Here is a 144,179-nt window from a genome sequence, read left to right as displayed (position 1 = left end):
GGAAGCAAAAAGTCAGGTCAAAAGAAACAAAAGAAGCATATGAAGACTCAAAGGCACATTTCTTTCAGTGGTGGACAGCCTTTAGAGATGCCCCCACTCACCCCTGTAGCGAGTGATGCCAACTTCCATTCATTCAATCAGGGACAACAAGCCCTTCCTCAGCCCACCATACAGCCATGATACTTCGGAGGGGGGATCAGTTTTTTAGGCAATGGTGGCACCATTCACAGAGGCACCTAGAATGCCAGGTAGCTTCATAGGCAACACACAGCTCGGAATGCAAAAATTCCAGCAACTTATGATGGGTGGAATGCCCCTTGCAAATTCCAATATGATGTACTCAAACATTGGGATGCAACCTAGAATGTAGACATGAATTCCTAGGACAATGTGCGATACTTGGAATATGCCACAGATGCAGGGAGTGGGACTTGGAATGCCAAACCCTACCATGGGTACGGGTGAAATGGCTCCGAATGTGGGAGTAGTGATGCCCCCACCAGTTTTATAGCCCCCCGTTTATGACAATCTGACCCTTAAAGGCAAATTAAAAGATTACAAGAAGGGAGGAGCAACTGTAAAGTTTGAAACCTTCAATGGGATGCAATACTGATTGAAGGCCCTAATATTTGTACAATAAAGGAAGCTCATAGGAGACATCAAGGTCAAAGGGAAGCAATACAGAATCCCCTAAGAAGTTCAAAAAGTTTTCACAGCCCATGAAGGCAAAGTTTGTTGTAGGACAGAGGCGAGTACCAACCCGTATGTCAAATGAAGAAAAGCAAATTCTTTATGAGGCCAACAATGTTATATTTGCAAGGAGGAAGGCCACAGGGCTTTTAAATGCCCCCATAAAAAGCGGAAGATCCCTCCTACTAAGCAGGGTGAGCGCAAGGAGGAAAAGAGGATTGATTAGAAGAATAAAAAGCCCAAGCCCAAAGCCCAAGCCCACTACTAGTCTTTTGCCAGACTTGGTTGGGCTATTCAGACTACACATGCTACAGAGTTATGCCGGGCATGGGGCAATATAAGAGACTAGCCAGCTTTGATGCTTTTCGATTCCAGAGCAAAGGCCAACTTCATCTCTCCAGAGCTGGCTAGAAAGTTGAGAATTAGAGTAGAAGAGATGGGTCCCTTGTGTGATGCATATATGGCTTGTCTAAGACTTAGCCATGTTAGATATCAATGCTCCACTCTCATGTAACTATGCGGGAACCAGCTAACTCTACTTGTAAGCCCCCCATATGAGAAGAAGAAATTTGAGTAGCTCGGTTATCCGGTAAATCAAGGTTTGGACACTAGATGGAGGCCATGTGTAACTTGATGGCTAGACAGCTTTAGATAGAGTTGGCACACTGCTAACTAGGCTACATGCAAGTGCAGGAAGGCATCCCATGACTGACCGCCGCATTGAGTGTAGATGGAGCATTTCACGGGGCAGCCCACTCTCGGGTTACGGGGCTTGTTTAGAGCCCCAGATGATCTCGGATGGCTCTAGGCCAAACGGCATCCATAGGTCAGTTGCTCTATTCTGTGCCACAGTTCTATCATGTGGTCGGTGGCCTATTTCGGGACCAACCTCCGGTCGGCCGTTTTGGGTGGACTAGGTCAGTCTCCCAATTAGATCTAACCGACTACGACTGGTGGCTATATAAGAGCAAGCCCATGAAGCCCATTATCATGACTGGCTATAGCAACCCTGATTCCTTAGCATCCAGCCTCCGTCCTCTACTATTTTCAGCACACCATCGAAGCTTCTCACATAGGAGCACACGGTTGGGAGGCAGCGTCTCCATACTTTCTGCTTTTCTCTCTTGCATACAAGATCCTGTTATCTGTTGAGCACAGACGTTGTATTGTTTTCTCACATGGTATCAGAGCTTGGGCTCTAGCAAGAAGATTTGGTAGTGTGTTTTTGTTTGCAAGCAGATTGTGAGAGATGACCTAGCCCGCAAAATTGCGAATCCCACTGTTCGACGAAAGCGAAAAGTTGGATGGCACTAACTATCCACTCTGGAAGTTCAAGATGAAGACCATCCTAAGTGCATACGAGCTTTGGGATACTGCTACTGGGGTGGACGTGAAGTCGATTGCAAGACATAATCCAGCTAATGTAGGACAATAGATAGTACCAACTGCAGATGAGATTCTCGCGTGGACAAGAAGAAATGCAGATGCGCTATGTTCTATTTTCTGCAATGTAAGTGATTCTGTCATGGCATTAATTCAACATGTCACCACAGCGGAGGAGGCATGGACGGTCTTGAAAAATCAGTACGACACCACGAATCAGACGCAGATTCAGAATCTGGAGACTCAACTCACGAACGAGAAACTGTCTGAGTCTGAAACAATAGAGAAGTTCATCACCAGGGTGAAGAATCTGCACGATCAGATGACTGCGATCGGCATCACCATCACCAGCGAGAATTTAGCACGAAGGTGCATACGGATTCTCCCACCAAAGTATGACAGTCTTGTTACGGCACTGAATACGCAGAATAGAAATTTGCCCCTCAACTTTGAGGATTTCAGCGCGATGCTTTTGGAGGAGGAGATGCGTCAAAAGATGAGGACTGGAGAAGATTTGACTTTCTCGGCTGGATCAAAGAAAGGTAAGGACTCTGGTAACCCATCTTCTTCTGATGATAAAAAGAGAAAGAAGAAGATCAAGTGCTTCTATTGCAACAAGGCAGGGCACAAGCAGAATGAGTACCTGAAGAAGATTGCAGATGAGAAGAACGGAGTAAAGAAAGAGTCCAGCAACAGCGCGCAGGCAGTACCAATAGAGCTATTCATAGCAATTGAGGAGATTTGCATGGAGGTAGTTCATGTACCTGCAGATGAACCTTGGATTATTGACAGTGGTACATCATGCCACATGACCAGTCAGAAGGATTGGTATACCTCTCTACATTCGGTAGGGAATGACATCCTGGTAGTAGTCGGCAATGATGCAAAATGTCCAACAAAAGGAAAAGGTACGATTGCTCTCAAGTCAGATGGAGTTGTAAAACGGTTCTCCGATGTTCCTTATGTGCCAGATATCAAGAGGAACCTGTTGTCTGTCTCTACAATCATGGATCGGGATCTCAAAGTTCAATTCGATAAGAATGGCACATAGATTTTGCATCTTCAAGGGAAGGTCATTGGTAAAGGTACACAGTGCAACAACATCTACGAACTTTTATCTTTCAGTGCTCAAGCTAATGTGAGCAACACTAAGGTGTGTTATGAGAGGTTTGGTAATCTAAGCCTTAGTTCTTTAAAGGAGATGCATAAAAGTGGAATGATTGCAGACCTACTAGAAATTATAGATCTGCCCGATGTATGTGAAGCTTGCATGATGGGCAAGCAGCATCGGGAGCCCTTTCCTAAAGAGGCCAGCAAGGCAAAGGCTCCTCTAGAGCTCATTCACATGAACCTCTGCGAAAAGATGGAGACAGAAGCTTTGGGTGGTTCCTACTACTTCTTGACGCTGATCGATGACTACAGTAGAAGGATATGGATATACTTCCTGAAGACTAAAGATGAGGCTTTCATTAAGTTCAAAGAATGGCATGTAATGGTTGAGAAAGAAACGGGGAGGAAGGTGAAGAAGTTGAGATCAGACAGAGGTGGTAAGTTCACATCAAGTGAATTCGAAAGTTACTGCAAAAGTCACAAGATCAAGAGGCAGAAACCCCTGCCACATACATCACAGCAAAATGGAGTAGTAGAGTGCAAGATGCACGTCATCCATGAAATGGGCAGGAGTATGATGAAAGGGAAAGATTTGCCAAAGACTTTCTGGGCTGAAGCATGTAACACGGCAATTTACATTCTGAATCGTAGGTACACGAAGGCTGTGAATGGAATGACTCCACTGCAGGCCTTTTCTAGTAAGAAACCTTTAGCTGTACATTTCAGAGTTTTTGCATGTGACTATTTTGTGCATGTCCCTAATGCCAACAGGACCAAATGGGAACCGAAGAGCCAGAACTTCATTTTCTTGGGCTATAGTGAAGAGGCGAAGGGTTACCATCTCTATAATCATGTTACCAAGAAGGTAATAGTAAGTCATGATGTGATCTTCTCAGAACAGCCACATTAATTGGAGGAGGATGCTTCCTTCCCAGACAACCAAGACTAGGATATCCATCTAGTAAAATCATCAACAATAGACCGAACTGCCCAATAAAGAAGAGAAAGAAGAGCCTGTAGAACCACAATGGCAACGGCCATTCCTGAAGCAGGTAAAGTAGCTTTTGGATGGCAGAGAACCTCCAGCCATTGAGGAGGAATCATCCGAACACCGCTGGTCCAAGAGATTAGAGGAGCAAAGAAGGGCACAAGAACACTTGGTCAACTACGCTTTGATGACAGAGGTCATCCATGCTGAAGAACCCAAGTGTCTTGAAGAGGCATAGGGTGATGATAGGTGGATGGAGGCTATGTAGTCGGAGTATGGCTCCATAATGAAGAACAACACTTGGGACCTTGTGGATCGATCACCAAAACGCAAGGTAATCGGTACCAAGTGGGTGTACAAGACCAAGTAAAGTCTGACAACACGTTGGATAAGTACAAGGCTCGGCTCATGGCAAAAGGATTCGCACAGGTACATGGTTTTGATTATCAGGATACTTTTGCTCCCATAGCTCGACTAATGACAATTCGTAGTGTTTTGGCTTTAGCAGCACATGAAAGTTGGCCCATGTTTCAGATGGATGTAAAATCCACCTTTCTAAATGGAGATCTCAAGGAGGAGGTATACATGGAACCACCACTAGGTTTTGTGATCCCCAATTCAGAAAGTAAAGTCTGTAAACTAAAGAAGGCACTTTACAGGTTGAAACAAGCCCCACAAGCATGGTACCAGTGGATTGATGCCTACTTTCTACAAAACGGGTTCAGGAGGAGCCCATCTGGTCCAAATTTGTAGATCTACAGAGAAGGAGGCAGGTGTATGATCGTGGTCCTTTATGTGGATGACCTTGTCATAATAGGGAACCATGACGAAAAGATCTTGTAGACAAAGCAGTTGCTAGGAAGAGAGTTTGAAATGACATACCTTGGACTGATGCATTTCTGTTTGGGGATTGAAGTTTGGCAAGAGCCAAAATAGATCATCTCACAACTGAAGCTGGAGAGATACTGAAGGCATTTGGCATGGCTAAGTGCAAGACAGTTGGCACCCCTATGGAGGTTGATGTGAAGCTCTCAAACAAGGATTCATCACCACTGGTGGACAAAGCGAAGTATAGAAGGCTTGTGGGCAATTTGATTTACTTGTACAACACATGGCCAGACATCAATTTTGCGGTTGGTGTACTAAGCAGGTTTTCCAATAAGTCTCAGGAGAACCATTGGAGGGTAGGGATGTGGGTGCTGAAATACATCAAAGGCACACTTGATTATGGCATCACCTATACCAAGGGCAACATCTTGATTGGATTCTGTGACTCAGATTGGGCAAGAGACATGGACAGCAGGAGATTAGTGACACGTTACACGTTACTCTTTCTTCTATCGAGGCTGAGTACAAATCAGCATGTTTTGCCTCTTGTGAGGTAGTGTGGTTGAGGAGGATTTTAGGGGACATGGGTGCAGTGCAAAACAAGCCTACACAGTTATCATGTGACAATCAGATTTGCATGGCAATTGCAAAGAACCCTGTGTTTCACGGTCGCACAAAACACATTGAGATTCAATATCACTTTGTATGCGAGCTCATCATGGATGGAGAGGTCGACTTGATGTACTGTCTAACTACAAAGAATGCTATGGACATCTTCATGAAGGCTCTTGGAAGAGACTTGCTGGAGAGGCATCTTCATCGTCTTGGCATTGGGCCGAAAAAGTGAGTTCACTTGCGGGTGGACATTGAGGGGGGGTGTTAGATATCAATGCTCCACTCTCGTGTAACTACACGGGAACCAACTAACTCTACTTGTAAGCCCCCCATATGAGGAGAAGGCATTTGAGTAGCTTGGTTATCTGATAGGTCCTGGTTTGGACACCAGATGGGGGCCATGTATGGCCTGATGGTTGGACGGCTTCATATAGAGTTGGCACACTACCAACTAGGCTACATGCAAGCATGGGAAGGCATCCCATGACTAACCGCACTGAGGGTAGATGGAGCATTTCTCGGGGCAGCCCACTCTCGGGTTGTGGGGCCCGTTTGTGGAGCCCCAGATGATCCTGGATGGCTCTGATCTGGGCCGAATGGCCGTCGTAGGTCAGTTGCTCTATTCTGCACCACGATTCTATCGTGTGGTCAGTGGCCTATTTTGGGACCAACCTCCAGTCGACCGTTTTGGGCAGAATGGGTTGGTCTCCCAATTGGGTCTAACTGATTATGACTGGTGGCTATATAAGAAGAGCAAGCCCGTGAAGCCCATTATTATCACTGGCTATAGCAACCCTGATTCCTTAGCATCCAACCTCCATCCTCTACTATTTTCAGCATGCCATCGAAGCTTCTCACACAGGAGTGCACGACTGGGAGGTAGCATCATCTATTGTATCAGTTTTACAATAATCAAATTTTTGATTCTCCATACTATCTAATTTTCTCTCTTGTATACGAGATCCTGTTATTTGTTGAGCACAAATGTTGTATTGTTTTCTTACAAGCCAATCAATCACTCTGGTGATAGGCAAGTTGCGGCGGATGCATATTCAAAGCTACATGGACACAGAAGAGTTCTATATTATGCCGTTGAATTGTTGTGATGTGTTATTGGGGTTACCTTGGCACTTTTGTGTTATTGGATACAGCGAATAAAACAATCACAATCACTCACCGTGGCAAAACCCATGTTCTTGATGCTAAATTGAAGGGAGAATCGATCCTTGTTGTATCTGCTTCTACCATTGGTAACGTAATGAAAAAGCATCTTTCACCGTACTTAGTGTTTGCATATGAAAAGAAGTCAGTAGAAGGAGTCTCATTTTTCTAAGCTGGAAAAACAATGGACATATTTTCTTTTTCAGTTTAGGGAATGTTTTTCTGACTCACTGCTCACCCGTGCTCTTGGTCCAAAAGAAGGATGGATCTTGGCGAATGTGAATTGACTACAGAGCCCTCAATAAAATTACCATTAAGAACAAATTTCCTATACCTAGGATAGATGATATTTTGGATAGGTTATAGGGGTTTGGAATGTTTAGCTGCATTGATATGAAGAGTGGTTATCATGAGATTAGAATTTAGCTAGAGGATGTTTACAACACATCACTTTGTACCACATTTGGTTTATACGATTTTCTTGTCATGCCATTTGGGTTAACCAATAACAGAATGATGGACATGATTTTTCGAGAACACCGAGCCTTTGTTGGCACTTTCTTCGATGACGTCATCATGTTCTCTCAAGATGAGGCCGAACATAAGAAGCACTTGGCAATTGTTCTTGAGGAGCTACAAAAGTACAAGCTACTTGTCAATGCCAAGAAAAGTGATTTTTACATGCATGAGATCCATTTTCTCGGGCACATTATTTCCAAGGATGGAGTTAGGATGGACCCCGCCAAGGTAGAGGTCATCAATAATTGGCCACACCTGAAGAACATCCATGAAGTACGCAGCTTTTTGGGCTTGTGCTCATACTACAAGAGGTTCATTTAGTATTTTGCATAGATTGCATCTCCTTTACATGCCTTACAGAAGAAAGGGGTCACTTTCAGATGGGGTCCCAAAGAAATTACAGCTTTTGACCTACTGAAGGAGAAACTCTACTGAGATCCTATGATTATTTTGCCAAATCTTCGCAAACCCTTTGTTGTCCAAGCAGAGGCATGTGGGAATAGCATAGGAGGGGTATTTATGCAGAAGGGTAGAGTCATCGGATATGAGAGTAGAGTGCTCCAAGATGCTGAAATGAATTTTGGCATCTATGAGAAAGAGATGTTGGTTGTCATGCATGCTCTTTCGACTTGGAAGCATTATCTTTTGGGTGCCAATTTTCATGTTTAGACCGATCATCAATCACTGCAATACTTTCTCACTCAGAGAAAGTTGTCTAACTAGCATATGAGGTGGGCAAATTTTCTTTCTATGTTTCATTTTCAGACTGTGATGTTCTCTTTGTGCCAACATGGACTTAGCTAGCACTGAATGTGTGTGTAGGGTAGCGGCAAAGATCCGCTTGTACTTGCATAAGGCTAGGAATAATCCCTCTTAGGAATCCAACTTGCATGCTCTACATGCAAGTTCTACATACGATTCCTACATGCAACATGCAACTCCTACATGCCTCACCCTCCTGGTAACCACCAGTGGTCCAAGGTGCTCAAGTTGTAAGGCCCCCATATGAGGAGAAGCCATATGTGAACCTGGGACATTGGATGGATCCTGACTTGTATGTCAGATGAGGTCTATCAACAATGAGACCATTCATAGTAGAAAGGTGATTGTGTAGGAGCCCCTTATTCTTGCTAGGGCCCCGAGTGGGGGTTCGGGGGTGGGAGCCCCTGAGGCGACGGTATAGGGAATATTCCTTGAATATTCCACGAATGACTAGTCAATTCCATCGACTCGGTTGAATGGTCGGCTTCATTGACCAGGTTGATTAGTCGGTTCCACCAACTACATTGATCCAACTACTGCCCTCATAGCTATAAAGAGGTGACCTCCCCAGTCCATTGCACCAGATTAGATCTTCCAGCTAGTAGCTCTTCACCTAGTATCTATCTAGATCACCATCTAAGCTCCATTGTGGGAGTGCACAGGTGGATAGAGCCATCATCTGTACTACATCAATATTCAAGAAAAATTTTATTCATCTTCAGTTTGCTGTGTACTCTCTATTCTTTGTTTAGTTTTTTGTTCCGCTGCACCATGTAATTTAACATGGTATTAGAGCCTAGGTGGCTCTAAGGATTGAAGAAAAGAAGAGAGGCAAGGGCTTCAATAGCATACAAAGTGATGGCAATAGGAAGCGGCTCAATAGGAAGCGACTCGAGTTTAGCAGTTGCTTGCTACACCAACAATCTAAGCATTGAGGATTCGCCCACCAGCCTTCACTGAAGGCAAGCTAGATGGTACGAACTACACTCTATGGAAGTTTAAAATTAATGCTATTATGGATTCATATGAGCTTCTGGAGACAGTACTAGGGACTGACCTAGAACCATAAGGAACCCCTGACCTAGCAAATCTGGGGAGTATGATACCTCCTAATGCCAACCTTTTATGAGCTTGGAAATGCAGGAATGCAGATGCTCTATGTGCCCTGCTTACAAGTACGATTGATAGTGTTTTGACCTTGATTTAGCATACATCTAAGGTAGCTGTGGCCTGGAGCATATTGAAGAGTCAGTATGGGACGCAAAATTAGACAAGGATCCAAAACCTCGAGAATCAGCTTGCAGCAGAGCTGAGAAGTTTAATGAAGGAGAGATAACGGAGGCATTTATAACCCAAATCAAAAATTTGCGTGACCAGATGGCTAGTACTGGGATACAAAAGACTAGCAAAGAGCTAGCTTGGCGGTGTCTCCGGATATGTCCACCAAGGTTTGATGGATTGGTAGCAGTGCTTAAGACTCAGGTGAGACCCTAACCATTGTCATTTGAGGAGTTTTGTGCTTTACTTATGGAGGAGGAATTGAGGCTTACAGCTCAAGATGGAGGCAGCAATGGGGATGTTGCATTCTCTGCCACTGCAAAAGGCAAAGGTAGTTCTTCCACCAAAGGTGAGTCCTCTACTAGTGGTGACAAAAAGAAGAAGGGCAGCAAGAAGAAGTTTCAGGGAAAATGCTTCTACTGCAAGAAGAAGGGCCATGTGATTGTAGATTATCGGGTCAAGAAAGCAGATGAAAAGAATGGCACCTTGAAGAAGATAAATAAGGAAAAAGAGATAGCTAACACAGCGGAAGCAGAGTTGGATCTATTTTTGGCCATTGAGGAAGAGTGTTCCTCAGTTCAAGAAGCATCAACCACTGATTCATGGGTGTTGGATAGTGCTGCCTCCCGTCACATGACCTGCAAGAAGGGTCTATATTGTTCCATGCAGCCTCTATAGGAACCCATCACCATGACGGTTGGAAATAACGCAAAATGCCGTGTTGAGGGTACAGGTATGGTTTCATTTGTTTCCGTAAATGGAGATGTTAAGAAACTATCTAATGTGCTGTATGTTCCACAAATCAAGAGAAATTTGCTATCAGTTGCTTCCATAACTGACCTTAACCACCATGAGGTGAGGTTCAACAAGACAAGAGCAAAATTTTTGGATAGTGTAGGTAATCTTATTGGCATAGGAGTAAGGAGGAACAACGTGTATGAGCTAAGTGCTCTTACAGCCACTGCTAGAGTGGGCACAAGTAGACTTTAGCACGAAAGATTCGGCCACATTGGATTTGCAGTAGCAGAAGCAAGGTATGGTTGTTCACTCACCTGCAGTAGCAGAAATCAAAGAACCATGTGAAGCTTGCATGATGGGCAAGCAACAGAGAAAGGCATTCCCACAAGAAAGCAAGAATAGAGCAAACGCTCCTCTAGAGTTGGTGCATGTTGACTTGTGCGGTAAGATGCCTACACAAACTTTGGGGGGATCTTCCTATTTTTTATTGATTGTTGACGACAATAGTAGGAAGATGTGGGTGTACTTTCTTCGCGAAAAGGCTCAAGCTTTTGGTAAATTTAAAGAATGGCTATAGCTTGTTGAAAATGAACAGGGAGAAAAGTGAAGAAAATCAGATTGGATGGTGGTGGTGAGTTTGTTTCTATAGAGTTTGAAGATTTTTGCAAGAGCAAAGGGATCAAGCGACAAATGATGACACCATATATGCCTCAGCAAAATTTGGTTGTTCAACACCGAATGCAGACCACCGTGGAGATGGGGAGGTGTATGTTAAAAGGTGCTAGATTGCCAAACCACTTTTGGGCTAAGGCTATGAATACCGCGGTTTACATCCTTAATCGCAGCTATATAAAGGCACTCAAAGGTAAAACACCACATGAGGTTTACAGCAGTAAGAAGCCATCTATCTTTCACTTTAGAACGTTTGGGTGTGAATGCTATGCCCATGTACCAGAAAAAGAGAGAAACAAGCTACAACCAAAAAGCACCAAATGTATCTTCTGAGGCTATTGTGATGAGAAGAAAGCCTATAAGTTGTATGACCGAGAGGCAAAGAAGATCATAGCGAGCCACGATGTGGTGTTCAGGGAGTAGCCACATGTAGTGGAGGCAAAGAAGAGCTCTTCCACTTTATCATCAAGCGAAGAGGTAATTCACTATGGACCTCTGTCCCAAGAGCTATAAAGGAGGAGGAAATATCAAATGATGAAGGTATAAGTCACCAACCTGTTGTTACACCATAGAAAAAGCCATTGCCGTGATGGGTAAGGCAACTCTACGACCATGATAACTAGATGCTTATGTCTATTGAGTAGCATGCAGATGGACCAAGGCGGTCTCAAACAATCGAGGAGCAAAGTAGGGCTTCTGCTCACATAGTCAATATGGCCTTGATGGCTGAGATTATTGCAGAAGTAAAGGAGCCTGCGAGTTTGGAGGAAGCACTTGCAGACTGAGATTGGAAAAAGGTTATGCAAGTAGAATATGACAGCATCATGAAGAATGAAACTTGGGAGCTGGTAGATCGACCACCTAACAGAAAGGTTATTGGCACCAAGTGGGTTTGGAAGGTAAAGTACAAGACCGATGGGACTTTGGAAAAGTACAAATCCAGATTGGTTGCACAAGGATTTTTGCAAGTTGAAGGGTTTGATTTTCAGGAATCTTTCACTCCGACTAGCAAAATGACCACTATTCACACAGTACTATCGGTGGCTACTCATAAAAAGTGACTAGTTTATCAAATGGATGTTGAATCAGCATTCTTGAATGGTGACCTCAAGGAGGAGGTGTACATGGCTGAGCCACCTGGGTTTGAGGCCCCCCATTCTAAGAACAAGGTATGTAAGCTGAAGAAGGCTCTATATGGGCTGAAACAGGTCCCAAGAGCGTGGTACCAACAACGGATAGACAAATTCTTTCATAAATTAAACTTCAAAAAATGTGCCTTAGATGTTAACTTGTATGTGTATAGGAAAGGTGGAAATCCTGCTATTATTGTTCTATATGCGGATGATCTCCTTATTATAGGTGACTATGAAGACATGATCCAGCAGACTAGAAAGGTGCTTGGCACAGAGTTTGAGATGACAGACTTAGGCTTGATACACTACTATTTGGGGATCGAAGTCTGGCAAGAGCCAGGCAAGATCTTCATCTCTTAGCAAAAATATGCAAGGGAGCTCTTGAAGGCATTTGTTATCTTCGAGTGCAAGGAGATAGCTACATCTATGGAGGTAAATGCGAGGCTATCTATGGAGGATGCCTCACCACCAACAGACATCAAGAGGTACATGAAGTTGGGTTGGCAGTCTCATCTATTCGTGCAACACCAGACCAGACATCAGTTTTGCTGTTGGCATTTTGAGCAAGTTCTCCAATAAGCCCTGGGAGAATCATTGGAATGTAGGGATGTGGGTGCTCAGGTACGTGAAGGGCACTCTTGATTATGGCATCACTTATGGTACGTGCACTTCCTTGAATGGTCATTCTGACTCAGATTGGGCTGGAGATATTGATTCTAGGAAATCAATTTCTAGATATTGTTTCTCTTTAGGTTCAGGTATCTTCTCTTGGATCAGTAAGAAACAACCAACAGTGGCATTGTCTTCTACTGAGGTTAAGTACAAGGCACCATGTTTTGCTGCTTGTGAAGTAGTTTGGCTGAGGAGGATCTTATGGCACATGGGAGTGCAAGAGGGTGAGGCAACTATGCTGAGATGCGACAATCAAAGTTGCATGGCCATTGCTAAAAATCCAGTGTTTCATGCACACACAAAACATATAGAGATTCAGTATCACTATTGCGTGATTTGATGGAGGATGGGATAGTAGAATTTGTATATTGTCCAATAGAGCAAAATGGAGCAGATATCTTCACCAAGGCACTCGGGAAGGATCAGCTTCAAGGTCATCTTCAGAGACTCAGCATTGGGCCGAGAATGTAGTTCACCTATGGGTGGACATTGAGGGGGGTGTTAGATATGCTCAATGCCCCACCCTCCTGGTAACCACCAGTGGTCCAAGGTGCTCAAGTTGTAAGGCCCCCATATGAGGAGAAGCCATGTGTGAACTCGGGACACTGGATGGATCCTGACTTGCATGTAAGATGAGGTCTATCAACAATGAGCCCGTTGATGGTAGAAAGGTGATTGTGTGAGAGCCCCTTATTCTTGCTGGGGCTTGGGGGTTGATTGGCCATCGTGGTGGGGGTTCGGGGGCAGGGGGCCCCGAGGTGATAGTATAGGAAATATTCCTTGAATATTCCATGGATGACTAGTCGATTCCACCAACTAGGTTGAGTGGTCGGCTTCACCAACTAGGTTGCCTGGTCGGTTCCACTGACTATGTTGATTCGACTACTGCCCTCATAGCTATAAAGAGGCGATCTCCCTAGTCCATTGCACTAGATTAGATCTTCCAGCACCAGAGATCTTCCAGCTAGTAACTCTTCACCTAGTATCTGTCTAGATCACCATCTAAGCTCACTGTGGGAGTGCACGGGTGGACGGAGCCATCATCTGTACTACATCAGTATTGAAGGAAAATTTTATTCGTCTTCAGTTTGCTGTGTACTCTCTATTCTTTGTTCAATTTTTTATTCCGCTGCACCATGTAATTTAACATCCTCCTCCTCCTCCCTTCTCCTCCTCCTCCTCCTCCTCCTTCTCCTCCCTTCTCCTCTTTTCCCTCCTCCTCCCTCCTCCTCTCACCTCCTCCCTTCTCCTCCTCCCTCCTCCTTCCTTCTCCTCTCTTTCCTCCCCCCCCATGCTCTTATACCTTCTTCCTCTCCCACTCCTATGCTCCCCCTAAACCCTTAGTCCCTCAACCCTTGACCTCTATGATCTACGAGGGAGACAAGTTCTCCACCATGTACTCTATGCTAAACCTTAGATCCTCCTTCTAACCCTTAAACCCTTCTGAACCCTAGAACCTCTTCTAAACTCTGGAACCTCTTTCTGAACCTTGGAACCTCCTTCTAAACCTTGAACCTCCCTCTAACCCTTAAACTCCTCCTAAACCCTTCAACCCCTAATGAAGGCGAAAGTCTTCATTACCCAACCATGATGATGATGCAACCTCCCTCTAACCCTTAAACTCCTTCTAACTCCTAAACCCTTCAATCCCCAATGAAGGTGAAAGCCTTCATTACCCCAACCATGATGATGATGCACGTCCCTTTTACACATTCATGCACTATGTTTGCTTACCATACTTAAGCATATGTCTCTCACTGAAATATGACCCGAGGTCCTAAGCTACACTTATACTACCAATGACAACACCGAAATATCTGTAGGTGACAAAAATCCTCTGAACCCTACATACTGAGAATACCCTGCTCTTCCTACGGAAGTCGTAGGAGAGAGCAAACATTTGGCACCGTTGCTGAGGAGACTAGTGTCTCAAGTAATGAGTAAACATATGTAAGTATGTGTAAAAGACACACTACTATGAACTCTCATGAACATAACACTCAAGTGCAAGGAGAGTAAAAAAAAATTTCCAACTCTAGCCAAACGTATCAACCCTAAGCATCAACCTTGGGTTACTACCTTAAGAAAATTTCTTTATTTTTTAAAAAGAAGTCACTTGAAGAAAAAATAAGGCTATGTAATGGACACCAATATGTAGAGCTCACAATTTTGAACATTTCACCTTTTAACAGAAGAGCGATCTGAGTTAACCATGAAAAGTTATGGCCCGGGAAGAGTTTAGGGTTTAACCCTTATAAAAACCCACTTCACCCACTCATTCTTCTTCTTGCACATCAGACCCCCTCATTCTACGTAAGACCCTCCTTCCTTCCATTGACCACCACCCTACTCCCATCCTCACATGGTGAGTTATTTCGAGCCCTTCTCGCAGCGATAACAACCTAGCCATCCACCCACCGTCCATTCGCCCTCAACAATCCTGTTACATCAAGAAAGACTTGGAGAGCATTAAGGTGACCATCTCCTCCTCCCTTTGAATTTTCGTCAAAGTTTTCCGTCCGTCACGTTTCCAACCCCCCCCCCCCCCCCTCCCCTCCCCCTCCCCCTCCCCCTCCACCCCTCCTGCCCCCCCCCCCCCCCTCCCCCCTCCAAACCCCCTCCCCCCCCCTCCCTCCACCCCTCCCCCACCCACCCCCACTCCCCCTCCCCCTCCCCCTCCACCCCTCACCCACCCACCACCCCTCCCCCCTCCCCTCCCCCCAACCCCGTCCCCCTCCCCCCCCCACCCCCCCTCCCTCTCCCCCCTCCCCCCCCTCCACCCCTCCACCCCTCCACTCTCCAAACCCCCCCCCCCTTCCCCTCCCCCCCCCCCCCCCCCCCCCCCCCAACCACCTCACAACCCCCCACCCCACAACCCCCCCCCTCCCCCCCCCACCTCAAAACCCCTCACCCCACAACCCCCTCCCCCCCCCTTCCACCCCCCCCTCTCCACCCCCTCCCCCCTCCACCCCTCGACCCCCCCCCCCCCCCCCCCATCCCCAGTCCCCTCCACCCCCCTCTTCCCCCCCCCCCCCCCCCTCCACCCCCCCCTCTCCACTCCCCCTCCACCCCCCACCCCTCCGCCTCACCCCCGTCCTAAACCCGCTCTCCCTACCTCCTATCCTAAGGGGCTTAGAGCCCCTAGTCTAAACCTTTGGCCATGACACAGCCAAGCCGCCCATGGCAATGCGCTCACCTCACCCACCCTGCCCGCGCCTCTACTCCCTCGTGCCTGTTGGCCTCTACTCCTCCGCTCGCGCATCTGCTCCTCCACTCGCACCTGTCGACCTCTACTCCTCCGCCCGCACCCACGCTCTGCCTCTACTCCTCCAGCTCCTTCCACCTCCCCTCCTCTCCACACCCTCCTCTCGAAACTCGCGAATTCCCCTCCACCTATGGAAGACATAGAAGATATCTCTGTGCGGATGGGTGAGAGAGATGACATATGCAACATCACTATGCCTTTGATCCACAAGGCATATGATGAAGTCCAAGCCAAACTGGATGGTGGAGCAAGTGTAAATGTCCTATCCAAGGAGCTCTACGATGAATGGGGTCTCCCACCAATGCAAAAGGCTAATTTCAACATACGCCTTGCCGATGATTCACAAGATAAACCCTTGGGAATAGTGAATGGCGTCTCAACAAAACTTGTAGGAGTCCACTTTTCCCTTCAATTCACAATCTTGGATCTCCCCAAGAAATCCTATCAAATCTTGCTAGGACATCCTTGGTTACGTGAAGCATCAGCCCTCCATGATTGGGGAATTGATAGATTGACAATCCAAAATCGCGACACTGCAGTAAGTGTCAATGTGGGGATAGGAGCAATAAAACCAATTGTGCCTAGAGCATTGGAAAAAACCTCTTCAACGATGATCTCAAGCAAATCAGCTCCCCTGCAACAGCATGTCATAGCGGGCGATACACAAAGCAATGCCAATAATTGGATATAAGTATTGGCAACCATTGACAATTGCCATTCACTAGACCCCATCTTCTCGCAGATTGATGTTAAGGTCATGCAGGTAGATCCTCCATGCACACATGAAGAACCAATCGATCTAGAGGTGCCATTCTTTATGGGTGACCTCGAGTGGAATAATGAACGTGAAGAAGGTACCCATACCAATCAGGACTTAGATTTTCCTTGGGACCTTGAAACTGAGGCTGAGAATGCTCAATTTGAAGATCAAGTCTTTGACAATGACTTAGCCATTCTGCATGCCCTAATGGGGGGGGGAGCTTACATTAACGTCTTGATAAATTTCTACTACGCTTAGTGTGCGACTCGACCGAATGAAGTTCCTCTGTTTATAGATAAGACAGATTGGTAGGTGGATCCCCACTGCTAATAATTGGAATGTCAGCTGGGGTTCGTAGCCGTATCAACGCAAAGTCTTTGTCCTCGAGAAGGGAAATCTTTCCAGTGAAGCGGAAAATTATATTGATTCTTGGGTGATTTGGGGGGAAAAAGAAACAAGAAGGAATCAATAATCTCTTGCGATCGTATGGTTAACGACTCGACTCTCGGGAAGCAGTGTGGTATAGCATGATGGAGACGCGGTCTTGGAACTACTGACTAAGTCTTTTCCGATGCGCGGGGGGGGGGGGGGGAGGGGGGAGCCTCGAGTCAATGAACACTAATGGAGATGACTCACAATAGGTACTTATTTGGCAACTGAGAGGCTCCACTGCAAAGAGATAACCCAAGCGTTTATGGAGGGGAACTACGGAAATGATGGAACCTTCCGAGTTGATCGATTGTTTCGCTATCAGTGATTCGGCGGATGGGATGGCAGGGGAAACCCACTCCTCATCGAATTGAGATATGAAATAGCAAATTCTGATGAAGATGAGATATCGAGTCGATTTCCACCCGTGGTTGTATTACCGACTAATATCGAATAACAGTAGAAGATCCCGCAAGGAACCTGAAGGAGGATATCGCCGTAGAGCCAAGGCCAAACACTTCAATGAGTTCGAATGAGTCCAAAATAGGATCGTCAAATTGTATCTTACCAAGCTAGCTCCCTCAAAATCTGAGCCACCTCCTTTTGAATGGTCCCCTGATGGACTTGAAGGAGTATGCAGAACAAATGAACCCTTGCTTAGAAATACTTTGCCAGTGGAAAAGTTACCCCACAGTTTCCAACGTAAGAAGTTTCAAAAGTATAATCCACATGTGCGAATGAGTCTTGATCAAGAGACTTCAGAAAAAGAAAGTCCCCAAGAGCCTCAAAAATTGGTTAATGATACTATGCCACCCAGTACCCATCGCACATGTCAGGCTAGTTCAACACCGTTAGAGGCTGATCTTCGAGAAGTGCCAGAGTACTTCAAGAACTACACAAGTGGTAGTGTCCCCATAGCAATTCCAAGACCACTAAGAGAATCTGAAGTTCAAGAAACCGATAGCATTGGAGAGACTCTAACCTATGAGGAGCCGATAAAAACTCGAACAATAAACCTCGCCCTTGAAGGGGAGGAAGAAAAATTGGTTTTCATTGGGAAACAACTTACACAGGAAGATGAAACCAAGCTCAACGCACTCCTAATGGAATACTGAGACTGCCTAGCATGGTCATACAAGGAAATGAAAGGAATTTCACCAGAAGTGGCAGTACACATGATACTTATAAAGGAAGGTGCTCACCCTAAGGTATGTGGACCTTATTGAACAAATCCAAAGTATGGTACCATGGTTTATGATGAACTAGAAAAACTCTTAGATTCGAGATTCATCTATGAGATTGAGCACACTAATCGAGTTTCACCCATCGTCATCATGCCTAAACGCAACAAGAAGCTAAGAATATGCATTAACTTAAATAATGTGAATGCCACCACAATCAGGGATCACTATCCCCTACCCTTAATAAAAACAATGTTGCAAAAGGTGCCAAGATCCAAGATATATAGCTTCTTGGATGGCTTCAGTGGCTATAACCAAGTACAAATTGCTCCTATTGACCAATCAAAAACAACATTTGCCACAAAATGGGGTATATTTGCCTATAGAGTCATGCCATTCAGTCTTTGTAATGCCCTGGCCACATTCCAGAGAGTCATGTTCACAGCTTTCAAGTCACTTCTGAATAAGTTTCTACAGGTGTTCTTGGATGATTTGTGCATCCACTTGACAAAAAAGACCACTTCCAATGTCTTGAAGCAGTTCTAATCAAATGCAGGGAGTATGGCATCTCCCTAAATCCAACAAAATGCGAGTTCATGGTCACCCATGGAGTTGTTTTGGTACACATCGTTTCTCAACATGGGATTGCAACTGACATGGACAAAATCAAAATCATCATGGACTTGCCTCCTCCTACAATTTTCAAAGGCGCACAAGTCTTTATGGGACATCCTAGCTATTATAGAAGATTTATCTTGTGGCATGTCATGATAGCCAGACCACTTTACAAATTATTAGAGGAATTCTTATGGACAGAAGAGTGTGACCAAGCCTTTGAGCTTTTAAAGTAGCACCTAATCACATCACCCATCCTTATATCTCGCAATTGGGATATTGATTTTCATGTTCATACTGATGGATCCAAGTATGCAATTGGGAATGTGCTTTGTCAACCTAGTGAATATAAGAAAGACTACCCATTCTACTTTGCCAGTCGACAACTCAATGATGCGGAGATCAACTATACCACCTCAGATAGAGAAGCCCTAGCAATGGTGTATAGTGTTAAGAAATTTCGGCACTATCTATTCGCAAATGATTTTGTCTTCTACACCGACCATCAAGAATTGCTTTATATTGTGAACCATCCGTGTACAACAGGAAGAATAACTAGATGGCTCCTCTTGCTTGAAGAATTCAACTTCAAAATAGTGTTTCGCAAAGGTGCCCAACACTACCACCAAGGTAGTAGAATCACAGCATTCTGATTGGATAGAGAAACTAAATGCAACCTTATGGGCATACCGAACCACACTCAAAGTTGTATTGGATAGCGGGGTTAGGAGTTTTCTAGCATCTAAAGGAAACTTAGGGCTACGGTATCTCAAGGAAACTTAGGACTATGGTATCTTCTACTCTAGGGAGTTGAGCTTGAAAAATATGCCGACTCAGATTAGGGTGGAGTACTCATTTACGACAGTCTACAATAGAGACTCAAGACCATGGTATCTTCTACTTCATGTGGGTTGTCTGGATCAGACACTTGTTATTAGATTTAGGCCACACAAGGATGATCCTTCATTGATCCAATGTGATAGCAAAACTTGCATCACAATAGCACACAATCTAGCATTCCACGATCACTCGAATATATTCATTTCATCCGAAGTCGGTTAAGGACAGTGGTGGAACTTATTCATTGTTCAACACACCTTCTGACGAAGGCACTTTCTTGAGAGTAGCTAGAGTATTTACTTCAGTTTGTGGGTATAGGGCCACAGCTAGGCTCTGAGAGGGGATGTTGAAATAGGGCAGCACCTAACTATGAACCCCAATAGGGACATTAGACCTACCTAGGGGTATTTTTGTATAGGTGTTATTATACCCTGTTTTGAGGCAAGTGAGAGTGAAATAGCTCCAAAGATGCCGTGCTCCGTTCCTAGCTTTGTGGAAAGGCATCCTGATGTTGCTTACACTCAAGGCAACCTGTGCAAATAGATACTCCTTTTGCCTCGTGTGCTAATATTTTGGTGAAGCACAGTCATCTCTTGGCAAGGGGAATATGGGAGATTATTGAAAAAGTGGAGCTCAAGCCTAAGGGTCAGGTGGATTCCACAAGCAAAATGGTTAGGGCTGCATATCCAACAGATGTTAGAGAGACCATGAAGCGGAGGATGCAGTCATCAACACCGGTAGGGACAAGGATGGCCCCTCAAGGTTGGAGTATGAGGAGGTTGGCAACACCAACTAGAGCATCAATTTAGAGTTGCAAAAGGATCAACAATGTAAAGGCAAGCAACATTAACAAAAACCAAGGTATGTAATCTCTCTCTGCTGGTATCATGCATTGGACAAGCTGGTCGTGCAAGTGGGGATAAAACCTTTTGAGCAGGTGGAGGGGAGGTTCTCATTGCAGAGGCATTTGGAGGGTGTTGCATGTTGTTTCAGGAAGTAGGTTCCATCGCCTCCATAGAGATGGTGCAACTGACAAAGACAAATGATTTAAAGGACTTTCCAAGGTGGTCCACGTTGCATGATGCTTGACAGGTATGTGTTGAAGATAGTATGTCGAAGATTGGGATTCACCAAAATAGGAGCGTTTGCTGAAGAGTCGAGACCTTGGTGGAATAAGAAGTTTGATTCTAAGTGGAGCTCACTTGGAGCTTGATTCCAGAGAAAGTTACTAGTAGATCCAGAGTTCCTAAATGCACTCCTAGTGGTGGGGATCTATGTGGAGCACGTACAGGGATCTCACTGCATAGGTTTATCAGTTCAAGGTTGCAGGCGGTATCGGATATTGCACACTGAGAAATGGATTAGTTTTGGAGAGCCCTGCAGCACCTTCTGGAGTGCAAGTAAAGCAGGCTTAGCTGCACGCGTGTGTGTCCAGGATTTCTCTCTTGATCTGAGTGTGTTGGGGTGCTATTCGTGTGCACACATCATCTATAAGTAAATGGGAATGGTGCTTCGGTTTGGACTTTCACCTGGGAAGTCTTCTGCTGTGTGGTTAAGCTCTTAGACACCTAGCCCCGTTTCTATGAAAAAAAAAGCCTCGGCCGACCTAACTGCAGGCCAGTTGGCCAATTTGCATGACGAAGGCACACCAGCACTTGCTCCCTATATATAGAGGCCATTGAGCAATTGTAATCTGAAGCTCAGCCTTAGAGCACACGGCAGAGAGGGAGAGAGACACCAGCAGTAGGAGCAGCCTTGGGGCCTGCTGATCAAGGAGCAGCACTTGGCTGCAGGTATCGGTATCAGGTACACAGAGGGCACCTACTATATTGAGATCTGTCCTATCTGAAGCATCACCCGTACATGATCTTTCAGATGTCTTCTTGAGTATACCTCTCCAGTTCCATGTGTTGTTTGGGAATAATTGTGTTTACATTTGACTATTAGTGTGCTGGGTGACCCTGGGACCATTGGGGGGGTTAGCCAAGTGTCAGCATCATCTGTGCTCAGACATCACCGAACCCAGCAAATACTACCAATAATCTGCACATGAACACACCCCATCTTTCACATGATGGAACCGGTTAGGATCCCTCACAAAAATTTCTCGATGCTTTATCTTTGAGATCAATTTGGTGGATGAATGACAGTCAAAGCACAGTCGAACATTTGTGGTTACAAGCAGAGGCACTTCAGGAGGCGTGCTGATAAGCCCAAATGCAATGGCCAGCTTCTCACTATGAATACTCCTTCCGAATTCGTTCTCTTCAAATTTGCACAGCACTGAAGTCATGTTAGGCAGGTACCCTGCCCCCTTCATCTGTATACGTAACCTCTCCCATTCGTCATATATCTCCTGCTTTTCTGGGTGCACTTGATCATCCACTGAGAATTCATGCACTATACCCTTCACTTCAATGGAGCTGCAACCTTGCTGCTTTTTTAGGCCCTTACATCGGATCATCTCCATGAGCTTTGCTGCATCACTTGCCCTTCCAGCTGCAGCATAGATGTTTGAAAGCATTACATAGGGTGCTGCATCGTTTGGATCAAGTTTAAAAACACGCTCCGCAGCCCGATGTCCCCTTTCAACATCAACCTGATTTCTGCATGCACTAAGCAAGGTTATCCAGGAGACAGCAGTAGGCTCGCATGGCATTTTTCTAAGCAAACTTTCTGCTTCAATTAGCCGCCCTGCCCTCCCAAGTAGGTCAATCATACAATTATAGTGGTCCAGAGCAGGTGCAATGCCATAATCCTTTTGCATCGAGGAGAAGTAGCGGCACCCTTCTTCCACTAAACCAGCATGGCTACATGCAGAAAGAACACTGACAAAAGTGACCTTGTCTGGTAATATTCCTGCTACTATCATTTTTCGAAAGAGCTTAAGGGCATCTTTGCCCTTACCATACTGTGCATAGGCTGCAATCATGGCACTCCAAGAGACAGTATCCCACTCACGCATATTGTCAAACATCCATCGTGCATCTTCCAATTTGCCACATTTGGCGTACAGGTTGATCAAGGCATTCCCAAGCACAATCTCTCCCTCTAATCCCATACCCAAAAGCTGGGCATGCAACTTCTTCCCTTCCGTCAGGGCTGCCCTAACAGCATATGCAGAAAAGATGCTAACAAATGTAAACTTATCTGGCACTATTTTCTCCTCCTGCAGTTGGGAGTAAAGCTGAAGGGCAGCTTTGCCACGTCCATGCTGTGCATACACTGCAATCATGGTAGTCCATGAAAATGTGTTACGTGTAGGCATTTCGTCAAATATTCGCCTTGCATCCTCTGCACTACCACATTTACCATACATGTGAACTAGGGCAGTTCCCACAACAACATCTGAGTCAAAGTTACCCCCTACAATGCGGGCATGCATCTGCTTCCCCTCAATTAAAGCAATTTGACCAGCACATGCAGAAAGGATACTAACAAAGGTGACATTGTCTGGCATCACTCCTTCCTTCTGCATTCGATCAAACAGTTGAAGGGCACGATCATATTGCAAATGCTGTGCATAGGCTGCAATCATAGCATTCCATGAGAATATGTCCCGCTCGTGCATTGCTGTAAAAATTACCAGTGCATCCTCCAGTCTACCACACTTGCCATAGATGTTCACCAGTGCATTTCCTACTATCATATCTGACTGAAATCCGCAGCTTGCAACTTGAGCATGCAGCCACTTTGTTTCAGCTAGGGTTGCCTGGCCGGCACATGCAGAAAGAACAGTGATGAAAGTCACCCTATTTGGCCCAACTCCTTCACATTGCATCTGACCAAAAAGTTTGAGAGCGTTTTTACCCTGACCATGCTGCGCATATGCTGCAATCATTGCTGTCCATGAGACTATATCCCTTTCATGCATTCTCTTAAAAATGTTGTCTGCATCATCAAGGCTACCCCACTTGCCATACATGTAAAGCAGGGCGTTCCAGACGATCACATCAAACGCAAACCCACTGCCCACAACTCGAGCATGCAACTGTTTTCCTTCCGTTTGAAATGTCTGGCTAGCACAAGCAGAAAGCATACTGATAAAGGTAACTTTGTCTGGAATTATTCCTTCCCTGAGCATTTTGTTAAAGAGTTTGACGGTTTCTTCGGCCTGTCCATGCTGAGCACATGCTGCAATTATAGAATTCCAGGAGGTGACATCCTTGTCAAACATAGTTTCAAAGATCCAGTGCGCATCCTCCAGGCTGTCACACTTGCCATACATATTTATCAGGGCGTTCCCGACCACAACGTCTGATCCGAATTCACAGCCCACAACAAAACCATGCATGCGCTTGCCTTCAGCTAGTGCTGCTACGCTGGCGCAAGCAGAGAGAATGCTGACACAGATGAATTTATCTGGCGCAATCCCTTCCCGCTGCATTTGATCAAGGAGTTGGAAGGCTTCTTTGCCCTGGCCATGACGGGCGATTGCTGTGATCATGAAATTCCAAGAGAACTGATCTCGCTGGTGCATTTTGGCAAACAATGTTCGTGCTTCGTCGAGCGCTCCACATTTACCATACATTTGCAGAAGCATGTTTGCTAGATATATATCTCGCTCAAGCCCATTATGGAGAATGTGCCGATGGATGCGCTTGCCTTCGGACAGGCTCTTCACAGTTCCACAATGCCGTAGGAGAGAAGCGTAGGCCGTACGATCCATGTTGTTATCCATTCCATCCAGCCTTTCCACATGATCCTTGGACTTGAGGACTGGACCTGCACAAATTACATCGCCCACCGTCAGCCGCAAGGAGTTGGAGAGAGATGAGATGATCCTCGAGTAAAATTTGTGGGTTTCATATTTCATATCGGAGTTTCAAACGGTGGTCTTGAATCCCGCTCACACTCACAGTAAAGTGAGCGGGATTGCTAGAAATCACGAGCACTCGAGACATTTCCACTCGATGTCCACTTGGAGCAGGGCCAGAAAGCAGCGGTGAATTTTCCCTGTCCAATTGGGCATTTCGGTGCCCAAGCCTAGAGCATTTCCACTTCTGTTTGGCCGGTTGCAAATTTTTGTGTCAAATGGTGACGTTGGTTGTCGGTTGATTTGCAAAAGCTGAATGATTTCACCTCACCCCACCGCCCAAAAGTGCTCACTTATGATGCTTGAGCGCCGAGTGGAACGCTTTCTAAGAGACCCCAAAACTCCTTTCTTCGTTGCCCCTCTTCCTCAGTTTCCTCTCCCGCTCTCTAAAATGAAATCGATCTCACCTCTTCTACTATTACTATCCTCCACTATAGCTGCTTCTTTCTCTCTCTCTCTCTCTCTCTCTCTCTCTCTCTCTCTGTGCTACTATTACCACCCCTCCTTCCCCATGTCTAGTGTTACTTTCAAGGCTGCAAATCATTTCGCTTCCATAAAGGTCCACCTTACACAGGATTTTATCTATGGCTCCACCTTACACATTCCACACCATACTTACTAGACCTTACTAAACTAACCAACCAATTCAACTAACAAAAATTGAAATCAATGAATCACCGTAAGTATAAAATTTAAAGATCCCCACATAAAATCAAAAGGAAATCATTCTTCACTACCAAACAAAAACCCTTTTATTCTCTAAAAGTCTATACAACTTCAAAAAGGTGCCACATCTACTCAACATAAGTTCCACCTTCAAAACATAATCTTCATCGCTTCTCTAATAATATATCCAACTAAATAGAACTTACCAATGTATACAGCTTTAGAAAAATTCTAGCATATCTACAGAACTTACCAATGTATATACAACTTTAGAAAAATTCCAGCATATCTACAATTCTCCATAGACAAGGCCCTCACACCCTTCAACCATGATTCCTTTATAAACTTCAAAGACGAACTCTCGCAATGATTAAAAAGCTCCAACACCCTTGCAAGTCCTTCATCCGGTGTTGCAACAGACACATTCACCAATCGAACATCAGCATCTCCAATAGACTCCCGACTAAAAGAACCCTCCCAAAGACCAACCACTGCAAAAGCTATATAAACTTCAAATCAACATCTTTCACAACACCTGTGCTATTCTCGGAATCATAATCTTCCCAAACAAACCAGCATCACCGTGCACAATCAAACCTCAAAGATCCAAAGCACCAAAATCAACAACACCAGATGGAACAAAAACACTTAAATCCAATCACCCTCAATGGGTCTACCAAGAACTTCCCCCTTCTCAACCACCACAATTGAGCCACATAGATCGAATCATGTGCCATTGTTTTTTGGAGTCTTGAAGGTCTCCTACATGTTAGTCTCTCTCTCTCTCTTACCTGTTACAGGTTAAATATTACACAATCAAACCTAATGTCTTCCCACAAACAAACACATAGAATCTCATGAAATTTAAAGACAAGTGACACACAAAACCATCTAGGCAACAAAAATACAAACTTCAAATTTACATCATGGTCTTCAAAATGAGTAGGCATAACATGGATATGAACAAGTATACATCTCATATTCAAATTTACATCATGGTCTTCATATTCATCTTCAAAACAAAAATACAAACTTCAAATGGTCCTTGTCCCTTGTAATGTTTCATATCCATCTTATAATTTTTGGACAATCTTTCGTTATACCAGCAACATGCAAAATACATCAACAAGTCTTGACCAAGATACCAGACAAAACCAACAAAAAACACAAAGATCCGCACCAATTGAATTGTTTCCAGTCATAAAATCAATCCTCTTCAACTTATGCACAACTTAGAACCCCTTCTAATATAGAAATGCGAGAGACAATAGAATGCAAAACGCATTTGTAAGCAACAGGGAGAACCGACACCAAAATCAACATTAGCCAGAATCATCCACTCTTGTTCCACATCAATGATAGAACACTTTGAAAAACTTCTTGAACACCCTTGCTTGACACATCGTGTCATAACTGCAACCAATGCTTTTTGGCTCCCACAAAAAATAGGATTTACACATATATTAAAAGGCACCTAGAAATGCTAGATAATGCAACTAAACTTCTTGCTCTTTACAAATTACCCTCCTAAAGCAACAGAAGATGCTTATCAAACTCTCAGTAGGATAAAATTTCCCATCTGTCTTAATAGCTTGCAAGAAAAGCACTTGCAAAGAATCATTAAACTCCCTCAAATCAATCTTCTTTAATCTAAATCCCTGCCCTTCCTCCACTCATCAAATCAGTGCCTTGCCTACTCATTGTTGATGAGACTTCTAGTCTCACCACCTATACAAACTTTTGCCACGATATCCATGATTGTAACAGTTTGAACATGCTCCACATGTTTAGAGAAAGTAATATTACGGCTGTGATCCATTCATTACTCCTTTCACTATCCTATTGGAAAAGGGTCTCCTAGACTTTAAATCCATGCTTTATAGGAAATGATCGAAAGAATCACGATCAATTATAAAAAAGTATCAAGTGCTACATGTTGGCCTTTACACAGACACTCTTGAAGTTTAAAGGGAAACATTAGATGTTTATTGTCAAATCTCAAAATGAACAATCACGGCCAAGGGTTCATCCATATTTGTTGTATGATGCATCGATGCCATATATTTTCACACAGTCGAGTGTGCTTGGAATTATTCAAGAACATGAGAGTTTCAATTAGAGATCTCTACAATTTAACAAAACGACCAAAAAGGTAATGGCTAGCTAGCTAGGTGATAATGATGGATAATTCCACACAACTTCTTATTTTCATTATTTGGATGCTTACATGATGTGCATATGATGAACAATTAGCTTTGTGGGATTATGAATCGATCGAGAAGGAAGCTAAAGATGTGAAAGCACTATATAATTGAGGGAAAAAGGTGGCCAATTTCAAGATTCAATGGAGTAAAATATTGGACCTAAGGTAGGTGGGAAGAAGATAACTAAGAGGAGGCGAGGGTGGATAGTAGGCAATTAGATAGAAATCTACAAGAAGCATGGAGAGCACGTTTTTGAAGGTAATGACTTCCATTTGTTCTTAAAGTCTTAACCTGGGGGGGGTTCTATTTCCTTTTGCTACATCATAGTCTCTATTGCTTGGATTACTTAGTAGGTATGTGCATTTTTGTATATTTGTTTCGGATATCATGGATATTATGCTCTTCTTTCTTAGGGTTGGATAGGTTTGGCATTATCTTTTCCCCATGCTAATGTTGGAGCATCAATCCATGTTTCCAACTCCATAATGTTATATGCTTCACCATAGCCTTATGTACATCCTAGTATATTTGACACCTGCATGATGAGCATTAGATTTCATAGGCACATAGAAAATGGAACAGTTTTCCATGAAAATGAAAAGTGTATCCATATTCCTATGGCCTGAAAAATTCTTGATTGTTCTCTCATATTAAGGGCCACATAGGATCAAAAAATATGACATGCATTAAAATCTAAGTCTCTACCAATTAAAATAAAACCAAAACTAGTAAAATGTTAAGGGTAGACATGCCCTTTTGTCCCACAAAATTTAGATTCTTTCAATGGTGTTGACAAAAGAGTTGGTAGAAGCATCAAACAATAATCAATAACAATGTCAAAATAAACATTTAAAAAATCATATATAGCATCAAAATAAGCATTAAAAATCTACCTCAAAACTACTTTTCATGTTTTTAAATGCTTTTTGTGACGTTTGTCAATGCTTTAGTAAGAAAAACCTAGGTCCTACCATTTTGCTTATCATATTCAAGCTACTTCTTCCACCATTTGCACATCTCCTTCCTCCCCCTTCACCCTAATTTCTTAACACGGTTGCTTCCACATCCCATATTAGTTTTTGAGCTTGCAAGGCTAAAGAAGAGGTAAAGAGAGAGAAAAATAGATGTGTTTACTTCTAGCTTCTATAGCTTTCACGTTTTTGGGCTCTTTTTTCTTTAAAAATCCAAGATATGCTGAAATTGGTTTCATTTTCTATGCTTTTCATGTTTTTGGGGATGTTTTCAAAGTTTTGCTTTATAGGCACATTCACATACATCACACACATCATACTCTATCGATAAGCATATGAATAGTCCTCTTTTGAATTCCAACCCTTAATCAGATTGTCTCAACACTCCTAAAACCCCATCAATGCATCAAAATAGATTGAATAGACTATGGCTTGAGCATTCAAATATTGTTCCTCTTCATCTATAAGGACACTTCCATCAACATTATTCCATGCATGGTACAACATAGGAACATGATTCTCAATAAAAGTAACTCTAAGAGGATGGTGTGGAACATCCTTGTTGGGTTAAACCCTATGTGTGATGGGCATACCCTCCAAGCCCAATAGTATTTTGCGGATCAAAGGAAAACTTTGAATCAACATCTAGAATTTGACCTAACTTATGTCAAGGATCTTAGGAGTGTCCACCAAATCCTTATCATCATCAAATAGTTATGGAGTATACTTTTCCAAGAGCACTTCACCAATCACAAGAACAAGAAGAACTTCATCAATGATAAGGATAAGTGGATTTTGTGGCAAGAAAAATCACACAGAGGAGAAGTTGTTCTTGAAAAAGAAGAACCAAGCACTAAAGCTGAATATAAGTAATAATGAGAGACTTCTCATGAGGCCAAATATGTTCAAGAATGTGCTTTCTAAGCCACCATGGACAAGGACCAAATTTTATCCACTACTCCATAGTATGGGACCTCACTAGTGTTACCCAAAAATGTGGGAACCATGTATTGTTTTGTACTAGGAGGTCATAGACTACTATTCACTCCCATAATATGGAACTTGGAATGTAGCCAATCACTAGATAGAGGAACGTTTGTTGAGGGGGGATTTGTTGGGAATTATTTACCAAAACTCCCTAGTCTGTCCATGTAAACAAGAGTTGCATGTATCTTGCAGATGCAAGCAATGATGTAATGGGGGAAGATGGTAAGAATGAGAGAATTTAAGGGATGTTGGTTAAATTCCCTGGCTGCCATGATTTGAGATGATTTAGGAAAAGACAAATATGGATCTTGAGATCATGTGGATAATTTAATGGCCTTTCTTGTTTTGCCTCTTTAAGAGGTAGGGCATATGAATAAATTTATTGTGTTGATCATATGACTAAAGTTAGTGTTATTTTGTGTTGATATGCTCTCTCACTCATAGCCATGTTTTAGTTTTACACCCCTTAGTTCTTGTTCCACATTGCCTCATTTCTTGCACAAATTGGATTCATCAGCCATAAGGTATTGGGTCAATAGAGCTTGGCCTACATGATCACTTGAGTGATTCAAGATGTCTACAATTTAAAAGTGATGTGCAAATAGGCCTTTACTACCATAAGTAGTATGCTTGAGGACTCAGCTCCTGTTGATTACCTCTCAATTGGTGGAAGTGCACCCTATATACAATTAAGAATCAATCTCTAGCAAGGAGCAACCTCAAGGTAAAAAACAATAGGTTGAGGCCTCAAGGGATGCAAAGAGAAAGTGTCAGTAGCCACTTAACAACAAAGGGAGTGAGACAAGCACAACCAAAACAATGACATATTTGTTGGCATTGATCTCTAGGTGAATCCTCCTTTGGGTCATCCAATCATTTTGGTTTTGATATACCTCATCACTTTGATTAGAAGAAAGGGACCAATTCCCATCTATCACTAATTTAGGTGATTCTTTGACAAAGCCCCCACAAAGAGTGAAAGTCATCCTACCGTTGTCATTCACTAGATAGAGTGAGAGGATAGAAAGAGTAGAAAAGGTCGAGTCAATTAAGGATATATCATTAGTCTAGGGTGAGAGTTCAGACTCATCGGATAGCTATGTGAGAGTATAGAATCTACTTGAAGATGCATTTGAAGGAATAGTGGAGGAGATCTTAAAGGAGATTCATAGAGCTATGAAAACATTTGATAGAGAGAATAGCATGGTGAATAATTTGGGAAGTTCTTTAATGAAATATGTTCAAGGACTTGTCATGATAAAGGGCAAGGCGTGCTTGGAGCAACATGGAGATCAGTTTTGAGCTAGCCAAGAAAAGATCAAAAAGTTGCATAAGGTCTAGTCATTCCTTAGTTTGCAAGCTCAACAAGCAAGGGAGTAGTGTGACAAACAAAAAATTAAATCAAATCAATATGGAGAAGCCTTTTGAGTTGAGGTAGAATGAGTCCAGAAGCTATAAGAGAAATTAAACTCTAGCAATAATAGGATCATGGCCTGTGAACAATTTTCTAGCAACATGCAAAGGCAAAATGAACCCACAGTGACAGCGGAAGAGTTGAACAATTCTAACAGAGCCTCGGGGTAAGCCTGAGCAAAGAATTGAGATTCAAAAGAAATCATCATTAATTTGTAGGGGTTAGAGCATGAAGAAGAGTCCATCAAGGTAATATTTGCCATTGAAATAAGAAGGGTGATGAATCTATCCAAGAATTTGATAGCACATAGTGGCACTCAAAAAAGTAGAGTCCATCAAGGCAATTTATTAGCATTGAATTAAGAAGGGTGATGACTCTATCCACAAAGTGGCATTGGCAAATGTACTAATTGAGATGTAGATTGACCCAGGGTTAGAACCTAACATGATAAAATTGTAATTGAAATATTGTGATATTTTCTATTTCAAAAAAACTAATCATCATGTTGTAGTGGCATCACTTGTGGCATTTGGGGGTAGCACTGCGTGTTGTGGGTGAGTAGATAAGTTGTCTAATCATTGTTCTACAATTACTTTTGCAATACTTTTGTATACATTTAATAGGATAAGCAGAGTGAGTACCGTGGTTTTGGATTCGTCAGATGAGTTTAAGGCAAGGTGCTAGGATAAGTAAAGGCAAGAAGAGAAGACACAAACATTCTCATCCTTAGACCGTGTAACCCTATAGGTGGTAGTATCCACTTGGAAATGAATATGCACTTTCTTTAAAAAATGGTGGTTTCCTCCATGTTTCATTTGTGGAATGTTTATCTAGCAATGAAATCATGGTCCAACTCTTGTACCATATATTTATTTGAATATATGGTATCTTTTGTTGTTGTCAGTCATACATCCATTGGACATTGAATCTATGTTTTCTTTGTACATATTGGTTATACATGCAATGTATTTTAAGTACATAATTGGATTTTTTTTAATATCTATGTGCATGGCTGAATATGGCTATGCATTGGGAGGGGATATATAGAGCATAGACTAATGGTATATTTATATTATCAGCAGTAAAACTTAATATATACTACTAGTAGAACTTTATGTTTATACTCTCAATAAAACTCAATTTACTGTGTGGTATATTTCCCATTAGTAAGCTCATGTTTACTAACCCCAAGCAATCTGGTCAACATTTATGGATCACTATAAATACCAACATGAGTATAGGTGTTTAATACATGATTACTACTCATGATCACTTGGCAATGTCAAGTGATAATGCAAGACTAAGAGAGAGAGAGAGAGAGAGAGAGAGAGAGAGAGAGAGAGAGAGAGAAAGAGAGAGAGAGAGAGAGAGAGAGAGAGAGGAGGCTCTTATTGACCTTGATTATGCATTGTTTGACGAAATGTTTTCACACATAATTTCAACATTTCCAACAAGATATATTTGGGAATGTTAACTATTTTGAGGAAAGTAGAACAAGCAAGCACAACTGATGCTATTTCAAGAGCACATATGCAAGGGTCACAATCTACTTCCAATCCTAATAGGGGGGCAAGAATAATATGTAAGAATCAGTGTCTAATTCCAATACTGAGAGAGGTGCAAGAAGGGTATGGTATAATTGCACTATCTACTATGGTGGGGGATGGGAGTTAGCACTTTCAACTCACACAAATCACAAAAGGTATGCAAGGATTCTCTCAAATCTAGGATTTTTATTCATTGGGTGATAATTTTGAACGTTGTGGTGAAGGAAGTGTTGAAGAAGAGACTGATTTTTCTTACCATGGGGAGGATTTCTTTGAGGAAATTAACTTTGGATATGATGATGATCAAGAAGACGAGAACTTTGCTGAGGATCTACAAGAGGATGTTGACAAGGATCTACAAATTGACTTCATCTTCGAGGTCAAAATCATACAACAATGCATTGACATGCACAGTTTGTGAGATAGGTATCAAGCATCAATATAATTTCAAGCTAAAATGCTTGAACTTCTATTTGGAGACAATGGGAGGGAGACGAGGACACTACGAATAACAAGAAAAGCATTAGTTCATTGCTAGTAACTTCCATCAACATGGATTGTGATCTTGATGGAGTTAGAGTTTCAGCATGATGGAATCAGCTAAACAACATAGAATCTAGTCTAGGTATGATTCACTCAACAATGCTTTAGAGGGTGCATTGGTAGTAAAGAGTCCCAAAGTATTTCAACCTAGTAATGAAGATAAATATTTAGGAGACTTAATGCTTTAATGAAAAATATATTCAAGGATGATTGCTTAGAATGTTGTAAGAATTGTCGAAAGTGCAATATTATGAGAAAGGAGATGATTGAGTTTCATTATGTCTCTTTGCAACAACAATTTACACTTTTAACAAAGAGTCACTCTCTATGTCATGAGCTTCTTGAAATGTGGTGTAATTGAGAGCAACGGTTAGGGAAAGGACAAAATGAGGAATTTAACTACATATTTGACTTTTGGGACCATATGAAATGAATCCAAACTCCACATATGAGTTGCCAATAATTTGTGAGAACTAGTACTACAAGAATGCAGATAGAGCCTTCCCAAGCTCCAATATGTTAGAAGTCCTATGAGATGGCATGAATGAGGAATGATAAGAATATGAGATTGTTGTAACCCCTCCCTCAATGTTATCTTGTGGCTACAAGTTTTGGGTGGATGCAATTGGCCTACTTAAATATGGTTATTCAGCGGTTGGTTTCAATTGAGATCTTTTACCACACTGTAAGGAGTAGTGTTGATGAGACACTTTATTGCATATATGCTTTACTTCAGCTTAATGAGACAATCATAATTTACGACCAGTCTATCCACCAAGGTTTGTTGCCTCTTCCTTATGGGTCTCTAATAATCTTTTTTCCCATGCTAGGCCATGAGGTGACAAGTTAACCTGCCCTTTTAGCTCACTTTAATGCCTACCATTTGATCTAAGGAAGCTACATCATCTATTTTGCCTGTGTGCATGTGTTTTCCATTTATCAAGGGTGGTTTTTGTTTGCTGTGTTGGCAAGGGGGTTATCATTTTGGTTGTGAAGACCTTGTTACCTTTTTGCTTCCATTTACATTCAAAATCCCTTCTCAATGGATGCTGATAAAAGTATAAAGTGTTAAGGGTAAAGCATTTCATGTCAGAGAACATTGAGGTTTGCTTACTGGGCCAAAACCCTGTAGTAGCAGACCGCAAAATGACTCAACACTCAGTATCTTACTAAGTGCACACAAGCATACACAAGAAGGTGCATACAGACCTAGAGTAAAGCACAACATGAACTGAAATTTATTAGTATTGAGTACAAAAGAGCCATATAAACAAACAGTGCATCAGGTAAGCCACCACAGCAACTTATCCAGCCTGCATCCTAGATAGTAATGTGTACTCACAAAGTTAGGTTCAGAAGATTTGTGCTCAAGAGGCTACGTAACTGATGCCCTTACATTTACTTATAATTAATGTGGGTGCTATTTGAAGGATCAATACATACATTCTGTAAAATAATTGGTAAGACAAATTACGACTGTAACAATCCTACTTCATTGTGACCTATTTAACTTTCCAAGCAAATTCCAATCCCCCCCAATAAATATATAATAATAATAATAATAATAAATAAAGAGAAATATTGTAGAGTACCTTTAAAAATTTAAACAAAGCTTGAGGAGAGATTTTATTCCCATATCCAATATGAAAGGACAATACAATATGTAAGGATCTATTTAAATGTATCAATATTACATGATTAAAGGACTATTTTGTATTAAAGCATATTATTTGCATACTTAAAAGTATTTGCATTTTGTCGTAGGGTTATTGTTAAAACATTTATTCCATATCCACTTTGATGGCTTTTAAGCATCACATGTACAACCCAACAAGATGTGTTATAGTTGAAACCCTCATCGTAAAAAGCTCTAGAGGTGCTATTGTTGTCTTTATTCTTTCTAGCACAACAAGAAACTCATTCAAAATTTTGATGATGTTTTATGTGAATCCTTAATCCCTTGGTGCTGAGTTGAAAATCCTCTTCATTGAACAGATGGAGCTATATTATAGTTACCCAATTCACTCCATTTTGAACCATGCACTAGGCATGTCACAAAAGTGCAAGGTTTGTGGTGTACTCATGATGGTTACTAAAGATCATCATACTTAGTCCAAAGTTGGTCTTCTCAAAGATGGTGGTCAAGCCTTTTGGCATAGGGTGGTTATTCCTACAACATAGACATACCATGTGTATGGAGTGTAGCCTAGAGCTATTTATATTCAAGACCATTTGGCTAACTAATCAAAACACACTTAACTTGAATAATTACACATTTTCCTTCTTTCATGATTTCAATATTCAAATCACTTCAAGTTGTTCGTTTCCCCTTCCCCCATGCTATGCATACATTTACCTGATTTGGATTTGCTTAATACTGTTCTAGTTACCCCCCATATCTAAATGAATGAATGCACATGGGACAAATTCACAAACTAGCACCATCATCACTACAATATGGCATTAACATTTGGAATCCTAACTGGAACTGCTAACTTCATGCACCGAAAAAGATATTGGAGAGTAAGTCAAGCAAATTTTGGTGAATGATAGAGATAATATATGCAAGATATGAGGAGCGGATCTCAAAGTTGAGATAAAAGGCTTCATATGATTGTTGAAGAAGAAAAATCCTTGACAAAAGTGAGCAAGCAGACCAATTTTCCATCACTAGCGTCAAACAAAAAGAGGAAGAGGGGAATGACCAAGAGAGTCAAAGAGCCCCACCTCCTACAAATTTAGGTAAGTTTTAGCAAGGACATGGAAGAAAAAACTCATTAGCATCACAAGAAAGAAGACCAAATCAAGAAGAGCAAGATTTGAATGAGATTGAGCTGATTAGGACAAGGATGAAAAAAATCCATTGGTGAGCCCACCTCTGAGCCCACTAGCAAGCCCAAATCAAGGAGTCAATGGAGCAAGAGCTTCAAATATGCAAATGAAGTTCCAAAATTTTAATGGCAAAGAGCGAGAGGATCCCTATTGTCACTTTCAAAACTTCCTAAGAATGGCTACAATCTTGCAAGTCAATCTTGAGGAAGAGTACTTAATGCTCTTCCCCATTACTTTTGCTAACAAAGCCATTGAATGATATGACCAAGACCCCCATGGACACTTTGCCATATGTTGAGTTGAAGGCTACATTCTTGAAGAGGTTCTAGCACAAACTCAGCAACCAAGAAGGAGGTATTGCTAGAGCTCAATAGGAGCTCAGCTACCTCAATCAAGTGAATGGGAAATTAGTATATGAGTTATAGCATGAATGGGGAATGAGCAACAATGCAAGGCCAAATGGCATGCAATCCTCATTGATGAGTGGCCTCACTCTAGTAGCTACACAACATGGAGATGATGTATCCAACAAATATGGATGATGAATTGTTGAACCAAGCAATTTCATTAAAAAAGAGTAACAAAGAAGCCTAAAAGAAAATGAAGGCACTAGTTTGAGAGACAAATATGACAAAGACTATGACGATGAAGTGGTGGCCTAAATGGACACCAACATCAAAAAGAGGAGAGCTCAAGAAGCTTCCCAAGAGATGGGCATATAAGGTAGCCTAGAAAAGGGAGAGACCTTGTGCCAGAGGTGCAAAACCAATCGTTACATGGCAAATGAGTGTCTATCAAGCAAGTATTGTAACATATGGAGCCATTCAGGCTAAGAGACCAAATACTAGTGGTAGAACAAGCAGCTAGTAGACATCCACAAAGTAGAATAGGAGATGAAGAAAAACCCTAGGGGAAAGACCAAATGGGGCATGCTTCTTATATTTGGAAGAAGGGCACCATGCTATAAAAGGAGTGGGACCACACAACCCAAGCAGACATGGTGATACTAGAAGATCACAAGGACTAACCCAAATTAAGGCTTCTTAAGCAATAGTTTCTCTAAAGGAGGAAAAAAAGATGTCAACAAATATTAGCCATGAGATGAAACAAAAAGGAGATTTCATTGAAGTAGGTGAATCATCAAGTTGTAAACCAGAGGAAAATCAACTAATGAAGCAAAACAAGTGAAAAAATGAGTGCAATGAATGCTCAAACAAAGATGAATCCAAACCACCAATGGAGCAAACATAGACAAACTCAGCGTAGGAGAAGTTTTGAGAATTGAATGTGACAATTTCAATTGGCCAACTGATGGAACTCGCTCCCTAATATATGAAATTATTTCAAAATTGAGAAGTGCATTTTAAAGTAATGGAAAAGGAATGGAAGAGAAGTAGTTGACCGAGGTACATAAATAGTATGGAAGGAGGTAGTCAAAAAGCTGAGCTGCCATAAGTGAGCCAAGAAAAAAGGCGAGCCACCAAAAGCAAGCCAAGCTATGTATGAGCACATAAATGTAACAACAACTAAAGTCTTTTCATTATTCTCAAATCCTTGCTATTAAATATACTTCCTACCAAATTCATTACCTTTATTGATTGAATTAGTAACATGAGTGACTTAACAAATTACATTATTGACTTCATTGCCATATCATGAACTTCATTGACTGAACAAATTATTTAACATAAAAAATTCCATGATTGACTTTGAAGCCATAACATGGAATATACAACCATAATACTCAACAAAGGAAAATAATGTGAGCTAAAAAACTTCATCCAATAGGAATGTTTTAAATATTCATCAAATCAAAACTTTGTACAACATCCTTTGGAAATCAAAGCTATGGAGTTCTTTTGAAGAAGCCAAAATGAGATCATTCCTCTTGAGTGGAAGGTGAGGCATGTGCTATACCACTCACAGTGGAAGGTGAGGCATGCGCTACACCTCAGAGCATTCATCATCGACAAAAAAGAATTAAACAACTTTCTTGTCTTTATCCTTCTATCATACTTCCTACCTGCCTCCATTTGCTTTGCCATGTCTTTTGCAAAGCATGGTAGGAAGCTACAAAAATGAACATAATAGCCCGAGCCAACTTGGCATTCCAATAAGCAGAAACTTTCTTCAAGTGATGGATTATTCAACTACCAATATAATCTCCTTGCTCATAAAACAACTCACGAGAAATTCTTAATCATAATCGAGATATCATATCACATATAGGCCATATGGATTTGCCACTCTCAAAATCGGATTTCACTTTTTTAAAGTTATCAAAATTTAAAAAAGAGACAACACTACTTCAAAGGTCTCAAAATATCAAAAAACGAAACATAGAAAAATGTTTTATCCGTGTCTCACTATGAGTTATCATATTGATTAGTAGTAGGCATCAAGGCATACTTAGATTGATCCTCCTCTCTACTACCTATATCCAATCTCTCTCTTTATACATGATGCCTACACAAGGGGCTCCACAATGGAGTGCACAATACTACTGTCACTATCAGAAGAAAAGCAAAGAACAACTAGTAGCCTAGCATGCTCACATAAGTGGTGTTGTTCCACATCCCATCTCCATGTAGAGGCCTAATAGAACATGAGTGGATGATGGCCCACATGTCTAGCAAATACAAACATGTGCATACAAACAATGAAAGTTTGAATACTGCTAAAATTTTCTTACTTATTGTGATAAAAGCAAACAATGGAAGAAAGAAAACCAATAATTAAATCCTCTCCATTCTCTATGACATGTCCATAAGGCACTCTATCCCTCATGAGTACATGTCCTGCAACCTTCAAGCCATGACCATGAATGTATTTCTCCAACCATGTAATACAAGGTCTTTCAAACAAAGATTGTGTCAACATGTTAGGAAGACCAAACTCAAGCAAAATCTCATTCAATTGAGAGAGTATGTTTAAACTTCTTTTACTTGCAAGAAGACAGAAGAGAACCATCCATTCATCATCACTGAGCTACACTAATACCATATCTAACATGTTATCATATAAGCTTATCCCATGTGGGAATCCCAAGAAGTCCCTCCATCTCCAAACTTGTAGGGAAGTCAAGTGGTATAAAAACCTCAACAACCAGTTCCTCGTCCCTAGTCTCACAAGGTGGAGTATCCACATCCTCTACATCTACAAAACAAAGATTCCAATACTTTAGAATTGTAACTTCCATGCATTTTTTCTACCAACTAGGCTACAAAATAACTAATAGCATACCATTCTCTTTAGTTGTTTGCTTTGTCTACCTCAAGGACATTCTCTTTGGAGTTCCTTACATCCATTTTTCTTAGTTTTTGAGTTCTTAGCGAACATCTCTCTCTGACATGTAAGAAATTTCCAACCTAGAAAGTCAATCTACCATGGGAAGTTACTAAGCTCCCATTAGGGCAATCCATGCTTCAATCTAGGGTACATTCAAGTGCTAGGGCTCCCTATATCCAGCCAGCCTTTACACTGAGTAGGAATCTCAATCAACTTGTTCTCCTTCACAAGAAGGTGCTTTAAGTATCTTCAATGTGGCAAAATTAAGCCACCTAAAAATGATGCACAAACCAATAGTCACCATGTTTCATTGCACAACAAGACAACAAATTTAACATAAAGAAACACCTTACTCTAAAAATTCATTGTCTCTTGAGGGAATGAAATAAACATCCCTCGTCTTCTTGTTTGCTTCAAGAAGAGACAATATCATTAGTCTCTTCTCCATCCTCATATCTGCATTTGCTAGACTCTTAAGCTTTGCCAAAGTTACAATGGAGTCATGACTCTCATATCTTATATTGAAGACTCTTGTCTTCCACACATCTCCCAGTTTGGGATCTAGATCATTAAGCACCTACAAAAAATTGAATGTAAGAAATTTTACAAAGTACAAGACTTACCAAAAAATTAAAATCACAAGTTCACATACCACATCCTATCATAATGCTTCTTATGAATTCTCCCTCTTTCCTTGTGTTTTGTTTCTCCTCTACTTTTCTGTGGTATGGTTTTTGCCACAGTATCCAATGCTTGCTTCAACTCAAAGGTGTACTCCACCTTCAGCACAAAGAAAGTGTGAAGAATTCACACAAAGATTAAGCAAAGTAATCATGATGGTTTTGAATCACATCAAATTCAACTACCTGAAAATCAAGACGATACAAAATTCCTCGTGAGACAAAGGAAACCTCTACTCTAATGCCTCCCTTGATTTAGACTTTTTAATAATTTATTGTTGCTCCTTTGTCAAACTATTCTTGAAGAATGTTGGATCATACTCACACATGTTATTTGTATTGATAAGGGTATCCAAAGACTTGGCTTAATGACTGCATGTTCATTCAATCTAAAATTCAAGAAGGAAGAAAAACATTTCGATCAAATAGGAATGGCAAAAAATGAAATGCATGTTCATTCAATCTAAAATTCCACAAGAAAGGAATACATTTCCATCTTCTTGAATATAAACTAAAACTTACTCTTGCTTGCAAACTCCTTCTCGAATTCACTATCCACCTCCTTCCATACTTTTGACCATGTATCCACATAATTGCACTTGTAATAGGACTCTCCTCTACATTACACTTGCACAAGGACATAATGAATGTCCCCTTCTCAGGCAAGTAGCCCACATATTGAAAAGCACTCTTTAGTGCAAATATGTTGCTTCTCAAACACCTAACTTGATCATAAGGAATCAACCTACAAAGGGGGATCCCAAGACATTCATCAGACCCAAGAAGTCTGCACTTCCCAATCACATCTCCATCACTTGCTATGTCCATATCCATCTCAGCAAATTCATCCTCATCTTCTTTTGCTTCACTTGAATGCCCAACCTTTGTGTGACTGAATGTTTTTTAGACACCTCTTTCTCCTCATTTAAAGGATATTAGGAGGCTGAACACTTAAGCCCTCAACAACTTGCATCCGCATGAGGATGAAAATTAGGCTCCTTAGGATCAGATCCTAGTTTTAGAATCCTCTTTCTTGAACAATTTGGCATCTCTGCTACAACGTGTAGAAAAAATGAACACAAATCCATCAGCAATGATCGATCATAGGATACTTAAGCCAATACAAGAAAAAAAAGGAAAGAAAATTACCATGAACCAAACATGAGTTGGGGGTAATGTAGCAGCCCAAAAAGCATGTATTTTGCATGCTTTTGGCCTCAACACTACCCTCTTAATGAAGGTTCATATCAAGAAGTTTGCAATCCAACCAACGTGCATATAAGGCATATAGGTAGGGCATAAATGTGTAATGTAAGTCAAAATGCATACACTTTCAGGACGCTTTATATAATACTCTCCTTAGATTCTTTTGGCCCAAACATTGTCCTCTTAATGAAGCTTTTGGACTGCATATGCCTGCATACTAAGCACACCTTTTCATAGGCAAAAATCATGCCTTTGTATTCTTTTGGACAGCATCTTAACACACAGTCCAAAAGCATGCAAAGGCATGCTTTTTGCCTATGAAAGCCATGCAAATTGAGTTCCCTACCATTAACAAAAAATGGCAATTTTATTTCTCAAATGCATGCTCTTTGCGTGGTAAAGCATGCTCTTTGCGTGCTTTTGGACCGAGTGTTAACACGCAGTCCAAAAGCACGCAAAGAGCATGCATTTGGCCTATGAAAAGGTGTCCTTAGTATGTTACTAAGTTCATGTTGTATGCACTGAAGACTTTTAAAATATGTAAAGCATGAGCATGCCAAAAACAATTGTTTAAGGCTGCAAATGTTTGTTGTATTGAATGCATAAGAAAGTGCAAGCATATCTAGTCTAAAAGGTTCATTACGAGGGCAATGTTTAGGCCAAAAACATCTAAGGAGAGTATGATATGAACCTTCCTCAAAGTGCATGCTTTTGGACTTAACAGTGCCAATCAACTCACACATGTGTGCCCTACGTATATCCTTAAAATGGTCATCTTATGTTCACGATAGGGAATTCAATTTGCATGGCTTTCATAGGCAAAAAGCATGCTTTTGGACCCCGTGTTAAAAGCATAAAAAGGCATGCTTTTTGGCCTTATTTCCTCCCGCCCAGTAGTTATGCTAGGTTTCCTTTTCTCGCATTAAAATTGTTGCGCATGCTTAGTATTAAACCTAGCTCTCCATCTATGGTTGCATCTCTTTACCTGGAGCTTTAGCGCTGTTCTCTATTAAATTCTTAAAATTGAGCTTCTCAGATTGCATCTCAGACATTCCCATGGTTTCTTTCGTCTGTCTCTTTTTCACAGACTCGAATTTGAGCTTTGGTGATGCTCTCCATGGTTGTTTGCATTTCGAAAACAAAATTTAGCTTCAGCAATGAACAATGTCGGTCATTGGTTGTCCTCCAAAGTCGAGCTTCTAGCAGCATGTGTTGCATTTTGGCGACGATGGAATGATGAACGCTGGTCTTTTTGAGTCCCGAAACATCCATTCTTGCAATCCAATCGATTCTTTGGAATGAGAAATGCTCGAGATTTAAGGGATCCTTGTTCACCTTTGATGTACTGCTACGCATAGCTCTTTTGACGCTGTCATTCGACGAGAGCAGAGTGGATCCACGTGCTGGAACCTTTTGATCCTCTACATTATTGATGTATCTTCATTCAATTGAATCACTGAAGATTCAATCAAATCGTTGTAGCAACTTATTGCAGCATGTATGCTCTAAATTGGAAGCTATTTTGCAAGAAGCTTCACGATTTGAGTGGCACTCTTGTTTCTTGCTTGTAGGAGCAGTATTTTGATTTTTGGCGTGGTGTTCTGATGGCATTGCAAATATGCTTAGGCCATTTGGAGTGAGACTGGAGGTACTGTGGCAAAGAAACCCTAATGCATCTCAGATACTGAGCACCGCTGCTCGCGACCTCGAAGCAATCAGCGATGAGTTGCAACTCCGCCAGAAGGTGTGACTGCTCGGATTCGCCAGTGGAGGAGCTCTTTGCTTCCCGCAAGCATCGCAATATGGTGCCCCGTGGAATGCTACTAGTGGAAGGTAAAATCGAATGAAACCTCAACTATTTTTTAGTTCCATCGATCCATGTGGATAGCAAATTCCTATGCCTGGAGCTTCTCCTTTCATTATTGACTCACATTTACCATGCTTCTTTCAGAAGCTTTGGGAGAGAAAATGGAGCGATTCCAATTCCCATGCGTTCATGATGTTGCAAAGCAATACATTGATTCTTTCAACAATTTATTAGGTCTATTGTTGTCATTCAATTACGTTGACGTTTCCTCTGAAATAAAGTCTAATTTCTAGCAAAATAATTTCTCCTGGTTCTTTGATTGTTTAAGCTTGAACCGATCACTTGAGAAAGAAGTCTGTCTAGAATTGTAGAAACCGATCGCTCCCTTCAAGGTTTAATAGTTTTGCCATTATTCTTTTGTAGCCACTTAAGTTTTAACTATTATGCAGCCCGTGGCAAGCCACAAGGAACATCTACCTGAAGAAGGGTGCTTTGTCTCCCTCTCTATTGCCAAGATGAAGTACATGGAGCCTCCATGTAGCAAATCTATGTACCAATGCTCTCTTTTTGGTTGTAGAGAGTGTCTTGATGTCCCAAGACCACACCCATAGAAGACCTTATTTTCTCCCAATACCCTAATTGACACAGTATGCTCCCATTGTGCACATGGTTGTTTCACTCTAGTAGATTTTTGCCTGTCACAAGAGACTCTACTTAGCTTTCGATGTTGCAGATGTAGTTTACCCTCCAACACAAGAGACTCTACTTAGTTTTCGATGTTGCAATTTTAATTCACCCTCCAACACAAGACTCTAAACGTTGCCACAAATTCATCCTCCATAAATCCTACATGCTTCCCACAAATTCCACAAGCATTGATGAATTTGCACTCATCTTCTCAACTAAAGGTTAAGTTCATCGCTACAAAGTATCGAGTAGCAATCCCCACCAATGCACTTCTATATGTTAAATTCACTCCACCTATAGATAATTAGACTGGATGCCCATCCTTCACAATCTAATACCATCCACCCTCTCTTCATCGCCACCGATACATGGTGTTATGGGAGGAGACAATGATGGCCTCAAAAGTGAGGCACTTTAGTACCTATGCTAGCCATGGAACTTTTCGACTGGGTTGAATCCACGATCGATTTTTTGCAAGACAGTCGATGGTATGCATCAAACTAGCTATTGCTAGATGGTCGACCAATTGTTGTAGGTGGTCACATCGTCTTCAATTATGAATTAATCCCTAAAAACCTAGGCCACAAGACCACAATTCCCTCCGTGCAATCCATAGATGACAAGGAAAACGTCAAACTATTCTCCATTTGTCCATCTCCTACCAAAAGGAAATCTCTATATCTTTTCAAACAAGGATTCGATCATTTACAACTACTTATGGTTCAAACTTTCCCCACCATCTCTAGTGAGCCTTGTAGTTATCCATTTGTAGGGTCTTTGCTAATGATGCCTCTCGTGGGGGCTATGCTAATCAGTAGCAGCAGGGAAGAGGAAAATGATGCAACCTTGTAGAGTGTATGGAAATCCTCCAAGGATTGACACATTGACATAGGGATGGTAATGTCCACGTGCAAGGCATACATCCAATGGTCTTTATTGCATTAAAAAAGTCCAACTGACCAAAATTCTTCAATCCTCCTAGTTCCAGTAACCAAAAACCTCTCATTAATCGATAAGATGTATTTTGGGCTAGGCCTTCATCTCAATGGAGGGCTCCATTCTTGCAGGGAATCACTAAAGAGTAATGCACCACCATGTTTGCAGGGCAAGAGCATGCACAAGTCTGGCTTGAAGCTTCCATTATTTGTTATATGCTTGTATGTGCATTAGGTGATGATGCACATGGCTTTGTGGGTGAAGAACTGTCAAACAAATCTCTCCCAACCAAATTGCTTGCATCTCCAATCACTAGAAGCAATAGATCTCATGCTAAGATGAGCAATTGGGACTCTATCTTCATTCTGTGCATACGTTCTTATGTAATCTCTCCTTGGAATGCTAAAAACCACAAATTTTCATTTGACATTGAGAATTTCTTGGTAACTAAAAAACAAGACTCCAACGATGATGAAATTGATGCAAATTTTAGGCATTGCCTACAATTTTCTGTGGTTGTACAAGAATTTAGCAGGGTATGTGAGCAGTGTGTTGCAACTCATGAGTCACAATGGTGACACAAATCATGCAACACAGCTCCTATACTATGGAGACAAATTTTCCATGCCACGTGGTGTGAAATTGTGTATCTGGTAGTGTGTAAAAAAATTGGAGCTCAAGTTGGTTACACACCAAACCCATGCCTGCCAACATAAGTATATTTTGGTGATGTGCATGTAGGAATTACAGATGCTCTTCTCCTCTGGTGGTCCCTATGATAAAGATGTGTTGCAGAAAAGGATTTTATAGGGTGGTTCAAGTAAAGTGCAAGAAATGAGCTTGTAGATTTAACAAATATAGTCCTTGAGGCAGCTAACATTAACTCTCTTGAGATGAACAAACCAATGATAGGGCCTTTGAGTGTAAGAATAAAGAGAGGCATAGGATTGCCTATTGGGGAGCATGATGCAGATAGTCATCATCTTGAATATATAACACTGAACAACCAATAGAGAAGTAGGGAAAATAAGACATGTTAGTATGCATGGAGGTATTGAACATAAGGTTTGCAAAGAGACAGATGTGCATGATGCTAATTGGGCAATTCGAAGAAAAATGCCTATAGTGTAGTCACATGCTTTGGATACTTGGCAGATGTGTGTAGACAGTGTGGTGCTTTGATTAATGAGTTGGGCAAGAGGCCTACAGAAGGAGTACCAGCTCCATGCTTCAAGGGTGGAATACAACATCGCAATGTCACTGCTCTTGGAGTGTGGAAGATTGCTAAGAGTACCTCTGTGACAATGCAAGACAGAGTTGAATTGATGAAAGTTGGATTTGTCCTTGAGGATGGTATAGGTAGTTCTATCTTTGGACACCTTCAATCCTGCACGTAAACAACATAAAAAGTCATGCTCAGGAAGGGATTCATGATGGAAAGGTGGCAAGGTAGAGATTGAAATTGAGTAAGGAGTTTAGAGATAGGATTGAGAAAGTGATGGCAGCAAATGCAGAGATTATGAAAGAGGATATCCTTACCTTATAGTCCATTTGTTTATACATCAGGCTACTATCACAAAGGTCAGGTCGTCTCAATGTTTAGGATCTAAGAGAAACCCCTAAAAGATAATTAGATAGGTTTGAGATACTACCTTGGGTTGTTGATGTACAATCTAAAATATGGCTGAAAGTATGGCTGAAAGACAAGTGTTTTTGGACAGAGCTTGAGAGGTTTTACCCTCCAAGCAGTATAAGTGAGTTTTCATGTGCAAGCGCTAGAGAATGATTTTGGTATTTGACTACTCAAATGATTAGGGTTGCATGCTATCGTCTACTTTTGTGTATGAATTAGGAGCATGTTTCATGAAACATTTTCTGTGGGTTCACAATTTGGCCTCTTCATTGGCTTGTAGTAATTAAATGATTTAAGACTATTTAAATAATTCGTGTTCTCTATTTCAAATTGTAATTGACTAGCTCGGGTTTTCTGTGGCTCGCTTTTGCTGTTTGGCTCACTTTCCATGGCTCGCTTTTTGGTAATCCTCGTATGGAAGCAAATTGGTTTAATAGATATATGGGTAAATTGTGGTTATAGTAATATTAGGCAAGTAAAGGAAGGTGGCCAGTTATGACAATAACCTAGGTTAGAAGAGTTTTATATAAAAAGGGAAAAACTAACAAGGTAAGTCAAAATAGTATTGCTCAAAAGAGAAATGAAAGGAGTTAAAAGGCCAAAAGCCATGATGACTTAAATGTATTGTGTGGGAGGTAGGAGCTGTAATCAGGGGTGAGTCGTTGAGAGTTTTGGATTTGGAGTGTGACAACCGATGAATAATTCTGCAAGGACAAGAGAAGGATTAGAAAGATGTTTATTAGAAAAAACAAAACAAATAAAGAACAAGTTAAAGAAGGGAGTCAAGAAGCCAAAAAGGCCTTAATGACTTAAGTGTACTATGTGCAACTGTCTAGAGTTGTAGGGGAAATGACCTGTGTGTGGAAGACTTGACAACGCCCCTTTGCATAGTGGAAAGACAAAAGAGCAAAGCTAGATAATGGAATAGGACTAATTGTATTAACGGAAAAGTTTGTACAAGTTGGTGAATCCCTATTTATAAAGGAAACCAGCACTGGGCCATTTTGTAGAAATGACATTGTGGAAAATGTATAGAAGTTGAGCTTGGATAAGTCTTGGCAAGCATCACTTTTATTAAAGAGGGGAGTCCACCTACCTGCCACCATCCAACAAGAAAAATGGTAAGAACCAGTTTTAGCTTTAGTTGGGAAGGGAAGGGAGAAAATAGAGTACCGGTAGAAGGGAGAGAAGGGGTTAGAAATAGAGAAGGGAGTGTTTTGATTAAAGGGGTATGGATGGAAGGTCATGCAGTTCGAGGTGAAGCATGCACGATTCAAGGCAAAACATGCACGACTATCAAAGCTTTGTGGTGACGCTGATGAGTTGTGGCAACTAATTGTTTGGAGTTTATGATGCAAATAACAGGGCAGGATTACCATGATAAATAAAGGTCCTATGAGCAGCAGTATTGGACAACAAACTATAAGTAGGTGCACATCATAGATGTAGGCAGAGTCACAAGGGGAGTAATGAGTATAGGTGACGGGTTTGGAGGTGGATAGAGGAGAAAGGTGTTTAGGTTTAAATAGGCTTGGAGGGTGGGTAGTCAGGGAGTTGGGGAGATAGAGAGATAGGAAGACTAAGGGGTGGGAAAGTGTGCCAAGAGTTTGTAAACAATGTAGAATGGTGGGGAGATGTGATGCGCGGGGGGTTGGGTTTAAATGAAGGTTCTTTTTGAAGAAAATCAAGGATTATTAGGAATAAGAAATAGAAAAAATGAAATTGCTTTACGGAGTGATGTCAAGAGTGTAGGAAAAATAGGAATAGTTTAGAAATAGGGAGAGAGAGAGAGAGAGAGAGAGAGAGAGAGGGGGGGGGGGGGCAGGAAAGAAATTATAGAAATAGAGAATAAATTGAGTAAATAGGGGAAAAGAAGGGAAAAGAAAAAAATTAAGAGAAATTAAGAAAAAATAAATGAGAAAAATAAGAACAAAATAGAGAATTAAGAGAAAATTTAGAAGAAACTAGGAGAAAAATTAAGGGGAAATTTTTAGAAATTAGGAGAAAATTTAAGAGGAAACTAAAAACTTAGAACAAAATAGAGAATAAGAGGAAAATTTAAGAAGAAACTACGAAATAATTAGGGAAAAGAGGAAATAATTAGGAAATTTTGAGAAATTAGGAAAATAAAGAAAACTAGGAAAAAGGGGGGGGGGGATTAGGAAAAATATATTTAAAAATTTAGGAAAAAGTTTAGGAGGAAAATTAGAAAAAAGTAGGAACAAATAAGGAGAAAATCGGGTAGAAAATAGGAAAAAATTGGGGGAAATTAGGGAAATTTAAGAGGGAGAAAATAAGGGAATTCAGGGAGAGGGAAGATAGTTTAAATGAGTTTTCGAAGGATTATAAAGGGAAGAAAAATAACTAGTATTATCAAAAGGAAAAAGGGATAGTAAGTATGTGTGTGTGTGTGTGTGTGCTCCCACTTTTTCCCCACTAGGATACAACACACTAGGTGAGACAACAAGTTGTGTGATGACGTACAATCTATCGAAAAGAGATAGAAGTACGTGTACATTGGTTGAAAGAGAGAGAAGTGAGGGAGAAGATTGAGTGAGGGTTTCAAGAGTAAAAGTAAAGGACCCAGAGTGAAGTCTTGAAGAACGTAATGCCATGGAAGGGAAAGAAAAGAGGTCAAGGAAGGAAAAGAGGAAAGTGAGCTATTTTGAGAAATGGATACAATAGTTTTTGAAGATGTGAAACTCGAATGTTTAGTGAGAGAGACAGTAGTGTTCAAGTGAGCAATGAAGTGAGTCAAGAGGTAAAAGAGCCATAATGACTTAAATGTACCATGTGCAACCATCCAGAGTTGCAAGGGAAACATGACTGTGTGTGAAGACTTGACAAACCTCATTTCATGGTGGTGAAATGCAAACAATTTTGGTAATGGACACAAAAGAGAAAACTACTATTAAACATTGTACAAAAAAACCAAGAGGTACACAAATTGCAAAAGGTTTGTAGAATGCATGACTGTATAAACAAGTTTTGCTTCAATAAGTCGTAACAAGCATTATGGGAGGGGAAGAGAGCATGTAGTTAGTGAGAAAGATGCAACGGTGTGATAAGTGTGGATGGGGAAACATGGTGTAAGAGAAGCATAATAGGTTATGGTAGGACAAAGTGTGGTAGCTAATCATATAAATAAAATAGGACGTACAAGGGGAAAAGGATTAGTTAGATAGCCAAAAAGAAGTATGAGAGTTAGTAAAAAATAGGTTGATAGGGCCAAAGATAGGCTAATGAGTCATAAGCTAGGCTAAAAAAGATGGGAAAGTGTAGTAGATAGGCTAATAAATCATAAGGTAGGCTAAAAATAGATGGTAAAGTTTAATAGAAAGGTTACTAGTAGAGAAATAAAGTGGGAACTTGATAAATCTAAGTGAATTCAAGAGAAAATAAAAAAGGGCGGGGGGGGGGGGATGACAAAGTGCAGATCATACTTAGCCTAATCTATTACTCAATGAGCATAAAGATCATGGAGGATCAAACCATAGAAGAAACTCCATGAGAGAGACACATAGAAGGCAATACTCAATCTATTGTAAATGTGTGTACTTAACAATACATAATAGGCCTCTTATATAGAGAGTGCCCTCAGAATAGTCAACACTTGTGGGATCCTCTCATCCACATCTCTCCTTGTGGATATCCTTGATCCACATCTCCACATCATGTAGTCCACATCCTAGGCTAGCTACTTTAATTCTTTCTTATACCATACCTTAGCCTTTAATCTATGTGCTCATGGCACCATATCTCAACACCTCCCCTTGGTGCCATGATCTATTGGCTACCGCAAGGTGGTCAGATGTGAGTTTACATTCCATCACCTCCCCTTAGTGCATGCATTGCTACATAAGGTGGTCAAGTGTGGCTTTTACATGTCAATACCTCCCCTGGGTGCTTTCATCTCTACTCTCAGGTGGTCAAGCTTGATTTACAAATGTGTGGGCTGAAGGTGGCAAGGTTTTTGCTTCTCAATACATGTTGTTGATGGCGTTGTCTTCTTCGCTTGATGTACCTTGATGCATGATGCTTTGTTCTTCCATGTGCCTTGATGCTTTATGTGTGGATGCCATGTTCTATGCTATGGTCATCTCATGCACTTGTGCTTTTGGCATGCTTATGACAGCGATGTGTGCATTCATGCTTTGATCTGTCATTTGTTGCAAAGGTTTTACCAATTGATTTCTTTCAATATTGGTAGTGTCTAATTGCTAATAATGATTTTTACTTGACAGATGCATAGAGCTCGGAAAGATGATCATTTTTCCTTTTTAGAGCATGTGCAAATTCTTCTTGGATTGGAAGTTACAGCTTGTCGAAGTTTTTGTGAAGAAGAGGTGGTCTTTGATGATGTGGCACAGGTATTCACATGCAGCTTACAAATTGTGCTGGGCAAGGGGTGTCAATGGAGGGTGACCAAGTTTTCATAGTTATGGAATAGTCCTTAGACTAGTAGGTTGGGGACATTCATAGAGTGTATCAAGTGAAAGAGGCTCAACCAATTGTCAAGGGTATCAATCCCAAGTATCAAAATAACATGTTTCTAATGATAATTAACACTTCGAGATAGATTACCTCTACCATATGGAGACTTTTTGTGAATATGTGAAGAGGAATTGCATCTACTTGTAAATCTTCCATACCAATGGATGCTTCCATTAACTTGATGTTGGTCCAAGCATCACGGCGCAGCAACTAAGGAAAGGGGTTGGTCCCATAGTCCTCCTGCCACAATCAAACCTAAAACTTCAATCAACTGAAACAAGTCAATCCAAGTATAGCCATCAGTCATAATATTTTTCTTATCTTACAATGGGTATACTAGTGTGTGTTCATCCTATCAAACATCTATCCTACTATACTACTGGACTAGTTTTCAATATCAAAGTAAATCAATTGCAAACATCTACTATTGCCCTTTTCAAACACCTAGTGAGAGTAGTATGTTAATATCCAATCTCTCAATACTGCATAAGTGAGAATAATCCATATCATACTATTCATCTTAACAAGGTGTCAAAGTGGGAGTCAATTATAATACTCACATTTATGTCAGTACATTGCAAAAAGTACAACGATACTAATGACTAGTCTCCAATAGAGAGTTCGATCTTATTTATTAGCAGTACTTGGAGAAAATATGTTATAGAGTGCTCCTCGAAGTTGCCAACACCATGTCTTCATGCCTTAGATTTTCTAATGAAAACCTGATGGAGAGGTATGTCGACTCACCTGGCACCATCACAAACAAATGAAAGTTGGAATAATTCATTTAAACTATGGAAGCCAGGCTTCAATGCCAGCACACAGTTGTTATCCGTGTCACTCGACCTAGATTAGCATAATCAAATCTTGGTATTTTACTATTCAATAGTAATCCAAGGTGGGCAATTAAAGATGTGAAGAAATGCATATAAAATGTTAGTGAAATCCAAGTAATAAGTGGGAATCTCAAATAAACCATAAATATGGGTGTTCCAACAAAGTCCAAGGGAATTCCCAAGGTCAAAAAATCTAGATATAACCTTAGTATCCTTCTACCTTTCTTTGATTTCCTGTTGGCATTTTCCAATTACTAGTATCACAATTAAATTTATGCACACATCAAAATTATAACAGTGGGAAGTACCATGAAAACGAGGTGTTATAAAATCCCAATTATCAATATATGCCCAAAGTAACATAATAATGCTCAGCAAACTAGTTCTAAGCTTTTCTTACTGAAATAACATAAGGCCTATAATGAGACTCTTGTGGCCATTTCCTTTTCATAGATACATGGCCATAAAGGAGTCCTAATATATAAGATTCCAAATTTTAATGGTACTCCAACCAAGTTAAAGGAAAAGCCCACGATGAAAAATTCCAAATATAACCTTAGTGTCCCCCTATATTCCATAGTTCCAGTGTTGGCATCACAGTTATAGTAATAAAAATGTAAGCCTCATGATTCTCTTCACTCCACTATCCAAACAAAAACCGTTGATTAATATTATCATGCTATATCACTCAATAATAGGTCACATGGTTTTTCCCAGCGTTTTCTAATACACCCATGACATTAACCAAAGACCATGGTCAGAGACTACCACGAGGAGTAATATACAAAACTCACCAAAGACCAATCATAGTAAAGATCCACTAATTCTTTCAAAAATTATGGCAACATAAATAGCAAAAGATTTTGAGTCTACAACTACAATAAGAGGTAGAGTTCCTTCTCCACTCAATAGTATAGAGCACTAAGCATACTCTCAGAATATAAGGTACTATTCCATAAGAAAATTCCTTTATCATTCTTTTATTCCTACTGAATTAATGTTAGAAAGACAAGTAAGAAATGTCTGAACCTTAGGATGATACAACTTTCTATCTTGAGGATCCTTTTCCTTTCTTGGAATAGCATTCATCTATATATATCGACCAAGTCATGTATCTAATCATTCGTGGGGGAAAGTTGGAATCATGCAGAGCATAAAAAACCCAAACCAGTTAACTCTCGTGTGAGATATGCAGATTTATAAGCATGACTATCATCTTGTACATTAGTGCTTCATTCGGTTTTTTATAGAGCCTCAATGTATATGCTAGGGAGTCTATGGCACCTATCATGGAATCTCTTAGAAGCACAGACTTTAATGTCCTAATGGATCCTCATTAGCAAGAGCTAAGCAATTTCTTGGCAGATCAAGTCTTGCACAAACAGAGAAACTATAAAATCATCCTCAAGAGCTCAACAAATATAGTCATGGTGTGTCTGGCATTCGTGGTGGCACAATTGCATGTGTGATCTATTAGCATAAAAATGGCATGGGCAGCCGAGTAGAAGATTTGATTATAAAAAGGGTAGTGTAAGGAGGCCTCATCATGTTGAGCAAAGTAGAGTACACAATTCAGTGATATACTTCACGAAGCGACTTCTAAGATCCTATTAGTCGTGAGCTAGTCATAGTGGTGAGGTGTATCCAAAGCAACATGCAGTCAAGAAACATACCAGTGGCTAGTTCTCACCCATGGTCAATCCTTAAGAATTGATGGCCATAAATCTATGAGCTCATGCAAACTTATTGGGCTCGAGGGTATAAGACCTTGAGAATGAGATCTTCATACACGGGATTGGGAACAGTGGTAGATCCCAAGCAGCTCGGTGCAAGCTACTCTTCATAAAGCAGTGTGGAGAATTTCACATATGTAAAGGCACATAGTATATTGATAGTGCAATTGAGAAATCATTCTCTCCACCTCCTTAGTGCAAATGAGTCGTGAGCGAGTGGTTTTATGGAACAATTACATATCCTGTCATACTCTAGGGGAACCTTAGGTAGTTGCGAACAACAAGAAGGTCATCGCAATCTATTGATTCATCATGAACCAATGTATAGAAAATATTCGACTACTCTTATGTACTGGCTAGTTGAGAAAATAGATTTTTTTTGAACTGAGAGAGAGAGCTCTGAGAAAAAACTTTCTCTGCGATGGAAAATGGCCATGGAAGTCAAGCATCTAGCTAAAGCAAGCCACACTAGCATAGAAACCTTGGTGAGGGACGTGCGATGCACTCCAGATAGTTCTAAAAAGTGCAAAAATCATCAGATTCCATCTCTCGTGAAACACAATTGCAGGCACTTACCCATTTGTGCTCTAGAGGCTTCTATTATCTTCTAAGCTGAAATACGATATCAATATACACGCATCGGCATAATTGTGGTCATTCCAAGCATGACGCTCACCCAGAGAAAGGGATACTCAGGCTTTCCAAAGTATTCCGACAAACCATGAGCTCCGTGAACAAGAGGTCACAACGCACACTTCACCATACACTAGTATATGCATATCTTGTGGTAACATAGCATAAGTTCAAAAATGAAGCAATCGAGCTGCATGGAGGCAACCAAGTAGAAGGATCATGGTTCAACGTGAAGCCAAGTAGAATGAACTTGGTTCAACATGCTCTAAAGTAGAATGACCATGGTTCAATAGCTTCTTTTTCTTTGGTCAAATTTTGCAAGCTAGCACCAGTTCAAACGTCATACCTGGGGGGGGCTCTACCACTCCTCCAACATCTGTTGCTGCAGCCTTCTTTTCTCTACTAACCCACTTGGGGAGGGGGTTCAAGCTCACTAGAGAAGCATGGAGAACAAACTTGCACCACCATCCATGCTCATGTTTCACATCTCCAATCGGTGGCAACTATTCGGAGTATTTTGGTGCCAAATAAGGTTGTAGAACTGCTCAAGTTCTCCAGCTCATGCGGGACACCAATTTTTTAAGATGAGGGTCTACCCCGTTGAAGTATAGGGGTGATACCAGTAGTTCACCAAGATTCGAAGGGGAGGGAAAATGTACACATTATACCAGTGTATTTTCTCTGTCACTGCCATTAATGAGAAATCCTTGGATTCTCCCTCTAGTTATTGTGCTCTTTGGGTACTTCTCTAACATAGATCTTGGAAGATCTCACATAGCCAACTATTTTGTGGACCACATTTCTATTAAGCCCTTTTTGTGGACCCCAATGAGAAGAAAAGGTCAATGAGCAGTGATGCTTGTGTCCAAAGTACTCCAAGCTTCCCACTTAATGCTGCCTCTAGCATGGCATCTCAGAGTCTCATAAATTCAAAACTATAAATGCTCTATTTATCCAAGCACTTAGGCATCACTCATTTCACGTATATATTCATTAAATGATAGTAAAAAATCCCACCATTTTTCTCCATTGTTGTCACGTATTTCTTCTTGGATTGATCCTAGCCTCTTTACCATTATAATAATGCCCAAGTATAATACTTCCTTCTATAGTGTCTCATAGAATAAGCGTTTGATCTTTAAGTACAGGATCCCTTCCAAAGGATCATCCTCTCTTGATGATTTAAAAGTGAGGAGAATTATATACATAAATAGATATATATATATATATACATATATATATACATACATATATATACATATATATATACATACATATATATACATATATATATACATACATACATATATATATATATATATATATATATATATATATATATATATATATATATATATATATATACATATATATATACATACATATATATATATATATACACACACACACACATATATACATATATATATACATATACATATACATATACATATATATACATATACATACACACACACACACACACACACACACACACACACACACACACACACACACACACATATATATATACATATACACATATATACATATACATATACATATACATACATACATATATATATATATATATATATATTCACACACACACCATTTACATCCAACCCATTTATAGGGTCTAAACATATACCATTTACATCCAACTCATTTATTTTCAAGGCAAAATGCCTCTCGATCAATGCATACCTCATAGGCTCCCAATCAATAGCCATTTCAAGGAGGCTCAAATCGTATAAAACACATACATAATCATGGTCATGCCATAAAGTTATAGATTTCAATCAAATCTATGAAAGTACAGCAAGGTGCAAGATATCAGTAAGTGACCATTACGACATTCTTTCCCCAGGTTTTCAAAGTACCCATGAGGAAAAGGTCCACGATGTTCTCATGGACAATCAAAGTGCTAACAACCCCTAGGAATGAAAATATATCCAATGGGATTTTATGTGTGTGTGTGCGTATGTGGGAGACTTGACAACACCCCTTTGCATAGTGAAAAGACAAAAGAGCGAAGCTAGACAATGGAATAGGACTAATTACATTAATGGAAAAGTTTTTGCAAGTTAGTGAAACCCCGTTTATAAAGAAAACCAGAAGTAGGTCATTTTGTAGAAGTGAATTTGTGGAAAATGTTGAGCTTGGATAAGTCTTGGCAAGCATCCCTTTTATTGAAAAGGGGAGTCTGCCTACGTGCCACCATCCAACAAGAAAGACATGGTGAGCTGAACCTTAGTTGGGAAGACATGTGTCATAAACACCCCTTCCTTGTTGTTATCGGAGTCATAATAAAAATAAACACTTAACCACCTACTTTACTAAGCAAGTTTGTAAAAATTATGAGTGCAAAATTTTATGGAGTAATGGTATGGTCACTAGAAGTGTGTAGAATTATGTTAAGAGAATAATGGGGGTGATAAAGTGGAGGTATATTGAAGAAATAAGCATTTCTAAAGAATGAATGAAAATTTAAGTTTAATGGACAAAATTATAGTTGTCATGAGCATATAGAAGGTAGGGAGGGAAAAATGATAGGAGAGAGAATTGAGAAAAAAATAGGCTTTATAGATAAAGAAGGTTGATAAGGGATATGACTATTTAAAAAGTTTTGCAATATTAGGAAAAGCAAAAAATGGAAAAGAGGGGAAGGGAAAGAAAAACAAATGTGATAAGGTTTAGAAGTTAACTTTACAAATAATAAGAATCACGCTTAAGAAAAATTTAAAGTTAGAGTAAAGAAATTAGAAGCCTAAAAAGAGATAAGGCAAGAGAGAATTATGCGAATGTTTAAACTACAATGGGATTTACAGGGGTAAGCATAAAGAAATGAAAGAAACGAGAAAAAAAGGGAAACATAATAAAGGGGGAAATAACTATAAAGAAGGTAATAGAAAAAAGTGAATAAGAAGAATTAATAACAAAGAACTAAATAAGGAGTAATGAAGGGAGGGGGAAAAAAGAGAGGGGCAAAGGGGAAAGAGTAAAAAAGGGAGGGAGAGGGAGAATTACTAAGAAAATAGAGATTTTAGCTAAAGGGGGAAAGGTTAGAGAATCAAGGACATGAAAAGATAAAGTACTAAAAAATTAGAGGGGGGGATTATAAGTTTAGGACGTAATGAAGGGGGGTTGTGAAAATAGAGCCAGGGCGGGGCGGGGGGGGGGGGGGGGGGGGGGGGAACTTAAATGAGGTGGCATAATGCATTAAAGGAAAGAATGCGACCTGTGGGTTAAAGAGGTGGTGTCCAAGAGTGGCACAACGGACCTTCGGGGCAACAAGGTTGGTAGCAAAGTTTGGGGACAGCGAGGACATCAGTGTAAATCAAGGACGACGAGGATAACATAGTAGTATGCGAATCGAGGGAGTGCGTGTAACAACCAGTGGCAAGGGTTAGCAGCGAAAAATGCAATTGTAGGTGGCAAAGGCAAATGGCGCTGCCAACAAACAGTGCATAGTGAGTAGTAAAAGCAAGCAAAAATATCATAGCCAGGGTGTATGAACAGGAGCAAATGGGAGAAGATATGTGGAAGGAGGCTTTTAAAGAGGTCGTGTAAGGATAGTCAATTTTTTGGGCATTAGTCGGGGAACTCAATCGGAATAGTTTGTAGAGCCCGTAGTCATAGAGACAGGAAGCTCAAAAATTGAGGGGATGCTTGAAAACTAAAGAGGGGAAGTTCGCAGACTATGTAGTTAGTTTGGTTTATAGTCGATGTAGGGAGTAACACAGTCGAGGGGACATAGGTGGGGAATCCCATGCATGGGAAAAAGGGAATGAAGGAGTAAAAGAGGGGTCAGGGAGAGGCGTTGTGTGGTTAAGGCTTAGCTTATGGTTAGGTAGGGAGCAGTACAGTTAGAAAAGCTAGGGGGAAAAGAAATAGGGGAACAAGGGGAATTGACAATGTAAATAGATGAGGATAAGGATAGGGGGTTAGGTACATAGAGAGATAAAGAAGATAGGGAAAAGGGGGGCGAGGGGAGGGACCTAGTTAGGGGTGGGGTTTGGGAGAAAAGAGGAAACTATTAGGGAAAAGAATGTAAAGGAGGGGGGGTTATAGTCAATAAATAAAGGGAGAGCAATTTAAAATAGTGAAAACTTTGAGTAATTAAGGGAAAAAAGGGAAGTGGTAAGATAAGGAGAAATTAAGAGAAAATAGAAAGAAATAAGAAAAGGAAAATAAAAAGAAATAACAATGAAATGTTAAGAAAATAAAAGAAAAAAAGTAAGGAAAATTAAGGAAAATAAAGAAAAGATTGAAGGAAAACTAGGAGAAATAATTAGGCAAAAATTAGAGGGAGTGTAGTTAAGCTAGAGAATGAGAAGGACAAAATCAGACAATGAAAATTTCAGAGAAAACTATGACGATTAAGAAAAAATTATGGGAAATATAATGAGTAGGATAGGGGAAGAGAGGGGGGATGAGTTGGGAAAGGGAGAGGGTACTTTTGGGGGGAAATTAGGTAAAAGAGGAAGAGGGGTAGAGAGAGAGTGGGGGGAAATTTTGGAAGAGGGAGAGGGAAGAGGTAGTTTAAAAAGGGTTTCAAAGGATTTTAAAGGGGAAAAGGTAAATCGCAAGGAGAAAAGAGATAAAGAGGATTGTATGTGTGTGTGTGTGTGTGTGAGATAGAGAGAGAGAGAGAGAGAGAGAGAGTACCGTCTGAGGAAGATCTTAAGAGTGTACGAAATAAATTACAAACACCAAAAAGTTTGTAACTTAATTTGCGGAAGATCTTAAGAGTGTACGAAATAAATTACAAACACCAAAAAGTTTGTAACTTAATTTGGAGAACTTCACAAGGCTCAACGCCTCCTGATTTATTAGAAGACATAGCTACATTCTAACTATCAATAAGGTGGCCTTTGTAACATTTGTCTAAGAATAAGTGTCTTTGGGTTTGAATTTGAAGTCTCTAATCAATGCTTATCCATCTGAATACACTGTCCATTTACCTCCTTTGTGTGCTTCCTTTACTTTAGTGAGTTCAATATTTCTTTGTTTGAGCTGGACTGGAGTGAGCTCCTCAAATATCAAAATCTTTGTTCCCTTCAACTCATGGGATTGTCCAAGGATCTTAACTCTTGCTACTCTCTCTCTGATCCAGACATATGCTTGTCTGCCATTTTGACGAACTAGGAAGTAAGCGAGGACAAGAATGAGCAAGCCCACAATAAGTTTGGCCTGAGGAGCAGCTTGTAAATAAGCAAAAAGGTGAAGAGACGGACACACTGCTAGTGGACAACCAAGCTGCCAACAATGAGAACCATAGTGCTGGCAGCTGCAAGCGAAGGAAGAAGGAGACCTTGCGAGTTGAGTGGCGAGCTTGAACGTGCAGTACATAGCCAACTTGAAGAGGAGAGAAGGCAGCAACCAAAAGAAGAAGAACCATGGCAAAGTTGGAGCACCTGTGTTGTAAACGGGGAGCAACAAGGCCCGTAAGCTCAGGTACCATCAATGGTGACACTCGAAGGGAGCTGCAGTAGCGTAGAGGCTAATAAGTTGTGCTGGGAGGTATGGGTCGTGGTAGATAAAGTGAGTAGAAGAGCAGTTCACGGAGGAGCCGGCACAACGGAGAGTCAGTGTATGAGTCACAACAGTAGAACACCTAAAAGTAAATGTTAAAAAGTGGAAGAGAGTAGCCTTACGTAGCGGACAACGAGTGGAGCACTTGCAAGGCGTTACGTAAGGGAGGAGAGTGTGCGCGGTGGAAGCCATTACGATGGTAGTCCATCAAGGCGGACCAGAAAGCTAGATGAAGTGACGGAGCCGAGTAGAGAAGATCATCGGTAAGGGGGAGTAATTGCACGTAAATAAAGTAGGATAAAGTTTCATAAGGTTCAAGAAAAGGGTTGCTTACAAGGGCTGTGTTTTAAGTGGCACATGGAAATTCACTAAGTTTATAGTAATAGGAAAGACGGATGGTAGTAAGTGTGTGTGTTAATAAAAAGCTAAACACAATTAGGGTTATATATATATATATATATATATATATATATATATAGAGAGAGAGAGAGAGAGAGAGAAACAAAACCTTATGTTTAAAATAAGCAATCCCACATTTTTTTAATTCAAAAACAAATAAAGGTGGAGTGGAGGGAAGCAGTGCTGCCAGAAATCAAAGACTAAAACTAGAAAGAAGGGGGAAATGTAAAAAAGATAGTGAACCTCAATGATTATTATTGGTACAACTCCAAGGAAACAATTCATTATTGATAATTCTTATATTGCTTAAATCAAGAAACCGTAAAATGTTCTTAGAAGGAGTACCACAATTGAATTCAATTAAGGATAGAGGCAAAAAAAGAAAGGGAGGGGATGTATTAAAAAGAAGGTTTCAAGTGGAGGGGTCATTTTGTGTAATTCATAAGTGGGGAGTGAGGGCGGGGGTATGGGGACCAATGTGTGTTTGTAAAGTATATAAAACATGTGTGTGTGTGTGTGTGTGTGTGTGTGTGTGTGTGAGAGAGAGAGACAGAGAGAGAGAGAGAGAGAGAGAGAGAGCGATTACCGCCTGCGGAAGGTCTCAAGAGTGTACGAGATAAATTACAAACACCAAAAAGTTTGTAACTTAATTTGAAGAACTACACAAGGCTCAACTCCTCCCGAATCATGATAAGACATAGCTACATTCTAGCTATCATAAGGTGGCCTTTGTAACATTAGTCTAAGAATAAGTGTCTTTGGGTTTGAATTTGAAGTCTCTAATCAATGCTTGTCCATCTGGATACACTATCCATTTACCTGCTTTGTGTGCTTCCTTTACTTTAGTGAGTTCAATATTTCTTTGTTTGAGCTAGACTGGAGTGAGCTCCTCAAATATCAAAATCTTTGTACCCTTCAACTTATGTGATTATCCAAGGATCTTAACTCTTGCTACTCTCCCTCTGATGTAGACATGTGCTTGTCTGCTATTTTGACTAATATTATATATATCATTTTCGTCCCTTTCAATTCGTGGTACTTCTAAAATATGCGATTATTTCATCTCTATCTTTGTCATGTTTCAACCCCCCAATGCACAAGATTATCCTATTGCATGCTCTAGTTTCATACTCTTTTACCTACACATAGAGATCTGCTCTGTTGACGTGCTTGCTAGCATTAGCATCCATTTCTTGGTTGATTGCTCGATGATCATATCCTTTAACTATGGAGACAAGTATTGGCACTAGTGGAGATTGCATTCCTTATGTATGGCCTTTGCAATAATTTCCTACTTCCCATTACTCTCCATATCCTACACTTTGCTACAAGCTTAAGCTTGAGCTCTCTGATTTCTTGTTGTAGTAGATTTGATCCTATGCGTCTATGATGACCCTCTCCCTAAAATGAGTCTTTCTTTACATAGGAATGGGTGTCAATAATGTTGCAATGGCAAAATATAAGGCTTTCTTACTCAAGTTAAAGTAGCAAAAGACTTTATCTTAGGAAGCTCCATATTGCCCTACCTTAACCCAAGTACTCCAATGCTATACCTAACCTCTAAGTTAGACCAAGGGTTCAGCCCAACCAAGGTTTAAGATGGAAACTTTACCTATGGGCTACAAAGTGAAAAAGTGACACAAAAGAAATGGCCTATGAACTGAACTAGAGAGCCTAGAGCCTACGAATTAAACTAAACTAAGATTATCGACTTACCCAATTGCTACCTGCTTGTTGGAGCTTACTAACAACACTTTTTTAAACTTTCAACTTCTTGTGATATTGTTGTGCTTAGCAACACTAAAAGAGGCAAGATAGGTTGAGGGTGGGCGAGGGGTAAGGGAGAGGCGATCGAGGGTGAGGCGGCTATGAGAGGGGAGAGAGAGAGAGAGAGAGAGAGAGAGAGAGAGAGAGAAGGAGAAAAGGTGTGTTTAGGGAGAGGAGGAGATACTCACTCATACATAGCAATACCATGTTTGAAAATAGACACCAAATGGGAGAAGCATAGAAACCAATATTTGCATTTCCAAGCAAGGGGATTCTTCTACCTTTGTCTTTACACCCATATCTCAAGCTATCTTCTCAAGGCCACCCCTCATGTCATGTCCATAGACCTTTTTCAAGTCTCTATCTATAGTCACGTGTGTTTCATTACGCGTGTCACATGTACTAGCCCTCAAGTCATTTCTAACATTGTGAAAGTCTATCATGTAATGCTCTGAGTCATATGTATATGGATCCTTTTGTTGTACATATACGTTACACCCCATGACACATATTGACCCATTCATCTCTCATGTTCTCCTCTCCTATTCGAACCCATTAATTAACTAGTTATGGTGCACAGAGGCTGAATTAACCTATGCTTCTCTATGGCTTAATTTATTTATGCTTTAATTAGCCTATGATTCTCTATAGCTTAATTTATTTAAGCATTAATTAACCTTTACTCCATGGCTAAATTCATTTTATGCAGACTATGTCCTAGGAGAGGCTTCCCTAATTGTTCAAGAAAAGATGCAAACCCAAAACCTTCTTTTTTCCATGCGTAAGCCCTACCACTAAGCTATAAAGTAATATTGTATATCCCTTTCCTTTAGTAGTATTATAAATCCTCCCCCATCCCCTCCCCTTTTGGGATGTTCTTTTCTCTTTAATGCCCTTCATAAGTGGTCCTTCCCCCCCCCAATCTCACCAAATCCTTGCCTCTTTAATGTCCCCCTCCCCCCTTGTTTAATTCAAGCCCCCTCCCCCCCCTCTCTTCCCTTTCATTTAATTCAAGCCCTCCCCTCTTTACCCCTAAATATTTTGCCATCATATGTGATTATTAGGAAATACAACCTTCTGTGATGAGAATTTTGATATGAATATGTGATGATGTAATATTTATAATATATTTCATGACAATGTATCAATTCCCAATGCTCCACTCACTTAAAGTACAACATTCCCAATGCTTTACAAAATTTTATTCAATTGGACAGTCTCCACTCACTTAAAGTAGAGCATTTCCATTGCTTCTCTCACTTTATTCCAACCCTTATCCTTATCATAGCGAACACATCGTGCCTTAGTGCACTTATATTCTTCCATCGTAGTCCTTCCACAAACACTCTTATTTCTTACATCCTAGTCCTTTTGATTAACTTGTATTCGTCGACTAATTATTTAATATTGGTTTTTTTCTCACTTAGGAAAGGGGAGGGGGACGAGAGCGCCTATTTGACCCATTCACCTCTTTATATTTCATCACAATCATATGAATGTGTCCACTATCCTACAAGCTTACATTAGAGCTTCTACTTGTAATCCAATTTTAAGTACTCAACCTTTCTTGGAACAAAATTAACACCTAGTATCACACCAAAGCTAGTTTGACATTATGGTATTCAAGTGCCTTGTGCCAATCATGGTCATAACCATGGCTTTTTCACTTTATCTCATAACAATATACCATCTATGCCATATGATTGATATAAAATCTAGCTACAATTTAAAAACCTTAAGATACTAATTGCATTACATAAGGTTGTGGAGTGGACATTTTAAATATTGCAAGAATAGCGACTGATATTTGCAATACGAAAGCGATACTGGGCATGATATTCCATTTTCTGATTGGTGGTGCAGTATTTGCGAAAGTTAATTGTGGAATATGCAATCCTCGCAATGTTTATGATGTGGGGGCTGCTACATTGTCATAGCACTATTATACAAGATGTGCAAAGCTTTTGCAATAGCCATGCTCCCTTTGCAATCTTCTAATTGGTCATGTAACAAATTCAGCATCATCGTTCGCAAATGCTGGGTTGTGATTCCAAAATGGAGGTTTAATGTTCCATTTTAAGCAAGCCATCGTCACTGCAGCCAATCCAATAAAGAAGGTTAACTGACCTTAGATGTCACCTAGGCTATGAATGGATGTATCTGCTACCTGACACCATTATGCAGAATAGCATACTAGGAACACAATCTGCAAGCGCTGTACCTCTGCATTGATGAAAATAAAAAACATCTCATTCCACTATATAACACATTCAGCTGCTTTCATTCCTTTAAGCCAAGCATCTGATGCAATCAGATTGCTACTACCATATCCTAGAAGGATAGGAAGCAACTCTGCATTGATGGAAATAGAGCACTAATGAACATTGCTAACATCCTCATAAGCCAAAAGCAAATAATGCAATCAGACAGCTGCAATCTACATGGAATGACGCTACTTTAGAGACCTGATGACTTGCCTGAAGATAAAATTTCAAAAGTCCATATCTGCCATATCTGTAATTTACAAAGGCAAACCTCCCTTGAAAAGAATATAATTCAATACAAGCATAATCTTAGCTCTCCTCACACTCTCTCCTATTAATTCTCTCTGCATTTTCTGATCCTAATGAGTTGACACATGAGCCCTCAGTTCCCGACTCTCTGCTGTCCAGAGACCCAACTGCGGTCAATTAGAAAAAACTCAAAACTATTAAAAACACAATCCATGGAAAAAAAGAAGAAAATGCTACCTCTCAGTTGATGTCAAGAGTTTCAAGTCCTTCACTGCTCTGCTTGCAGCAAAAAGCATCATTTTTTTAACCTGGTCCAAAAGAAGACAGACAAGTTTCAGGGAAAAGACCCACTGTGCAGTCATTAAAAAGTCTTACGTGTCTCATTACATACTATGCCATTAAACTGAGTTCACAAATTCAAAGTTTAACGACAGTCAATCATACTACCAAAGGCTTGATCTCTATCATCTCCTACATCGTTTCAAATGTTAGCAGCAGAAATATTTCCCAAAAAGAATGGCAACGGATGGCACAAAATGAGCTGCTGTACAACATATTGGCACAAAATGAGCTGCTGTACAACATATGAACAAGTCTCTTGATATTGTCCAGCTTAAAAAGAATACACCATTGACTCCCTTGCATTTTAAAAATGATTAACAGCCTCCATTCATTTAAATATGGTTTTTAAATTCTAATACAGCATTGCAATATGTAGACAAAAATCTATGCATTTCCGTAAATGCATTTCCTGCACAAAATAATGCTTGCATCCATTGGCATATCATCATATACTCCTAAAGCTAAGTTGATTGTAGAACAATAGGCAAAATGTGCACTTCATTTATACCCTTGCCATCTAGCATGCCATAGAGCACCAGTGGTAGATATAGACATAGCCAATGCATGCTACCTTTTAGGCTCAGTATTAAGCTTATAAAGCCCTCTATCATAGGTGTCAATCACGGATGGTGTGTAGCCCTTTCTGGATCTTTAATTATGCATTTTGTTCATATGAACAATTAGGTGAAATTTCAAAATCAGTAATATACCAGAAATAATAGATCTGTTATTTCGCAAACGAATCAGTATATCTTCCATTTCTATGATATCATGAGAGACATCATTAGCTCATGGACAAGGTTTGATGCTCTCAACCCATTCTCTGCTATCAATCGACTGACTCTCCCAAGTAACACACATGGTAAGCACTCTCTTTGCAAATACAAAGATGCATCACATGCACAGGAAGGATGTGCTGTCCTATCTGTAATAGAAGCACAAGATCATTACATCTTTCATTCCTGGGATATCATGAGAGACGTCAATCGCTCAAGGACGTGGTTTGATGCTTTCAACCCATTCTTTGCATTAGTCACATGTCAGGGGGCATCTCTCTCGAGTACCATACAGGGTAACCAATCTCTTGGACAACAAAAGATGCATCACATACAGAGGAAGAATGTGCTGTCCTATCCGAAATAGAAGCACAAGATCAAGAAACTTCAGCTTGCATATGAGCTCCCCCTGCATTCAAAAGCATCTTATGCCGAGGAACCACTGGAAAGACAATCTCTATCATCCTGCATGGACCAAACTGCTGTTCCTGCCACAAAACCTGTGAATTTCATTTCCTTCTCATTTGCGGGATTATGCAATTCACACGAGACAGTAGAAATCCAAGGCTATGTACTCTCTGTAACACACAAGAGGTGGAGACAGAGAAGCGTGTCTTGATGTGATGCCCCAAACACACTGAGATCCGGGGAGATATTACTGTCTCTTCACCCATGGATACACGAATATGGGCAGAGTCGTTTATTAGTCGCAACAAAGATGTGTCGCACTCTTTGTATATGAGGTTACCCAACTCAGGTCTACACTTACGAGGCCCACCATGGGATCCAGACCCGATAGCAAGAGACCGCAAAGTTCTTCACAGGGGAAGAAGTGATTGGAAGACATCGTGACTGCAACCCTGACTTTCCAAAAAGCCTAGTTAGCAAGAGTTTGGATTCAGGTTATGCAAGCCTCGGGATACTATTATTGCATCATCTAGACGGCAAGCAGTCCCTCACCACCCACAAGTACACCCTACAAATAGGAGTCACAGACACCAACATGAGCTCTCGGATATCTTCCAGAGACATCAGGACTCTTTGTGGGATGCTAGTCAGGCTCATGCAAAGCTTAGGCTACTCATTGACACATGATACCTGGCCTATAGCATGGCATAACAGGACCTACTCCCAACACACTGAGTTTTTCATGTTTGTTCCTCGGACTCGTCATTCAGGCCTGAACTCCATATTGACAGGCTGCCACCGTTTCACTATAGCCTTGAGGCCCCATCCACTCCACTCACCTATCACAATGTGAACCACATCATCAGAGAGGACCGCCTACAGCTCCACATATACATGGCCTAGCTAGCATCCAACGAGCTTTCCGTAAATCATCTTTTACACAGATCACTCCTTGCAAATCTCAGATGAAGGTTTTATCGATTACTCAGATCCATCTCCTGCATGCGGTGAGGATTTCGACTTGGCAATTCTGAGTATTCTCTCACCAGCTACGGACTGAGACGGACAAGCAAAGGGCACCCCATGCGGCAGACTGATCTTCATTCTATGCCACATGCAAGAGGTTGAAAAAGTGCCCACTTCTGCCCAGCCAAAGTAATCTGCCGTCCTCGGAACGCACCCGTGAGGGTAATTATCTTTACATGGAAACGAAGGAATCGAAAGTTCAATAATCTTTTAGTAGAGAAGAGCTACCTGAACTATAGAAGGCAGTTTGTCTCTTACATAAAGTTATTCCAAAGGAGCACTTTGCATGCCGATACCCTGTGTACTATGAGATCCGTGGATGTCATCAATGTCTTTCAAGGACCACTCTTAGATTTCTATGGGATCCGTGGATGGCATCAATATCTATTCAAGAAATATGTGTACTATGAGACCCGTAGATTTCTATCCCTGTGTACTATGAGATCCGTGGATGGCATCAATGTCTATTCAAGGATCACTCTTACATTTCTTGGCCCGCCGTTGATCAAAGAGGCATGGCGGTTTCCTCCTCCAAGCCCACCGACATAGAGACCGACTCCTCCAAGTGCAGAGACGAGACCAAGAGTCCACCAGTGTCCAGCCAGAGGATGTCACAGACTTCTTTTCTAGTGATTGGAGCCAGAGGTAGCAGGGAACACAAGAGACGGGACACAAACAGCACAACACGATAGATGCACCCCCGTTTCTCTCTCTCTTTCGAGTAGAAGACTACGCTCCAGCCATAAAACCCCTTAACTTGAGATGCAAGAGGAAAGGATGCCAAGACATTGCAAATACTGAGAGATGAAAATATTGCACTTAAAATAAGCTTAAGACCGACCATGTGCGATTCTTGGAGAATTCAAGAAGATATAGGAAAAAATAACAGCCAAGATAGAGAAGCACTCCAAGGCGACTCAACCTTGGTCATGGATGGTTAAGGGCAAAACCCATGAGATTCATTCAAGAAAGCTCTGAATCTCAAGATGGTAGGGAGGGGAGAGGATGCAATCAGCCCATTGAAAATAGCCAAGGAGTTCATGCATGCATTCGTTGAGGCGAATAAAATTCAGATTAAGAATGCATAAAGGGTTGGAAAGGATAAGACAAGGGCGAAGCTCCTCATTGTCAAGTTCAAGCATAAATTCGTAAGACTGCAAATCTTAACAAAAAGAGTGACCTTGAGAGGCACTCCAGTCTTCATTAACTAAGACCTGAACACACGTGCAAATAGAACCATCACAAAGAGGGCATTAAAGGGGTCATGGAAGCCAGGGGAAAGGGGAAGTGGAGTGTATATAGGGATGGCAAGTTCATTATCCAAGATAGGGATACACAGCCTATGGGACCACCAATGCTTTGTCACTTGCTTTCTGGAAAACGAATGCGACTTTGTGATCTTCGCCAAGCAGCTTTACAAAGACTTTCTGAGCGAAAGATCTCATAGTATTCAATAAGAGGCACGAGCGCCTAGAAAGAGGATTACTCATAGTACATGGGTTCCACCAGATCTCATAGTAAGGATTACCCATAGTACATGGATTCCACCAGATCTCATAGTATTCACTAAGAGGCACCAAAGCCTAGAAAGAGGATTACCCATAGTACATGGGTTTATAGCAGTCTATATTCACGTACGGACGGACTGTTGGAATAGGGTTGGTCACCTCCCCACCTGTGAGCCCCCATATCAAGAGTGCATTGGGGGGGTGGACCGTAGAATAGGATTTAGTATGGGGCTGCCACATGGGCAGCACATGGGCTCCCATGTGGGAAGTAGAGAGAGAAAGCATGTACCTTGCAATTGGACACCACCATGGAGGGCAAATCTGGCATGGCAAGGCCCAGGGGATGTCCACGATGGAAGAGGACTTAATTGCACAGGGATTGCGGCAGGAATAAGGTCCGTGCTGATGTCATCAAGCTGTAAGGATGAGAACGGGACAAACCCAAGGCTTGAAGGGGACCTAGATGGTCATGGATTTGCTGCAGAAGGAAGTGGAACCAGCAGACACAGCACTGTTTGGGTAGGAAATGGGGCCCTAATGTGGGCTGGACCAGCCAGCAACTGTGGCTGGAAGCCACGTGGCTAGTCAGCACAAACCCCTTTATAGGCCTGTAAGGCCAGCCAACCAGGCCGACCAGCAGGGTCGGCTGGTTTGGCAGCTCAATCAGCCCCTAGGGTCAGCCATTTTGCCCTAGGGGGTCAGTTATCTACAGGGCCTCTGGGGCCTATAAAAGGAGAGGCACTCAACCTTATTTTGGCATCCACTCAGAGCAGTTCTCACAGAGAAGGAAGGAGCAGCAGTGTACCTACACTCGGGCCTCTCTATAGGAGGTGAAGGAGGGCAAACATAGGCTGCAAACTTAGCTCAAAGCTCCTCACCTAGGCTGGTTATCCAGACAGCAAGGTGGGAGGGGGTCTAACTCAAAGTTGAGCAATTCCACCTGCCTGCTCCCTATGTGTGCATGGAATCACCTAGAAGGAGTACCTCTTCCTGCCTGGGAAGCTCTATGATGTCATCGTATATCGTCTCATATGGCCTACAATTCTTTGTTGTGACTTCATGCGTATATGATGATGTAGATGGAGGGACATAACATACTGCAATAAAGATGTGTCATGTATTGGGTGGCTGAAACCGCACCCACATGTGCTGTGCGTGCTCCTCCTTCGGCCTCAACACAGATAAGCGGTCTAAGAAAAGAAAGAGAGAGAGAGAGAGAGAGAGAGAGAGAGAGAGAGAGAGAGAGAGAGAAGGGGGGGGGATTAATGTCCTCAAGAGGCCTCGTGGGCCTAGGGGACAGTAAATCAAAGCAAAAGGTAGCTCATACAATCCTCGAAGGGATGAAGCAAAGGGCACGCTACGGCCCTTACTGAAAACTAGCCTATGCTGAACAAAAGCTCAGAACACAAACTGAAGCTGAGACTCATAAATCGAAAGTTGAGACTCGGAAATCGAAACCTGGCACTATGCTGGCTCTTGGGTGGGCCGCGAGAATATCTTGGATCTATGTCTTTTGAGCTGTCTTGTGATGTGGCAAGTGACGTGGTCGTCTCGACCTCTGGATCCAATGGGCTGTATCGAAGGTGATGACCTGCGTCTATGGTGGTCCCCTTTGAGGAGAGCAAAGATAGGCCTGACCTTTATCGTGTGTGCTCTGGTCCCTCTCCGTATTGGGTGTGGTCTCTATACCTCTCATCGTGTCAACTCTCTCTGTGGATCCATGCTGCTATGATAGTAGTGATCCCTTATATTTAGTGGAAGAAATGTCAACTTCCTGAAAACATTCGACTCAGCTTGACCTATCGCATGAAATGTCAACTTGTTGAAGGCATTCAACTCAGTACCTTGAGCTTAACTTATCGCATGACTTCGACCTTTAATGACACTTGATGTTATTTGGGCAGTCATGGTGTTGTATAAGAGGGTTATAGCAGAATGTGCACAACACAGGGGAGGATCAATGCAAGCAAGGTCAGTCATACCCATCTTATTGTATGCAAATGATGTGGTGCCGATATCAAAACAGCACAGGGGTTACAAGTGCACATATTGACTAATGATCCCTCAAGAAGCTGAAATACTTCTTCGAATGCAAGCTTAGAAATAGTAAACACATGTTGCTGCATATATCACATACAAACAGAGTTTGCAGTGAAACTCTTCTCACATATGCTTCATTCCAAATCATTACATATCTAGACAAAAGAGTTGGGATGGATGGATGCGTGTTAATAGAGACTACCATGAAGAGCCTTGTCATAATCAATGCAACCTGTAGCTCAGGGGATCAGCAATGCTCATATGCACGAGCATCCACATGGTATCTCTGTCGATCATCTACCCCCATACCGGTATTCTCTAGATGACCCTTTTTTGTGACAAACTTAATAGGAGATTCATAAAACAATATGGGACAATGTATGGGAAGTATACACCCACAAGATAGGGACAGACCACCCCACCAGCCATACGCGACCAAGATGGCCTTCTACAAAGATTGCTTTCTCCACTTGAGCGAGGACAAATTCATCTAGGCACTATGATACCTAAAAATCCACCTAGGAAAAGCTATCATAAGCAATGACATAGAGGTTAAGCTGCCCTCTCACACCAACACTTTTTTCCCTCTTTATCAATGAGATTTGGAAGAGTGGATGAGAATACATAGCAAAGAGCATGTGCAGATTGAAGGATATGCTTCGCTAATGCTTATCTGTGTAGACGAAGTGGTATTCTTTGCAAAGAGCAAGGAGAACTTGCAAGCACATTTGGATGCACTGAGAGAATTCTGTAGACACTCGGGAATGTAGGTCAATACAGATAAGACAAAAGTAATGGTGATTGAGATATGTGATAAATAGGTGGATGCCACTTTCAAAAGGAGAGCCCTTGCAAAAGGTCAACACATATATATATCGAGGACTGGATTTCACGGACAACTACAAATGTAATGCACGTGTAGAGAGGAGGATTCTGGGAGGATTGAAAGTGTTCTATAGCTTCCAAAATAAATGTCGAAAGGCACATATGTGGAATTGGGAAATGAGAAAATTCCTACACACTATGCTTGTACAAACAATAATCCTCTACAGATCCACTGAAGGCTTTCTCCCATGCCAAGCCTCGTAGGGAGTGATTGTCTTCAAAGCCTTTGTGATTCAAAACATAATTGGCACACATGAGCCCTTCGAGCCAGAATCCGTGAGGCAACTTCTGGCTAGTGAGCATGCATCTATCCATCTCCATAAGAGTTCTATTTTTCCGCTCAGCTTTGCCATTTTGCTGAGGGGTAAGCCTTATAGACCCAAGTGTAATTTGTGTAGTCATCTATAAATGTGACATAATCCAGATAACCACCCAAAGCAGGTGTCCTCATGGGACCACAGACATCACTATGTATGAGCTGTAATTTCGGAACAGCTTGTACTGCACCATCCTTTTTAAAGGAAAATCTATGCATCTTATCTAGGATGCACCCTTCACAGCCATGTTGAGGCGGCGACTCCAAAGGAGGCAATGCATCAACCATAGCATGCTTCTGAAGTGTCATCAAGCTGCCATAACTCATGTGTCCACACTTGGCATGTCATAACTCCGCATTCTGCATGGCAGCAGTGAGAGTGTTTACTGCACTGCACACTAGGCATCTTCAAAGATGACCTAAAAGCCTCCTCGTTTGAGCAAGGACACTGAAAGTAAATTCTTCTTGATTCTAGGCACATAAAGAACATCAAAAATTCTGAAATCTGTGCCATCCATGGAGGTAAGTACAATGTCACCCACTCCACACATTGAATAAGAAGATTTATTTGCTCAAGTCACCCTCTTTTCAGCAGTTGGTACATGCAGAGATGTAAAAAAACTCTTCCTAAAAGTGATGTGCTTGGATGCACCACTATCAAAATACCATGTGTTCAGTGTCTCATTGATACTGAAAGTGCATGCATCCTTTGAGGAGTCATAGCTGCAAGTCAGGAAAGCATAAGAGTCATCCTCAAGAGTGGTTGTAGTATCTGGACCAGCCACGTGAAAATCTAAAATGCAAGACAAAAAGGCATAATCCTCTTCCACAAAGTTGGCTGTAACATCAGCTCCTTCATGTACACGACGGGCTGATGCCTCTGAGACAGCCATACCCGAATCCTTTTTCTTTCCCTTTGCTATTCTCTTGCATTCACCAATATAGTGACAAAAACCCTTTCTCTTTGGCTTCTCTACATCACCTTCAGCCTTGTGAGAGAGCTGTCCGGAATCAGCTTTATGTTGATGTGTAGGCTGATTTGCATGTTGCTTTTGCTGCCCTTTCCCTTTAGGCCTGAATTTTGAAAGCATGGCATGCTCGCCAACCCGTGTGGCCATGTTCTTTCTGGTTTGCTCCTCCTGCAACAAGAGTCCTACCAACTCATGAAAAGAGAGGATTGCCACCACCCCTCAATGACAAATTCAGCGAGGTATGAAAACTGAGATACGACTCAGGAAGAGAATTCAGAGTGGTGGTAATCATCTCTAAATCAAGAATGATCTCATCTATATTCAGCAATTGTTCCCTCAAATCCCGGAGCTTGGTGAGATGATCATTCGTGGAGTCATCCTCATCCATATGTATGTGAGATAGCTCACTCTTCATGAAAGAGACCTGTGCATCATTTCTGGCTACAAACATGCTCTCCAAAATATCCCAAGCTGCCTTCGAGGTCTTACCGAAAAAACAGTGCTAATTATATTACTTCGAGAACAAGTTACAAGAGGTCAGCTTATAGCTGACGGGCTGCGTTCACAAACTAGACGCAGCCCTAAAAGGTAGCATAATAAATCATACTCTCACGGAGGGATATGATGAGTGTGAATGAACAGCCATCGGGGTGGTGAGTAGTGCCACCGAAGGCCCTGCGTAGTCTGCTCGAAGAAGAGGCCCTGTGTGTCCCAAGCCCGGAGGAAGCGTCTCCGCTTCTCCTGACCGGCCCGGGAGTCTCCCTGAATTTGGTCCCACTGGCCTCTGAGGGTATGAATAATCTCACTCCAAATCTCCGCCATGATCTGGGCAGTCGATAAGGAGGTGCCACCGAGGATCTGCGCGCAACGCGAGGTCCAGATGTGCCACCCTGTAATGCTGCTGATAATCTCCCAGACTGGCTGCCTCTCCCGAACTCCTGTATCAGCCTCTGCTAGGTGCTGTGGGATACCCTCGAGCGGCCCCCACGTCCCCTGTGTGATAAGGAAAGTGGGGTCCTGCTGGCATGCCTCGAATAAGTGATGAAGACCAGGTGCGGTGCTGCACCAACAGAACGCGCCCCAAGTGATCAATCCTAGCTCTGGTGCTGCGCGAGTAAGAAGCCCGAAAGTCCACCTCCACACTTCCTGGGCGCGAGTGCAGCTCCACAGGCAGTGTTTTGGTGACTCCTCATCCGCATGGCAAATCTGACAGCATCCGTCCTGGCCTATCTGCCTCAACCAGCTCCCCACTGGAAGACCTTTGTGGGCAAGAAGCCACAGGAAGTATGAGATCTTCCGCGGCCGCCAGCTCTCCCACAAGGCCTTCCAGAATGCCTGCAAAAAGAACCTGGAAATACCCTGTGCGTACCAGCTAGGTCGCTGGGTGGGGGGGCGGCTCTGCATCCTCCCGAGAACTCGCCTGCCCAGAGTCGTGCTGTAGGCGAAGAAGGAAGTCGGCCCCTGTCCTGTCACAATCTCTGGCCACCACCACTCTCCTGGGTCCCAATCAAGCTCTGACAAGGCCCGCCCCTCCCAGAGCCAAAGACGCCAAAGCTGCAACTGGTCCTGCTCGATACTAGGGTCGGTACGCCAGACCTTCCCCAAAAGGCCTACGACCCTAACCCTCTGCCACGGGAGTAGGGGGTCGATGAGCGCATCCTCTCTCCTGAGTCGTCCATCCCCTGAAACCGCGAAGAAGGAGATAGAGGAGCCATCCATACGTCCTGCGACCACCAGTGGGATGCCACGGGGGGTGAACTATCCCAGCCAGCGCGTGTCACCAGGCATGAGGACCTGAGGCTCAGGTGGAACCAACCAAGCAGCTGGGATCGCACCGTTGATCTCCGTGCGTCTCGCCTGGACTCCACGTGCACCTCCAGCTGCGTCTGCAAGATCAGCCATCTCCAGATGTCTGTACGTATCCCTCCAAACTCGAAGGGACCGGGTTGGCCCCCTCATCCAGCCGTCCCACCTGATATGTGATCTCTCCCCCAACTGAAGGCCCTCGGCATCTCTGACCTGACCATTCCAGATGAGCGGCTGGCGATCGATCTCCTCCTGACAGCTGGGAGGGGACTGAATGAGACTGAGACGGAGCCGCCTCCAAACCATGAGGAGGCTACGAACGAGTGGGGAACGGGGCTGAGTGAGCGGGGCGGAAGTGAAGATCCACCTGAGGGACGGTAGCCACTCTCCACCTCGGCGCAGGACACAAGAGCCGACTCCCTGCTGAAGTAACATCTTCCACGTCTGCCCCCCCGGGGTCAAACCGCGGATGACAAGCTTACCTAACAAGGCCTGACTCTGAAGCTCTAGATCGATAACCCCCAAGCCACCCTCAGCCTGCGGAAGAATGACTGTCTGCCAAGCAACCCTGGCTCTGGTATCTCTAAGACCATCCTCCCCAGACCAAAGGAAGTTCCGAACCAACCTCCTGAGCTATGCCACGCTGGATCTCGAGAAGCACCAACAGGAAGCCACATACCAAGCCGTGGCTAGGAGGACCTGGTTAACTACCAGGGCACAACCTGCAAGAGACAGCTTAGCAGTGCTCCAGAAAGCCAGCTTCTGTCGGATGGAGTCTAGCACCGGGAGAAACTACTGCGCTGGCGTGATGTCTAGGCCAACCTGGAAGCCAAGGTATCTAGCTGTCTGTCCCCGTGGAATCCATCTGAAACCCAGAAATCGCCCCCACTGAGAACACGCCCCAGGGTCTGTGAGAACCAACTGATTTGTTCCAATTGATTTTCGCACCAGCGGCCGAGCAGAAGACCTCCAGGGCCATCCGCACCCTCTCTAGCATCCTCTCATCGTCCTGGACATAAAGGGCTGTATCATCTGCGTACTCCGAGTCCAAAAGCTCCGTGTCCTCTCGGAGTGGAAGGCGAACACCCTTGATCCCGGTAGACCTCGCCCGAAGGTAGTAAGTCATGGCCTCGGCGAAGAAAAGAAACAGGTAAGGAGCAAGGAGACAGCCCTGACGCACTGATCTCTCCAAGCTAAAGCGCTCACCCATCCTACCTCCAATGATGACCCTGCTAGACGCTGTCCTGTACAAAGCTGAGATACCCTGAATCCAACCTGCCGGGAAACCTAGCTGCTCCAGAGTCCCCTCCAAAAAGGACCAGTCCACGCGATCGTAGGCCTTCTCGAAGTCGAGAAGTAGAATGGCAAGGTGTGAACCGCTGTGCTGAGCCCACTCCGCCGCCTCTAAAAAGGTGAAGACATTATCCAGGATACTGCGATCCTGGACAAAGCCTGTCTGAGTGTCATGAATGAGGTCTGGGAGTAGAGGCCGAACTCTGGCACTGATCATCTTGGCGAGGATTTTGTAGGCGGTGGTAAGGAGAGTGATCGGACGCCACTGGCGGATCTCCTGTCTATCTCCTCCCTTCGGGATGAGGCAAATCAGTCTCGAAGAGAGGCTCTCTGGCATCTGACCGCTACTGAAAATCCCCTGCAGAGCTGCAAGGAGGGGCTGATGGATCTGGTCCCAGAAGGAGGTGAAGAATGCTCGGGGTAGCCCATTCTCTCCTAGGCATTTCTGTCCGTCGATAGCCATCAAGGCCTCCAGCATCTCATCCAAGGTAAACGGCGCCAACAACGTCGCCTGCATGCTAGGCTGGACCAGGGATGGAATGTGCCTCCTCACGGGCACGACTAGCACGAGGGGCAAGCGGCTCCTGCTGGAAGAGGGTCCTGTAGAAGTCAGTGGCCAACCCCAGGACCTCCCCCGGATCCATAACGATGTGACCATCCGCTGTCCTGAGACTCCGAAGCTGATCACCTACAGCTCTCTGGCCATGCGTCCTGAAGAACTCCCTGCACATCCGGTCACCCTTCCGGGCCCAGAAGGAGAGAGAGGCGTGATAGGAAAACTCTGAGCGGCGCTGGAGTGTCTCCTCCAGGAGGGCTCTGGCTCGAAGGGCCTGGATCCGAAGCTCCTCCAAGCCCGGGGAAGCCTGTTGGAGTCACTGAATGGAGGCGAGGTCCCTCCGAAGAGCTCTCTCTCTACTCCACCAATCCTGTCGAACCTGTAGGGCTGCTAGCTAGCAGATCTGGCTGGACTCCTGCAGAGCCTGCGCAACTGAGTCCACCAGATCCACGCACTCCCCCCAGTCTCTGTCCCAAAGACTGCAAATACTGCTGCGCACGTCCTCCCTCGAGAAAATGGAGTTGGGAATCCTGCATGACCGGGGGGGAAGGGTCTGGGCTGCCGAATCTAATGAAAGGAGCACCGGCGCATGGTCGAAAAGTGTCGTCCCTGGAACTATACCCGCCTGACCGCCCCTACTGATGGCCCAATCACTGACATAAAATCTATCAAGCCTCTCCAGGAGTCTGCCTCCTTCCCTGCGCGGAAGCCCCAAGAGAAGTCCAAGCTCCCGTGCCAACGCCGGAAGGACGGGTCTCTCCAACTGTCCCTACCTCCTGTCGCGAAGATGAAAGAGTCCCAAGCTGACTGCTCTGCCTGAGCCATACCTGTGAACTCCGGACCTCTGCCCTGCTGGTCCTCCAAGGTCTCCAGATTGTTGAAGTCACCTCCAACAATCCAGGAATCCATGTCTGGAAGAATCCCTGTAAGTGTCCTCCAGAAGGTGGCTCTGCATCGGAGGTCTGTAGGAGCATAAATGTTGAGGATTCCAATTTTGGATCTCTCCAAATCCAGGCCTACCCAAAGGACTCGGCCTGGGATCAACGTGCCATGACCGAAAACTCCTTGGACTAACTGCTTGCACACGGAGGTACAGACACCCCCACTCCTCCCCTGTGCGCCGATCGAGGGCTCCCAGTAAGTGTAGGAACGTCCAGGGAGAACCTTCCCGCAGCTACGGGAATGAGCCGCAGAGAGCTTGTGCTCCTGGAGCAGAAGTACATCCAAACGACCAATCACTGCAGGCTGAAGTTCCTGTCGCAAAATGAGCTTCCTGGGACCACGGGTGCCAGAAGAGTGAAACCCGTTCACATTCCAGGATACGAGGTGTAGGCTCATGGAGAGGGATGGGGGGCTGCGAACAACTGTCTGCTCGCGGTCGAAGTCGATGAAGAATCAGACATGTTGGAATGGAGGCGCTGCCGCTTATGAGAAGGTTTGGAGAGGGAGACGGGGTCGTCCTGCCCGTTCTTCAACACCTTCAGCAAAGGCGAGAGGCCTTTGGTGCCATGAACAAATGCTTCCTCGAGCCAGCTCGAGATCTCTAAAGTGGTCATCCCATAGAAGGTTCGGAGTTTCTGATGGGACCAAGCTCTGACATCCTGGGGGAGAGGCCATGACAGGGGAGGTCTGAGGATCACGATCAGTCGGAAGCGTTTGGCGGCGCAACGCCACCGCAGGCGCACATCGCCCTCGGACCACTGAGTCTCGAGAAGCTGCCCACCGGACGGGCCTATCCACGAACAGACCTGGGCGTGTGTCTGCTCTCTGAGAGCCTCCCAAACCGAGTCGTCTGTCCAGGTCTCGGTGCCATCGCTGAGGAACGTGAAGGCGAAGCTAGGACCATCCCTAGGGGCCAAGGCGACAATCTTCCCATCCGCCCCTTTGCGGAGCAGGAAGATACTGATGTCGAGATAAGCCGGGAAGGTCCCAAGGTCGGCCACATCCAAGTAGTCCCAGGGGCCAGATCTGTAAAAGTCTCGAGGAAGCTCTCTCTCCTGAAGCTGAGACCCATCAGAGTCTGCCACTGAGGGGCTAGCGGCCAGGAAGCCTGCTCCAGTGGTGGTGTAGACTCCGGGTGTCCTGCCAGCGGGGGGGAGGGGGAGGAGGCTGAGGGGTAGGCGACTCGGACTCCACGGAGGCGACTGGCGGAGAAGGTGGAGGAGACGGAGCGGGGGCTGCCCTCGGCTGGGAAGCCGACGGTGCAGCTAACACCGTAGGGGAGTCGAGGGGAACGGAGGGAGGGGGGGGATGGGGATGCATCTGGAACTGGGGCTGAGAGGGAGGAGGAGGAGACTGAGGAGGAAGAGACGGGAGCTGAGGCTGCGGGTCGGGCGAAGGGAGGGGAAACTGGGGAAGGGGCTGGGACTGAGTGGAAAGGGGCAGGGGAGCGGGAGAGAGGGGGATCTGAGGCTGTGAAGGGCGGGCTGCCGTCGAAGAAGAAGCTCTCCCAGGTCCCTGGGGCAGCTGCCTGTCAGGTCTCTGGGGTGCTGCTGCGGGAAGGGTAACCTCTGCCTCCTTGCCTTTATCCGAGATCTTCTTGTTCTTTCCTCTTTTCCTTCTAACCTCAGTCCAACCACCCACTAACTCTGGACCGGGCTCCGACTGCCTCGGCTCCTCCTGACGTGGCTGTCCGGGGGGGGCGGGGACGGGGGGGGTCGAGATGAGCTGGCGAAGCGTGAACAAGCAGCCGCCAAGTGCCCAAAGCCGTGGCACCTCAGGCACTGACCTGGCTGTCCGGTGACTATCATGCTCTGGGTGATGCTACCGGCATCTGTCACAATCTCGATCACTGCAGGGAGAGTCGCAGGATCTGCTTCAGCCACACGGACTCGGGGGGCTCCTCCCGTGGTCACCGCGTCGGCGAAAGTGTCGTGCATAACCCAGCCAAAATGGGAGCCCAAGTCCCTGACAATCGGCCGCAGCTCAGCAGCAAGACCTGGAAAAACTAGTGTCACTGGGTGGCGAGGTATACGGAACCGAACATCAAAATCTGCTGCGCTGAATCCACGGTACCACGGGACTATCATGATAATCTTTCCATCCACCGATGTGGGAAAACCGGCAATCAGGTTGCTCGCAGCTTTCTCATTAAAGAGTTTGAGCCAGAAGATGCCCCTTCCCATAAGGGCCACCTCCTCAATATGGCCATCCTCTAGCAGGAGAGTGGACTGGAGCCAGTCCCTGATGGCTGATCTGGAGGGAGAGTGTCCAATGACTCTACCGTAAACAGAGGTACGGGCAAAGTCAATGGCAACCTCCTGAACACGAGATGATTGTTGCTCTGTCAGGATAACGCGGTAGGCATCTGGAGAGGGAGGGTCCGACTGGGCCTCCGGATCCGAACAGGGGGCCGCCATACCGCCAAGACTAACTGCAAGCTTCCGATGAGGAACAGGCTGCCACCCAAAAAGGGGAGGCGAAGCGGGAGGGTGGCGCCTGGGTGTGGAGAGGACGGTTGCGGAGGCGGAGGGTGGAGGCGGGATGGAGAAGTGGAGCAGAAGGACGGGCGAGGCGAAGTGAGGGGACAGGGGGGTCGGGACGGGGCGGGGTGAAGGGTGCGGGGAAGGCGGGGGGCGCGGAAGGACGGGGGGGCGGGGTTGGTGTGGCGGGGACGGAGGGATGAAGCGGTGGGCGGGGGAGCGGAATGGAGGCGGGGGGGGCGGAATGGGACGGGTGGAGCGGAATGGAGGCGGGGGGGAGCGGAATGGAGGCGGGGGGAGCGGAATGGGGCAGAATGGGACGGAATGGGGACGGGCGGAGGCGCGGGGGGCGGGGGGAGCGGAATGGGAGGCGGGTGAGCGAGGGGGTCGGGCGGGAGAGACGGAGCGGCGAGAGGGGGGGGTGAGGTGAAGCGAGGGGGGGGGGGTGGGGTGAAACGAGGGAAGGGGGGGGAGTGGAGGCGAGGGGGGCGGCGATGGAGAGGCGAGGTGGAGAGGCGAGGCGGCGAAGGAGAGGCGGCGGGTGAGGGGGAGGGCGGGCGGGGGGCGAGGGCGGAGAGGCAGGGAGCGGGGGTGGTCGCGGCGAGGGGGGGGGCTAGGGAGGGGAGGTAGAGCTAGCGGTGGGGGGGGAGGGAAGCTCGCAGGAGCTTTTTTCAACGAGCGCTTATGAGATCTTTGTCCTATCCGCTACTCACTGCTGCCTTCGAGGTCTTGCATGACTGAATGTGTGGAATGATAAACCTTTTGATAGAAAGAGCTTGTGCATCACATGAATCCCACCTTTTCTGTTCCTTTGTGGGAGCCACCAAAGCAACTGCTGCTGCACCTAACACTTGTCATGCACCTTGTGCTTGACCTCTACCCCTTCCTCCACCTTGTTGAGGAGGAGTGACAGGTGCAACAACAGTCTCTAGTCGTGTCTCATCTCCGTTGACATAATCCCATAGGTGTTCGCCAACTAAGATATTGTGAACCATAAAACTCCATAAAGAGTAGTTGGTGCCATCCAACTTATCCTCCTGCGTGAGGACATCAAAAACCTCATTGGGGTTGTTTTGGTTCATATTTATCAGATAAAGCAAAGATGCAGCTAATCTGACAAGTGAAATCCCTTCCTAGGATCAAAGATGCACAACCAAAGTTTGAAAAAGATCTGCCCAAAATAACAGCTTGCTGTCACAGCCTATCAAAGGCTTAAAATGCACCAGAATGCTCTGCAAATGCCCAAAATCTGCCAAATCTATCTGCAAAAAAAGGTAAATGTCTACAATGTGACTCAATCTGAGTACAAAATTGCCTGCAAAACTCCAAATTGCATCCAAAATGCAAAAGCCCCAAATTTTGCAAGAAATTGTAACTGAAAGAGGGCAAATTGTGTAAAACCCCCAAATTTTGCAATTGTCGACAAAAGCCTCAATTTTTTTCTGCAAGATTGCAAGCAAAACCAAAAAGCCCCAAATTTTTGGAGCAGATTCTGCAAACTGATTGCAATGTCTACTAAAAAACAAAATGCCCCAAAAGCTCTATATAATTGTCACCTGCACATACGATTGCCCGCTAATGGTACGGACGCCTGCAAGGACCTGAGCGTACACGGAGAGCAAAAACTGTTGACACAGACCGTACACAGTTCGGAATTGTATGGAAATGTACAATGAAATGGACGACCACCTGTATGGACTGTCCGTACACAGTTACGACACAGGACAGAATGTATAGCGTACGGATAAGTAGACTGGCCGTGTGGATTTGATGTACGGACACCTGCACATAATATTGTACGGACACCTGCACAGGCATCGTACGAGAAGGGAACCTCGAGCCTCAAGCTGCTACAGACGTGAGTTGTATGGGCGTCAACAGTTGTACGGACGAAGTTGGTAGCATATGTACGGATAGCATACAGAATCCATACCAAGTACGAATTATGGGCTGAATAGGGTGCAATGTACGGACGTTCTGTGTACGGCGACGTATGGAATCAATCTATACTGAGTATCGCAAATGGCGTTGTACGACATATTAACGATGATGGTGAGCAAACGTACAACAGTGAGAGCAGTGGGAGCTGATACGGGAGCTAGTCTTGCTCTGATACCAAATGTGTGTGTGTGTGTGTGTGTGTGTGTGTGAGAGAGAGAGAGAGAGCAGACAAACACGGAGCCAAGAGCTAGAGAGAAAAACGTAGTAAATGCAAATCGAAAGAGATAAGGTACAAAGCAAGAGTGGAGGTGGTTTTGTCTAAGTGACAAAACAACACTAACCCATTAACTGTGGTTAGGGGGAAAAACCTCTAGTGAGGGAAAAGTGCCCGGTCATTCTCTAAGAAAACTCATTCTAAGTAAGAAAGTATGGCCATTTTATCTAAAACTTGAGAAAACAGCTTGAAATGTCGGTGTTAATTTGACCTTAAAACTTTAGGTAGAACTCAAAGTAATAGATGCAACTTCCAATCCATAATAAGTCCAAGTTTTTTTCAGCATATAAGCTATTATGCCAAATAATCAAAACCCCAAAATACCTTATCAATGCTTTTAAATAACTCTAGGAAATTGCTAAATTGATAGGACATAAAAGTGTCCTAGGAAATTTTTATGTCCTTCTACCAAACTTGTGTTAAAGCATCCCCCCCCCCCCCCCCCTACAAGTTCAATAATTCATGCCATGTCAAATGAGCAAGATATGCGTAGGATGGGAGGCTTGCTTCCTTGTTCCCTTCTACTTATGCCATGATGCCTATAGCAGCTCGTCTTTAATTGGATTCAAATGGGTGGTACAACCTCGTTCATGAGCTTAGCTGGATGCCCCCCAGATTGACTAGGACAAGCTGGTTGCTTCCGCTTAATCCTGCTCCTTTGTTGTGAGGTGTCTTGGAGAGACTTTGTTGGCAGGGTGGTTTACACTGGATGCTTCTAGTTCAAGTGCAAAGTTCTCGAGATGCAAGCTGATCATTTATGCTTTCACCCATTACATGGTTTCATTGCCTATTGCCTTGTGAGCTAAGACCAGAGCCCACCAAGGTTATTGCTTGTGGTATTGATGCCCTCAAGAAGTAAGATATTCACAAAATGCAAGGGAAATTGAATCTATTGTGTATCCCATTTGCAAGGGTCTACAATTAATAAAGAAATATTGAAAAGGGCACCAAGGTTTGGGGCCAGTCCGTGTTATTGTCTTGAGCATGAGCATTCTAGCTCCCTTTCTACTAGTTGTTTATTTGCTGAATTGTTTGGTTGTTTATTTGCTGAATTGAGAGTATTGGATGGCTATTTGTCTAATATCGCCCTCTTGTTGGCCGGTTTCACGCATCAGCTTACCTCAACAAAGTCGAGAAGATCAACACCAGTAGGATACCACACAAAGGAAATGGACACTATGAAAGTTTCAGGACGGCACAAGGAGGGGATGAAATGGCTGAGATCATGAGATATTATAGCGGCGGATATCCCAGAAGAGGCATCTAAAATTAGGGAGATAGTAACACAGAAAATGCTACAGAAATCATGGCCAAATACAGGGACAAAAATGCAGTTCTACAAACAGAAAATTAACCCAATGGACAGCTATGGCACGCAGAAATACCTCGGGGAATACATATCAATGTTCAAAAGGCATCTAATCTGCAAAATCAAGACCAGTTCACATGGTCTAGAGGTCTAGAAGGGTAGGTGGGCAAGACCAAGGATCACCAGACAAGAAAGGACCAGCAAAATATGCCCCACAAGAGGTGTGAAAAATGAGCAGCATGTACTCTTGAGATGTAGAGCCTAGGCATACATTAGAGAAGGTTACAGAGACATTAGAAATAATTTGAAAAATATGTCGGAGCAGCCAGTCAAAAAGCTAGGAAGCTAATTAAAAGAGGTTTTCGAACACCGTTACAATGTACTAGGACTACCACACAAGCTAGTCCAACAGGTACCTGTTAGAAATGACCCAACAGAGGGTACACGCAGTGGAAGACTTATAGTAATGCCCAAGAGCTCACACAGTGTGCGGTGTGGGTGTGGAATCACAGACTTCTTTACTTATGTGCATACAATAGGTGTGCAGACTCATCAATAGACAATGAACCAACCAGATAGAGAAACCACCAAAATATATATTTCCGTCCACAACTATGGACACAATACAAAAGAGACAAATCCAAAGTCCCACCAATGGTGTGGTCCTCTGATCTTACCACAAGGTCCTTCTCCTATCTGCTGGCTATCTCTAGACTCGAGTCCGCGTGCTCCACCTTGAACGTAAGTAGACTTTCCGTCTAGATCCCTTCCACCTTGCTGTCTTTGCACCAGCCTAGGTGGGCAGCACCCTCAGCTAAGTCTGCAGCTACTGTATGCCCTCTTCTCCTCTAGTGATGAGGCCCAAGACAAGCTTCCTGCTGCTCCTTTCTGCTGGTACTTGTGCTGCTCCAAGTGATGGTTGAGTGAGGCTCAATGGCCTCTTTATATAGGCCCCAAAGGGGCTGGTAAAAAACCGACCAGCCTGGTACAGACTGGTCGACCAGTCTGTGGCTGGTCCAGCCCTAAAAGGGCACACCCCCCAGGGCTTTTGGCCCACACTTTCAGGGTCCTTTGGCCCTCCATTCAAGGCAGATATCCAGCCTATAAAAGGCCTTCCTCCTGCCCACTGACAGCCACAGTTCCTGCTGCAGATCTGCACATCCTGCCATATCTGCACCTCTGCCAGGCTCTCTTCCCAGCCACGTGTGCAGCGCCGTAGACTGCTGATGTCATCGCGCCATGCCAGGTCAGATCTAGGGCTTGTTGTCCCCGCCTTCTGCTCCTTCCACAGGTTCCGTCCTTTGCAGCCTTCTTCTCTTGTGAGCTGCTGCCCATGTGGCAGCCCCCTCTCTCTTTCTTCTTTGGGCATCTTCTGCCCTAGGTCTCCCTCCACCACGCTCTCCTCATTTGGCAGCTTACAGATGGGGAGGTGACCTTTCCAACACCCCCTCTCACCGACACATCTCAGCCCAATGCCAACATGTCGATGAAGATGCTCCAGTAACTTCCTGGTCGTAGTCCTCTCGAACCTTTCGGTGTCGAAATCTTTTCCTGGCTTTTCATCCAGTGGCTCCTGCTCCACCAGGTCCGGTTCCGCTTCCGCACACCATCCTGGTACACAGGTCCATCTTTGGTAGCACCTCCTGGTACCACCTCCTTCAGTCACGTTCCCGCCTCTGAACTCAAGCAATCCAGCCGTCACGATCTTCCAGTCGTCCCCCTCATAATGAGTGAACAACCTGGAGTCTTCCAGGCACCATGCTCTGAGGGTCTATTTCAACCCGTCCTTCCTTTGGCAAGGTTTGCAACCAATGAATATTTCCAAATAACCTGGACCATGAACTCTCGCTGAGTTCTCAAGCAGGTACTCTTCTGGCTTCAGTACTCTTTGTCCATCACCTTCTAGCAATCTGCGTCCGAGATTTGAAGAAGCACCAATACTTCCCCTTCTGCCTTCGAAGAAGGCCAATTCCTTCCAATCTCTTATCACCTGAGACAAATGAAGAGCAAAGTCTCTCCACAGCATGCTATAAAGACTCAAATGCAGAATATCAAATACATACCAGACTGTTGTACTGCCTGAAAGTTCGCTCTGAAAGCAAACTCTCATTGAGGCACCCACCAAGCGCTTGTGTAATCCTGTACCGTCCCCTTCTGAACTCCAGCATCCATCTGACCATGAGACCCCAGGGCTTTCCATGGAATCCACCCTCGTGTCAGTGTCAACAGCCACACACCTGGAAGGTACCAAGCGCTCCATGCTGTCCTTCACCTTCACAAAGGTATCTGACTCCTCGTCGACCCACATCTCTATGTCAAACATCCTTACTGTGATTTCTGGATCAACATATCTGACCTCGGTAACACTCGGTGATGCAACCAAGAATAATTCTTCGATTACCACATTTGTTTTGGCCTTTCCCTCTAAATCTGAGTCAGACTCCTGTTTGTTTTTCTAATCCGCCTTTGTCTTTCTGCAGTCCTTTGCAAAATGTCCGAGCGTATCACAATAGAAACACTTCTTCTTGTGCTTTCTCTTCGAAGTCCCCTCGTCGTCAGAGTCGTCTTTATTGGACTTGCCACCGTTAGGCTTGCCCTTTCCTTTGCCAATAGAATCCTTTGCCAGCATCGCCTTGTCGTCTTTGTCCTCGTTGTAGAGCTTCTCTCGAGCTTCCTCCTGTAGGAGTAATGGACAACTCTCCTCAAACATCAAAGGGTTTGGTCCTCTGTCCTACTGTCACAGCCGTAACAAAGCTCTTGAAACTCCGAGGCAGTCTCCGCAATACCATCAAGGCCAGATGGCATGAGTCTGTCTTCTGACCAATTGCTGCTAATTGATCCCGCACCACCTTGACCTTCATCAAATGGCTATGTACCGTATCTCCTTCTTCCATATCAAGATTGTAGAGTTGATGCTGAACAAGCACAATCCGGGAGGTGGTGTCTGTTTCGTACAGATCTTTCAAGGTGGCCCACGCCTCTACTGACGTCTCGGCCAGTTGGATATGCGGAAGAACGGAGTCCGCCGTAGTCCCTATGATTATTGCCAAGGCATGGGCATCTCTTTCTTCCTAAGCTTCAAGCTCCTCTCTGTCTACTGCCATGAGTACCTCCCCTTTACTGCCCACCATGTCCTCCGGCTTCGACTCCTCTCCTGTGGTCAGCTTCCACAACTTCCGAGCCACTAAATGACTCCGGATCTTCACTTTCCAGATCGGGTAATTAGTCCCGTCCAGGTTCCCAAACTCTCCAAAATTAAGGATAGTGAAAGAGAGAAAACTGGGGGAGGAGGAAGGGAAAGCAGGGGCTGAAGAGGTTGTAGAGGTCGACATCTCTGCTGTTTATACCACACAGCAAAGTCAACCAAACTCAATTTCAGTAAACCAGAACTCTGAACGCACCTGACTGAACCTGAGTCACCCTCCTTCTCGCAAGGGCACAATCCTCCAGTCGTGGAAGTCGATTCCCTAGAGCTTCTGAATCAGGGTCGTCCTTCAGCAAGGTCCCTGCCTTCAAGCTCCCACACATGTGAGCCTCCTACTTGGGCTCTAATACCATGTTAGAAATGACCCAACAGAGGGTACACGCAACGAAAGACTTATAGTAATGCACAAGAGCTCACACAGCGTGCGCTGTGGGTGTGGAATCACAGACTTCTTTACTTATGTGCATACAATAGGTGTGCAGACTCATCAATAGACAATGAACCAACCAGATAGAGAAACCACCAAAATATATATTTCCCTCCACGACTATGGACACAATACAAAAGAGACAGATCCAGAGGCCCACCAATGGTGTGGTCCTCTGATCTTACCACAAGGTCCTTCTCCTATCTGCTGGCTATCTCTAGACTCGAGTCCGCGTGCTCCACCTTGAGCGTAAGTAGACTTTCCGTCTAGATCCCTTCCACCTTGCTGTCTTTGCACCAGCCTAGGTGGGCAGCACCCTCAGCTAAGTCTGCAGCTACTGTATGCCCTCTTCTCCTCTAGTGATGAGGCCCAAGACAAGCTTCCTGCTGCTCCTTTCTGCTGGTACTTGTGCTGCTCCAAGTGATGGTTGAGTGAGGCTCAATGGCCTCTTTATATAGGCCCCAAAGGGGCTGGTAAAAAACCGACCAGCCTGGTACAGACTGGTCGACCAGTCTGTGGCCGGTCCAGCCCTAAAAGGGCACACCCCCCAGGGCTTTTGGCCCACACTTTCAGGGTCCTTTGGCCCTCCATTCAAGGCAGATATCCAGCCTATAAAAGGCCTTCCTCCTGCCCACTGACAGCCACAGTTCCTGCTGCAGATCTGCACATCCTGCCATATCTGCACCTCTGCCAGGTTCTCTTCGCAGCCACGTGTGCAGCGCCATACACTGCTGATGTCATCGCGCCCCGCTAGGTCAGATCTAGGGCTTGTTGTCCCCGCCTTCTGCTCCTTCCACACGTTCCATCCTTTGCAACCTTCTTCTCTTGTGAGGTGCTGCCCATGTGGCAGCCCCCTCTCTCTTTCTTCTCTGGGCATCTTCTGCCCTAGGTCTCCCTTCCCCACGCTCTCCTCATTTGGGGGCTTACAGATGGGGAGGTGACCTTTCCAACAGTACCCACTACATAACAACTTTGTAATATTTACTAAGTGGGCATCAACACCTAAGATGAATACAGCATAGCCATGATCATATGAATACAATACATAAAAGGTCTTTGATCCCATGGAGATGTTGTGATGTGGCATGACTATGATGATCATCCGAAAGCTAGCAAAGGGGTTAAGCCTAAGGGGGTAGGAGGTTGCAGTGGCATTAAGCCTGTGGTAAAGTGTTGGTGATGGTTGGCATGTGTGGTTCGTTGTGGCCTCCTAGCTATGGCCCTACATTAGACAAGTGCTGCTGTCACCATTGTCAGTTGTGACACTGATCTAGTGTGAGCAAGGAGGGAAGATCCCCTAATTTGATATGTGCCTCAACCGTCTACCATATCTCTCACTCTGGTCCTTGGAGTCGTCGTCCCCCTAGGGATTGCTGGTCCATGCTAGCTGACTAGAAAAACTCAGTGATCTTTCTTTGAGTGGAGTCTAGATGTATATCATAAGAGATCCTATGTGCTCTAATAAAATGATCCCTATCTTGGATAGCATCATGAATGAAAGTCACCATGCATATATATCGAGGAGTTTGAAGGGGCTGATTGGATCGGATGGGCAAGTTCCGAGGAAACATTGCACCTCCTTCATAGATACCTTTACAATTAGCTCAAAATACTCTACAAACTGTTATTAGACACAAAGGCCTATAACTTTCAGTAGAGATATGATATCAAAGATTCAAACACATATAGAGATGCGCCTTTAGATGGACTTCGCGCTGATATACATTTTGTAAGAAACAAAGAAGCGATCAGAAAGATATGGACAATTTATTGGACGGGAGTAAAAACTGTCTGAAAAAGAAACAGTCACACACAAAGAGTCATAGATTTTTGGTTTGACATCTAATACAGTAACTGAAGACATAGGATGATGCTCCTAGAGGAGAGCTTCACGCTGATATAAGTTTCGTCCAAATCGGACCACCAAGCGAAAAGTTATGAGCAAAATACTGATAGGGGTCAAACTGTCATGAAAAGCACCTACTCCTTCTACTGGTGCCAACTTAGGAGAATACTACCTCCATGCTTAGACTTCATCAACGATCCAAGTCCCATAGAGATCGCCTAGGAGAAAAAAGAGCCCCCTTTGTGGCTTGGAAAATAAATAAACCATGTATGCACAATAAGCGGCCGAATAGACAACACTTCTGAGCACTTTGGAAGAGAAAGCAATGGAAAAAGGGAAGAGAGACTCAAGAGAGAGAACCTAAAGTGACCTTCATTACCAACACAGTGAGACTTCACTCCAATGCAACTCAAAATACTACAAACACAAGGGAGAAGAAGAGGTTTCATACATACAAGAGGGAGCGAAAGCTCCAAGACTACTCATATAGAGAGAGAATGAACTAGAGAGAGATGAACTCAAGAGTCTACATAAGAAAATATCTACAAGAGGGAGAGAAGACTCATGGAAGAGGCTTGAGGAGACTAGAGCTACAGCAACATGACACCTAATGGTGGAAAAGATGATGAACAAGAAAGAAAAGGGCTCCTTTTATAGAGATTTTGTCACTCTCCTTCACCCATTTACAATTGTTGCCTGTAGATTCATTTTCCCATCAATCACATAAGCCCGTCTGTCACCATCCATGTCCTTTTTGAATACTCTTGCCATGTGTCCCATCAAAAGATGCTTAAGACTCTTAAAATATTGAGAAAGTCAAGAGTCTCCCCACATGGAGCCCATAGGGACCCTCTCTTTTCCATATGTCCACATCCTCCTTATTCCACATAGGAATTTTAGAAGGATTCCTCTTGACTCCACACTCCTCCACATGCCTTCCACACGCTTGGCATGTGATCTCTCTTATATTATTGGAACACATGGACATGAGCCCACCTCTTTATATGACTCACTCTTCCTATTTTCTAAAAACCCCATAAAACCCCATACACAAATAACTCACCCCATACCAAGGTATTTATCATTCATACACATGGTATTTACAATGATCCATTCCACTCATCCTCTCAATCCCATACAATATCTTAAAAAATATAAATAAGTGAGAGCCGCTAGGCTATCATTTGATACTCAAACTTTTATCAAATATAGAGAAAAACAATACCAATGCCAAATAAAAAATATCAATTTTTAGCATCACAATGTACAAGCCCGTGCTCTCAATATACCTTCGTCACCAAATTCCCAACCATTAGTAGTTGCTTGCATCCATGGGATTCCTTGTCTTGTCAATGGATATGATGGTGTTTATCGTCCAAGATCTCGGAAAGCTTTTGCAAAAAGCTTCATTGGAAAGCCTGGCTAGGATTGAAGCAACTCACTACTGCTAGTGGTTTAGGAGTTATATTGCTTGGAGACTCTCTTGATCCTTGTCAGTATCATTATGGATCTTCTTCACGGCTTCGTTTGGACGGGCTTTGGTGAAGAGCATGGTTATGGTGGGGTGAGGGATGTCCTTTAGAGTAGGCATGGGTTGGTTAGGAACATCATACAGTGTATCCCATAAGCTAGGCTAGGGTACTTGATAGGACATGGTGATCTCTCCAACAGCTTCATCAAAATTTTTTGGAATTACTATTTAAAGTACACTCAAGAGCTCTTCTTCATGTGGGTAAGGAACGCTCATGAGTCATTTCTTCCATTGCACTAAATGTCGATTCTCTTTTCCAGTTTGATTGAGAGTGGGCCCTAGGATGTCCTTACTTGATCTCATTGCCTAAGCACTTTGTACTTGTCATCATATAGACTACTTTTGGGTATTGACTCTTTAGGTGGATTTTTTTGCTTTAATTGTGGAAAGGAGCATTGTGCTTAAATGGGAAGAAAAGATTTGGCGTCTATGTACTCTGAGAATGTGAGCATTTACTGAATGATCAAAGTCATACTGGTAGTATATGGGAAAGGGTGAGTGAGCATAAGGGGGTATAAGGGGTTGTACTATCAGGCTAGAAATCTATGATGTGAAGGTAGGGTAGTCCACTACACTGTGATCCTCCTCCATATGGACAACAAGTCTATCCCTTTAGCATGGCCATCTTTGTCATCCGTTATTGATGCACAGCTCATGCTTAGTCTAGCAAGATATATCCCATACTGCGTGATTGAAGATCCAATATGCGTATCCTTTGATCGTTGCAAAACTCCCCAATCTAGAGGTATGGTAGTGCTAGGGCATCTCCCTAGAAATCCAACATATTTACCTGTGCATCCTTTGTCTTGGATTTAAGTCTCCCATGAGCAAGACCTCAATTAACTGCCCCCGTTTCTGGATGTGCTCATAAAGTGGTGGGAAAGGAGAGATCCACCATCTCCTTGAAGCTGTCCTAGCATAATCGGATGTTTCGGAAGGTGAATAGCATGTTAGCAACAATGCCCACTCTTCCATATCCTTACACTTGTCCATATTAGAAAATGAAATCCCACTAGAGGGTATCCCGCAGCGGAAGATTGATAGATGAGCCGAAGAATTACATGCGGAAGTGTTTCACTAATGGAATCAAGCTTCATAAACATGTGTGTACTTTTTTGTTTGGCAAAAACATGTGTGTACTTCATGTGTGTGCAAGCCAGCAAATAGATTGTGCATCAAGATAAATATAGAAGCAACATTTAAGGGAGACACCTACTAGAGATGGGAGCACTACATGGCATGATCATATATAACGGTCAATGGCCATTATCTGGAGGGCTTACCTGCTTCCCACACCAGCACTATGGACTACTTATTGAATTCCTCAGCTTTTGTGACGTGGGTACATGACTTTATAGTCCCCCCACCCAGCCACCCCCCCACTTGGTGCCGATCACTCATACCTCTCACTTAGCATCTCAACTGCACTACCAGACGTAGGGCGTAACTACCCTATCCCCACACAGGGTACCATGCTCTTTAAGTGTATACATGAGCCATTTGTCCCATCAACACCAAAGGCCCCTTGAATAATCAGACCTGATCTAGCTGACCCCTTAGACTGTGGGGGCCTGCTCCTCCAACCAACCTAGGTTGTTGACTTTGACCAACCTAACCTAGCCTATCTAGCCCCACCTAGCCACGGGCGCACAGTCACTGTTCTAGGCCTTTCTTAGGCCCAACAAACAGGGTCTATCCCAGGCTGTTTCCAGCCCACATGCCTTGCCAAACAGTCGTGTACCAGCTCCTTTATCCTGGCTGACCCCTGGACCAGCACCTTGCCTTGGACACCTGCCCTAGGGGCCGTACAACGGGCGCCTCTATTCTGTATTCTTCTTACAGGGTCACGTGCTGCTTGTGCCATCTTCCAGGCCTGCAGATCTACACCTGCCAGCTCCGTACAGCAGCTACTCAGTTCCATACAGATCCGTACTGCTAAGGTCAGCTTCCACACAGTGCTCCTTGCGCAGATCTGCTCCATCCAGACCCGGAGTGACAACTAGCATCTCTGGACAATTCCTATCCACCTGGGGAGGTCCAACAGTGCCAGGTACTTCTTGTATGTGCTGCCCAGATGGCAGCCTATGTGCTGCCCATGTGGCAGCCCCCTTTTCCATCCTTTTCTTGTGAACTTGCTGCCCCCATGCTATCCTCATATGGGGGCTTACAACTGAGGAGGTGACCAGCTATAGTCCAACAGTACTCTTTGCAAAGGACAAAAGGGACATGCAAACACACCTGGATGCATTAGGCAAGTTTTGCCAACAAAGAGGGACAAAGACAAAGGTCATGGTTATCCAAACACGGAACTAGAAAGAATAATTTACATTCGAACGGGTAACCCTGAAAGCAATCACAACCTATAAATATTTGGGATTGAGCTCAAGAAGTCAAATGAGTGTGTGGAAAGAAAAGTTATGGGAGGTCTGAAAGCCCTATATAGTTCCAACACAAATGCAAACAAGAACATCCAATGGATCTGGGAAATGAGGATGTTCCTATACACAACAATAGTGCAAACAGTGATCCTCTATGGATGCCTAGCCTGGGCACCTAGACTCACCAATGAATATTTGAAAGAATAGAAACAATTCACAAAAGGTTTCTCATAGGAGACCTGAGGATTAAAGTGCAAACCCCCTATCCCACCATGTCAGTAGAGACAAGGATGATACCCCTTGAAGGAGAAGCTATGTGTCAATACATAACATAACCTTGTTGGAAAGGTCACCTCCCCATCTGTAAGCCCCCAAATGAGGAGTGCGTGGGGGAGGGAGACCTAGGGCAGGATGTGCCCAAGAGAGAAGAAAGAGAGGGGGCTGCCACACAGGATTGCGACCTGCAGATGGCGTCAGCATGGCAAGCCATATGGCGAGGGTAGTGGGCAGTTGAAGGGCCTGCAACAAACCCTGATGATGGCGCGGTACAGGCGGGTCAAGACAGCAGGATGTACGGGGCAGTACGGCGCAGGACACGTCGCTGGGAAGAGCCTGGCAGAGGGCAGTACCAGCAGGCCTGGTGGAGCAGCAAATTGGGGCTGTCAGTGGGCAGTACGCATGCCTTATATAGGCTGGGCCCCTGCCTTGAATGGAGGGCCAAAGGCCCTAGAAGTGTGGGGCAAGAGGCCCCGGCTTTGGAGCCCTTAAAGGGCTGGTTGGGCTGAGCCAACCAGATCGGTTGGGCAAGCCAACCTGGTCTGTCCAGTCGGCCAGATTGGGACATACTGGTCGGTATTTTTGCCATGCCTTGGGGCCTATAAATGCAGAGGCTCTTGCCTCATTTCAGCATCCAGCAAGTCAGCAGACAGAGGAGCAGCAGGAGCAGCAGAAGCCTGATCTTTGGGCTTACATCCAGGAGGCAAAGCAGGGCCAGAGTTGCTGCAGACTGAGCTCACTTGGGGCTGAGCCTAGGCTGTCTACTAGGGCAGCAAGGTGCTGAGATCTTTGGACGGAAAGTCTACTTACGCTCGAGGTGGAGCACGCGGGCTTGAGTCTAGAGATAGCCAGCAGATAGGAGAAGGACCTTGTGGTAAGATCAGAGGACCACATCATTGGTGGGACTCTGGATCTGTCTCTTTTGTATTGTGTCCATAGTTGTGAACGGAAATATATATTTTGGTGGTTTCTCTATCTGGTTTGGTTCATTGTCTATTGATGAGTCTGCACACCTATTGAATGCACAATAAGTAAAGAAGTTTGTGATTCCACACCCACACTGCACACTGTGTGAGCTCCTGGGCATTACTATAAGTCTTCCGCTCTGATACCATGTTAGAAATGACCCAACAGAGGGCTTCTTCAAATCTCGGACGCAGATTGCTAGAAGGTGATGGACAAAGAGTACTGAAGCCAAAAGAGTACCTGCTTGAGAACTCAGTGAGAGTTCATGGTCCAGGTTATCTGGAACTATTCATTGGTTGCAGACCTTGCCAAAGGAAGGACGGGTTGAAACAGACCCTCAGAGCATGGTGCCTGGAAGACTCCAGGTTGTTCACTCATTATGAGGGGGACAACTGGAAGATCATGACGGCTAGATTGCTTGAGTTCAGAGGCAGGAACGTGACTGAAGGAGGTGGTACCAGGAGGTGGTACCAAAGATGGACTTGTGTACCAGGATGGTGTGCGGAAGCGGAACCGGACCTGGTGGAGCAAGAGCCACTGGATGAAAAGCCAAGAAAAGATTTCGACACCGAAAGGTTCCAGAGGACTACGACCAGGGAGTTATTGGAGCATCGTCATCGACCTGTTGGCATTGGGCCGAGATGTGTCGGTGAGAGGGGGTGTTGGAAAGCTGCCCCCAAATGAGGAGTGCGTGGGGGAGGGAGACCTAGGGCAGGATGTGCCCAAGAGAAAAGAAAGAGGGGCTGCTACATGGGCAGCACCTCACAGGCAAACCAGGGCCAGAGTTGCTGTAGACTGAGCTCACTTGGGGCTGAGCCTAGGCTGTCTACTAGGGCAGCAAGGTGCTGAGATCTTTGGACGGAAAGTCTACTTACGCTCGAGGTGGAGCACGCGGGCTTGAGTCTAGAGATAGCCAGCAGATAGGAGAAGGACCTTGTGGTAAGATCAGAGGACCACATCATTGGTGGGACTCTGGATCTGTCTCTTTTGTATTGTGTCCATAGTTGTGGACGGAAATATATATTTTGGTGGTTTCTCTATCTGGTTTGGTTCATTGTCTATTGATGAGTCTGCACACCTATTGAATGCACATAAGTAAAGAATTTTGTGATTCCACACCCACACTGCACACTGTGTGAGCTCCTGGGCATTTCTATAAGTCTTCCGCTCTGATACCATGTTAGAAATGACCCAACAGAGGGCTTCTTCAAATCTCGGACGTAAATTGCTAGAAGGTGATGGACAAAGAGTACTGAAGCCAAAAGAGTACCTGCTTGAGAACTCAGCGAGAGTTCATGGTCCAGGTTATCTGGAAATATTCATTGGTTGCAGACCTTGCCAAAGGAAGGACGGGTTGAAACAGACCCTCACAGCATGGTGCCTGGAAGACTCCAGGTTGTTCACTCATTATGAGGGGGACAACTGGAAGATCATGATGGCTGGATTGCTTGAGTTCAAAGGCGGGAACGTGACTGAAGGAGGTGGTACCAGGAGGTGGTACCAAAGATGGACTTGTGTACCAGAATGGTGTGCGGAAGCGGAACCGGACCTGGTGGAGCAAGAGCCACTGGATGAAAAGCCAAGAAAAGATTTCGACACCGAAAGGTTCCAGAGGACTACGACTAGGGAGTTACTGGAGCATCGTCATCGACGTGTTGGCATTGGGCCGAGATGTGTCGGTGAGAGGGGGTGTTGGAAAGGTCACCTCCCCATCTGTAAGCCCCCAAATGAGGAGTGCGTGGGGGAGGGAGACCTAGGGCAGGATGTGCCCAAGAGAGAAGAAAGAGAGGGGGCTGCCACATGGGCAGCACCTCACAGGCAAAGTAGGGCCAAAGTTGCTGCAGAATGAGCTCACTTGGGGCTGAGCCTAGGCTGTCTACTAGGGCAGCAAGGTGCTGAGATCTTTGGACAGAAAGTCTACTTACGCTCGAGGTGGAGCACGCGGGCTTGAGTCTACAGATAGCCAGCAGATAGGAGAAGGACCTTGTGGTAAGATCAGAGGAACACATCATTGGTGGGACTCTGGATCTGTCTCTTTTGTATTGTGTCCATAGTTGTGGACGGAAATATATATTTTGGTGGTTTCTCTATCTGGTTTGGTTCATTGTCTATTGATGAGTCTGCACACCTATTGAATGCACATAAGTAAAGAAGTTTGTGATTCCACACCCACACTGCACACTGTGTGAGATCCTGGGCATTACTATAAGTCTTCCGCTGCATGTACCCTCTGTTGGGTCATTTCTAACAAACTTCACAAAGTCATGAAGATGGACACAAGGAGACTCCCGTGTAGGTCCATCAAGAAAACAAAAAATGCAGGTCAGCATTGAAAGGGAGTCAAGTGGATGGAGAGATGTGAGCTAGATTGCTGTAGGTATCCTAGTGGAAGAAGGGGAAATGAGAGAGCTAGTCGTGCAGAAAATGCTACACAAATTATGGAACAAAAATGCAATTCCCCAAGCAAGAGATAAACACAATCGAGATTTCAAAATGCAGGAATCTCAAGGAAGGTATCTCAACGTTGAAAGGCACATAATCTGCCGATTAAGAACCAGCTCCCGTGGTCTAAAGGTAGAAATAGGTAGATGGGCCAAACCAAGAATCCCAAGGGAGGCAACAATCTGTAAATTCTGCCCAACACGAAATGAAGAGCATAGACTCCTTCACTGCAGAGCATACATGCATATCAAGGAAAAGTAGAAGGAAAGGTACAAGAGAAATGACCTCAGCCTAACAGTCCTTATGAACGAAACAGCAAAGCAACTGGAGAACAAGATGTGGAAAGAGATCTGTAGAATCTAGCAAATGGGAAGCCCCCAGACACACAAGGATTAGAGGCTCAGATGATAACATGGGGGGGAGAGAAAACAACCGAGCTCATGACAAGGCTCTAGAGGAACGTTACCCTTCAGAATGGCAACTTAACACGATTGTGACAATCCAAGAGAGAGCAAGATTATAAAATTGCTGTGAAACAAAGGAGATAATAAATATCATAGGCAACCTTGTTCCCAACTGAAACACAAAGTAAAAAGAAGAGGTTGAAAAGACCATTCTAACCTCGAGCTTACACTCCTTGGCATGATGCTCCTTTGGAAGTAAGCGGAGCTCCTCAGGCAGCCGAACACATTCGTCCAGATTTTCAGGTGATACAAAATCCAATGCTACCTTGATGCATGACTGCACATTGAAGAAGAGAAAATACTGATTAGAAGACTAGACATGTGTCAACGCGTACCACAAAGCCAAAGGACTGCTCAAAATATATGCCTTGAGAAATTTGAAGACTATATATGCTGGCCAGGCAACCTAGCACCCCTCTTTTTGTTTTTAATGCCAAGATAAAACATGTAGCAATCAATGTGACAAACCATTTTTACTTGTCATAAAAACAATAATTTGAACGAACCATCCCCCTTCCCTAAAAAAGGAAAAGCTTAACAATTCAAAATTTCTTTTTGCATATGCAGAGTACTGAACTTAAAAAGGACTATGACAAACATATCATTCAATCAATAAATTTCCTACAGTCAATTTAAAATGTGTCCACCTCTTTATTAGCTGCTCTCTCTAACCGATAAAAAGTCTTGGGAAAACAAAAGGGTCTATGAAACTAAACAAACATGATACAATGAGCTGAGGATTGGAGCCTCTAAGCAGGCATCAATACCCATGTCAAATACAAAATGAATGAAAGAGAAAAAGGAAAGAGACATGAACCAAGGCAAAATTTTAAAATACTTCAAGTGAGCAAAGCTGTCCTTATATTCTCAGCAATGCAAGCATAAGCCACCATCTGGGTTTCAAAAGACTCCCAAAACTCTTGCAAAGAAACAAAAAAGAAGTTTATTAATGTCTTCGAAATACTAAAGGATCTACGAGATTGAAGAAAAACTACATACAATAAAACTGAACGAGTGGGTCCACTAAAGCGGACATTCACACCCGACATTGATATTTGTGCACATGCTAAAGAGAGAGAGAGAGAGAGAGATTGACACAAGAGAAAGGCAATAGCAACGCAAAAGAAAAGAGAGAATGCTCCAAGGGAGGCCTAATGTGAGACAATGAGTGGAGGCCATCCTGCCAGCCTGGTCGGCCAGCATGGCTGGCCAATGGACCGAGGCCCTAAGCCGACCAGTAGGTCAGCTGATGCAGACCCTGGTTGGATCAGGTTAGGGTCGGGTTGGCCCAACCATGGAAATCAGTTGAGCGGCGGGCTCCCAACTCAGCCCTACCAACCTGCTAAACTAGCGTATCCAGTTCATCCATCTCAGGGACATATTGTAACAGAGATGCAACTAAGAAATATGTTTTACATAAACATTTTCTCATGGGGGAGTTAGGGGTTAAGGCACACACACTCTTCAAGAAGGGGAGGCATTATGTCAATTCATGGCTTACCTCAACAAAATTGAGAAGATGGACGTCAGCAAGATACCACACAAGGGAAAAAGCTACGCAGATCACACGATGGCATATAGAGAGGGAATGACATGTATGCAATCATGGGGCATAACAGCCACTAATATGCCAGAAGATGCATGTAAAATCAGGGAGATAGTGACGCAAAAATGCAACAGAAATGATGGCATAACCCGGGGACAAAAATGCACTTCTACAAACAGGAAACTCACCCAATGGACAGCTACGGAATGCAAAAATAACTTGGGAAAGACATATCAATGTTCAAAAGGCATCTAATCTGCAAAATTAGAACCAGATCACATGATCTAGAATTGGAGAGGGACAGGTGGGCAAGACCCAGGATCCCCAAAGAGGAAGAACTGCAAATCTGCCCCACAGGGAGGTAGAAGATGAACAACATGTACTCGTAAGATGTAGAGCCTACACACACATCAGAGAAGGATACGAGGACAGCAGAGGAAATCTGAAAAATCTGTTGGAACAGGCAGCCAAAAAGCTAGGAAGCTACTTAAAAGAAGTTTTGGAACACCGGAACAAGGTACTCGGGCTAGCAAACAAGCTAGCACAAGTACTAACTACATAACAATTTTGTAAGCTGTTTTACTTCACTAGAAGTAAAAGACCACTATTAGTTTAATAATGGTCACCAGTCCCATAGATCCCAAAGGGTCTCACACGGACTTTAATACCATCATCATCTTTGTCTCTCTCACACCATCTCTTTCTCTCATCATGATCTCCCACTTCTCCAATCATATATCTTATGTATCTGACCAGACTTGGCATTAGATCGGATTTGGTATGATGAATGATAATTTTGTTTTGACTATGCAGTACTTAGCATGTAGCATGGGTGATGAAGTTCGTTTAGTAGCTCCACCCTTTCAGGTTAGTTTTTGAGGTTTCTCACAGTCTCATAGACCCATCAGTCTTGCGAAGACTCTAACTCTCTCTCTCTCTCTCTCTCTCTCTCTCTCTCTCTCCCCCCCCCGGCTCAGCCTGCTCAAGCTAGTCTCCGCTCAGCCTCTCCACTAGCCCCTCCACTCAGCCTCTCCGCCTCACCCACCCTACCTCCCCTCCGCTCAGCCTCAGCCCCCCCCCCCCCTTTTCTCTCTCTCTCCCCCCCCGTCCGTACCTCCCGCCCGTACAGCCCCATCCGTACCTCTCCGTCCGTACTTCTCCGTTTGTACAGCCCGTCAACAACAAACACGCACGTACTTTTATGTTTGTACAGCCCGTCAACAACAAACACACTAACCCTAACTTCGAGTTGGGCTAAACCCCCAACTCAACCCAAGGGTTAGGTTCAGCTAGGGGGTTCAACAAAAAGCCAATTATGGACACTAGCCTACCCTCTCCTACAAGTCCCCCTCAACTCCTTCAACCTCCATCAGGACTCAGTACTCTACACTTGCAGCCATGACACCCACTCCTTATGCACGGAATTAGCAACACGAAGGCTCAAAACAACCCATCCTTGGGCAACAGGATCACATTTTTTATCTGCAGTAGGCAGTGAGAGAGCTACAATTAGAACTGGCAGAAGTAAAGGCTCGACTTCACATTCTAGAAGGGCCTGGTAAGCAGGCAATAATTGATGAGGCTGTAAAATCTTGTAAGGATTTCCCCCCCCCATCCCATAGCTAGTCTCTACACTCAAAGATCTTGTTCACATTGAAGTACAAACTACTAAGAAGGAAGTGATTGTGGAAGTGGACACCAAAGCAAGTGAGTCTAATATTCAAGCAAAGATCAAAGAACACAAAGCTAGAAGCGATAATGAGCTGAAGATTAGAATAGGGGGACTCCCAGAAGATTGGTACAAAGAGGAGGACACATAGGGTGAAATATTGACAAAGATCAAAGCAAGCGTGCCCAACATTGAATGGGTGGATGATGATGAACAGAATGATGACGACTCTAGGCCAACTTCTATTATGCACTATCAAGGTCATGCAATCCTTACACTGACGTCAAAAGATATGTAGATCAAGCCTCTTCGACAATCTTACAAGCTGAAGGGTACCAAAGTATGGATAGGAGAGAAGCTTACACAAGCTCAACTCAAGAATAAGGCAACTGAATTAGCTAAAGTCAAGGCTGCTAGAAAGGATGGAAAATGGGCAGGCATAGCCCTAATCAGAGAGTTTAAATTTTAAAAAAAAGACTCTCAATCTTAAACTGATGTATGTTACTCTTTCAAACTATTATGTAGGCACTCTAAAATAATGAGGGTTGTTTTTTGCACTCCTTGGGAGCTGCCATGTGCCCTCCCTAAAGCAGATGCACTAGAGGGTTTCTTGCTGTCCCATAGACCTTTTGATCTCCAGTGGACATTAATAGACCTGAAACAATACAAAACCTTACATAACAACTAGTGCATCTGCTTTAGGGAGGGCACATGGCAGCTCCCAAGGAGTGCAAAAAACAACCCTCATTAATAAGGTTTTGTATTGTTTCAGGTCCCATAGGCCGATTTTTGGTCTTTAGAGGACAATAATATATTCTTCTTCTTCTTCTTCTTCTTCTTCTTCTTCTTCTCTCTCTCTCTCTCTCTCTCTCTCTCTCTCTCTCTCTCATGCAAACACACACACATGCATCTTTTATATACATTTGTAAACTAGAATATATCCAATCATACACATGCATCTTTCTTTAAACTTTTAGCCCTCTCTCTCTATTTCACGCATGCGTGCGTTTAGCCCACATGCATGCATTGTCTTCGAAATGAGGTATATGGAAGGCTCTTTTTTATGAATCTTGTATTGTCTTATAGATCTTATTGAGTGTTCAGGTCCCCATGGATGATACCCTTGTACCAAAAATGATGGCCAAAAGAAACTAAAAGATTAAAAAGCAATTATTACACCATCTAAAATTGTAATGTTAAGCATGTTTATGGTATTCATGAAACTAGGAATGGAACAAAGCGGATGAAGAAGCAACTTAATCCTACAAACAAGAACAAACTAATGCAGCATTTGATCATCTCCTCAAACCGGAAACTCTACTATACCTTCAAGTTTCTAACTTGATGAGGACAACCTGCTGGAATAAATACTGCTTCTCCAGTATACTGTTCAAATGTCCAAGCTTCAACCCCTAACAAAGCCATAAAGGTTTTTCTGAACTAATTCGCTATCAACATTCACATTCAGAAAACAAAAGCAATGCATAGTCTGGCCTACAAGCATGATTAAATTAACTTGCTGGGGCATGTTCAACTTACCAAACTCATCCTTAAGTTTTTCCTTATGCGCTTCAGTAAGATAGATTGTTTGATCATGTATTGGATGTACGAGCTGCAGACGCATCCGTAGGAAAAGAGAATTAACATGTATAAAACATGACGACAGTATACCTTCATAAGATTTAATACGACCAATTTTACAAAATGAAACAAAGATACAAAGGTAAAAAAGGCACAAAGAGAGAGAACCACAAATGCTGCATGCGTGCATTATATTGCGCGTGTGTGTGCATGAGAGAGAGAGAGAGAGAGAGAGAGAGAGAGAGAGGGTAAGGGTGAGGTGAGGGTGAGGGTGAGAGAAAGGGGGGGAGCCCGGGTGCATGATGTGCGAGCGCATGTGTGTGTGGGGGGGGGTGCATACGTGTGCATTTGTGTGTGTATGTCTTCACTCAATTTTGTTTGCCCTTGGATGGGACAGTAGTGAGTGAGTGAGTGAGTGTGTGTGTGTGTGTGTGTGTGTGTGTGTGGGGTGGTTGGGGGGGGCGGGGGGGGGTGTGAGAGAGAGAGAGAGAGAGAGAGAGAGAGAGAGAGAGAGAGATTGTGTCATTGTCTGCACTTGCCCATGAAAGACCTTACATAATCCAGATAGTCTTCATCAACATGTCGAAATTCATTCCAATGTTTCCTCAAGTAAGCATGTAATTTCTGTGCATCCTGTCGCCGAAAAATATCCCAAAGTGCTCCCCCATAAGGACCTTCTTCCTTAGTGTCAGTGAGATCCTGACTTCTGCCTCCTCCAAGGTCTGCAGCCCTATTAGGGGTGGTGACACTGTTTGGCTCATTGTCCTCTGTGTGCTTTTCAACATCAACCTCTCTTTTCTTGGACTCGTCAACTTTCTGTTGAACTCTATTTTCACCCGCTGTGGCATATTTGTTGAAATCTGAAAAGGTGCCCTCTAAAGATATTGTGGATTCGACTTGATTGTGGAGAATGATTTTGTCAAGTGAGTCAGATGCATCAATGCCATCCTTTGACCCTCCAGCACCATCTTTCCTAACTTGTTGGCTTATATTCTCAACCTTAATTTTGCTAATTGCATTTTCTGAATCAGACAGGACAACCTACAACTCATGGATATCAGCTGTCAGATGTATTTGCTTCTGATATTTCCCCTTGTCAATGCCAAAAAAGCATATAAATTAAAAGGGAAAAGAGTTAAATCTACATACTTTATCGCCATGCGAAGGATCAGATACACGCAACACTGAGTTATTTGGTTCCAAGAGTTCATGTTCTGACCGAATGACCATATCAAATGCACGTGCTCCTGCACTGGGAGCATGACACTTTCCCAACTCCTGGCCTCTAGTAGAGGAATCTTGTTCTGGAAATTGTTCTGCAGCACACATCTCCTTGTACTGTTTTCGAAACTTATCAAGTCTTCTCTTCTGCCATGCAGGTAGCTTAACCTCTGTTGTGTGTGTAAGCACATTCACCTTAACCACAGTGTAAAACAGATGCAACACTCAGGCAGGTGATTGCATACAAGTCATCTGAAGTAACTTTATCACGTATTGTAAATGATAAAAAGCTTTTTTATTAAGGATTGGAGTGCAAATGAAAAACATCCAAGAAACATACCGTATCGGACATATGACAATGCAGCTTCGTCACAGAATCACCCCTTGAAAGTTCCTCGTGCATTCCATATGCAATATAAGCTTTTGGACCAAGATCTGGTCTCAAAACATCATCGGAGAATCTGGACGCCAAATTCAAAATCCCATGCTTTGGATGTGTATATGCAGGAAAAGGCAAGGCATTGATAAATTCAGCCGCATGATGTGGAAGCCTTTCCTCAAAAGAGTTAGCAGTAGGCCAGTCTTTCAGCTTCAACATCTCAGGCCAACCATTTCTGTGCATACGCCCTTCTTTGTACCCTTTCATAAATTGATGACCATTGATGTCGACCTGCAGATACGAATTTCTTTGCATTATTCCAAACATCTAAAACACTTGAGTCTCCTTCACTCTTCCGTACATTAAGTTGTACTTAAAGTCAGATTACAAAATGAGGCTGGAATATACACCCACGACGTGAAGTCATCACAATAGTAAGTCAAGAGAAGATAACACTGCCAGTCCCCACTTTTACCAGAAACACCTAGACATTAAAAGGCTCCATAGAGCCTGAGACGAGAAAAAAAGTTACCTTGCACCAATGGAGACAATCAAGGGCCTTCACAGACCTTGTTTCTTCATTAAATCTATTTCTTGTCTCCCGAACAGCCCGCCAAATAACCATAGGCTCCCAGCTTAAACCTCTACTTCGTTCAAGCACATTTCTCACAATGACTGGCTCACCTCGAAGCCAATGTCTCTGGAAATGTTCTAGGCCTTCTTCTTGTATGACCTGGTCTGTTGTACAGAAGATATAGTTGTCTGTGCTGTCAGTCCTATGTGCAGCCTGACGTAAATACTTCTCACGGTCAGAAGTTGAATCTATGTTGAGTCTGCTAGAGCATTGAGAGCATGCATCTGGTAAAACAGGCAATCTGTTACCCGTTACCATAAGGCTGTCAACATCTGTTACAAGTTTTGCTATCCAGTTGGATTTCAAAAGCCTCTTTGGTATCAGTGTTGCAGACCCACAACCACCCCGCTCCTTCGGTGGACAAGGAATGCTGCCATCATCATAAGCGCGCCAAGTAGGTACTTTGCAAAGACTTCCATCACCAGGATTCTGTGGCTCTTTGACTAAACTCTTGGCCCTCTCTTGAGCCAGTTGCACGGCTGAGCTTGCATGTTCACCTCCAGGTTGTAAGGCCTGCCGAAGCTCCCGGCAACAAGTTAGGCACATGTCATAACCACACACTGGGCAACTTCTATATAGATCGACAATTGAAGTGTTGCAGTTGTCACTGGAATAAAAAAAGACACAAAGGGATTTTAGTCCTGGCTGCTAGTCCCTTGGACTCTACAATAAGCTGGATAAACTGCAGCAAGACAAATTGTGAAACGTCATCTTATGCCCGAAACAACAAACTTTTGCAAGCAAGGTTTCTTATTTCTCTTGGCAAATACCACATTAATAATCTCTCCTCGGACAATTTGCAAGAATTGACAATGCAAAACAATGATCTCACCAGTACAGGCGCTCATCCTTGCTAAGTTTGGATCTTTCCACTTTAGCACTAGCCTCTCCTGGAAACAAAGGAGGCGAAAGAGAAAGTTACCCTAACGTCCCACTGAGGGCAACCAACCTTTGATAAGAGAGGCCGCTTCATTCAAACCAACCTCTCAAAGTAGTTTCCAAATCGACCTCTTTGCACTGCTCCTGATGCAGTTTTTGAAGAAGAGGTTGGATGAAGGACAGCATGTACTGGAGCAACTGGATTCTATCAGCTTCATTGGCCTCACAAGGTTGCTGCTACAACAAAGGAAACGTGATATCAGCCAGAAAAGATGCTTTTAGCTTGCAAATAATGCTGAACGCTATCACATGATCAGAAAATTACCTCTTCAGCATACATAGATTTAGGACCATCCATCCGTAGACAAGCTTTACAGTTACAGTTACCTCGACAGCAAGGACAGGCTTGTTTAAAGTCATCTTCGGTCAATTCTGGATACCTGAAAGATTAACAAAATGAAGTCCTGCCCTTCTTCTTCTGTGGTCTTTATGGTTGAGAAGCTTTTTTTAACCTGCTAGATGGATGCTTTTCAAAAGTAAAAAATCTTACCATCTTACAATGCAGTGTAAGCAAAAGCATTTAACACCACATTTTCGACAACAAACTAAGTCTCCCTTGTCCTGTCTTTGGCACTGGTGACACGTTTTGGCTTGCTGCTCTCTTGTTCCATCTGCGAAGTTATCTAAGGACTGTACGGCCTCGTCCTGGACAATTAAAAGTCGGATGATCCCAACAAAAATCAGCTTGTTAAGGATATGAGAAACGGATATTCAAGAGTGCAACTTAAAACTGAGCAATACAAAATGACCTATTGAAGAGCCTCCGACTAATGAATTTTTTGAAGGGCTATCACCTTGAGGGAGGAATCCTGGCCTGGAGACCTTCGACTTGTGAGACTGTCTTCGAATCTCTTAGCTGCACCGTTCAGCAACCTTGAACGACCGTTCGGCAAGTCTCTGTTTGGCTTAAGGCTCAGAGGTGAGACCACAACGTGCCCTTTGGGTAACTTGGACCTCAGTTCAGCCTCCATGTATGTGTCTGGCTGTGACATTCTAATTTTGCTGCTAGAATCGCTAATTTTTATCTCAGGGATTCTGGCAACTTCGTCCTCTGAATCTCTGCTCTTCATTTTCTTTTTTGGCGACGCATTCGCTGCAGCACCAGCTGCTCTCTTTTTGGCCTGTGTATAGTGCTTCTCGCACAGGGTCTTATTTTCCATCGCCCGGGCATTGCACCTCCATTGCTTTCCATCAGATCGTTTACAACGTAGGTCGTCAGGGATCTCCTCACCACCCTTGTTGCCGCCGCCTTTCCTGCCTCGATTCATCGGTCCCAAAGTACAATAATTTCACGGGGACATGAAAGTTTCTGGTCCTCCTCTTAATTTCCAAAACCGAATCGATGGGTCGTACAGCCAATTTGTCGTTTTTCCTCAACAATAAGGCACTGAAACGACTCTATCCGTGAAGAAAAGCAATTGGGTTTGGTTTATAAACCGGTAAATTCTTGAAAATTGCAGGAAGCCGAGGAATTGAAGGCAGGGAAGGAAGCAGAACGATTGAATGGAACTCGGGATGATAGAAAAACGATGACTTTCGCAAAGATTATCTGTTCATGAGCACAGAGGCATAACTCTGCGCCGTCTGGTTTGGCCGCCTCTTCTTTGCTTTTACAATACCAATCCTACTGGCGTTGCTGCGGCTATGGTTCCTGGCAAAGATTGATGTTTCTGCTATTATGGCTATGACTCTGGCTCTGGCTCTGGCGGCTATGCCTATGGCTATGGCCGTCTTGCTGTTGTTTCGGCCCTGGATTGCATCTCAAGAAGAGAACAAATTCTTCGTGTCAATCAGTCCACTCCCAGATAAAGGCCAAGAAAACTGCACACCCACACCAGCCATCGCCCACTTCCCCATCCCTGATTCCTTTTCCCTTTCCTTTCACTCTTTCTGTGCATCCCACCCGCTCGCCCACCTGCCCTGATTAGACGCCAATTCGACACCATTCCTTCCCCAGCATATTGCAACGCAACTATTCAGAAATCTCTCTCCAAAATCAAAATCACCGCACGTCTCCTTCCTCAGAACACTCAATCCTCTTCCTCTCCCTCCGATTCCCCTGCAACTTTTGATACCACAACCAAAGGCGCGACTTTTCTGTAATGCTCGGATCGATTGTTTTCTAGGTTTGCCATCAAATCGACACCTTGATTCAAATGGGCGCTGGATTTTTTGTGACAGTTAGTCGAAGTTTGTAAGATTTGCATGGTGAAAGAGAGCAACGTGCCTAAGGATTAGGTGATTTAGGTCCTGTGTTTAGCATGAATGGAAACACTTTGAGTGATAGACGGTGACAGCCACCATCATTAGAATCGTCCGGCAAATCCAGGAGATTAAGACAAAACTAAAGATCCCACAATTTTGTGCTCAACAAAAATTCAAATTTTGATTTCTATTTGATTGAGCCAGTTCACATCAACCTTCACCCAACCGAGCCTCGTCAATTGATGTCCGGACTCCAATGTATGATTGATGTCCGGACTTCGATGTATGAAAGCAGCTCCAGGTGGTGCTAAGCAGTTCACACAAACCGCCCGCCCACAGCTCATAATTCTCTAGTGTCATCCTCTGCAAGGTCAGAGAGTAATCAAGTCGTGATTGGCCCATCAAGGGGTGGGCACAGGTGCCAAGCCAGACAAGAACTGTCCAGACTTTACCATGAACTATCTCTCCAACTCTGCCCTGGCTAGAGAGATGGCGTGAACACCCCATTCCACACATCGTGCTTTCATTGGATGGCCTCAACACCTAACCTATCTTATCAGATGATGTCAACCCAGCATATGGCATGAGGGATTCTTAAGAAAACTATTGAGTCCAATTAGGTCATCTCAAAGGTGGAGAATAGCATGGAATTAGATCAATATGAGCGTTTCTTCAAGGCAAGGAAATAGTCAAGAAAGAATTTGAGTACTCGTGAAATTCTTGACTTTGACTTCTCCTCATGAAATTCTTGGATTGCATGAAATCAGTTCAATTGGGAGATCTTAATACATTTTCAAAGGGAAGGATGGAGGTCATAGTAGGGGAGAAATATGGACACCAAAGGGACGAAGGATTTTCCTAGGGAGTAAGGGAACCATCAAACATTGAATGATACGTACCGAGGAAAACATCTCCCTCGAGAATGACCAGTCGGAATTGGATTGGGGGATAGGGTAACAAATCTCGAAAAGCCGAATTTTATGGCCCATATCAAAGAGAATCTATAATCTCTTACTCTTTCAATACGATAATAATATAGGGAGTGAGAAGTTTGGGCTCCAAGTTAATTACTCTGGAATATTGGCATAGCCTAATCTAGTTTCTCGAGCACTCCAGTCGATTCTCACTTCCTTGCGAGTGAGTGATCACCCCATAGGAGAGTAGCAAAATAAGGATATAACTCAGCATTAGTGTGTCACCTTGATGTGGTGTGAGTCATCAGTTTGAGCCTGATTATCCCTAAACCCAATTCATTTGTTTCTATCTCTACACCACTCCCCCTTAGAAGGATTGGAAAAGGCTCATGGGATTGACATAAAGTGTTAGGGATGTATATACTAGGAGTGATCTTCGAGCTAATTAAACCCAGCTTATGCTTGAAAGTAAGAGACAACTTCTAACCAACTTCATTTATGGAGGGGGAAGCTATAAGTTTACGAAACTGTTCATGAAGCATGAAACACTTGTTCTATTCAAGTAGAGCCCAAGCCAATGCTCTTAAGTGACATTTCCAACAAAAAGGGACTAGTGTATGATGTTCCATTAGCAAACCTTTATTAATCTCATATATGCTTAGCTATAGCTTACAAAATTTAACACTATAACATGTTGGTCAATCCAAACCAAACTCATGATTATCTCCCGAATCATCTTTCTTAAATCATATCCAATTGTCATTACCACAAATATAACATATACATAGGTAGTCTTTTTTTCTCCCAATGACTTTCAATTTAAACAAAAATGTGAGTTGGCAAAGCATTTTTTATTCAAGTGAAATTGGTTGGGTATATGTAATAACCCTTTCAACTTCTTAGGTATTAACAATATTTACTTTTTAGTTTTTTTTTTAATTTAAATTACTTCCAACAACTTGACAAAATAGTTAGTGTAGATCATCAAAAGGAGTTATATTATCCAGTGTCAATCTTTTGTAAGTAACATTAAAGCTCATGCTTTCTTAATGAGAATCTCCCTTTTCAGGTCCTCAATCATTTTCCAAGCTTTGTGGGCAACATGACTCGCCTAAAGTTGGCATAAGATCTTCACATTTCCAAACTTGTCTCATCGGGGACTCATCCTCTTAGGTGGTGAACTATAAAAAGTTGGACCATTCTCAAGATCTTCCAATGTTTCTAGAGGTAAGGAACGAGGTAAATCAAAACAAATTGTGTACAATATCTCCTCATTACATTGTTTCCTCTTCTTAGAGATCCATTGATATACACATTATTGCCCTCTTTCTTTAATTCCCTTTCTCTTAAAGTTCAATCTCATCACTTTTTTGTAGTGATGTTGATAATATAGGTCTCTGCTAGCTCCACGGATTCCTCCAAGTGTTATAGCAAGGACATGGTACTTTCATACTATGACTTTCGATTCTTTTTTTTGGGAGGTTGACAAGGGGGGGGGGGGCGGGGGGGAACTCTCTCTCTCTCTCTCTCTCTCTCTCTCTCTCTCTCTCTCTCTCTCTCTCTCTCTCTCTCTCTCTCTCTCTCTCTCTCTCTCTCTCTCTCTCTCTCTCTCTCTCTCTCTACACACACACACACACACACACATACTAAGACAAGCAACATGCCTTAATGATAAAGGAATTGGAAGATAAAGTGATTGGCTTTAATGAGGTCTTAAAGGCATTCACCCAAAATGGAAGAAGGTGAAATTCAACCACTTTTGAATGAGGAATTGAGTATGGTCAAGGAACAAGTGCAAACTTTACAAGCAAACAAATGCATGCAAAGCACTAGAGGAATTCAAAGCAGAGAATGCAAAACTCAAGAAGGATACAGTAGCCTTACAATTCACCACACAAGAGAAACATGAAGAAACTTCTCAGCAGATGTGAGGGAAAGACAAAAATGAAAGAGTGGACTGAAGTGGTCACTAAGGACACAACCCCGAAAAAGGAATTTATCTCTAATGCATTAGAGGAGGAGAAAAGAATACATCATAACTCGTGGAATGTCCTTATTAGAGGCCTCCTAGTGGGAGACACCCTTATGGCAGATGCCAAGGCACTGATGACCAATATGGGCATCAACCTTACCTTTGAAGGGGCATGGAGAGTAGGCAAGGATGATGCGCCGTTGAGACCTATGGTTGTGAGATTCAGGACAGCAGTAGAGAGGTTCACTTTTATGAGCATGAGAGCATTGTTGAAGGGGACAAGGACATATTTAGATGATGATCTCATGCCTTTACATCAAGAACATCGTAGAGGAGGGATGGTTTGAGTTATGGTAGCAAGAAAGGAATGTCTATAGAGATGGCAAGTAATCATAAGGGAGAGGGCAAAAAGGGAGGAAAGGGAACAAAGGGATGCAGGCAGCATATGACGGTTGGATTGATAGGATTGGCCACAAAGCAAAGTAAAGATAGCTATGTGGAATTGTAATGGCACTCTTTGAGTCTAATCCATGAGGCCTTTTAGAGACATACACTAGTAGAGATATCATTTTTAGAGACATACACTAATAAAGAGATCATTTTCTACATCGAGACACAAGAGAGTCTAGAGAGAGGACTACCTGTAGAACAAGACACACATGGGAGTTAGCTTCTACAAAGACATTGAGGAGAGGTACTGGAGTCCGACGTTGTGGGGGTGTAGTTGTCCTCTTCAAATCACATATGGGGCCATTCTTATATGTCATCCGTAGTGAAGAACATGCATGACACATGTGGCTTTGGATCCAGCCACAAGATGCACATGCAATTTTCATTGTGGTATGCTACTTTCCCACATATACATCATCATATGCCCATGAGGTGACCACAAAGGGGCACACCCCACATGAGACTATATATGATGACATCACAAAGCTCTCTAGGCAAGGTGAGATTCTCCTATTGGGTGACTTCAATGCATGGATAGGGAGTAGACAAGTTAACCTGGATATTGATCTAGTAGAGCTTGAGACAATGTGAGACATTCAGAGGATGTAGGATATGGTCGACATCTACTAGAGATGGGAGTAGTTCATGACCTAATCATATGCAACGGCCTTCTAAGATGGCCATCATTTGGAGGGTTCACTTGCTTCCCATGTGGAGGGGGAACGAGCAGAGGGGATTACCTTATGGGCTTCACAACCTTTGTGACAATCTACGTGACCTCATGGTCCCCCACCGCACTTTTCACAAACCACTCCTATTTGGCATTTAGCATATTGACCATCATGCCAATAGTAGGATGGGACACAATGTCTCCTACTTGTATTCAAATACACTCTGACCATGCTAGATGCAATGTACATTAGCCACTTGTTATGCGAGCTACCAACCCACATGGGAGATGATACACACCTTGCACATGCTTCATGCATTTTGGTCTTGGTGGTCCAAGATGCCGTCACCATGTCTTTTCCCATGACTCACTCTATAACCCACTTCCTAGCTAGGAAGATGCCCTAGAATCCATGGTTTGATGATGAGTGTTGAGAGATGAGATCTCACCTCATACGAGAGTAGACTTTGGGACACCTTATGAGACAAGAGGCACAACGGATGTATCGACGCATGACACCACATAAAAGGTGGGCTTCCTTCTCAGATATGAGGATGAGGTGGTTTGATCTTTTTCAAGAGGTGATTCCACCTTTGCCTGGGGACTCCTATCTAAGTGGAAGTCATTTATTGCCATCACAGACCCTCACATGTGGCACACTTATGTGGCATCCCACTATGACAACACATCTCAGACACCACCTCATATGTCTGCCCTCACCAGACCCACCATATGTGGGCACAAAATGTGCAAGCTCTGCATTATGCCATCTCCACAGTCAAGGAACCCAGGACATTGAGGGACTATGCACTAAGTACCTCGCACATGGACATGGGGTCTTGGCCCTAATCCTAGCACATATTTTAAATCACACTATGCCATGACTTCCCCCTACTTGGAGTACCACCACCATTGTGCTGGTACACAAAGTAGGAGACCCCATGGATACTAGGTCCTACCACACTCTCATGATTGGTCATACATTGACCAAGATTAATGGGCCAATACTAGAGAGAGATATAAGCTCATACACAGAATCACATGGGTAGTGGGCAATGGAGCAGGCTCGATTTCAAAGACAACATTCCACCCTTGATCACATCTTCACCTTGTGCGCACTCATTGAGGAGGCAAGATAGATATCCAAGAAAGTTTTGTAGACATTTGGAAGGCCTTCAACATGGAGGCCTCTCAGACTGGTTTGAGAGAACAATAGGGTTGAAGCAGGGATGCCCTCTCTCATTGACATTATTTGGGCTATACATTGATGAGATCATGGGTGAGGGACCATTGTTGGTTGATATGCTGATACAGATACTACTGTATGCATATGACATAGTCCTCCTATCTTCCTTAACAATTTACATAAAGAGACACCTAGAGGCCCTAGAGATGTCAACCTTGGAAAGACCAAGGGTATGATCAACACCTCACAAGTAGTTCTTCACTAACACAACTTCACTTATCATGGCAAGCCAATGGAGATTGTACAATCATACACTTACATAGGGCTAGTCTATGCAGGTCGTAGTCTTCACGATGACCCATGTAGCCAGGGCACAACTTACACAAGGGCAAGGAGCTCTGGCTCAACTAGAGAGACTATGTTTTCAGGCACATTTCGAGGACCCTGGGATGGCTATCCAACACATTAGTGAGATTGACAATAAGGAGGCAATCTATTAGCGATGACGACTCGGTGGTGGTGCTTTGAGAGGTTACCAGTGACTATCGGATCTAGGATTATTTGGAGCAAGCCCTCAGTCCAAGGTTTGTATGGATGCTCATGTTTGTCCAAAACAATGCTCAAGATTGATGCCATCTTCTAGACAATCACTTATCTTCATAGGGCTTGGACCTTACCTAGAGGGAGATTACTAGGTTGGCACTAGAGTCATCTATACGACTAGCTAAGAATGGGGTTAGCATGGCATGGTACGCATGCATATCTAAATGGGTTTGCACCAGGGTGTTCTAATGGATAGTCACCCCCCTTTCAATATAGCTTAGATGCCCCTAATATTTTGATTCCATGGGATGAGATCAACTGTATTATATCATTGGACCTACTTTAGCTTTATATGTCACACATTTGAAGGGGGGGTCAAGAGTTTCCACCAAGATTTGATTCTATAATGATCACTTCCTAAAAGTATCAAAGGATGGAGTGATTGTTAGACCCCAGTACCTAGAGGAAAGATGAGTCTCACAGGCCGCGAGGATCACCATCAGACACGTGCCCATCTCATCCCATCAGCTGAGGATTGAGGCAGGAGAGCCACAGGTACAACTAGAGAGCAATGAATCTATAGATTATGCACATTGGAGGAGGTGGAGACACAGGAGCACTTCCTGTGTACTTGCCATGTTTACTAGGAGATCCAAGGATGACATCATTGTCTATTTCAAGAGGGGCACAATTTTGCGCCTCTCTCTTGGCTAATTCACTTTTAGGACCGGGTTTCCATTCGTCTCTATTGGATGGAGATGTGATGGCATAGAGACCCCTTGTTGTGCTAGATTAGAGAGCATGAGGAGCCATTGACACATGAGATTGAGATAGATCGAGCTCAGTGCAATGTCACAGATTTTGACACATTTGAGTCTGCCCCTAGACATAGCAAAGTAGAGGAGGAGGAGATAGAGATGATATGAGGGCTAAGTGGTTCAGTGGGATGAGACGACAACGAGGAGCTATGCACAATGCAAAGATAGAACAGGGAATGCATGATGGAGGTTCAGCCCATCACATCTATATTTGGAGGGGATTGCCCAATTAGAGACATCGCTATCAACATGGCCTCCCAAATATAGAGATCATGGAGACCGCACCCCTTACTATTGCCGCAAAGAGAGATGACCCAACAAATGTAGATACAAGACATTTTTACAGCTCATAGGAGAGCCTCGGCTTATGTATTTTGACTCTGAGACTGAGTACTAGTTTTGATTCTTGTATTTTGAGTTTAGTTTAGCATAGTACTCAGCAAAGGGCCTTAGCAAGCCTTTTGCTTCAGCCCATAGTGGCTTGTGTGAGTGTTCTCTATAATTGTACTTTGCCTCATAGGCCTCCCAAAGATGGTAATACTCTTTCTTTGCTTCTTCTTTCTCTCAACCATCCTCTATATAATTTCAACTACAAAGTAAATGCCCAACCAAGATTCATTTGAATGATCCCTTTACACATGTATACATCCTCTATATAGTTTCAATTAAAAAATAAACACCCAACTAAAATTCATCTATACGATCCCTTTACACACTTAGACATCCTCTCTCTCTCTCTCTCATTGCTTCTCTCACAACTATCTCATGTATTATTTTAGCTACAAATAAACACCCAACCAACATTCCATCAAATGTGATTCTTTTTAGACTTAGACATGATCACCAAAAAAACAAACCAACCACTCATTTACAAAGCTAACCTTTCTTCACATTCTCAATCTTAAGTTTGATAGATTCATAGAAGCCATTGTAGAATTTTCCACCTTGTGATGCTTGTGCTTGTGATTTAGCTTTGGATTATTAGAACCTCTTAATTCCAATAATACTTTCCGCGTGCTTTATACAAAGGAAGGGGTGATCATGCACTAAGTTCATAGGCACAAACAACTCCCCCATGGATATGCATTTATCAACTTGCATAATAGTGATTTGTAAAGGGCTTCAAATGCACTTCTAGAATGATAGGAGCAAATCATTGCTATCCCTATCAACCCACCCTAATTTGAGTTTTTGACAACCTATAACTATGCAAGTTTTCAATTTCAAGCAACTAGCCCAAATTACATGATCATTCCACTCGATTTAGCTTTTACTATATTTCTCCATTTCTTGTAGATTTGGTGTTTATCCTTCAATTTTTATACCAATCCTCAAGTACAAGATCAATACAATGAGATGAGCATGCTGAGGCCCAAACTGCATGATATGCTTGAGTAAGTGCATTGATGCTGCAAATCGTATATAAATATTTTTATCTAAGGTAATAGATGATGTTGAGGACCATGTGCCTTAATTGTTTTGGATTTGTAATTGGTCGTCTTTACACATGACATGAAGAAAAGGGCTCTAATGAGTCAACAATAATGCATTAAAAATGGGAAGAGATAGAATTAAGAACATGTGCAAATCGAGATGGGGTACAATCCTTTGAGGATGGGAAGAGGTATAGTGAGGAACATGCGCAATGCAAGAAAGGGTACAATCAATGAATATGAGTATATGAGACAGATATTTACCATAATTGAAAATCATTTTGTGGATTGGTAAAATTGTTTGAGGTCATGAAGATTGTTACTCATGAAGGTATAGAGGAGGATGCTAAGATGGAGCACAGTCACTGAATGCAGGGTAATCTGTGATAAGAGGTGATCAGGCTGCATGATCTACTTCAACGGACAAGCTCAGGGAGTTTGACCCCCAAATACCCCAAGGCCAATGATTACAAGCAATGTGCACATGGAAGGAGTATAGCTCAAACTCAGAGAGTTTGATCCCTAAATACCCAAAAGTCCACCCAAAGTCCAAGGATTCTAGGCATAGGTTGTATGTTCCAGCTAACACCAAGACCAAAGATTGCAAGCAATGTGCACATTTCAGCCTACGTCCACGAAAATAGCCATGCCAATGAAAATAGCCATGAAAGGAGTACAGCTCAAACTCAGGGAGTTTGATCCCTAATATTCTAAAGCAAAATATTCCAAGTAACGTGCAGGGTTGCCATGGAGTGTCTCACGGAAGTTAAGCCTCGCCACTCCAGGTTTTAAGCCTCATGCATGGGATTTGAACCACAAATGGTTTAAGGTGTGAGAGCGCCTAAGGAGTTTGAACCCCAAATCACCTAAGCCTAGGAGGCGCAAAGCTGACACAAGCTATTTGGGAACCAGTTAGGATGACCTCCTAATACCAGGTTTGTCCCAAGCACTTTAATATGGTTAACACAAGTGCTATTTCTGCTAGTAGGGAGAGATGGAAAGAATAGCAATATGCCTTGGCACCCTACGGGCCCAAGAGCCTTTGGTTGTAAAAGAGAAGGAGAGTGCTGAAAAGGAAAAGGATTGACCCTCCTTCAAAAGGTGACTTGTATAAAAGGCCAAAGTGTTGACTTTGGTCTTCATTGTTGTTTGCACAAGTTTGAATATAAGCTCTCTTCTCTTCCAAGAGAGTGTTTTGGGTGTTCTCTCATTGTTGTTTGCACAAGTTTGAATATAAGCTCTCTTCTCTTCCAAGAGAGTGTTGACACTTGCGAACGACTTGTGCCTTGCATTGCTCCCACAAGGAGTCGCTCGGAGTGGAGGCTCCATCGGCATATCTTCAACATCCCCATGACATGTGAGTCACTATCGAGACCTACAACATTTTTGGCATCACTGCTAGGGAGAAAAGGTATGCTTTTGCATTTGCAATTGTTTCCCTTCGATATCTACCCATTATAGAAGTCTTCAAGCCTAACTTGGAGCTTGTTAGTGGAGTTGTAGGAAGAAAAGAGAGGGAGGAAGTGAGAGGGAGGATGGAAAAGTAGGAAAACTGTTTTTTCTTGTTGGAAAGTCATTTGGGAGCATTTGAAGCTTGTTTTTTATGCTTTTTAGTGTTTTAAGATGATAGGAATGTAGTGTGCATGATTGGTAAGGAGTGTGTGAGGTCCAATCCCATAAAAAAACAACTAAAATGTTGATTATTGCCAAATCTTGAAGTTGTTTTGTATTCTAGAACTCACTTCTCATGAATTCTTACATTTTTGCTTGCAAAAAGTGTTTTTTCTTCATTGTGTAGATGAACTAGGTAGTGTAGCACGCCCCTAGCATAACAAATTTAGGACAGAAACTCAAATCTTGTAAAAAATCCACAAAAATAAGTGGACAACACTGTGTTTTCCTATCTTGCCGAGTCGGCGCCATAGGGCTATCCCGTCGACCAAATATTTCGTTGGTCAGTGTGTTAGCTGTATTCCACTGGTAAAACCCCATTGACCCGGTGTCATAGAGCTACCCCACCAACCTAGCTTCTAACCACAGCCTAACCCGTCGCCTCGATTAAATCCATGTCAGAGTTGCTATCCCGCTAACTTGACAACCATTGACCTAGCGCTATAGAGCTATCCCACTGACTGTTGCTATTTTGCTACTCTGCTGTCGCCGTGGTGAACCCACCCCCATGCCCTGGTCATATTTGTATCCCTCCGCTCATTGCATTATGCCAATCGTGCTGCTCATTGCTATTTTTCACATCGCCTGTCACTATCCGCTTACTTCGCTGATCGTCACCTCACTCCTATCGTGTCGCCCCTTGCGGTTGTCAATCCCCATGCCCGTTGCAATAACTGTATAGCCACTCGATGCTCCATCCATATCCCATTGACTTGTGATCCTGTCGCACATGTGGCAAGATCTATCCCACTGATCATCGCATTGTGTCGATCCCGCCATCCATTGTCATTCGTATTCCACTACCGTCGCGATACGCTTACGCTGCCACCCACCGCTATACCCATATCCCACTGCCTAGTGTGATACCCTATCCCTCTGACCATCGCTATAGAGCTATCCCATCGACCGTCTCGCGATACCTTTGGGGTAGCTTAAGAATTTGAAAAATTCCAGAACCTCAATTTAGCCTGAGGGTGCTCAACTAGAGGCCTCCCACATGCACTTGAGGTCCAAAAGAATTTTGCCAAAGGATCCCATGCCAGAAGAGAGTGCTTCGAGCTATGCTCAGCCACCCTCTGCTCGAGATGGGAATCTGGAAGCTCGATCTCTAGCCTCCACTCATTAGTAGGCCCCCGACCAGAAACTCTATCTAGTTCTGACGAAACAGAGAGTTTGGATGAAGTGATGCAAAACCCCTCGGGTCCAAGGGCATCGAAAGCTCCGTTCACAAGTGTAACCTCTCCCAACTCGGCTACACCTTCTGTTGCATCTAGGCTTTGAGTACATTCTCCAAGATGTTTGGCTGCTTAGGCCGAACAGAGTCGGTAGACATGGAGAACACCTTCATTGGCATGTCTACAGGGATGGAGGGTTAGCAACATCCAGCTCCTGAACCATAAATCGGGACAGAAACCACCTTCACTAATCCAAGACCCTCTACCTACGCCAGACCTTCCCAATGGGAAAACATGGATGATGAAGATCCATAAATGAGGGAATTCCAAAGGCAAGACTAGGGATACTAAGAACGTCCAAGGCAGAGCGCCTTATGAACCTCCAACAATCCACGTGCCGCCAACCTTCACCAACTATGGGGCCCCACGGTTTCCACCCTACCACCCATTGCATGGAACTAATGTTCCCATGCCCCAGGACCCACCCCCTCTGGGAGTACGTCCCTTCACATCCATACCGGTTGCACCGATGAATGCAGGCCTTGGCACATCCGTTCCAATGCCGGTACCAGGAACTACACTTGGGCCAGGCTTAAGGCCAACCCTGCGCCTCGTCAGGTCCACAGTAACACCACCTCTGCTAGTTGCTCAAATAGTGTTAACTGATGAGGCGATGCATATCTTGGTGAACGCCCTAGGAAGGGGGGCCACACCACCTCCACTTACCCTAATGTTTCTCGTAGGGATTGCGACCCTTGAGGAGTTGACCCATAGCAATCTCTAAGCTAATGACTAAGTTCCTTGGAGAAGGAGACCAAGTCTCCCATGTGGAGCGATTTGAATAGATTTGGTGCTCTCAGAGACTTAGAGATGGCCAATGCATTTGGTCTCAGCCTGGATGGTAAAGGAGGCCAATGGTATAGGGCTCTCACCCCAGAAGAGAATATCAACTGGGAGACATTGAGAAAGGCCTTTATTGTGGGGTTCACCCCTAGTGCCCATAAATGGAGCCCAATCAACCAATTGTATGGTGTAAAGCAAACGATAAGGAATCCCTAAGGGATTACATTGCCACGATCAAGCACCTCAATGCTCGCTGCTGTGAACCATATGAGCGTGAACGATTGTTGCCTTGCTTCATTATCAGATTGGTAGACCCGAAGCTGCATGACCACCTCATGGTGATGAATCCTACCTCCTTCGATCTATGCAGCAAGTTGGCCATCTGCATATGTGACAACATGATGGACAAGGCAAATTTGGATAAAGCCCTAGACCCCTCAGAGCGCTCGGTTAGGTTGGCTTGGATATGAGTGAGCTAGCCTCCAATCTGTTAGATCAGCTAGGCCAGTAGTGGAGGATAGGAGCCTGCCAAGCAACCCCCACTTGTTTCCACAAAGAGACAATGTCTGGTGTGAGGTATGCAATGGCAACCACCCCTCCAATGAGTGCCCGCACCTAAGGGCAAGGCCGACATTGTATTGCGCACACTGCCATAGGTGGGGAAATCATGATACCTCCCAATGTCAATTTTTGAGGTCCCTTCCCCAACCCATGTATCAAATGAGACCGCCATTAGCCCTAACGGCCTCGCCTAACCCCCTGATCACTCAAGGTGGTCTTGCAATTAGTTTTAGCCAGTCCATAACTTAGCTAGCTCTGTTACCACCACCCATATTGGGTCTGTAGCCCCCGCTGCATCATATAGCCCTAGTCAATTAAGTGTTGGGAGAAGAAGTGCCCAACGATTGGGAGGAGACAGATCTTGATCACGAACCTCACAATTACTACCCCTATGAGGAGGGAAATGCCATCCTGATCCACTACCTCCCGCCAGGGGATCAACAGGTTCCTGTATTCCAAACCGCCCCTATGAATGCAAGGGCAAGAGACCTAAACTCAATTACTCGGAGACCCTCGCTCCAATGTTACACCTGCCAAGGTCCTCATAGAGTAAGTGAATGCCCCTACCGAGGTACTTTAAATCCTCTGGTGTCTTGTTTCAAATGACACGGCCCACACTTCTTGAAGGACTGTCCATACAGGGATTGTACCCCTGTCGCTCCAACCACGACCAACCCCACACCCTCGTGTGTGGGGTGTGGGACTGAGCATTTGTTCCAAGACTGCCCCATGAGGAGACCAGCCACTCCAATCATCTCGCCAAAGAGTACCAGCCTTAATCTGCTTAGCATCGAGCAAGACCATTTGGATGCAGTTCCCCTACAAGTCATCACGTGAATGCAAGACAAGGCATTAGGCAAAGCAATGAGGAAGCTCACAAGGAAGGGTAAAGGATCCCTGTTGCTTGGCCCTGAGATTCCCTCACATCCCCTAACGCAGCCCAAGAAGGCCATTCGAGTAAGTGATGGTTTCGAGTAGGTGACGGCTCTGACTAGGTGCTCATCTAGGATGGTTTTGATGAGGAGACGGCTACTCTTTCCACCTCCTCGACTTCCAAACAATCTTCCACCCAGGGTGACTCTAAAGTGTTGCCGAGCCTAGAGGTAAACAATCTAATGTGGGCTCAAGGCCTAGCACCCTTGCCCTCCTATAAGGAGACCTATAAAGGGTCAGATACTATTCATCCAGCCCACCTAATGGGTTACCAAGGGGCAAAATCGCTCAAGGTACTGGAGAGGGTGGAGGAAGAGGAACACCTTAGCTTCGAGTAGTTAGAAGCCCTGGATTTGATGCAGAAGATGTTCCAGAAAGACCCAGTGTTGCATAACCTCCAGGAGGAAGGAGACTTGTACGGCTTTGAGGACATGTTGTCCATGGAGGAAGAATTTCACAAGAGCCCTATGATAGTGCCGGGATGCTGCCTTCCTATCGACAAAGGTGAAACTGTCGATCGCTTCCCTACTACTAAGAGGAAATCCCATCCTATGGCATGATCTATCCAATTGGATGAATAGACCGCTCTTACCCCCAACCCCTGCGAGCCCTAAACCCAACCAATCATCGCCAAAAAAGGGGTAGAATCTACCTAAGGTTCCCATCAACAAGCTAGGCTAGTACTTCGAGGGTGATGATACAAACTCCGCTATCCCCATAGTCTATCAAAACCAAAAGGTTGAAGCCATCCTAGATGGGGAAGCGGGAGTGAGTGTCTGCACTAAGGAATGCTAGGTGAAATGGGAAAAACCCGCACTCAAACAAACCCATCTGGTAGTAAAGTCAATTGATGGGGGAACTGCTAAACCCATGGGAGTGCTAACTGGCATAATCATAAAGGTATTTGGATTCATGTACCCTGTTAAGTTTGTAGTCATAGACTTCACTTGACAGCCGAGATATGAAGCTATCCTAGGCAGGCCCTTCTTGTGAATGTCCGAACTCATGCATGACTTCACTTGACAGCCGAGATATGAAGCTATCCTAGGCAGGCCCTTCTTGTGAATGTCCGAACTCATGCATGACTGGCATAATGATAACATCTACTTGCGGCATGAGCAGCAAACCATAAGAGTGGACTTGCACACCTATAAGGCCCACCCATTGTCAGGACACCTCTTTGCTGCAGAATTTGACACCACTGCCTGAACCACCTTCGTAAAGCTATTCCAACCTTGTGACAAGGAAGAGGATGAGAAGGAGTCTGATGACTTCTGGTATGCACCTCTCCCCAAGCCAAAATTTGAGTATGAAGCAGAGTACCTAGTCTACTATGTAGACATCACAAAGGGACTAATACCAGTCTATGCAAATCAAGTATGTCCCAACACATATCGAGCACCAATCAAGTGCTACAGTTGTGGAGAAAATCATCGAATCGCAAAGTGCCCTCATTGTGGGTAGCCCCGCTACTTTCCAACCACTCTACAGAGATTGTGGCATAGGACATGCTTGTATGGATTGTCCCATGAAAAATAAGGTCCCACAATAAACAAAGGTTAAGCTTGACATCCCAATCAGCATCGTTGGGGTAGACCATCAAAATTTGGGTCCGGCAAGTGTGATATCACAACCTGTGAATGTAAGTACATGCCAACAGAAAGAGGCCACCAAAACCCTAACATTCCAATCCAACCAAAGCAACTTCTTAAAAAGAAAGTACAAGTTCCTCCACCTCTGCCAAGCAATGAGCAGCCAAGCTCATCCACATAAGCTTCCGAGCCTCAAATAAAAGAAGCTCCATGCACAAATGCAGAAGTGGAGAAGGCTCGTTTTCAGGCACTTCAACAATGGGTACAAAAAGAACAAGCTCAATTTGAGGCTGAGAAACAAGCTCAAGACCCAATCCATGACTTGGTCCTAATCTGTGGGAGAGTTTCAAAGGATGGACTGAACTCGCAAATCCCCCTCCACTTATGAACGACATCGAAGATATTCCTGTACGGATGGGTGAGAGAGATGACATATGCAACATTACTGTGCCTTTGATCCACAAGGCATATAATGAAGTCCAAGCCATAGTAGATGGTGGAGCAAGTGTAAATGTCCATGAAAGGAGCTCTATGATGAATGTGGTCTCCCACCAATCCAAAATGCTAATTTCAACATATGCCTTGCCAATGATTCATGGGCTAAACCCTTGGGAATAGTGAATGGTGTGTCAACAATGGTCACAAGAGTCCACTTTTCCCTTCAATTCACAATCTTGGATCTCCCAAAAAAATCCTATCAAATCTTACTGGGATGTCCTTGGTTACGGGAAGCATCGGCCCTCTATGACTGGGAAACTGATAGACTGACAATCCAAAATCGCGACACCATAATCAGGGTGAATGTAGGGACAAGAGTTGTAAAACCAATTGTGCCTAGAGCATTGGATGACACATCTTCAATGACAATCTCAAGCAAATCAGCTCCCCTGCAATAGCATGCCATAGTGGGCGATTCACAAAGCAATGTCAATAACTGGATACAAACATTGGCAACCTTCGACAACTGCCATTCATTAGACCCCATCTTCTCACAGATTGATGCTAAGGTGCTACAGGTAGATCCTTCACTCACACATGAAGAACCAATCAATCTAGAGGTGCCATTCTTTATGGCTGATCTTGAGTGGAATAATGAACCTAAAGAAGGTACCCATACCAATGATGACTCAAATTTTCCTTGGGACCTTGAAACTGAGGCTGGGAATGCTGAAATTGAAGATCAAATCTTTGACAATGACCTAGCCATTCTTCATGCCCTAATGGCAGTCGAGCTCCCAAAAATTGAACCTCCAAAGTTAAATAACAGAGTAGAAGATCCCACAAGAAAGTTGGAGGAAATCACAGAAAAGCCAAGGTCGAACACTTCAATGAATTTGAACAAGTCCATCGAATTATATCTCACAAAGCCAATGCCCTCAAAATTAGAACCACCACCTCTTGAATGGTCCCCTGAGGGACTGGAAGGAGTATGCATAGCAAATGAACCCTTACTTAGGAACACCTTACTAGTGGAAAAGTTACCCCATAGTTTCCAACGTAAGAAGTTTCGAAAATATAAGCCACATGTCGGATGAAGCTCGATCAAGAGACTTCAAAAAAAGAAAGTAAAAAAGAACCTAACAAATTGGCAAATGAAACTATGCCACCTAGTACACATGGCACATGTCAAGCTAGTTCAACACCATTAGAGGCTGATCTTCGAGAAGTGCCAAAGTACTTTAAGAATTACACAAGTGGTAGTGCCAAGACCATTAAGAGAATCTGAAGTTCAAGAAAGCGATAGCATTGGAGAAACTCCAATCTATGAGGGACCAGCAAAAACACGCACAATAAACCTCGCCCTTGAAGGGGAGGAATAAAAAGTGGTTTTCATTGGGAAACAGCTTCGATAGGAAGATGATACCAAACTCAAAGCACTCCTAATGAAATATCATGACTGCCTAGCATGGTCATACAAAGAGATGAAAGGAATTTCACCAGACATGGCAGTACACACGATACCTATAAGGGAAGGTGCTCACCCTAAGGTATGTGGACCTTATCGCACAAATCCTAAGTATGGCACCATGGTTTATTGATGAGTTGGAAAAACTCCTAGATGTCGGATTCATCTACGAGATAGAGCACACTGATTGGGTTTCACCCATTGCTATTGTGCCTAAACACAACAAGAAGCTCAAAAAATGTGTAAACTTAAAAAATGTGAATGCTGCCACAATTAGGGATCACTATCCCTTACCCTTAATAGAAACAATGTTGGAAAAGGTTGCAGGCTCCGAAACATATAGCTTCTTGGATGGCTTCAGCAGTTATAACCAAGTGTAGATTGCTCCTAAAGACCAATCAAAAATAGCATTTGCTACAGAATGGGGTATTTTTGCATATAGAGTCATGCCATTCGGCCTTTGTAATGCCTCAGCCACATTCTAGCGAGTCATGTTCACAGCTTTCAAGTCATTTCTGAATAAGTTTTTATAGGTGTTCTTGGATGATTTGTGCATCCATTCGAACAAAAAAGACCACTTCAAATGTCTTGAATCAGTATTAATCAAATGCAGGGAATATGGCATCTCCCTAAATCCAACAAAATGCTAGTTCATGGTCACCCATGGAGTTGTTTTGGGACACATCGTTTCACAACATGGGATTGCAATTGACATGGAAAAAATCAAAATCATCATGGAATTGCCTCCTCCTACAAATTCCAAAGGTGTACAGGTCTTTATGGGACATGCCAGCTATTATAGAAGATTTATATTGTGGTATGCCATGATAGCTAGACCACTTTACAAATTATTAGTGGAATTCTTATGGACAGAAGAGTGCGACCAAGCCTTTGAGCTTTTATAGTGGCGCCTAATCACAGCACCCATCCTTATATCTCCCAATTGGGATATTGATTTTCATGTTCATACTGATGGATCCAAGTATGCAATTAGGAGTGTGCTTTGTCAACCTAGTGAACATAAGAAAGACTACACATTCTACTTCACTAGTCGACAACTCAATGATGCAGAGATCAACTATACCACCATAGAAAGAGAAGCCCTATAAATGGTGTATAGTGTTAAGAAATTTTGGCACTATCTATTGGCAAATGATTTTGTCTTCTACACCGACCATCAAGCATTGCTTTATCTTGTGAACCGTCCATGTACAACAGGAAGAATAACTAGATGGCTCCTCTTGCTTCAAGAATTCAACTTCAAAATAGTGGTTCGCAAGGGTGCCCAATACTACATTGCCGATCACATGTCTCGTGTCAAGTTGGGAGAAGAAGCCAGTGGAGTAGAAGATGACTTGCCAGATGCCACACTATTTCAGATAGATGCTATTCCAGATCGGTGTGGAGATATCATTGGGTACTTAATGGAAGGAAGACCACCCCCTAAAATGAAAGCAGTAGATGATAGAAAACTAATTCTAAAGGCTTCACCCTATCAACTCATTGTAGGACAACTATACAAGATGGGCAAGGACCAGGTATTAAGAAGATGTGTAATGCCTCATGAGATAGTGCCAATCTTGAGTGAAGTCCATGAAGGCATTGTAGGACACTTCCAACGGGAAGCCATAGCAAGAAAAGTCCTCACAGGCTACTGGTGGCCAACACTTTGGGTAGATGCCTATGAATATATAAAAGGCTATGATGTATGCCAACGTACTACTAAACCACAACACAAAGACTTCAATCCCCTAACAACAGTTGCACAAAAACCATTTGAAAAATGGGGGATAGACAATGTGGGTCCAATCCATCCAGCAGCAAAGGGAATATAGGCACACTGTTATTTTGGCCACTGATTACTTTACCGAATGGACTAAAGCTAAAGCAGTCAGAAAGGCAGATGCCAGAAGCATAGCAAGATTCTTATACGAGAATGTGATCACTTGATTCGGATCTCCATTGAAATTGTACTAGATAAAGGCACACATTTTGTCAATGAGATAATCCAAGAACTCTTGTCTTGCTTTATGCAATCCATAGAAAAAGCACACCCTACTACCCCCAAGGGAAAGGATAGGCCGAATCCACCAACAAAATATTATGCATTCTCCTCACCAAGGTAGTAGAGCCACATTGTTTTGATTGGGCAGAGAAACTGAATGCAGCCTTATGGGCATACAGAACCACACTCAAGGTTAGTACAAGGAACACATCTTTTCAATTGGTCTATGGCCTTGAAATTGTGGTCCCACTAGAATTTGTAATACCAAGCCTATGCATAGCAATACAGGAATGCATGGGAGACCATGAATCCTTGAAAGAAAGACTCTATCAGTTGGAGAAGCATACAGAGACAAGACTAGTCACCTACCATGCCATGACAACAAAAAAACGCAGAAGAAAGGCATGGTTTGATAGAAATCTTAAAGCTAAAGATATCAAGGAAGGTGACTTGGTCCTATTATACAATGCCAAAGTACACAAGGGGAAACTGAAGTATCTAGGTTAAGGATCCTATCGAGTAAGAAAGATGAATCCCATTGGAGCCATGCTGCTAGAAACATTGGATGGAGTCCAATTCAACACAACAATAAACAGGAGCTGTCAATTGAAGCACTACTACTTCAACACGCAAGCCATCCCCGACAAAAATGAAGATTTGGGAAACCAAGTCTTCCTTAGTTAGGATTAGATTGTATCACGAGCACTCACTTGCATATGTACATCTTCGCACATATAGGTAGCATCAATTGATTTTAACCTAGGGCTCAGAAGTGATGCCTGAGTTCTAGCTGCCCTATGAAATCCCAGCACAACAAAAAAAGCATATAGTTCGTCCCTACCTAATCGACACATCACGTGCACTCACATGATTTTGCATAGGCACATAATAGATTGCATCAATAATAGTATCACACACTTTCATTCCATACTCTCAAAGCATGCAATGAATTCACAACATGCAAGACAAGAAGCTATGCCAAAACTCAAGATGAATTGGCAAAAGAGGCTATAGCCTAACAAGACCCCCGCCAAACATCACAATTGTCTCCTAAATGCAAAAATATCAGACTTGTATACAAACTTATCTACAAGCTCAATGATATGGGTGCAATCGCATCCAACATGTATGCAAGATAGCAAGAAATGCCAGCCTCAACAAACGAGATCCTCGCCAAACCTCTTTTCAAGAAGATTCGATGTTAGAGTCCGCAACCTGAGCAACGAGATCCCCTTTGAAATTCATAGCCATTCACCCCTCTTGAAGAGGGGATAAGCTTCCTGACTACAAACCACAAATTGTATGGTGAAAAAGAATTATAGCAAGAATGGCTTGCATGCCATAATCTCAACAACCATTGGGTTACGCACATGGCATCCCAACTCTGAAATCAAAATAAGCCATATCCTGAGGATAGGTAGTACGGAATGTGTGTGTAGAGTAGCGGCAAAGCTCCGCTTGTACTTGCATAAGGCTTGGAATAATCTCTCTTAGGAATCCTCAACATACAAGTTCTACTTGCGATTCCTACATTTGAGTTCTACATGCAAGTCCTACATGCAATTCCTACATTCATGTTCTATATGCGAGTTCTACATGCAACTCCTACATGCAAGTCCTACATGCAATTCCTACATGCATGTTCTACTTGCAACTTCTACTTGCAACTCCTACTTGCAAGTCCTATATGCAATTCCTACATGCATGTTCTACATGCGAGTTCTACATGCAATTCCTACATGCAACATGCAACATGCGAGTTCTACATACAACTCCTACATGCAACATGTAACTCCTACATGCAACTTCTACATGCAACTTTTACATGTAACTCCTACATCTTCGGGCATTGTGTTGAGTTCTACTTTGGTATTCCAAGCAATTGCCTCAAGTGTCCATGCTTCCTTGCACTCCACATCCAAAAGCATGTCCTAACCTTGCAACTCCTCCTCCCCTCTCCTCCAACCTTGCAACCCATCCTCTCCCTCTCCTCCTCCCTCCTCCTCCTCCCTTCTCCTCCTCCTCCCCCTCCTCCTCCTCCTCCACCCTCCTCCTCCCTCCTCCTCCTCCTCCTCCTCCCTCCTCCTCCTCCTCCCTCCTCCTCCCTTCTCCTCCTCCTCCTCCCTCCTCTCTCTTCTTTCCCCCATGCTCTTACACCTTCTTTCTCTCCCACTCCTATGCTCCCCATAAACCCTTAGTTCCTGAACCTGTAACCTCCATGATCTACGAGGGAGACAAGTTCTCCACCACCATGTACTCTACGCTGAACCTTGGATCCTTCTTCTAACCCTGAAACCTCTTCTAGACTCTGGAACCTCTTCTAAACTTAGGGACCTCCTTCTAAATCTTGGAACCTCCTTCTAAACCCTGAACTTCCCTCTAACCCTTAAACTCCTCCTAAACCCCTCAACCCCCAATAAAGGTGAAAGCCTTCATTACCTCAACCATGATGATACATGTTCCTATTACACATGCATGCACTATGTTTGCTTACCACACTTAAGCCTACGTCTCTCACCGGAATATGACTGGAGGTCCTAAGCTACACGTATACTACAAATGACATGCCCGATATATCTCTAGGTGACAAAAATCCTCGGAACCCTGCATACTAGAGAAAACCCTGCTCTTCCTATGAAAGCCGTGGGAAACAGCAAACAATTGAGAATTGTCTTGCCATGACCACAATAATAGATGCAAGGTATGAAGGTAAGAGCATGCTGCCACATCGCAGAGAGGCTTTATCCCACATGCAAGCAAGCAATGCAAGTATATACTCTACTCCTTTAAAGGGGGGTCATTTTTAGCAATAACATATGCAAGCTCTCAAGTCTCAGTCTATGAGTACAAGTCTCAATCTTGTAACCTAATTGAACTTGAGTCAATGCTTATTTAGTCTAGCTCTTCATCATGTGTGCATTTATGATTCGTCCACCTTAGATTAGTTTAGGCAACTCCTTAGATCTTGAGGTATTCATACTTTGACATGGTATTAGATCTCTTTCTCTCCTCATATAAGCCACTCATTGTTCAAGAGTAGCTTTTAGTTTATTAGGGTTGCCCCTATTCTCATTGAGTTTCTTTCTCTCCCTCTCCTCATGCTTTTGTCTCTACCTCACAAATGGTTATGTCATCCCTTGGCTTATGCATTGTTAGCCCTCCCATTAAATCAATGGTGGGAAAATCCTTGGGGAGTAGATGTGCCAACAAGGGTGGCTAAAGCTCAACAAATTAGGGCAACCAACTATACAACACACAGTGAACTTGAATTGCCAGCAAGTGCACAAGAAACTATGAGTGGTAAATGAAAAAAAGCATAGAGGTAGATACAACATACCAAGGTAGTAAATAGCAACGTCACAAACCCACAATGTAGTAACAACAAATGGCCCAAGCAAAGCTTCAAGTGTAGTGAAACTATGTACAATGCACAGTTATAGTAGCAAATCCTAAGGATGCAGTAAAACAGAGCTATGCAGGACAAGCAAGCAATAAGCAATAGCTCAACAACTACTATGATAGATAGAAATACAACAGTGACACAATGCGCAAGTAACAGTGATACCTATGATAGTGACACAACATGTAGGTAAAGTGACACCTATGATAGACAACAATGATGCCTGTAACAAACAGACTATTGTGACACAAAGCATCAAAGCGCGAATGTAATAATCACACATGCACACATGAGACACAAGCAACAAGCATAAGGTACCTTACCTCGATGGATGACAATGTCTATGCAGATTTCTCCAAGCTTTTGCACACATGCTCAGAATCATTGTCAACAATTGATAGGTGGTAGGTAGCCATGTCAACATTTCCACATTAGTAGGCTACCACCCTTACAGACACATGGTAGTGCCACATCATCACTACCACATGGTACTCCAGCTAGAGGAGTATGGCATGGCATAGTACCATGTTAGCAAGCACATAGTGACCCCTTACCAAGCACAGTAATGTATTGATGTTTGATTGTATTTAGAATGCCTTGATGCTTTGATAGAGTCGCACTTTCCAATGGTAGGTTAAGATAGAGGACCACCAAACTCTATTTTGGGTGTTCCACCATGTAGACATACTAGTAGTCATCAAAAACCAAATTCAAGGAGGGCAACTTCATGTCGAAGGCAAAGGTGATTTCCAAGTCGGTTGGCATATGGCAGGGGACCTCAAGCCCCTCAAGTGCATGTTCAACGTAAGCAAAAGAGGTAATTCAAAATCTCCATGCCTTTACTACAAGGAGCCAACCCATGTGATGGATCCTAAATGGTGGAGGAGAGCTTCTAATAGGGATAAGATTTATCTAGAATTCAAAGCAGTCTTGGACATTCCTTTGTACAATGTACATATATGCACATTGCATGCTTTAAGTTGAATCATCAAAAAGATGGTTTTTTAATATATTGGATTTCCTTGGAAGCTTTGACCAAAATAGCATAGGAAAAAAACAATTGCTACATGAGAAAAAGTATTATCAGACATGGGTCTACATGGAGTAGATATTCATATCATAATAGACCTTAATAAGTCAACAAATGGAAAGGATGTTCCTATCAAACCGTCAATTGGTGGAGTCAAAGCTATAAGGTTTTATCGGAACCACAAAGAAAAGGGAGGCTTGGTAGAGATCAAGATATGTTTCGAGGGTTAGGTATGGCCTTTGGAAGCTTGTGCGTAATGCTATCAAAGATGATGAGGCAGATCGTGTTGCTAGAAATGTTAAAGCAGAAGTATGGAAATTGTTAGAGAAGCTATTCATTGCACACACAATCCTTCATAAATGTGCCCCTTCACAAGCACACACAACATGTGCACCTTACTACCATTTCAACAAGCCATAACTTTTGATCCCAAAAGAAGTTTTGTGGGTTCCAAAAAGAAAAGTGATTGGTTTTTTAATATCTACACAATCATCATATCAAAACCATGGTATGCAATTAGACATTTTCCAATATGGAAGAAAAGACTTTTTTGCATTAAAAGGTGTACCTAGGTGTGGAACCCTTCCCCAATAAAAATCTCAATAATATAGGTGCTTAATACTAGTTATTGCAAAGGTCTTACTAACCTAATGTATCTTGTGAAATTTGAGGAGAAAAATATATCCAAGCAATATCATTCATTGGGCTACACTTGGAAGCTAATCCATCACATAGACTCCAAGGAACGTTCTAACCATGCATGGGAAATGCTTGGATCTAAACCAAAGAATCAAGAAATTCATCTCAAGATTTAGTTCTATGGACTTCAAATTCTTAATGAAATTTTTGAATAAGATAAAAAGTATCATGAATCAATTGGAAGCCATAGATGCAAAAGTAGAAGAAAAGGATGCAATCACAATTCTCTTGAAAAGTGTGTCTGAGGAATACAATGCATTGACAACCTTGATGAATCTTCTTGATCCACTGCTTTAGGATTGCATGTCATTTGTATTTGAGAAAGAAAGGAAGCTAAAGGCAACTATAACCACCAGTAGCAACAAAAATGAAGAATGAGCACTCTTCAACAAAGCAACTAAGAAGTGTTACCATTGCAGATGAATGGGTCACCACCATCAAAGTGAATGCGAATGGAGGAACAAGCCAATGTGTAACCATTGCAAGGAGCTAGGACATAGGGAAGAAGATTGCAAATTGAAGAATCCAAAAGATAACTACGTGGAGTCTTGACCAAGGAAAATGGAGAATGGCAATGACAAAATGTGCTAAGAGCCACAAAGACAAACCTTACTACCTTAGCCCATGATTGTAAAAGGTCACCATATGAGTATACCTAGTTTTTCCTTTTATCAAACCTGACCATTTGAGAGTACCTATTCAAGCACCTAGCAAAGGTATTGAGATGTTGAAATACCACACTTTATCACATTAAGTAGCAATATATTGCCGAAGGGGAGGTGAAGGATTTTCTTTTGTAACTCACATCTTCCACCTTGTAGTAGCTAGTAGATCATGGCATAAAGGGGAGGCGTTAAGAGTGGTGGTGCCATGAGCACAAAGATATAGTCAAGGTACTGGTAAAGGAATCAAGTCAAGAGCATTTTGCCACATGGCAAAGAAACTTTATCCACTGTATGTGTGCAATCCTTGCAAGTATGTACTCCATTCCTATAAAAGGGACGTCATTTTAATGCAATAACATATGCAAGCTCTCAAGTCTCTCTATGGGTACAAGTCTCAAATTTGTAGCCCATTTCAATTTAAGTCTATGATTATTTAGTCTAGCTATGAAGATACCTACAAATGGTGAGGAATTGTTGAGGAAAAGTGGCATTGTGAAGACTTGACTTGTTCTTGTGTTGGATATTGAACAAGTTCTATTTTTTCATTGAGGACTTTTTCTCATATTAAGTGCTAATGCACGTCAATGTATTTTGTTTTGCATGAAACATTGGGTTCTTTGCCAATTTAATGCTACAAAATAAAGCATCATAGTCCTTTGTAAAAAGTCTCTATTTGTGATAAAAGGCTTCTAAACCAAATTGTTTCACATACAACATTGGTCCTCCATAATTTGCTTTTGTGGAAGACAAGGCCAGGGTTAGTTGTTTCTTGCTTTTGCCATGACAAAGCTACAGTGCCAAGATCAAGTCTATATCCACTGGTGGATCTTCCATCATTAACACTACTTGCCTAATTGGTATACATAAAAGTGTAAGTTATCTTTCAATTCATAAGCCCATGTACCTTGCAAGTATTTGAGTACTATTTTTGCTACAATAAAATGAGTCTTCTACAGATTTCATGGGAATTTTTAGGGAACACCAATTGAGCAAGATATACTTGGCCTAGTGATTTTCAAGTAGACCAAACTGTCCGCACTGATGTGGATTTGGACTATCGGGATTCCCAAGAGTTGACAATTTGATGTTGCTTCTGATAGGAGTTGGGAGTGGTTTGCAGTCATTTAGATGAAGCTGCTCAAGTAAATTTTGTATGTACTCTCCCTAAGAAAGTGTGATACTTTATTATTACTCAATTCTAATAAAATCATGGAGTTCTCCCTTATTCTTCAGGTCAAACTTCAGAGTGAGTTGACCTTTGATGATGTTCAATATAACACGTGATGATCAAATCATCAACATATGGACTACAAGAATGACGTCTTTACTAGTTTTTATTGTAAAGTGATAGATCTGATCTGATGGCTAAAAATTTGATGCAAGAAAGTGAATGTAAGGGAATGTGAATCCTCTATGCACATGATCCCTGTTTCAAACCATAAACACATTTCTGTAAGTTGTAGACTGGATTTTCCACTCCATTAACAACACACACTATAGTTTATGTCATGCAAATTTCCTCTTCTAGATATCCATTGAGGCAAGCATTCTTGACATCCATCTAGAGGATAGGCAAGTCAAAGTGAGCAATCACTGCTTTTCCATATTCCTTCAACCATTAGACACCTGCATCTACTACCTTTGATGTTTGCGCTCATTACTTTCAAATGTCCCTCATTCATCAAAGGCTTACACTTGCTAACTCAGTCATTCATTAGACACTTGCATTTGTTGCCTTTGACATCCAACTTCTCGTATTGATCCTTGTGACCTATTCATGCTATGTTTGCTCCTTTGCTAGACCCTACTTTGCATTTGATGTCCAATAGTTTGGCCTCTGTTGGAGTCCTGTTCACCCATCCCTTCCCTTGGTTTTAGCCTCTGCTAGCCACCTATCTTTCATACTCAGAACATGTCCTTGATCTTGTGTCCATCGCTAGTTGATCCTTAAAACAATGTTCTCAAACTGGCCCCCCCATCACGGTACTTCTTTGTGACTTTGACATCCTTTCTGCATTCAACTATTTTGTCTGTGATGCTTCTACTCCTGGTTTTGACTTGGTGTCCACATCCTTGCGATGTGATGTCCCAAACTAAGTTCTAATACCAAGTGAAGGATGCTAGATTTAGCCAAATTCCAAGCTTTCTCCCAAGAATTTAGATCCAACAATCTCGACAAAATTCACCCTCCTAGCTCGCTCCCACTATATTTCACTTGTCTCATAAAGACAATCCCCATGACAAGATAGATAATTGAGCTTAAGTTGTCAAGCTTGACGAAGGCCATAAGCTTTTATGGTTGTGCAAAAAAGGATTACATAGAACAAATCACCTTCATGTTTATTGGGATCCAAACCCTCCAGGGGAAGGTTCCACATTTGTTAAATCCTTGTTTAATGGTCAACACTTTTCCATTGTAGGATGCACCAAATAGTTTTGTTGAGTAATCACAAACTTTAGTACAACATTCGTAGCTTCCACCTTTAAGGGTGGAATCACTAATAGCCAGCCTCCTTCTGAATTTGGAAGTTGCAAGAACCTATCAGATTCAGGTTCAGAATTGCTTGTTCCAACAACCCAAAAGCCCAATCTGATGGGATAGCTTCGAAGAGCTTCCCAAGCTCTTTGCAATGACATACATCTCGCCTTGATACAAGTATGAATCCTCAAGTTATGTCCATTTTCATAGTGTACTCGTGAGTATCATTTGAAGGCCTAGGGACTATGTATGATGCGTGTTGTGTGAGTTGCTCCCGCTATACCCCCGTTAGACTAGCTTCTAAAGGGGGGTGGCATTTAATGAGGTCATCTCCCATAGCTAGCCTCTTCCCCTACTTCCCCTTCCTCCCAAGGTGGTTTAAGAGTAGTTCCCAACACCAGCCACTGGCGCTGGGGGAGCCTCACTAGCAGCATGTTTTTGCAGCCCCATGGTTGCCAAATGTTGAATGATGGACTTGTTTTGGCAGTTGAATGCTAGCCTAGCTGTTTAGATTTCTCAAATTCCAGCCCAGCATTTCACTGCTAGATTGGTTCAATCGGTAAAAATGAGCATTGATTGCTGAAACTTCTGACTCAACGTGCCCACTGCCTTCATTACAGAAATTCAAAGTGTTGGAGACCTGCAAAGCATGTTCCACATGGTGCAGTCGGGGCAATTTCGTGCAACAAAAGACTTGCAGTCTACATGGGGGACATAATTCACATTGATGCCTTGTCTGTTGTGACAACGGCCTCCCCAGCCTTAGCCGCTATGCGGCTAAGGGGTGCTAGGGGTTAACCCCAAACCTTCTTGAGGGGGTGTCATCAATTTCACCGTCACCTCTTTCATAGACACTGATAGCAGAGTCTCTACACATGGTTTGGCCATCAAAGGTAGGGGGATAATTCATTGGTCTGCCCATCGAAGGTAGGGGGAGATAGGGACAGAGACCAGCGGTTAGTAAACATGGTCTGCCCATCAAAGGTGGGGGGATATAGGAACAGAGACCAACAGTTTCAAGCTATGAGGTAGCAACAAAGTTGCACTGGGGTGGCCTCTAATAAGTCCTCTCAAGCCCACCCACATTGCAGCGCAAGATACCGTATCTCTATTCATCATACGAGTAACCTGACCCGTCTACGACGGGCTAGCGACCCGCTCCGCCGGGTCTCAAGATGCTAAAATGTCTGAAACCAGCAACATATTCTAACCAAAAAAAATGTCTACGACATAGTACTTCAAAATATTACATCCGAAAGTGAAATCAGAGAACTCATTGATATGTCCAAATACACATCCGCATACAATGTCATAACTGAACATACAAAATCTACAATAGACACACAAACATCCCTAAAGGGAAAAGTCTGCGGCCATGTACTATAGGGAAAAGCTTGCGTCAGCCATGTACTCCACATCCGCCATGTCCAAAAAAAAAATTCTGTAAGACAGAGTACTTCAAAATATCACATCCAAAAGTGCAGTCACATGTCTGAACATGCAATAGCTACATCAAAGAATTGACTGATATATCCAAATACATAGCCGCAAAATAAAGTCATAACTGAACATACAAAATCTACAATACACACACAAACATCCCTAAGGGAAAATTCTACGGCCATGTACTACAGGGAAAAGCCTGCGACGGCCATTCAGTCTATGTCCACCACGTCCGCCGCGTCCACCACGGCTACGAACATACAACGGAGTACCAACAATCGTATCTGGACCAGCATCACATAGAAAGACAACTTAGAAACTATAATTATTGAGCCATAAAACTTTTATACATGTATGTTGGTAAAACCCAACTCATTCTTTAGAGTACTTACTCAGACGCAAAGGGCTGTCAACAATGCTGGCAAAGGTGTACATGTAGTCCCCATTTTGCCCTCGATAGAAAATTCGTGTCCACACACATTCATAGTATCCCAGCCAACGAACAGTGATGGTCTGTGGTCCATCATCCCTATGAAGCCGGCAAGCCAGGACAGCGTAATATCCCAAATGGACTCGTCCATCCAAAGGATTGTGGACGTGGAGATTCATTAGAAACCATGAATCAGGAACAGTCCTAAAAGACAAACAATAGCATGTTTTCCCACTCAAATATAATCCAAAAAGACTTTTGTTTTAACAAAAATAAAGCATTAAACAATGCACACAGTTCTTACCCAAGGTAGCTCTCCAGCTCAAGCAAATCCAACAACAGTTGTGTGCTCTCCAGAGATCCCCAGCCCGCAGGATCTACAATTTTCTAAAAGTGAGTGACTATACTATTAAACGTGTCAACATAAAACGTGGTTGTCAAGCAACTATGTACCTTGCACCTGTGCTCTTGTTTCGGTGACAAATGTGAACTGCCTAGACATCCTATCACATTGCTAAAAAGGAATGCACGTGTCAATCTACATATACTGGAAAAAATACTGGAAAAAAACAATAGGCTTTGAAGAGAAAATAGCCTGTAGTGTATTGCAAACCCATTACTCAAATTAAAAATGAAATCCAAACATTATCAAGGACAAAGTCATGAAATATTACGTCTCACTTCATCTTTGTATAAATAGCCAACATTCCCAAAGACCTATGATAGTTGGAATACTGAAAGAACTTAAAAAAAGCTATACAAAGATTACCGAAATGAAGATTTTCCACCCAAGAAAGTCTGAGGAGGGCTTGAAAGAGCAATGTCATACTCCTAGGCTCTTGCTGTTGCCAATTGCAAAACTTCCTTGTACACAACATTTGTGGTAGAAGTATTATCCATCTCCTCGCCCCTGGCATCAGACGCACTCTGCGAAATGAAAACCTTAACAGCGTTTGATGCTCGGATACGTGAAAATGCCACATATAATTGGCCATGACTGAATACCGGTGTCGCCAAGTACAGCCCCAAAACTGACAATGTTTGGCCCTGTGACTTATTGATTGTCATGCCAAATGCCAATCGGATAGGAAATTGCCGTCTCCTCATGTTGAATGGAAGTTTAACGTTGGTCGGAATGAATGTTATCCTTGGAATAAACGTTCTATCACCAGCATTGTTACCAGTAATGATTTCAGCTTCTAACACTTTTGTGTAAAACTCTTTGCATATCAACCGTGTCCCATTGCACAAACCCTGGCGAGGATTCAAATTACGCAACAAAATTATAGAAGCATTTATTTTCAAAACCAACCGATGCGGGGGATATCCACCACCAAGATTAAGACTGTTCAAATACTCGACTGCAAACAAAAAGGAATCTCCCCCTAAGTTGTCCACTGAGTCTGCACTTAGGTACTCCCTTTCCTCACCGGGCATTGCCTTCAATGCCGTAGCATTAATTGATATGTCCAAATACACATCCGCATACAAAGTCATAACTGAATATACAAAATGTACAATAGACACACAAACATCCCTAAAGGGAAAAGTCTGTGGCCATGTACTATAGGGAAAAGCCTGTGCCGGCCATGTACTCCACATTTGCCATGTCCAATAAAAAATTTCTCTATGATAGAGTACTTCAAAAAATATCACATCCAAAAGTGCAGTCACATGTCTGAACATGCAATAGCTACATCAAAGAACTGACTGATATATCCAAATACACAGCCACAAAATAAAGTCATAATTGAACATACAAAATCTACAATACACACACAAACATCCCTAAGGGAAAAGTCTGCGGCCATGTACTGCAGGGAAAAGCCTGCGACGGCCATTCAGTCTACGTCCACCACGTCCGCCGCGTCCACCACGGCTACGAACATACAACGGAGTACCAACAATCGTATCTGGACCAGCATCACATAGAAAGACAACTTAGAAACTATAATTATTGAGCCATAAAACTTTTATACATGTATGTTGGTAAAACCCAACTCATTCTTTAGAGTACTTACTCAGACGCAAAGGGCTGTCAACAATGCTGGCAAAGGTGTACGTGTAGTCCCCATTTTGCCCTCGATAGAAAATTCGTGTCCACACACATTCATAGTATCCCAGCCAACGAACAGTGATGGTCTATGGTCCATCATCCCTATGAAGCCGGCAAGCCAGGACAGCGTAATATCCCAAATGGACTCGTCCATCCAAAGGATTGTGGACGTGGAGATTCATTAGAAACCATGAATCAGGAACAGTCCTAAAAGACAAACAATAGCATGTTTTCCCACTCAAATATAATCCAAAAAGACTTTTGTTTTAACAAAAATAAAGCATTAAACAATGCACACAGTTCTTATCCAAGGTAGCTCTCCAGCTCAAGCAAATCCAACAACAGTTGTGCGCTCTCTAGAGATCCCCAGCCCGTAGGATCTACAATTTTCTAAAAGTGAGTGACTATACTATTAAACGTGTCAACATAAAACGTGGTTGTCAAGCAACTATGTACCTTGCACCTGTGCTCTTGTTTCGGTGACAAATGTGAACTGCCTAGACATCCTATCACATTGCAAAAAAAGAATGCACGTGTCAATCTACATATACTGGAAAAAAACAATAGGCTTTGAAGAGAAAATAGCCTGTAGTGTATTGCAAAACCATAACTCAAATTAAAAATGAAATCCAAACATTATCAAGGACAAAGTCATGAAATATTACGTCTCACTTCATCTTTGTATAAATAGCCAACATTCCCAAAGACCTATGATAGTTGGAATACTGAAAGAACTTAAAAAAAGCTATACAAAGATTACCGAAATGAAGATTTTCCACCCAAGAAAGTCTGAGGAGGGCTTGAAAGAGCAATGTCATACTCCTAGGCTCTTGCTGTTGCCAATTACAAAACTTCCTTGTACACAACATTTGTGGTAGAAGTATTATCCATCTCCTCGCCCCTGGCATCAGATGCACTCTGCGAAATGAAAACCTTAACAGCGTTTGATGCTCGGATACGTGAAAATGCCACATATAATTGGCCATGACTGAATACCGGTGTCGCCAAGTACAGCCCCAAAACTGACAATGTTTGGCCCTGTGACTTATTGATTGTCATGCCAAATGCCAATCGGATAGGAAATTGCCGTCTCCTCATGTTGAATGGAAGTTTAACGTTGGTCGGAATGAATGTTATCCTTGGAATAAACGTTCTATCACCAGCATTGTTACCAGTAATGATTTCAACTTCTAACACTTTTGTGTGAAACTCTTTGCATATCAACCGTGTCCCATTGCACAAACCCTGGCGAGGATTCAAATTACGCAACAAAATTATAGGAGCATTTCTTTTCAAAACCAACCGATGCGGGGGATATCCACCACCAAGATCAAGACTGTTCAAATACTCGACTGCAAACAAAAAGGAATCTCCCCCTAAGTTGTCCACTGAGTCTGCATTTAGGTACTCCCTTTCCTCACCGGGCATTGCCTTCAATGCCGTAGCATTAATTGCATCAACCTCGATGTTTCGAGGTGCAAGAATAGCACGCTCTCGAAAGTATGGTGCATAGTCCAAAATAGTTGCAAGCCCTCGATACACCCATCTAATGAGGCCTTCCATGGACTTTGTCTCTAAAAGCATATGCGATGGAATCACAACAGTATCTTCTTTTGTACATCTATTTATCCCATTGCCAATGTCCAGAACCCATTGCATGAACTCTTGCTTAGCACAATTATCACCATTCCGAAGGACCCGCATATTCTGCGTTAACTTCAATACTGTAGTGCGACCCCAAATCCTTGACTGGCATAAGGTAGCATTGACAATGTCCTCTCGTCCTGCCTTGGGAAGAACTGGCAAGACTTGCCTAAAATCCCCCCCCAACAATACCACCTTCCCACCAAAAAGTTGCTCATTGGACATGATATCTCGCAAAGTTCTGTCTAGTGCCTCGAAAGCAAACCGGTGAGTCATGGGTGCCTCATCCCATATTATCAGCCTAGCCATCTTCAAAACATCTGTGAGTTGACTATTAACCTTAATATTGCAACTGCTAGTACCATCCAGCTCCAACGGTATCTTGAATCGTGAGTGTGCCATGCGTCCATTGGCTAGTAGCAATGCAGCAATCCCAGAAGATGCACATGACAAAGCGATGAGCCCCTCCCCACGCAATCGAGAGAGCAAGCAATTGTAGAGAAAGGTCTTTCCAGACCCTCCTATACCATCGAGAAAAAAGACCTCACCACCATCTCCATAAACCCTTGCCAAAATCCGATCGAATGCGGCACGTTGATAGTGATTCAAGGACATTTCCATTTGCTGGGTAGTCTGTGCTTCTTTCACACAATCAAACATTCTTTCTTCTTGCAATAAGCCATTTCCAGCTTCTAACAAAGATGTTCTATCTACAACAGGCATTCCGTCAAACTCAGCCAACCTTTGCCCATGTTGTTGAAGAATGTGCTCTAAGTGCAATATAGCCTTCTTTATTGCTAGTTCACGACGACCAATTAAATTCCCCATACTTGATTCCAATATATTAAAAAAATCATCCGAAAGCTCAAGGGAAAATTTTTCCCACAAAAGTTGAGGAGACGTTGGCTCACAAAAAACCAATATTGTGACAAATAGGTGTCTCAATTGTGCACTATTTTGATAAAACACAGCCTCTTGCATACACACAAACCATTCATCATCACTCTCCAACAATCCCCGTGCTATGCATGCTGCCTTGAATGTAGGGTACACTTGGCTGTCAAAAGTACGTAGGTCATCAAAGGACTTGCATCCCGTGCACACATTAAGAAGCATACGCATGAAGTAGAGCTCACCAGCTGAGGGGGAAATATTGTACATCCAACCTATGGTATTCCCCTTTTGTCTTCTAGTCCACCGCTTACTGGTTTTGTTCCAAACCAACTTGTCTGGCAAGTCACCATACAGCAAGTTGCTTGCGTCATATTGCAACTGATTATAAGTGAACCATTCTGTGAGGGTGGTCTTTTGATTTTGTTCCCTGCCTACAACTTTTTGCAAATCATCATCATCTCGAAAGATGACGTTATTATGCATCGGAAGATGAACTTGCAATCTTTGCGCATCGGGTTTTTCATCGTGCATGGCATACTCATAAATCCGCCAACATGCTTCTGATGCTGACACGTAACGTGCATCTAAGTAACTACTAATCTCATCAATGCCACCGTCAACTATGTTGTGCAAATGCCCTTGCTCTCCTGCATTATTTAGCTGCATCTTGCTAGTGGCTCTGTCATGACCTTTGTACACATATTTATACAAATACTTAACTGCAGTGATTGTGGAGCATATTTCAACATTGATGTGTGCCTTGTAGTTCATGGAGAGGAAAGGATTAAATGGCACAATCCAACGATTATCAATCACACCCCCTTTCACTTGTATCTTTCTACCATCATCACGACGCATGTAAACTGGATAGCCATCGTTGCCAACAATAGTCGTCTGTGAGAATCCACGTGGATAATGACGAATGCATTTTCCATCAACCATGCAAGCTGCAGATGGATTTAGTGCACCACACGGACCATGGACATTACATTGCCCAATAATATCATGCAACTCCGGGAACATAGCCTTATCTGGCAACTCCGCACACACTAATCGATCATAGTGACCGATCTCCACGGGTTTGAAACCACTTTCTAATATCAACAATATGTGTGAGTGTGGCAGGCCTCTCTTTTGAAACTGTATGACACTCACATATCCAGCCACCTTCCCAAACAAATTATGTTTTGTAATTGACTGCATCATGTCCTTATGCTTTTGGAAAAACACACGGGCTGTCAAATCTGGACGGTCTTGTGCAGTTTGCCTCGGCAACAATGCTATAGATATTTCAGGCCATTTGGGATTACAGGTGAATGTTATGAATAAATCCGATTTGCCCCTTTTTCTAACAATTGCCATAGCATCTTGGTATAGTTGGCACATATACCGAGGCCCTCCCGTAAAAGAAGAAGGCAACACCACCCTACGCCCTGCAGCATTGCCAAGCACAGTACGTGTCCCATCAGCTGTATTCACCATGTCCATCAACCCTTGATAGACTTCAGCGCGTAGGGAAGCTTGGTTGTTTCGTATCCACACCAACCTAGACTCTTCCATGCTATTGTAGGCATCAACCATGTATTGCTGCAGCAATCTACCCCCATGCAAAAGACATGCATTTGTATCATATCTCACTTGCAAAAGATATGTGTAGTATTGTCTCTGGGTGACACAACTCTGTCCACGTATCTCGTGCAATGGTGTGTGATTAGGAACATCACTATATGGGATATATGGATGCCAGCCATCTTCTCCCCGAGGGAACAAAAGAACATACATGAGAGGCATGTATGATCGGTGCAAATTAGATATTCTACGCACAAACCCATTGCGGCTAAATGATGTATGTAGACATTATCATTGCGCTAGTCATGCCTAGGATAGCTTCATATCCTGGTTGTCAAGTGAAGTCCATGACCATGAACCTGCCATTTCCCTTTCCAATCCTCAGTCCTCTAATGTTGGTCCACACAACTTTATGAATTATAAGCCAAAGCATGGCATTATAAGCCAAAGTAGGGCCGACATTTTGTCAGGGATTGCAGTTGACCAAATGGAACAGAACGTGAATTTCCATTTCTCCTTAGAGTCCTACTGTTTCTACTTGGTATTAAGGACCATGCTGAGATCTCCAATGTCTCTACTTGGTGTGGGGATAGGGAAGAAAGAGGTACTCTCCACCCAGCTGAACTCTCTACTATAGTCTAGGAAAGATTCACCTTTCCATTGCTGACTGCCCTTCCAGAGTTGAATTCTATTCAAAACAAGTGTCTGGCTTTGGTTATTTAAACTAAACTCTCTCCTAATCTCAGTCCAGGATTTCCATCTTAGTTCAGCTCTATTCCAAAGCTGACCCCAGCATTGCAATCCCTTTTTGAAGAGAAGAGAAGAGTAGCCTTAGCAAATTCTTATAGAATAGCTTCTTTGAAGATAACAGAGATCCACATTGAGTCAATGTCATAAAAGCTCCTTTGCCTGAAAAGACAATCTAGCTTTTAATTCCTTCAAAGGCTCCAAAGCTGGTTGCCTTTAGCTTTGCAGGTTTCAAGGTTGTAAATAGCTGATAGCATCGGGTACTTTTTCCACTTTGGAGCTCTCAGAGGTCTTAGGGAGTTGACATTCCTTAGGAGGATTTGAGCCCAATCCTCAAGAGGGTGTAGGATTGCTTTAATTATCCAAGTTGAGGAGAGTTTCAGAGCAGTCTATTCTATACCAATAACATCTAAGCCTCCTTCTTGCTTGGGTTTGATACAGAAGTCCCATCTGACCTTGGCTATCTTGCCTCCCCAAAGAAAAGATCTACAAATTTTTATGAACCTATCAATACCAGTTCTAGAAGGGGACCAAGAGGTGATGTAGAAGATGATAATACGGTATATGCAGTGGTTGAGAATAGTTTCCAGTTAGACTAGCTTGGAATCCTCTCCATTTCTCAATCTTGTTTTTAATTCTGTTCAAGAACCAATCTCATCTCGGCTTGAGGGAAATATCAAACCCCATGGAGATACCTAGTAATCTAAAGACTGTGCCATGTTTGATTCTCTGGTAGCCCATTTCTTCCAAAATAGCCTGTTCATCCCCTTTGAGAGTTGCATATCCAGTTTTGGAGTGATTGATTTTGGAAGCAGAAGCTTTGCAAAATATCTCTAAGGACTCCGTAGGCTCTTTGATATCTTGGGTATCATTCCTGAGGGTTAACTTTGTATCATCATCAAATTGTTGACATATAAGGTGCTTGCCAGAGGGTAGCTCAATGCCTTTCACCTTTCCTTCTTGACTCTATTGTTGTAGAAGCCACCCCAAAGAGTTTGTAGCAATTGCAAAAAGTAGAGGAGCAATAGGGCATCCCTGTCTTATAGACCATTTAAGACCAAAGGGTTGTGGCTCATGATCCCATTAACACATATATTGGCTATAGCATTAGTGAGAAGGAGTTTGATATAAGAGATGAATACGGGGCCAAGGCCCATGTTAGCCAGAGTTTGAATGATGAAGTCCCATTCAAGCCCCATTCAAGTCTATCATATGCTTTGTCAAAGTCAACCTTCAGAAAGCATATGTCCTGTTTTGTTTCTTTGGCATACTCACAACCCTCCCAGATATTGATGATGGCTTCCAAAAGATGTCTGCCCTTTATGAAGCCTTTCTGCTCTGGGACTACCTATCCACTTGGCCATTCTGTTCTTAACTCTTAGAGCCAGTGCTTTAGGAAAAAATTTATAGCTACAGTTAAGCATAGTGAGAGGTCTCCAGTTTCTTAACTTAGCCTTATCTCCTTCCTTAGGAATAAGTTTAATTACACCCCCATTAATGTGAGTAGGCAAGTTCCCATTTTTTACACTCTCTTGCCATAACAGTAGGAGGTAGGGACCTACAATGGACCAGAATTTTTTATAGAATTCAATTGGTAGACCATCCTCTCCTGGTGCTTTACCATCTGCCATCACCTTGACAGCTTCAAAGAGCTCATATATAGACAAAGTGTTTTCCAGGTACTTGTTATCAAAGATGAGTATAGTGTTCTTTCTAGCTTCCTTGCAAAGCTCCCTGGCCTTGATCACTTCAGTGTCTACTTGTATTGGTGGAAGACAGTAAATTCTAAAAGTGGAGTTGGATGAGGTTAATGTTCTCCTCAGTAGAGAGAGAAAAAGAGTTATCTTTTTTAAGAAGGGGAACCTCTTCATTTGACCTTTTCCTTCTAAAAAGTTTGAAGTACTCTTTGGTAGGTCGCATGAGGGCGCTCAGGGAGTTTGAGCCCCAAATCACCTAAGTTTAGGAGGAATGAGGCTAGCACAAGCGCTATTTGGGAACTAGTTAGGACTGCCTCCTAATGCCAAGTTTGTCCCAAGCACTTTAATATGGTTAACACAAGTGTTGTTTCTACCAATAGGGAGAGATGGAAAGAATAATAAT

General features: G+C 43.2%; 1 protein-coding gene and 1 pseudogene across 7 annotated transcripts; both read right to left on the bottom strand.

Annotated features, from left to right (window-relative positions):
• Positions 1 to 21,458: 21,458 nt before the first annotated feature.
• On the bottom strand, positions 21,459 to 24,815 carry LOC147904047 (pentatricopeptide repeat-containing protein At2g03880, mitochondrial pseudogene; annotated as a pseudogene). The gene is made up of 2 exons (XR_015540780.1): positions 24,499 to 24,815; positions 21,459 to 24,364 (listed from the first exon to the last, which is right to left on the bottom strand). The product of XR_015540780.1 is annotated as a pentatricopeptide repeat-containing protein At2g03880, mitochondrial pseudogene (transcript).
• Positions 24,816 to 63,028: 38,213 nt separating this feature from the next.
• LOC147904046 (lysine-specific demethylase JMJ27-like) lies at positions 63,029 to 106,388 on the bottom strand. 6 transcript variants are annotated; one of them, XM_087370265.1, is made up of 14 exons: positions 104,941 to 106,388; positions 104,637 to 104,791; positions 104,412 to 104,526; positions 104,191 to 104,320; positions 104,040 to 104,097; positions 103,106 to 103,814; positions 102,535 to 102,864; positions 102,123 to 102,389; positions 101,529 to 102,014; positions 100,932 to 101,004; positions 100,719 to 100,804; positions 96,335 to 96,454; positions 64,007 to 64,077; positions 63,029 to 63,423 (listed from the first exon to the last, which is right to left on the bottom strand). In XM_087370265.1, the coding sequence occupies exons 1-14, from the start codon at positions 105,412 to 105,414 to the stop codon at positions 63,420 to 63,422; spliced, it is 3,078 nt and encodes a 1,025-aa protein (XP_087226391.1). In that variant the 5' UTR covers positions 105,415 to 106,388; the 3' UTR covers positions 63,029 to 63,419. The 6 variants fall into 6 exon arrangements, with proteins under 6 accessions (XP_087226391.1, XP_087226385.1, XP_087226353.1 ...); XM_087370259.1 differs by having other exon boundaries at positions 63,029 to 63,350; XM_087370227.1 differs by lacking the exon at positions 63,029 to 63,423 and adding an exon at positions 63,443 to 63,770.
• Positions 106,389 to 144,179: the final 37,791 nt, after the last annotated feature.

Source organism: Dipteris shenzhenensis, chromosome 3 (genome assembly GCF_047967505.1).
Source record: "Dipteris shenzhenensis isolate YYH24624 ecotype China chromosome 3, Dip_SZ_1.0, whole genome shotgun sequence".
In the NCBI taxonomy this organism is placed as follows: domain Eukaryota; kingdom Viridiplantae; phylum Streptophyta; class Polypodiopsida; order Gleicheniales; family Dipteridaceae; genus Dipteris; species Dipteris shenzhenensis.
This window is presented reverse-complemented; position numbering and strand designations above follow the sequence as displayed.

Bases quoted from the DNA above. Each gene is read 5' to 3' on its own strand.
- LOC147904046 (XM_087370227.1), bottom strand. From the start codon at position 105,414: ATGAATCGAGGCAGGAAAGGCGGCGGCAACAAGGGTGGTGAGGAGATC. The intron at 104,321-104,411 runs GTAATTTTCTGA...TTGTTGTAGCAG, and splicing joins AATCTATGTATGCTGAAGAG to CAACCTTGTGAGGCCAATGA. The intron at 103,815-104,039 runs GTGAGATCATTG...TTTTTATTCCAG, and splicing joins AAGGATGAGCGCCTGTACTG to TGACAACTGCAACACTTCAA.